Raw genomic sequence first — 139,702 nt, forward strand, 5'->3', positions numbered from 1 at the left:
TCCCTACAACCCCGACCCCGATCTGCGACCCGAACCAAACGGCGGAAGACGAGAGCAATCCGATCCAAAATCCAGCTAGTCCCCCATCTCCCAACCGCCAGATCAACACGAACCCCACTAACCACGCCCTAATCGGCCGAGACCGTGCAAAAACCCGCACAAACCTAGCGCCGATCGGAAATCGGAGTAAGGAACTCGAGCGATTGGGGGTGAACTTACGCGGAGGAGGCAGGGGAGCCAGCTGGACGATTGGGAATGCCGGGGAGGAGGAGGAGGTGAGTGGCCGCGCCGCCGTCTGGTCAATGGAGAACGATGAGATGAGGATTCGGGGGGAGGAAGAAGCGATCGCACGCCGTGATGGGGTTTGTTTTATAGCCACGCGGCCGCGGCGAGACGCTGACGAGTGGGCCAGAGATCCCGTGGGCGCTGGCCGTGAGGCTGACGAGTGGGCCCACAGATCGGGGGAGGCCTCGCCGCGTCAGCGAGCGGTTTCGGGGAAGCTTCCCGTGCAAGCGACCTCGGTTCGGCAAATTTGCGGTCTACCCCCCGTGTTGACTTTTTGGGCTTGGTTCGATTAATGGGGTATTTTAGTTGGTGAAATGAAAATTTTTTCATGTCACATCAGACGTTTGACCGGATATTAGAAGGGGTTTAATGAAGAAACAAATTTCATGGCTGGCATGGAAACCGCGAGACGAATCTTTTGAGCCTAATTAATCTATCATTAACGCATGTAGGTTACTGTAGTACTTATGGCTAATCATGTACTAATTAGGCTCAAAAGATTCGTCTCACGATTTCTCATATAACTGTGTAATTAGTTTTTTAATTTATCTATGTTTAATACTCTATTTAGGTGTCTAAAGATTCGATAAGATGATTTTAGATGAAAATTTTTTGGAACTAAACGGGGCCTAAAAAAAGGGAATAGTTTGGAAATCCGGGGCTGTTTGGGTTTTCGCTGGCTCGGTAGTTGCCTGACGATTTCTTTTCATTTGTTTTCTTCCGTGTGGTTTTGTGGCTCGTGAAAAGCTGACGGGTGGGGTCCATGTGGTTGCGTGGAGGCCTGCTAGAGGGGAGGCGGTGTGGTCCCCGCTTGCGGTTATCGGTTTGAGGAATTTTCTGAATTTTTAACTTTATTTATTAAATAATTTACAAATTTAATTTTGTATTTCAAAAAATTATAAAACTAACACCCTGCAGACTTTTAGGAGGACGGAAGGATAACATGGCAAACGGTCACTTGGCCGCGAGAACGGCGGCCTGACGAATTTTGCATTTAGGCCCTTATCACCCTCAAAATTTCATGCCATCCGGAAATTTTACAATTTAATAGTGCTTTGATATATATATATATGTATAATGTATGAAATTATTTAATCAATAGTACTATTTGGCTTAGTGGTCATCACTCCCCTCTTCTGTCTAAAATATGCTACTATGAGGATTCGACCTTCGGTCTCTTAGAAGTGGGACGATGATCACCGAGCCAAAGTAGTACTTATGATTAAATATTTACATACGTTATATATATTTGCATCAAACTGTGGTTCAATCGAAAAATTCTTGGTTCAATCGCAAATTCCCGGGCTGCATGACGATTTTTGCATTTAGGCTTTGTAAGGGTAGCAAGGGCCTAAATGCAAAAATCACCCTGCCGTCATTTCTGGCCGTTCCTCGCGATCAAGTTACCGTTTACCGCGTCACTTTTCCGTCCTCTGGGCGGAGGAGGTTAATTTTGTGATGTTTTTAAATACAAAATTAATTGTAAATTATTTAATAAATAAGATTCAAAATTTAAAAAATTCCCGGTTTGAGTGCTTTCATAGTTGGGCTTTGTTTGTACTTGGGCTGGGCTTGCTCTCTGATTTATACTGTACTTACGTGACAACTGAATTTTTCATTTCGGTGAGCCTGCGGTCCTTTTTCGGAAATTATTGATCGAATTTTCGCACATATTTTCTAAACTAATAAATAGCGTATTTTTTGTAAAATATTTGTATACACAAGTTGATCGTAATATTGTATCATATTTTTTAATAAGTAATTTTACGGTAGATACAAGTTGATCGTATCATATCGATATCTCACCCATGAATAGAGGGCTTGCCGTGGCGTCAATTCTAGCTTCTGACGCAGGAGCTTCTAACTGTTCGTTTTTAAATTGGCACTTTGAGGGCGGAGCGTGAATTAAGTAAAGGCTTATTTGTCAAGTAATATCCAGTCGATGTTGCATATTAGCAGCATGTGTATGTACGTCTACTTTAACTTATTAACATAATTATCTATTTCTTCTCAAGTATATGATTATCTATTTCTTCTCAACTAATTAATATGATTATCTCTTTCTTCTCAACTAATTAGCATGATTCTTAATTTATTCTCAACTAATTACTAATGTGATTCTATAATCTAATATACAAACCTACATGTGTTTAAATATAGAGTGATCAGTTTTAAATCTGAATACCACACAATGTTTAATTTCATTCTTAACACTTGATAGCGTTTACTTCGTCATTAAACATGGTGTATCAAATGGTCCGATGCATGCAAAGCATTGGTTTTCTTACTGGGGTAAGAGCTTCTTGAGTATGGAGTAGCTATCTTGGTATCAATCATTACGAACAAAATGTCAATTGACACCACCTAATATCAATTAGTACTAGTATCAGTTGTTACCGCTCTAATATCACTTAATACACAGTACTAAATCTGATATCAATGAGCCAAATAGATCTGATACCTCGTCGGAATCATCTCACTCTAAAACGAGATACCGTATTATAGCAATCCCCAAAACACACACAAACACACACACATATATATCATTTAAAAGAGATTTGCAATGCTCTTTCAAACGAGATATTGAGGCTTCATATTATAAAAAGTGTTGGTCAAAACAAGATCATCAATAAATATGTTTACATGCCTAGCATCTATATGAAATGAAAGCATGAGTGGCTTAGGTTGTGTTCTTCGAGCCAACATATGATTAGTTTTTTCTTGATTTTCGCACGTGCTCTTCCTAAACGGTTAAGCATGCTGTGTTTAAAAATATACACATATAAGTTCATTAACTCATATTTTAAAAGTAGTTTTTAGTTTTATTGTTTATGTCGTTAGATAGTTAGAAAAATGAAAATCTTACATCAATCAGCTGTCGTAAAAAACACAGCGTTAGTGCCGGTGAAGTGCGGACTACGGAGCTTGGTCGCCGGTGACTCGGTGACGCCGTCGCCTATTACGCGGCCCGCTGGATCGTGGATTTGTGGAGAAGTCCGGCAGCCGGTAAACACTGCCATTAGTCAATGCAGCTGAGTGGTTACTGGCATTTTTTTTTTTTGTACTTCACAAGCAAAAGATGCTTGTATTATCTGCCATCTGCAACGGAGACGTTGCCGAGCAGACGCAGTGTCGTTGTCGAGTGAATCAAAGCATTGACAACTCCTTTTTTTGCATCTAAGCCTTCTACTGCTTTGCTTTCTTTAATTCTAGCACACCATTTTTCAATCTCTGGTAGCTGTCCGTACCACTAGATTTATTCAAGCGGTTATGAGACGATTGAAAGTGGTGGGCATATATGGGTGTTATGTCTCCAACTCCAAGGAGAGAATTCAATGTAATGCCAACAATTACGGCAGTTCTTTTTTCAAGTTTACATATTGAGTTATTAATAGTGATTATTTGCTATACGCTCATTTGTTCTCTTACAAGAAACTATTTTCTACTCATATTACTTAGACCATTTATCTTTGCTGCCTGTGTGTGATTCAATGGTGTATTTTACGTGTGCATTCTGTATCAAATATCAATCGAGAAAAGTGCTGCTAGTTTCGAAAAGAAACTTTTTTTACCTTATTAATTATTATCAACTAAGTAGGTAATCTGGCTATTTGTAATTCTTTCGTCCGGCAAGCAAAGTACAGAGCAGATAGCAGCACAAATCCGGCAATTCCAGAAGCACTTTCCGCCCTCCCGCACACAACTCCACCTACTCTTGCGTCCCCACCCAAAACGACACAGACATGTGGGCCCTATCGTCTCCCAGCCCCACGTGTCAGTGACATGCCCCTCCCGAACTGAGCCCCGCCAGAAAAACCGCCGCTCCTCCAGGCTCCCGCCGCCACGTCACGCGAACTCAAGGCTGTATAGGCAGGAGCTAGCTCGACACGCCGCGCCGCCGCCAACGCCACGGCGAGGTCTCCCGCCGTGAGGATTGTGAAGGTAGCTAGTCTGTGCGGCCTGCGCGGACACTCCCGCGTGGCGGAGGCGGCCGGCATTTGGGCTGATTTGGCGAGCTGGGGGAGCCAGCGGTTGAGAGATCTGGCGGAGGAGGAGGACGGGGTGTCGAGATGGTGAGCGTGGCCTCTTGCCGCGGGGGAGGCCCCGCGCGCCACGCTCCGAGGGGCGGCGCGGCGCCCGGCAGCCCGCGGGTCTCGGCTGCTGCGGCGGCGGTGGCGGCGTGGGCGTCGGCGCAGCGAAGGAGGTGGTGGTGGGCGGCGCCGCCGCACTCGGGCACGTCGCTGGAGCGCGTGGGGCTCGCGTTCTTCACGGTCTCCGTGGCGCTCGTGATCTCCTGCGCGCTGTACCTCTACGTGTTCCGGTACCTCGGCCCGGGGCGCGTGGTGGCCGGCTTCGTCGGCGATGACCTCGGGGAGCCGTGCGACGTGTTCGACGGCTCCTGGGTGCGCGACGCCGGCTACCCGCTGTACAACAGCTCGCTGTGCCCGTTCGCGGAGAGGGGGTTCAACTGCCTGGCCAACGGGCGGCAGGACACCGGGTACCTGAAGTGGCGGTGGAAGCCCCGGCGGTGCGACGTGCCGAGGTTCACCGCCCGTGCCGCGCTGGAACGGCTGCGGGGGAAGCGGGTCGTGTTCGTGGGGGACTCCATGAGCCGCACGCAGTGGGAGTCCTTCATCTGCATGCTCATGGCGGGCGTGGACGATCCCAAGACGGTGTACGAGGTGAACGGCAACCAGATCAGCAAGACGATACGGTTCTTGGCGGTGAGGTTCGCGTCGTTCGACCTGACCGTGGAGTTCTTCCGGTCGGTGTTCCTTGTCCAGCAGCGCCCGCCGCCGAGGCACGCCCCGAAGAGGGTCAAGTCGACCCTGCGGCTGGACAGGTTGGACAATATGAGCCGGAAATGGGTGAATTCGGATGTGTTGATTTTCAACACCGGCCACTGGTGGACTCCAACCAAATTGTTTGAGATGTAAGATTACAGTTTGGTACCACCTTTTATTTACTTGTTCTAAGCATCATATATGTCTGATTCAGTACTGTTAGGAGCATACTATAAGTTGGTCTGATAGGTAGCACTGAAACTTTCATTTTGACAAATACAGTTGGGGAATCGGATAGGACTTGCTCATTTGAGGTTTATCACTAGTGTTGGGTATATCTAAGCTTCTAAGCCAAAGAACCATGATTGGTGAACGGAAACTAGATGGATTCTTGTTTTTGGTAATTTCATTTGTGATTTAGATGTGTATTACTCATGTCTGGACAATTAACTGTTGCAGAAAGCATCAAGCATTGCAGCTCTTATGGCATGTTACTTGTGTTTTCTCAGGCTCAAAAACACTCCCCAGTGCTCTAGTTTCTCCATGCTGCCTAATAATTGCATGTTGATGTTGATCATTGACACCTAGGCTTCATCCAATTTGTTATGATACTGTTGAATTGGCAGAGTGAACAGTTGGTAATACAGAATGTTTTATTTGCTGGATGTTATGTGATTCAATGCATATGTTTCCCTTTCCTGTTTTAACCTGTGATTTGTTCACCGGATCAGATTATGTTTGGAACACACCAATTTTTTTTCTTCTGAGTAAGATTGTATATAGTTCACTTCAAATTACTTTCTCATTGTTACAGATTGAACTGAATGACACTTATCATGCCTATCTTTCCCTTTATATTTTACATATTTATTGTATTTTCCTGGCGAGATAGTACAATGTAATTAATAACTCGTTCTGACTTGGTCTTCCTGACAGGGGTTGTTATTTTCAGTCTGGACGAGCACTTAAACTAGGCACATCTGTCGATGCTGCTTTCAAGATGGCATTGGAGACATGGGCATCATGGGTGGAAAAGCGAGTTGATTTAAACAGAACTCATGTTTTCTTCCGAACATATGAGCCATCCCACTGGAGGTTTGCTTTCTAAATAATAGCAGCTGCTCTTTTCTGTACAACATGTTATTGATACCTTTTTATGAGCATAACTAATTTGATGTGCGTTTATGTATGCAATATGTCGTGGATGCATAACCATGTCGATTTTCTTTTCAAAATTGTTATGTGATAATGAGCATGAACTATTGAAAAATGTTATTAGTAAGTAGATTTGTTGATGGGTGGCCAATCTATAAAATGTGAATCCACAAGAGAAGCACTAATTATTTAGCATATTCCCTCAAGTATTGAAATCAGCATTTGTTTTCATAATTCAATGTCTATGTAAGGTGCATATATAAATTTAACTTATATTTGGTGGTATACCTTTATTTCGTAATGAATATAGATGATTGCAGCGATTGATAGTTATGGAATATCTGTTTTGTTAGGATAAGTAAGAGTGTCTGTCCATCTAACTAATGCATACATATTATCAGTGATCAGTCCAATTTTGAAAGCATTATTTGATCTGCATTTTGATTTAGTTCTTCATAATTTGCTTCTTGTACTTCACAATGTTGGGTTCGAGAATCATATTCCATTTTTGTTGAAGAGGGGACATTTCTGCTCAATTCACTGAAAATTCACATTACCATTTCAGTAAACAACTAAAACCTTCTAACTGTTTCCAATATCAATTGTGACCAAATTGTGCTAAGTCTGTGGCCCCAATCCAAAAGGTTCACTTTTGCACCTCCTCACTTTATGTTCAATGTTTTGACTGCAAAACGTCACTAGCATTATTTATCGGGGTAAGTTCATATTACACCCCTCAACTGTTGGGTTTTTCTAAAAAAACATCCCTCAATTACAAAATCAGACATTTTACACCCCCCCTAAGTACCATTCTACCAAAACCGGCTAAAATACTCCCTGAAGGCAATACAACCCGGTTTTGATCGTGGTATACTGGTATGATGTAAGACAACTATGGCTACCTCGAAACTAGCATTCCTAATATTTTTTCCACGTATATTACTTCATTTATACAAATTATGGCAATACGACTTTGTCCTTTGTTTGCTCTTTTGTAAAAGCTAATAAAAGAATTATTTCACCTTTACAGTGATACAAGTCAAAAGGTATGTGAAGTAACAGAACAGCCTTCATCAGAGGCCAAAGGAAATGATAAGAGTGAATTTGGGACTATACTTGCTGATGTTGTGGCAAACATGAAAAGTCCTGTTACTCTACTAAACATAACTTTAATGGGGGCATTCCGAACTGATGCTCATGTTGGCACCTGGAGTTATCCTCCCACTGTGCTTGATTGCAGCCACTGGTGTCTCCCTGGAGTTCCCGATGCTTGGAATGAACTTGTATTTTCATACCTTTTAACAAATGGTGAGTTCTTAGTTATGATTAGGCCTACCTTCATTTCTCTAACCACAAAATGGCAAAACTATGCACATCAGAGGTATAACTAGATTTGACCATTTAACTTTCACGTTTCAAATTTTCAGGTTGGCAAAAGATAGCCCGGTGACCGCTGACTCTTGACAGTATACTCAATATTTTTTTTTTCAGTTTGAGTATTTCGAACTTCAGTTTTGACTGCTAAAGAACAAGAAAACATGAAACAGCTACTTTTGATAGGTTCACTGTACTACATTTTTTTTACCCCTCATGTACAAGGTGATGCATATACTGGGCTGTAGATTTTGGATGGTTTCATTTGTACGTAGTGGCAATTCATTATCTAATACGCTTTCGAGTGCTATTTCAAGTTTCAACCTCTTTATGTACTAACAGTTCACTTCATACGTTGTCGTAATTGGGAGAATTTGTGTTCTTTTTTCTACGACTCCTGATTCCTGAAGCTTGCAAAGCTGGTACTAATTGCAATTGCCTTACGTTGTTCATGCACGCATTTCAATCATGAACACAGAACACATACAATACGACAAAACTGAGAGTTATAACTTAAGAGCTCAGGCATGTTTCCTTCATTCCCTAATTCTTAATTATCATGCTTTGTACAAGACAGGCTTAGCTTCAATTATAGCCGACCAAGTACAGCCTCTCTGTGCATCTCTTTCTCTCTCTCTCTCTAGCAGAAGTACGCAGGTTTCCATCAAGGAATTTACATGTGCCATAACTTATTAGCTAAACCAACCCGAAAGAATTGTTGGCCATCAATGCAGCGAGATAGAGCTGCAGCCATGACAGCAATGGAGGGTGTGTTTTTTTTGTATTGGAAAGGCCTAAGCATGGCAACCTACACAAGCTGTTGCTATGCATGTATAGTGCTATATAGGAGTTTTTTGTGTACTGACTAATATCTTGAGCTATCTACAGGATCATGAGCTTTGCGTCGCCGGCACAGGGTCGCTGCCCGTCGGGTTCTTCTCACCCCAGTGCCACAGCATACTCTCCCAGAAGCAGAACTTCTCGAAGCAGATATTCAGCCTTGGATCGGTGATATTTCGCCGCCAATGTCCATCGTCGAAGCTTGCCTTCTCAGCCTGCCTCCGGTCCCATTCCAGCCCAGCCTTCAGCCTGGATCTCAGAAAGCAGTAGGACTGGAGCTTCTCGGGCATCTTGTCGTGGACCTTCCACCACCGGGCGTGCGCGACATCGCTTGCGAATTCGCGCATCACGGGGTTGTTCCAGTTGCAGTCATAGTCTCTGAAGCACAGCCATGGTTTCAGGCCTAGGTAGTGAAGGACATAGAGAACAGGTGGGTCTGCGCCAAACAACTCAGTCTTCTTCGCCTTCACAGACTCGTTGTCCCCTTCCCAGAAATGCTTCAAGAAGTTCATGTGCTTCGGGATGCGGTGCCACCATGTGAATATTTCGTTCAGGTATCCTTGGTCACCACCGTTGTACGATGTTATCTCATCGATGTGATCCATCAATAGCTGGAATGTGCAGTTTGATGGCTCAATGACCATGACACCAGAGTTGAAGAGCGTTGCGTTGTTGCCAGTTGCAGTGATCTCTGGCATCGCAAACAGGAAGTCAACATTCCTCAGGATAAGGAGATCAGCATCTATGAAAATGATCTTGTCGTAGTCGGTCAGCTGCCACAACCTGAACTTACTGTAGTTCCACTCGTTGTAAGCATCACGCTCAGCTTTTGGATTCCTGATTCTTTGGATTAACCTGACCTTCCAGCCTGCAGATTCCAATCCTTTTCGGTGGTGATCACTTATTGTCTCATCGACAAGAATAATCAGATCCCTAGATGACCCTGCTTGGCGAATGCTTTGAGCTGCTGAGATCGCACCACAGACATATTCGCTTGCTGAGTGCAGTATAGTAGCATAAGCTTCTCTTCTTCGATCCACTGAGTAGAGTCTTGCTGCAGCGACATAAACAAATATTATGTACTGAAATTTTATAGTTCTGTTCAGAGATGACTCAAAAACTGACAACTCATACTATGACTTAAAAACTATGTCAGACTTGTCTAAATGTAATATTAGATGCTAAACGTGCATAAAACAGTTCTACTCAAGAGCACTTTTTAGTTAGTGGCAGCATTGCTGGATCGCCTGAATCTTGGCATGCATATCAAATATTAATTTATCTAGACAACCATAGGTGGAATGGGATTGAAAACTCTAGTCCAAAATCTGTTTAGTAGAAAGGCAACCAACCTTTTGCTTTGAGTGGAACAGCAAGCTCACAGGATCCAACTGGAAGCCTGAGCTTTTCTCTTAAAGCCTTTAAATCAGGACTATATAACCACGCATTGCCTTCATGTTTCACAAGGTTCTTGCAAGGGAAGAGATTGGGGATAGGGAAGCAGTCAGTTACAAATAGCACATGAACCTTCTGGTTGCCTCTTGAAGAGGTTACAGCCAATTTTGCCGCTGAGAGCTGCAAATGGAGTCGTGCAACATCTCTTGACCAACCTGCCACCCGGATACAAGGAAGTTTCACAGCAATGACATCAAAGTGTGAACCTTTTCGAACATTAGGATCTGGAAGTGAGGGACAAGATGGTATATCAGATTCTTCCTCCTCGTCAATCCATTCAGGATACAGTGTCTCCCAAGTAATGCTGCCCTTGGCATGCTCAAGTCTTATAATGGAAACATCACTGTCTGGGAGCAATTGTGTCCAAGAGCCATACTCAGTGCTGTTAAAATTCAAGAGTCCAACTTTGAGCTTCTGGCTACCAACATTGAGATTTTCCAGTGCTTTATATACATCCTCCCACCGAACATTAACAGATGATACATATCGTGGGTCATAACTTGGTTTGTCCCATATCCAACCAACATCCACATACCTGCAAAGCAGATTAGTCCACATCAGACAATAATCATAGTGTATAAGTATTTGCATTTCAACCCTAATACTCAATGAGACTTCCTCTGAATAAATTGTGCTCACCGAGAACTGGACTGTAACTGACGCTCATACAAGGTTGGAGTTAGGAGGGTAAGGAATGTGGCAGAAGTGATAGCTAGGAGCAAGTATCGCAAAGTTTTGAACTTGCAACCAGAGTTCTTTTCAAGGACAAGAACTCCAAAATTTTCGACATCTTTGAAACTCTTGCTTTTGGGGGTCCTCCTCTTAGTTGTGTCATCACTGCAGAAGGTGGAAACACACACAGTGTCAAGATAAGGCAACTCATCCTCCAAAATATTCAGATGTCAGTGGACTAGTTTATCAAATTGAATTCAGTTAAAGAAATGTTTTTTCTTAGCTTAGAAATGCTAAGAAACAAATGATAGGTTATCTGCAGATTCCACAGTATGTTAATTTCTGAATCCTCCATGACTCAATGAATGAATATATATGTCCTTTTAATAATCCTTGTCACTTTCACTTGCATCACAATCATAGACAAATAAGTGCATGATCACTACAAAGAAAAAAACGGTTCTACATGATAGAGGACCTCTTTGTAGGGCACAACTGGAGGATTCTCATAGGAGCCACATATGCTTTAACTAAAAGGTTAGAAACACAAATGGAAGTTTCAGTGAACCAAATCTTGCATAAAGATCCCCCTAAAAACAACCACAAGAATACAGCAACTACACTCGTAAAAATGGCACTTTCAGGTACCTACTTTCCCTTAATGATTAGCTCAACAAGGTAGATAAGGAATAATTTTATATACAGGCAGTGCTATTATATCATCCTTTGAGCATGCTATAATCTCAATAAGTGGAGTGTTGAGAGCACCATGCGCTTTATTGCAAAAACACATAGCAATGCCAAATTAAAGTATGCAAAAGTGCATCCTTCCAAAGAAAAAAAAGAGAGAAAATGCAGTATATCCGCTAGTTGGATGTGAAAGTGAGCCACACTAAAAGATGTTTCCCAATAAATTAAGAAAAATAATGGGGACATCTATTTCACAACCTTCCTGCTTCGTTCACCAGATACATCTTAGAGGAACAGAAAATCATCACGACATAATCACAAAGGTGACCACTTTGCACCTAACTCACTCACATGCCTTCAATCAATTCAAATTCAAAGTAGGATCATCCTTTAAACACCCGCCCTGACGCACGAATTAGAATTTGTAACCATGGCACCCAAAAAACAAATCTTGGCAAGCATAAAAAATAATTCAGGCTAACCACTCAACTACTGCTACCATGCAGGTGATGAGATGATCCAAGGATGCTGAGATCACTAGGCGGCAATATACGCCAGAGCCTGCATCTCCTACACGTCACGCTTGACACTCCAGCAGTAGCGGCACAAAGTTCTTGTTTTTTTTGAAAGAAAACTAGTGGCACAAAGTCAGACTTGCAGCAAAGGGAACCACGAGACTAGGTGCGTAGGCAACAACGATCAGTCGCCGACCAGGTCAGGCCATCAACAAGAACGGTGCACGCACACACACCCAAATCCAATAGTGAGTCAGCCATGGCATCATCGAGGGATTCAACGAGCAGTCCACGAAGGGGGTCAAGCGCCACAGTTGCAAGAACACAATGAACAGGTTAAGCACGATCGCTTAATGAGACCGGCGAAATCGCTGCACGATCGCTTCGCAGAAATCGTCACCAATGCGAGCGGTGCTGTGCACTCGTCGGAAGATTTAGATTGAAGCGCACGGGAATTTAGATTCCCCCCAATCAATCCAATCCCCCCCTAATGCGAGGGGTCGCCATAGGGCATAAGCATAAGCATAAGCATAACCACCAACCACTACACCACCAGCAAGTAATTAAAGGGAGGCGGCGAACGAAAGAACCAAGACGACGTCGACGTCGCCGTCGCCGTCGTCTTCCACCGCAGCCGCTACCAGTCGCGGCATGCGCCGTCGTCAAGAAGGGCACCGCGAGGAAGAAGAAGAAGAAGAAAAAGGAGACATCTTCGATTGATGAAGGGGTTATGGGAGAGGGAGAGGGATCTTACGGCGCTCCGGCCGGCCGGTACCGCGTCTCCAGTGATCCCATCGGCGCTGGCGCTTCTTCTCCTCTCTCTCTCTCTCTCTCTGTCTGTCTCTTCTTTCTCTCTCTGGAGAAGAGAATCACGCCGCCTCCGCCGCCGCCGCCGGGTCGCCGCTTCTCATCTGCAACGACAGCAGGGCAATGTCATGTAAAACATGCAGGCCACCGGCACGAAGAACACATATAAAACAGAGAAAAAAATAAAGAGAAAAAGATAGGAAAAAAAAGAACAGGAGGAAGAAGCGAGCACGGACACATACACACCATGAACAGGAGGGCGAAGCTAGAACGGTGGAGTCAAGGAAAGGAGATGAAAAAAAATAACAAGAAACGAAAAAGAAAAGGCAGAGTTGGAGACCCAATGCAAACATGGACTCTGACACCCCCCGCACACAGCCTAGAAAAACCAAGAAACCCCAATAAACAAAACCAATCTACTACCGTTGATCAGAGAACCAAAAATCAAAAACACCAACAAAAAGATAAACAAAAGGAGGGAGCAAGGACGAATCAAGCAAATGCTGGTGCCACTGCCATCCATGGAGCAAGCACACACTCAAGAACCCAAGAACACACCAACCAGCCAGCCCCAAGAACCAACCAGGTCGCTCGCCGCCATGGATGGCACCGCAAGAACGGACGCCAAGTAGCACTGTACCTGCGGCGCTGAATCAGCCGAGGAGGAAGAAGAAGGCAGGTGACGGCCGTCCTCCTCTGCTCCCTGTATCTCCCCCACAGAGACTATAATACTACGAGAGATTACGAGGAGCAGGAGCTCATCTATATATATAGGGAGAATTTCGTCTCTCTGTCCCCAGAGACGCCCACCCCACGCGGAGAGGAGGCAAAGACTCGAGCGAATGCGCGGCGCACTGGCGAGCGAGCGAACGAAGGAGAGGGAGGCGTGGCAATGGCGATTACTGATGGATTTTTTTTTCTCCTCTCTTTCTTCCCATTATTAGGTATACCGTATGCGTACTGGTGTACTTTGGGGGGTCAAGGCCAAATCTTTCGAGGGGGCCATGCCCATGCGCATTGAGAATTTGATATTGAGAGAGGCAAATCATATCGGTGGAAGATTTTTACCTTGGAGCAAAAAAGGGCGAGTCTTTAATCTCGGAAGAAAGTACAGGGATTTGGTTTTAACGAGCTTCCTGTTTTGCACTTTCGTGAGGAGAAAGAGAATATCGCCCCCGTTTCGTTCTAAAAGAGATCAATTTTACGGTAGGAATATGGACGGTTATAGGTCTATATTCACGCAAAAAATAAGGTTATTTTATAACGAAACTAAATACTTGCTAGAGTAACAAAAAAATATCATTTTTTTGGGTATTCTCGTAAGTATACATAGAAAGGATGTACACATACATTCCGTAACGTGCCTTTTTTAGAAAATGACTACTATGGTATTTACTAAGTTCATACCAAAAATGCATTCGTTTGTAATTATCTGTGGCAGGATTTAAGTATATATGGACAAAGTTATGCACCAATAAATTGTCTTCCAAAATGTGGTTTTCCTTTGTACTTTTTTTGGTGAAGGGAGTAAGCAATTAGAAAAAGAAAATATATAGATTCCCGGTATCAGAATTCTTGAAAAAAAAATTCTGTAACTTTTGTCGATCATTGGATTGTCCATTCTTTTCTCATATAAAAATTTGAACAAATAAATCATTCCAGACTAAACATGAAATAAAAATACAATTCAAATGTTTTTACAAAGTTGCGTGCCAAAAGACATTCACATTTGTATAAAAATAAACATATACCCATATATTAAAAACACAATTAAAATGAGCTGAAATTTTACATTGCATAGCATTATAATTTTAGGCTTAATGATATAAAATTTTAAGTGATATTAGGATCCTGAAATTTTATCAGATATCTTAGATAAATATCTTGGAGATATATTCCTAGGTGTTGCCTTCTAAGAAACAAAACAATTCCAACGGTGGGTAATTTGGACTCCCAAAACTACTTGGAAAATTAGTCTAAAAAGTAATTTCCAACAGCCCTCGATACATACTCCCAATTTTATTTTACTCTCCTAATATTGACCCAAAAATGAGCTAGATTTAGACGTATTTTTTTTACTCCCATTTGCTCTAACCGGTAAAAAAATCGTCTTTCACGCGTCCTTGTTATTTCTCAGCCACACTTTTTTCTTCCTCGCGCTCTTCCTCCGTCCCCGGCGTCGTTTGGCTGCCTCCTCCCGCACCCAGACTTCTTTCCCTCTGCCGCTCGGCTATTGCCGCCCTCGCCTAGCCTCCTTCCCCTCCATCGGGTGCCTGCATTTGTCGTCCTTCGGTCGCCTCTGCTCGCGCAACAAGGGTGTTTTCATCGTCTAGATTGCCACCTCCTTTCATGCGCTGTTAGAGTTGGAAAATTTTATAAGAGTCATGTTTACGTGACAAACTAACTAAATTTAGAAATCTAAATATAGAAGAATTGTTGGAGTTAGGAAAGATTTAGAAGGATAATAATTTTGGGACTCTAAGGTAGTTATTTAGCACAGAAAAAGAAATCCATATACACATCCATCATATCACCACCTGCATCAAAATTTACACTGAATTTAATATATCTTTAGCAAATTTTGAAGGGAAAAACACTACTGATCCTTCAACCAACCTCTTTCTTAGCGTTTCGGTTCCACAGATTGGCCCTGTCCTTCCTCTTATAGCGAGACCTTCAAGTAGTAACAATTATATTAGATCACATATTTAGCATGAATTTATTCCCGGGTAGGACTAAATATGTCAAAATTTTCATTCAGCACATGTATGCAGCAGATCAGCAGCTTGTTTGAACACTCCATGCAACAAACCCGAACATCGTGAGAGCCGTTTCCTTCCTTTCCTTAAGCGATTCCATCTCTGCACAAAAAGAGTCTCCAAAAGAAGCAGATTCCTGTGGGAACCGCGCGTTTCCAAGATTATTGACAAAACGCCTATTATTTGCGACCTGCATGTATCTGACTCATTGTTTCACTAAAATTAAACTAAAACGAATCGTTTAATTAATAATTAAAAATATATTATGAGTAGAACAACTATATAAGTATTTTTTAGCTATAAAAAACAACTGCTAAAAAATAAACTATAACAAAAAATACAAAACAACTTTAAATTTAAGCATTAAAGTTCACTTTTAAACTATAAAAATAAGGGTCCGTCTCCGGTGTATTACATCGTTAATTTATTTTTTCGGACGACTCTGATTAAATTATACTATCAATAATATTAGATACAGCAGAAATTTGAAGGAATAGTATTGCCCTTTTATTGTAATCTTTATTGCAAAAAATATAAAATATTATTAATCAATTAATTAACAAAGTAAAAAAATTAATTAATGGTTGAGATTAGTTCTACTAGTAGTATTATACTACCAGTAGAAATGTAGAATGCACTGGAGAGATCCTAAGTATAAGGGCCCTTTTGAATCACAAGAATGTAAAAACAAAGGAATAGGACAAACATAGGATTCTGACAGGAATGTAAGTGTAAAACAGAGGATAGCAAAACACAGAAAAAACGTAGGAATAACCGTTTGATTGGTCCACAGGAAAAACACAGGAATTTGAGGAGAGATAAAAACTCATTGGATTTTTTCCATGAGGTTCTACCTCATGTTAAAATTCCTCCAAAACTTATATGAAAAGTGGCATTCCATAAGAATTTGCTCATGTTAAAATTTCTCCAAAACTTATATGAAAAGTGGCATTCCATAAGAATTTCATAAGATTTCATATGGTCTATTCCTTTGATTCAAAGGGTTTTTTGAAAAAATCCCTATAGAAATAAAATCCTCTAATTCCTATGAATTCCCTTTGAATGAAAGATATGGATGCAGAGGGTCGACACCGATGAATTCCCCATTCCGGAATTGCGAGATCAGAGAGCGGTGGAGGTGGAAAGAAACGCCGGGGGATGGAGCTATGCATCAGGCCAGAGTTAAATCGGTGTGGGGGCACTGGGTCGCAAAAGGGAAGTCCAGTTCAATGCGATGCAATGGCGATCTCTGATTGATCCTCCGTCTCCTCTCTTCTCCTGTGTTTTGCTGTCAGTCAGAAGAACATCTCTGGCTGAAGGGTGCAGCGTTAATAATTCGTTTCTTACCTGATGACGATGATGATGATGTGATGGACTGATGATGCATAGTTTGGGGCCCTTGGATTTGGCTTGGCTTGGCTTTGGGGAGCATCCTGGATGTACATTTTTAACTGTTTGATGAAATTGTTACAGTAGTGTAGTGTAAGTTATTTGTACTATACTATGTTAAACTAAATAGGCGAGAAAATGTTTGTTGTATCTACAACGTATCCTAGATGACTTTTTTTTTACAGATACAGAGACTAGTGACATAATCTATCTTCTACATAAGAAAATATAGGAGAAAATATAAATTACCACGCAGGTCAATGACTTGTACGTCGTAGGCCGCGTTTGGCCGGGGGACTAAGTTGTTTTTCACGTGCACGTTTTTCAAACTGCTAACGGTGTATTTTTTGTAAAATTTTCTATAGAAAAGTTGTTTTAAAAAATCATATTAATCTATTTTATATTTTTTTAATAATTAATAACTAATTAATCATGTACTAATCTACTACTATGTTTTTCACACCGGATAACTAACCCTCCTTCTCACCCTAAACGAACACGGCCGTAGTCGTATTATAACCGAGCCTAATCAGTATTTCTTTGGTAAGTTACGGCATATACATGTAGAAATGCAATTGCATAATGAAGGGTATGCATTTTAGTTTCCTCTTGCTATTTATTTTACATATAAGCAAGTATAGTAACTGTTAGAAAAATAAATTTTAATCTAGATCATATCTCTAACGATCTTCACCTTGAGACAAATTCCCTTGACTTTGATCTCCTAATAAACCTCCCGTTAAATATGTATCTCCGTTATGTCTCTATTTTCCTAACCAGAACTATTCAAGTTCTTCGTACCGACGTAAATATAACATTATTGGTTATCAAGCATGGGCTCCCATATTTTTGCAATAGAGTCATCACATAAAACTGTACAATTTAAATAGGCAAACAAATAAACACTTGCCTGCAGTGTGCTTGGTGGTATTGTGGAAGTAAACAGCATGGCTTTTTGCAATTTGGTTTCGAAATTTTGTCCCCGCACCCTCAACCACCCAGAACTATTTCACCCCAAAAGTTATGAACTCTTATGTTTTGTTATTTCAGCGAAGTTTACTCAAATTTGACCAACATTTGTTAAAGAATTCAAACTATTTTGTACCAAAAAAATCCAACTTATCAACCTCTTACAGATCTTTTTAGCTTTCCAAAATTGTTAACCTTGGTAGTAAAGAACCAGGGCTTGGACAATGAGATTAGGAAATTCTCCTTACATTTTTCACACATCATATTATATTAGAAAATTATTCATATTTAGATGAGACTTGATTATGCCAGGAGAAATTCAGTGATACCTGAGTGTTGGTACATTGATCATAACGAACGCTATAAACTTGTAATAGCCGAGAGCACAAAAAAATAGGCATCAAAACCGTAGCTTTGATACACCATTCGTAAAGAAATAGTATTGTTCTTATGAAATGAGTTATGACTTATCCAGTATTTTGCTCATGGCAATGTTGTTTTCAGCCAGGTGGGCAAGATAAGAACAAACCTACACCATAGATTATTTGTCTTGTTCCTGAGAATCCCTAGGGCAACCGCTTGCCGCTGATGCTGAAGGCTACTACTACTGCTGCTGCTGCTTGCAAGTGGTGACACGCGCACATGAGCAGATTCTACAAATGAGACACATAAACTTGTCTGTTTTTCTTGTTGTGGTTCAGGTATTTTTCTGATGCAGGTTTTGTGTGCTCAAATATATTAATTTTGGGGCCAAAGTTCAAAGCAAGTAGTTAGGATGGAGAGAGTTTGGAATTTTTTTTTGGCATATCTAGAACTATGACAAACCTTTTCAGTTCAATATGAAATTAATTAATTAGCCTCGTTTAGTTCGTGAAACTTTTTTTTGTGTCATGTTGGACATTTGGCCGAACGTCGAAAATGATTTTTAGACACGAATAAATAAAGAATTTCATAGCACGCCTGAAAATCGCGAGACGAATTTTTGAGCCTAATTAATCCATCATTAGCATACGTAGGTTACTGTAACACTTATAACTAATTATGCACTAATTAAGTTCAAAAGATTCGTCTCACAAATTTTCTCTTAATTGTGCAATTAATTTTTTCATCGATGTTTAATGCTCTATTTCGATGTAATGTTTTTGAAAAAAGATTTTGAGAACTAAACGAGACCTTACTCGATAAAATCAGTGTAATATTGTTGTCAAAGGCATAAACAGAATCAAAATAAGCACATTGATTGGCCCTCGCAAGAAAAGAAAAAAAAAAGAAAAAGTACAGTCGAAGTTCAGACGGCCGAGATGCCTTGGACGGCAGAGCCATGCTGATATAATTCAAGCTGACAAGGCAGAGATACGAATCCATTGATTTGATGCAGTGAAAGACCCTGGTTTTTCTTTCACTTTAAATTTTGGGGCAAGAGAAGCATGCAGTCCAGTGTACTGTACCTATCTTTAAAAATATAGTCATTTTTAGATATTTTATATAGACAAAAATATCAAAATATACTATTTTAGTCGGTTAATTTTAAATTTTAAATTATTAGATTACTTTATGAGCATCTGATTCGTTTTAGGATCATTCGAATGATTGAAATAGTAGGAATCTTTATAAAAATGTTTATACTATGAAACAACTTTAAATATCAAAATGTACTTATATATTTTAGAAAGGAGAAAATAATCATCGGATGTACAGAACTTTGTGCACTCCGCGACTTAAAATAAACAAATTGAAGTAGTATGCAATTACTAGTAGAATGTGGGCAGGTCGCACTTCTGAATTCTGAAAGCCTGAACATAGTTGAATGCTTCTACTATCATGTTACACCGACGCTCGGTAAAAAATTGTAAAAGAAAGGAAGTAAAATTTCCAACCATATGCTGCATCAGGCAAGAACAAGCCAAGTACATGTAGTTTCAGATGAATAACTACCCATGCTTGATGGAATATATACAGTGGAAATTTATGTGCAATGCAATCTCATTATAACCACAAAAGTGCACAAGAGGCCATCTAAATCATGAGGCGATTCTAAATTAGTAGCCCCACTATCTTTTATTTTCTTGCCTCTGAGAGACTGCTGACACTAATTTTTTCACTTTTTCGGGTGAATATTTATGACATTTGAGGGCAGGTGTTAAGTCCAAAACTTTCTTCAAAAAAAGTTGTGAAGAACTGAGCCGAAATGGGGTGCTATTGGCAAAAGGAGAGAAGCATATGCATCTATGCTTGGTACTTGGTAGAAACACAGTGGCAACTTCCCTTGTTCTAACGTTATGATAGTAGGATAGGATGGCATCTATTGGCCATGTTTCATAAAGGGCAGTGTAACTCCAGTCCATACATCTCTTCAAGATTGTGGCATTGTGCACATCACCATGGGTGGTGGTATGTTACATTCATGACATGAATGCGTACTAACTACTCTTCATGCCATTCTTTTTTCCTGTTGGAAAACGTTTATTCAATAGAGACATGGGTATGCAAGCCCTCTTCTAAAGTGCTCCGATTATTTTGTTTGAGGTTGGCTAGTTTACTTTTAACTAATAACCGTAAAAAATATTTGCACATGGAGAGAGTACTAAATGCAAAAACACGGGAATACGATATGTATGTATATGGAAAACATAGCATTGAATATCATGTACATGAATAAAAATGGCACTTGTTGTTTGGAATACATGAATATAGCAATCCACATGATTTTTACTATTGAAATATAAAATATAGTATTGGTTTTTTGACGAGTGCTTTGCATTGATTTGTTTTGAACTTCTTTCAGGAAAATTTCTTGAAGTGGTGTGTATTGATTTGTTTTGGACTTCTTAGAGGAAAAAAAGAGGTCCTAATGAATGTCCAAATTCCTATGGAATTCTCATAAAATCATGGATGAAGAAAAATGAATCTTCCAATTTTCCTATGCCCAATTCCTCCAATAGAAATGGGGGTGAATAGTACTCAAATCTTATAGGAATTGAATCCTCCAAATTTTCTATAAAATTCTCACAAGTTGAGAAGGCCTAAATGGTTTTTGTGTGTTTTTGCGAAAAAAATCTATAAGAAATTCTTTGGGAATACTTTATAAAACCATTTCTCAACTTCTAAATAATTACTTACCCATTTGTACCTTTCAAAAATTGTCATGAAATTAAAATAGTATATCATCCATCCTCCAAAAAATATAAAACGAATGGGGTCTCGGTATTTTGAAACCTACAAACTATTGTTCAATGTGTCTTATTTTTCATATGTTTTCTCTTTATGTGTTGTGCTTAAAAAAATTATCTCGACAAATGTTGTTTGGGTTTTATAGAATTTATAATCTTTGTCCCCAAAAAATTATTTTTAGCTTACTTCACATATACCAACGCAAAACCATAGAGGCTAAAATATCTTTTATTTTTTCAAACTTCAGTAGTACAATTGTTCCTGCTTTTTAAAATTCTAAGACATATGCTTCCCACTTCATCAAACTAAAATACAATAGTTACTTTTAAAAAAAAATCTTTGTGAGACGAATATGTAGAGCCAAAATAAAGTCTTTCTCGGACAAAGTGAGTATATTGGTTGGCCATAAAATCAGTCTTCTGATTTTTTTTATATTCCATGGGTACTGCCAATTGCCATGAGCTGATAAGCTAAACAGTGACAAATAATATGATCAGTTTTCAAGAGCAAAACCTGTTTCATGCTTAATACGTTCACTATAACAGCGAAAACTTGCGATAACAAGGACATGGTAACGAAAAATAAATGATCGTGTAACCCTCCTGTCATAGTCACACAAAATTGGTGATAGCTGGCATGAATAGTTGCTTTCTCTTAACACGTCAGATAAAATTCCTGCCGGTGCTGTCACCTGTCAGTAGCCAAGCACAGTGGCTAGAGCTCTACAAGTAGGAAGTCACTCTACATCATAAGGAATACATTTAGCAAGCACCTTACCTTTTCTCTACTGTTTATACTTATAAATAAAATTTAAATTTTTAATCTTAATTTTTAGAGTTTTTTAATCGTGATTTATTTTTTAGCTTTAGTTTTTAGAGCGCTAATAATATGTATGTAAAATTTATATTCGTAAATTATTTTTTGTTTGTAAACCAAATGATCACCACCCCCAAGAAATTCTTTTTTTATGGTCAATACTAACGCCAAACAGACTATCAACGTCCTAATTATTATGCACTGCCGCTTATTGGTGGCGGTTGGAGAGGTGTGGCCAGATTACAGATTAAAGAGTCTGAAAAGCGTCACGGAAGCATGATGTGCAATGCTCGCCATTTTAAAAAAGGGCAGAGCCATACACGATTCCATCGCAAGCCTAGAAAGATTTGAGTCACAAAGCTACAATAGGAAGCTCCTAGCTCCAAAGCCATGAATGCAATGCAAGCTCAAACTTTCGGTTGCTACAAAACGTAGAGTAAATTTACACAAAAGGCTTTCAAATATTTTTGAAATGGTCACAACTCCAGTTCATGTTTTGGTGAGTGGGGGCATACCTGCCAGTAATTTATTGTGTGTGTTCATGTCATCCAAATCTTATCGCAGCATAGCTGGCCAGGCATCTTTAGCAGCCACGCCCTGCTGTTTGGCCATTCGTTTCTTCTAGATTTATATGAGCCCCTGTCCCACTATTGTGCCTCTCCTGTGATTCGTACTTTTTTTTTTGGGTCCTTCACAGCATCCAACTGTGCCCCCACACAAGGAAATCCATGAACTGGGTTCTTGTTCTTGGAATTTTTTGTGGAAAATTTTGGTCTTAATGGCATTGGAATTAAGCTAGGCCATTGTCCATGGTACTATACTATGCCCACAATTTATTCTGAGTCTGGTGGATGTAAGATGCTCTCATGCCCGAACCTGAACGCGATGTGTTTTCACATAGCTGTGCCTTGCAAAATGCTAAGAGCAAGAGTGTTTGCGATGCATTTTAATATGGCATTTGCCGCTACTAATAGGTAAAACAAACGAGGCTCATTCTTGCCGCTAACAGGGGGATTTTTTTTATCTTGCCAGGTTTTCGTGAAAATTTCTCTGAAAGTCGAGCATTGCACAAATCGCAGGGATACTATCACTCATAGGAGCAAACAGTTCGTCCCAACACGAGCGGACTGCCTCCCATCTCTAGCAGCAAAAGAATTGCCCCCGGCTGCCACTTGCAAACGTGAAGAGCATCGCTGGTGTGTGATCCTGCTCAGATCATCACTCACTCAGCTCACACCAGCACCAACCGATTTGAGTGGTGAACTGGCCAAGTGATGCAGATGTATGAGGCATTGCACTAAGAAGTTCACGCTCTCGTTGCCAAACAACATATTTACAGATAAAAAATAATTTATAAATAAAAAATTTTCTATATGTGTTCTGGGTGATCCAAAAGCAAACACTAAAAATAAATTGTGATAAAAACATTAAAATCAGCTTTAAATTAAAATTTTAATTGAGAACTTATAACCAGATGAAAGAAAAAAACGAAAAGATGACCGTCAGGGTACTGCAGGGACACCATGTGGCCAGCCTGACCTACGATAGGATGAGACAAAACCGTAGAGCTGAGCAATAGTGCCACACTTCGCAGGGCTGCCTTTCGGTTGGCGCAGAATAGGCAAGCGGAGCCACCGGGTGAGTCACCGATCACATTGGAAGAGGATGGGAGATGACAATGGAACAGGATGGGAGATGAGATGATATTATCTTTGTTCTTTCGGAAAGACCAACCTGGCAATGATGCTGGCTACTCTGATGTACCCAGCCTTATTGCTCATTTAAATTGTGTATTTTTTCCCAATAATAGAATATATGAATAAATATTAAGTGAATTATGGTTCCATCAACTTAAAATTTTATGCTCCTATCTTTTCGCTTCTGCTTATGTTTATAAGCTAAATTTTGAATTTTTAACTTTAAATTTGAAGTTGATTTTGACGTTTTTTCCATCAAAGTTTATTTCCAGCCTTAACATTAAGTGAAATTTAAATTCTGTAACTTGATTTTGGTGTTAATTAAAATTTTATTATATTATATTTTTAACTTTTGTTTTTAAATCTTAGGGGACATATATAAAAGTTGTTTACTCATAATTATTTTGAGTAAATATCATAAAACTACATATACTTTTATCCAACTATCACAAAACTATATATTTTAGGGATGTTTACTATAAAACAACAGATTTAACACCAAATTTTATATACAGAGGCTTCCTATAAATAATAGCTTTCTCATAAAACTACATGTTTAACAGCAAGTTTAACACAAAACTATAGCTTTTGTAACTTGTAAAAAACAATAGTGTTATGTATCTAAAATCTATAGTTTTATGATACATAGTTTTCAAATATTTAGTTGTGGGAAATTTAGCACTAAATATGTAGTTTTGTGGTACACATGATTAAACATGTAGTCTTATGATAGTTTATTAGTTTTGTCAAAATATCAATAGTTTTATAAAATTCGCTCAATTATTTTTTTTTGTTGCTAATAAGCAGCCCTAGATGAAACGATATTGAGTCTCAACAAGGGTCAACACCATCATCAAAATATCTTTATATAGACCTATATATCGCGGATTTGAAACGGTTATTCATGATCGATGTTGGGGATTTGTACATAACGACCAAATGATTTGGAGATCATGTGTTTGATGCTTGGATTGATTGGAATGATGCTGAGAAAGACGAACCTAAAAGAGAAATGGAAGAACCAAAGCCATGCTAGCGCTAGTGTGTACTACAATGTTCTGTATCACTTTATTTTTCTCTTTTCTGGTTTCGCAGGAGTTGCGAGGGTTCAACATGGAAACATCAGCTGTACAGCATTATTCGCCATGTCTTTTGGGACAATGAACATGTAGATTGAACAAATGTGATACACCACCGACACCAAGCCATACGTATGATGTGGCCTTATTTAAGGATGCCTTTTTACCACTTAGTGGTGGGCATCCAAAGTATCAGAGATGGGGCCGATTCCAGTGTATTTTACTAATTTAGTTTATACCGTTGATCTAGTTTTATCGGACAACTATGATTAAATTATACTACCAACTAATATAACAATATTAGGTATACTAGAAATTTCAAGGAGTAATATCGTTATTTTTGTTGTGATCTTTATTGAAAAAAATTACAAAATATCGCTAATCAAGTAATTAACAAAGTACAAAAATACCATTTTTCTACGGTAGTATAATACTATTATTAAAATGCACCGGAGAGTTGCCCATAAGAGATACATTGATGGCATGTAGTACATGCATGGTACAGTTGTGTACTGCTAGGAAATGCATGCACATGAATTGAACTGTTTATACCCTCATGTTCTGGTTGCAAAACGTGAACACATTTTAATGGAAGAAAATAGCAGTGATATATATATTTTTTCAGAAAATGATAAACAGAGAATTATACTTAGAATGTGCAAAGCCATAGAAATACGGCAATATGTCCAGCACAAAAAAAAAGCATCTGAATCCGTCGTACCCCCATGAAATCGACAACACGTCTTTTACTTTCAGGAAAAAAAAAAGATCGGAGCTAGTGTCGATTGTGCGTTCTACACACTCATCGCTGCTTAGAGGAACATGCATATATGTGTTATTTGTGAGTTCCCTTTTTTTAAAAAAAAAAGGAGAGAGAAAAGAAACCATTCTTTGAAAGACACTACATATAATTGCCATATGAAGTAATGTAACCACGCCGGCACTCTGACTAGCTGAATAGCTGAATGATTAAACAGTTAGGTGATTTATGATAATTATTCTAATATACAGATGAACTAATTAAATATTGTAGAGTTAAAATGGTTTTGAAATAGCTTTCTTAAAAACTTGTGTAGAATTTTTCTTATAAAAGCTGAACCATTAATTGGAATCTTAGAAAATGTGTGCATTTATCCATTTATTAGAAAAGACGATGAAAATAAGACGACGAAGGACTTGTAAAGACGGAAGATCGATTGGCTGGATTCCACGATAAGAAGATCAATGATCGTACTCTTCCTGTCTAACAAATCTATATACTGGTAACACAGCTAGCTTAATTAGCCACCAAACCTGAATTAAAAGCCAACCCCCAACACCATCAGGGTATGGATTACCCGTACCTAGTTCCTTTTAATTTAATTCAGTTCTTTCTTCCCTTTCCAACATGACGTGCGTGATCTTCTTAACGAGTCTTTCTTTTCAAAGTGGAATGATAGCTATGATAGGTATATATGATGGTCAGCATGCGTCAATTTAATTGCTTTCTGATAGGCCAAACCTCCGTATTATAGTACGTATATACACCCACAGCTGATTGAATATATGTCGTTGCCGAACCGCTGATCAGGTCAGCAAAAATTTGTACTCAAATGGGAGGTATCTCCTCGAGAAAAATGAGAGGTATTGATCGATTACTACGAATCCATCTGTTTCTACTTACGAGATGTTTTGATTTTTTCTATATTTACCTATGAATCAATGTACGCAAGTATATTTTAGATTTATTAATATTCATAAGAATTTAAGAAAAATCAAAATAATAAAACAGAGGTAATACTTTCCGCCGGTAGCCCACACAAATATTGCAAACACATTCATGTACAGTATGTACCGTGCATATTTGTACGTCAGGCGTGAACAAGTTCTATAAATCTAATGTAATTCGTCCTTAAATTAACCGGGTATAGCTGGGTTGGGTTTGTGTACAGTACAAGCTAGCATCACCCTCCATATATATTATAGCCTAATAATTAATCATCGTCCTTAATCTGGCTTGCAAAGTGCAGTAGTGTAGTAGCAACAGTTTTGCATCGAAAGCAAAGCGACAACCACCACTAGCTCGATCTGCATACGTACGTGCCATGCACCACACGTATGAGCGAGCTAGCTAGCTAGCCAGCACCAGCGAACACGCGAAGCGCGCGCCCAGACTGCGTACGCATCATCGAGTGACCAGGCGCAGGCAGACGCCGAGCAGGGTTCACGTACGTACGCGCGCTACCGCACCACGCGCGACGGTAAACTAACGTGTCTGATCGTGATATCATTAGAAATTAATAAACGGCTAAAAATAACAGATTTCCTTAAACTTACTCCATTCGTGCCAAAATATCTAATTTCAGATAATGAAATCTAGATAGATAGTAATTTACTTTTAGAAATTAATTCTTTTGTAACGGAGGAAGTAGCGAGGTTATGGCACGGTTAATGTTAATATAGCCCTAACATATTATCTTTTTTTCTGTTTATATTTTTTTATTACAATTTATTTTTTTAGTGTTTGATTTTACATTGCTAATATCGTATATGTGTATTATAATTTATACAGATATATCATTTTATTTTTTCAGCAAAAGGTCGAACAATCACCGCCTAATATGACGAGAGAGAGAGAGAGATTGATCCGAGGTTGGTTTGGGTCGTCGAGGACGCGCGTATCACGCCGCCGATGGATCAAACGATCGAATCTTTGTTCAAAAGTCAGACGCCAAGTCGAGATCTTCTCGTCGCGCACGTACGTCTCTTCGGAGAGCCAGCAAATGCACGCGCGATGTCAAACAAGTACCGCACGTACGTAGCCGGCCGGCCTGATCATGGCCGGCTTTATTTGTTCGATCGGTTTGGTTAGTCTCAGGAAACGTACGTACGCACCCCTTCTCGGTGAAGATCCACGTTCTTTTCAGCAAATTCATTTCAACTAATTAGCGGTACGCAAAACGAAAAATATGTATTAATTAAGAAAGGATGGTAAAATTATTTGATTCGTCTTTAAGCAACTTAATTCTACCTAGGAGATTTTCGCGCGAAACGTATCATTTAGTGGTTTAGAAAACATGTTAATACAAAATGATATGCCAAAACAGCTCATACACGTATCGTTTCGCTTTTGCTTTTACTTATAAACCAAAAATTAATTTTTTAATCTTAAATTTAAAATTGATTTTAGAGGGTTTTTATCGTAGTTTATTTTTCAGTCTTACCTTTTAGCTCACTTAAAATACATATATAAAAATTTTATTCATAAATTATTTGTCGTCATTAAATATAACGATCACCCCTCTACTGAATTGGCTAATGGAAAATGATATGCCAATTCGATAAGCCGAAAAGAACGAAGAAGCAATAAATTGTATGTGCTGAAGAAGCTGTGGTTGCTTCCAGCAATCCCGGGCTCCGAGTCGACTCCATGTACCCCATGTACCAAGCTTAGTTGTTTTTTAGCTAGATGCATGCGTGCCGTACGTGACACGGACGCGAACAGATTGGTGCAACTAAAGTCGGGTGAAACGCATGTATGTCGTTCAAAATTTAGCTAAAAGTTTTAGTCCCGTACGTTCGGCTCCATCCAATGAGCCTCCCTGCCTAATTCTGAAATATTCCGTGATTGGTGCAGTCAGGCAACGTAGGGAAACTACTCTTGGGAGTTGTTTGTTCTCCGTACGTTACATGGCCTGATCGACGTACAATGTGTGACACCTTGTACATAAGAGCATGTACAATGGTAATTGATCGTGAACTCTTACCACTATTAGTTAGGAACATTCGATGACATGAAAGAGAAGAAATGAGAGACGAAGTTGCTATGGTTAAGAGCGGTACAAAAGATCCTCGCAAAAAAAAATGTACAAAGATGTTTATTAACCGACTCTCACCATCGTCATGTAAATAAATATAATGATATAATATGGAACATTAAGAGGAGATGATAGAGAAAAATTGTTGCCACACTTAACAGCGGCTCAGAGTTAGACTTAGTATTTATTAAATAAAATTTTGTTGTCTAGAGTAGATAAAAAAAAGGAAAGAGGAATAAAAAATATTTTGTTATGCTGCCTGAGAGACCATACCTGACTCACTTTTACAGATGTTCGGTGTGCTAGTTGATATATATTGATAACAGGCAATATATGTGCCCTAATATCGATTTAATAACGACTCTTAGCCTTACCAAATGGAGACTTGGTTGCATGAGGGTTAAAAAAAGAAATAATAATAATAAATAATTATTTTTATGTAGTAATGCTTAGACATTAGACCGTTTGTTGTTTCAACTATCGTAAGAGCATAGTCTCAAAAATAAACTTGTGCTGTTAGACTACACCGAGATCTACCTTTGAATATGATCTAACGCATCACAAGTGAATGTAGAAACTATCATTCTAAAGATTTTCTTAATGTCACCGGACATCAGTATATAGCAAAGCACGTCATTGTATTTTAATACATAATAATACTGTTCATATTTTTATATATGTTTAATTATTCATTTTATTTAAAAATTTTGTGTGAATGTATAAAAATAGAATTTATAATTAAAACACATTTAGCAATTAAATTTTACAACAAAATAAATTATAGTTACGTAATTTTTTATAAGATGAAAGATGAATATGTATTATAATATCAAGAAAGTAATTATTTTAACCTCGATAGGTGGTAAGTGAAATCGTATAACCGTAACTGTGTTGAATGATCCTAGAAAAAATAATGATGGGCTAGGCTGATCAATTGATATGTAGCAATTAAGATCCTCTACAGTACTCACTAACATGTGGGACCTAGATGTCTCTAATGGATATCTATAAGCTATCTATAAGATGTACTATATAATTTTTTTAATAGAAGAGAGATAAAAGCTATCTCTTAGTCAAGAAATAGTCTCTTGCACAGGTGAGGATGAATGGTGGGGTCATTTTACTTAGAGCTGGACCATTAAAAAAATTATCTTTTAGAATGCTTAGAGATTGTTGGAGGTGGCCTAAGCAGTATTGCATATGCAGTTCTAAATAGGATCCAGATCTGATCTGTAGGTATTAATTGAAACAGTGAGCAATCTAGTATATATTATACCGAAAATCACCCACTGTTGGTCAGCTGAGCTGCAGGTACGTACATGTGAGAGCACCCACCGTTGATTCACACCTAAAAAACATGCACGTGTTCATCTAGTCTCCGGACGTGCAAAGCCTGGGCATAAACTACACTTACCTAAGTTTGGTGCACCGTACACTTCCGTCGTCTCATCCGTATCCATCTCTCACGCATAAAAAATCAGCCACTTTAAATTTAGCGACACGTACCTACGTACATACAAATCAGAATCCACGGCTAACCATCTAGGGAATTGAATTCCTCGAGACGGGTTGAGCTGATCTTAATTATTATACTATGATATAAAACGTGACAAGGTTGGTTGGACGTATATGCGAATGGTCCCTCTCTTAAACCCTAGCGTCGACCAGCTACTGCGACTTTGTTTAATCTGGAGTTGCAGATCGTCGATATATCCATATCGTCAGAGACGAGTCTCATCTATAGTTCAGTGAGTTATATGTACCCTGCTAATGACGCTGATAATGACGGTCACCACATATGGTAGATGAGACGATTTATGTGATGCGTCTGAAAGTGATTAATCAGGGTACGTGTGATCAATTAACCATGCGATAGGAGTAAATACAATGAGCACCTTGTTCTTGTCGGTCATGACCGGTTAGGAGCTAGGAGCGGCTAGCTAGCAGAGTCATCTGGCAATCTGTACAGCGACGTCGTAGCTGACATGAGCATTACTCGGATCTGATCCGATCAGGTGTTTGTAGGAAATTTGTTCCTTCGTTTCGTGGAGGATTTGTGTTTTCCTTGCCAGCCTCCCTTCAGGTTTCTTGATGGAATCCCGGACCATCTTTTTGATTATACTTATATCTATAAAATAAAATTTAAAATTAGAATTAATTTTGGTAATGTTTCATTGTAACTTAATTTTAAGCTTTTCCTCTAAAACCGCTGAAACACATTTATAAAGCTTTTATTTATAGATTATTATTCGTTTTAAACATATCATTTCACATTTTATACGAACAACCAAAAACGACGCAATCTACAAGCTTTAATGATACTGTATTGTGGTTTTCAGTTTAGTTGGAATGCCATGATTATTTTGAGCACATCGATTAATTGCGGGGCCAGTCGAAATCGAAATTTCGCGACGGGAATGATTGCGCACTGCCTGAATTAAGTCCTCAAGAAAAAATATGAAAGAAAGAATATGCGTGCCCAATTAATTAATTAGCCGGTGTACTATCTATCTAGCCTACTACGAAATCACAGAAATTCGACCGATCCTAACTCTGGATATTGATGGAGGGAGAGCGGATAGAATCCGAGAATGCAGCAGCGTTGATCGGCACCGGCCGGGTTTCGTCACGGTCCCCATTCTGATGCAGGTGTGTGTTATGAAGGTATAAGTATAGTATAGCTAGGCCTTTGTTCGCCTTGAACTTGTAAATGGTGGAGCACTAGTGTAATCGCACTACTACTGCTACGACGGCGGTGCTGGTTTTCTTTTTTTTTTTTTTCTCTTGATGAATGGAACGGAGGGAACCCGCGGCGTGAGTGCGTGACATTTGGGTTGGTTACCTGCACCCGCGGTGTGATGCAGGAGTGCTGTATTACTTTCGTTTTCGTTTTAAGTTATAAGGTCTGAAATTCTATTTCAGGTTACAAAGATATCATGATTCTCCTTAGGTTTATATTACTTTCATTCGTGGCTAGTTGGATTATCCATATGTGACTTGGTGGCCGTGTTGGGTGGGCGTACTCTATATAGCTAGTTCTAGTTTAAATAAATAAATTAATAATCTCATCCTTTTGTTTCTGTTTACATTTATAAACTAAAATTTAAATATTCAACGTTAAGTTCGAAGTATATTTGAATTTTTTTATCGTAGTTTATTTTTCGGGCTTGGTTATTAGATTGATAGGAACCTATTTATAGAAATTTAAGAAAAATCTAAGAAATGACATTGAAACATATCTAAGTCTAAGAAATATCACTGACGAATGCTGGGTTCTACAAATTTCTATCGTACAGACGACTTTTATGAGAAATGTCATCATCGCTAGAGTTCCGTCCATCTCTGTCATTAAATACACCGTTCATATTATAGCACTCTACGAAAAAATGCTGATGGAATCTAATGGTGATGATATTTTCTAGATAAATTCGTTTGTAAACTCTCACTCGTCGATGCATTTCTTAGATTTAAGTTTATCAATAATATTTCTCAGATTTTATCTAAAAAAAATTTATTCATAAATTGTTCTTTATTTATAAATAAGTCTTTTGTCTTTTTATCACCCCTTAAGTTTTATTTCTAAGATCTCAAAAACAAAAATTACTTAATTATTTAAACTGGTCATAAGTTATCCGCGAGGTGAGGTGACCCATTCCATCCCTAACTCAAACCGACGAGCGCGGGCGAGCGATTCATCTGCGTCCGTGCCTGGGGCTGCGCCTACTTGTTGCTACGGCTGCTTGCGCGGTTTGTGCTGCCTTGCTGCTGCTGCTGCCGCCTCAGGCTATCAGATCAGACGTGAAAAGGCTTTTGACCTTGGCCCGTAGGGGAAGAGCCACGTGAAATAGCTGCAGTCCAGGACGGCCGATTTCACCCCGTACGTGTACGTCTTTTGTTCCGGCTCGTCCGTGGCAGCGGTACCACACAACGTGCGCTCTTTGGTTCGGCAATGTTTGGGTTCTGACGACCCCGGGGGCCGGGGTGTTGACGTCTGCATCATCGGACGATGATACGGAGGAAAAAAACTTTCAGTTTAGGCCATGTTTAGATAGCAAAATTTTTTGAGAAATGGATCATATATCGGATGTCGGAAAGAGTTTTCAGACACGAATAAAAAAAGAAATTTCATAGTTCGGCTGGAAACCACGAGATGAATTTTTTTAGCCTAATTAAGCCGGTATTAGTATATATTGGTTACTATTTACTGTAACACTTATAACTAATCATAGACTAATTGAGCTTCGTTAGGAGCGGCCAGATAAAACGAAGTGCTGTATATCAGGACAGAAGGGATAAACCGTGTCTTGAGTCCTTTCCTCGTACTACACACCCCGCCAGGGCATCCACCGTACCGCGCCGTGTCTCCTTCCGGTCCCTTCCTCCGCCGGGCGACACCTCTGTGACAAAAGGTCGATGCGAATTTCCTGCAGCACGTCGCGTCCGCTTTTCTTTTCCCTTTCTCTCGACCCAATCCTGTAGCTTAACCTTGTATTTATAAGTAAAAATTTAAATTTTTAACCTTAAATTTAATATTAATTTTAATATCTTTTTATCGAAGATTATTTTTTAATATTAACTTTAGATCGCTAAGAATACATATATAAAATTTTTATTCATAAATTATTTTTTATTTATAAATATATCGTTATAAAAACCTAAACAATCAACTTCCTTATAGGCAGGATACAGCGAAACCAGAAACTACTAAAACAAAAGATGAATGAATAGTATAATTCTTTTGGATATACTACTATTTAACTAAAACTTGTTGCTTTCGTAACGTATTTTCAGTCAAGAGCGGAGCTTAAGCGTAAGCCTTAGTTCCGCAGACATACTCGCACACTCGTTCTCCTATCTTAAAATAAAACCTACTAGGGTGTAATAACCGATTAACCGGTGTGTTTTAACCGACAAATTTCGTACAAAAAACCGACGGGCCGTATGTATATGACGTTTGGTGCATTCTCAAAAACGTGTATTCAATGCCCATCATTTAAACATGCATGAAGCGAACGGCACGGGCTAGTCTTCTTTGCACGTCCTCTGTTCCAGCTTCACTACCCATCGTTTCCATTGAATGAACTCGACTTAAGGAACAGTACTACTCCACCACAAGATACTGCTCAAACAGGTGTACAGCAACCGAATCGAAAAGACGTACGGCCGTGTGCTCGAAAGAAATGTACCACCAGCTAAACTAGTCCTCCCAAGTTGGACTAGCCCTGAGCTGGAGGATAAGATATCATGGCCAACGCGACAACTGACTATTCTAAAACCCTACCTCTGATGTGTTCTTGTTCGTTCTTCGTTCTGTAAAGACTATTCTACGACTCCTTCTTTTTATGATTATATACCGAAATCTAAATTTTTAACTTAAATTTGAAATTAGTTTTGGGATTTTTTCACTGAAGTTTATTGTCAAGAACTGAATTTTAGCGAATACGCGTATAAAATTTTATTTATAATTTATTTTTTATTTACAAATATGTCGTTTGTCTTTTTTTATAAAAAAGGGCTAAACAATCCCATAGGTGTTTACAGACACATGCAATAAAGTAGAGCCTCGAAATGAAATCTGAAAGTGCCGCCGTTGGGAAAGCCTAAACTAGCTAAGATCCTCGTATTCTGAGCTTTTTGACTAGAAAAATCATGGCATATTTATAAATAAAAAATAATTTATAAATAAAACTTATATATAAGCTACGATAAAAAACCCTAAAATTAATACTAAATTTAAAACTAAAAACTTAAATTTTATTCCATAGACATAAATATAAGAAAAAGACGAGAAAAACTCCGCGAGCGCGTGCACAGTGGATTAGCGGGTGCGCGCGCGTGTTTTCCTAACAGGAAAGCAATCAAGCAAGCAAAGCTGCTGCTACTACTCCAGAAGAGAAGGGCACGTCGTGTATGGAGATGGAGGCCATCCAACCAGCAGCCAACCATAATCCAACTGAAAATTCGGCGGCGACTTTCCGCTACGCTAATGATGATGGGGGTGGGCTGTATATATACTGCTCCGTTCCAGAAAAATAGCATTTCTCAGTTTCTAGGTTTGGCGTTTGAACATCCGTCTTATTTGAAAAATTTATGAAAAAGTTGAAAAAAATAGTCACACGTAAAGCACTAGTTATGTTTTATCACGTGGATAAAAACATTAATCTTAAAAAAAATTTCAAATAAGATGAAGAGTCAAAAATACTATAGAAAAACTCAGAAATTTGTTTATTTTGGGATGGAGGTTGTATCTTGGCATACGTACGTACGGCTAATCACAGCTCCCAGGATGCTTCATCATCTTGGATGTGGCTTTTTCGAGGTTTGTGGACAGTCCCGGTTCTTGGATGTAAACTTATGTAATGTTTTGAATAAAACTAGAGTTATCTGTAAGGGTCTTTGAAGTGGGATGAAATACCAAGTGGCTCAACGATATCAGCTCAACATGCGTTCTATATGGCTCAAAATTGTCAGAATCTGCCAAACCACCCACGCCCTACAGTGAGACGCGTCTTCATCAAGAGTGGAGGACAAGGAGCAGACGAGGGGAGAAAAACAACATGCTGCCTGAGCTCCGGTCGCCGCCCCCCGTCGAGCCATCCAGAGCCGGCACCCACCCGCTCCGCGCTCCGGCCACTGCCGTCGAGCCTTCTCCGTCCTCCGCTGACCGCGGGGCCTCGATCTGCCGTCGCTCGGGCTCGACGGAGAGGGAATACTTCGCCGGAGTGATGTTTCTTGGAGAGAGAAAAGGCAAATCCTGGAGAAAGGAAAAAAGCAAAAGAGAGAAGGCTGCTAGCCACTTGCATTGAGGGAAGAAGAGTCTCCGCTAACTTTTTTTCTAGGTGGCATGTTAGCGCTACACATATGGATGGCTTGCACTATGAGAGCCCTAAATCTTTGGCTACATTCTTTTATACATATTATTTACAATTTCTTTAAACTACTAAACCAATGTCTTCTTTAGTAAAAAGTTTATCATCTTACCTTTTTCAAAATAATTTTTAATTTTATAGTTATTACTTTTATCATTTATACTATTAAACAACTATTTGAAAATCATATAATATTTCGTCAACCACGCATTTGTGATCTAGTTTTCCCTCGGGTGTGGCGCGACGATGGATTCTGGGACGTGGAGGAGAGAAGCGAAACGAAGAGGAAGCAGTCGGGCTTTGGAAGCGGTCGCGGCTGCATGCGGTTGAAACACGCGAACGGCCGCGCGGCGGCTCGCACGTTTACGGGCCGTGGTATTATTGGGCTCGTTTTTGGAGGAGTTGCACAGATGGTTGGGCCGAAGCCTTCGTTTTCTGTTTCAGACGCCCGTGATAGATGATGATGGGCCGACCTGCAATGGCTCTGTGAACAGTGCAGTGCAGTGCAGTGCGACCGAGAATGATCAGGTGCGAACGAAAAAAAAAAGATCTGAATAGAGAAAAAGAGCGTCGACAGCAGGATTCGAACCTGCGCAGGCAAAGCCCAACAGATTTCGAGTCTGTCTCCTTAACCACTCGGACATATCGACATCCTTGCATCACTTTGTTTCCATATAATTCAGTCCTCAGTGCATGGAGTGACCAGCTCGCATTTCTTTTGCCACCGATGCACGTTGCCAACTTTGCCATCCCTCTCTTTTCTTGCTTTTTTTGTTCAGCTCTCCCTTTTTTTTTAATCTCTCCTACAAGACTTATATAAGGTGATGTTAAAGAAGGAGGGGACACGCAAGGCCCGCACAAGCATGTGCAGCTTCTCTCCAACTTCATCTCCTGGGGGAGTAAAAAAAGGGCAAAAGGAAACGCTAAGGAATGGACCCACCTCATCCTCCTCTTTTTTTCACTACATATAATATAGATTACTAATTAGCAATAGATACAATCATCTTCAGAGCTGGTTTGATTATGTTTTTTTGTGCAGCAATTCAGAAACCGAGCGATTCAATGCCCAACCAACCAGCCAACCAACCAATCGAGTCTAATCCTCCTGTCACCCCCACAAGTGTTCCTCCTGCTCGTGTGACAATCTCCATTCTGCTCTTTAATTTCTCCCTGGCTCCATCCGGTCTAGGCTTTTGCCTAGCACGTCCTTCTGTCATGCCTTGCCTTGCCTTTGCATGATCATTGTTAGGCTCTCATCTATAGTCCCATGCATTGAGAACCATCTCCCTTTTTTTCTGCGTCCAGACTTAATTAGCTGATCTGATGATTTCTTCATCTTTTCTCTTGGAGGCAGCCCTGCTGTTTTCTCTTTATTTCCCAAGTCCTTTTTTCTCTGTGGAGGACTGAAGATTGCTTGCGCTGGGATACTAGTGCAGCGTAAAGCTGGAGCAAGAAGTCCTGATTAAGATTTGGTTTAAGTTTCAGGAATTAATTTGGTTGATCTTTCTTCCATTCCTTTGCTTCCTTGGCCTCCTGGGCGATCAGTGCTCGCAACGAAGTCTGCATTTCCCAAGAACAGATACGGTGAAGGGATTATATAAGTATAACACCGCAGATGCACGGAAGTGTATGTTCTTTGAGATTTGTAAACTAATTGTTGCACATGACTAGGGAGTATATATATATCTGAATATATATGGCCCTCATTGATGCTAGCTATTGTCCTCGTGAGGCAGTGCTCTCAAGGCTAAAGCAAATTGGCGTGCTAAGATTTAAGTAGTGGAAGCTGCACTTTTAATCGTGCCTCCAATTACTCACTTTGGAAGGCAAGATTATGAAATTACAGTAGCCTTGCATTATTTTATCTAGATAGACTGGATGTTGTTATGGGAGAAGAGACAATGACAAAGCAAGATCGTACAGGAAAAAAAAACATGCTATGATAAGGATGGTAACTTCAGATTAGATGCCTAATCATCAGTTACCAACTTACTAATAAGTAATCACCCAGGCCAGATGCAGTAGTAAAAAAAACCCAATTTAAAGGACCTATACTCACTTTACCAGTAGACACAACGCCGTCATTGACTCATTGTAGATATACACTGATGATTACCGCGCGCGGCAGCTTCGTCGTAAACTACTCACAATCGACACACGACTTTTTGGACGGATCTGCTGGTTCCCAAGAGGATCCTAAGTGAGATTTTTTTTGACGCATCCGAAAACGCATGGGATGGATTTGGGCAGCATGGGCTCCGAGTATCTTACTGTTTCAGCAGTCCAGCCATGGAACTGAAGACCAAGACTCGAGGAGAGAGGGTGTCCGGGGAGAAAACCATATCGAAACTGAATGTGCGTTAGTTTTTATAATCCAAAATCTAGTTGAATGTTGGTTAGTAGTTGGAGTCCTGGGGCACCATGCACTTACTTCCCCAGACAAAGTTATTGACATGTTGGGATGCATTCTCCATCCCTCGTGGCAGCAAGGCTCATGTACCTCTGTGCGTGCACCAGAGATGCAGATACAGCCTATCCATGTTGCGTTGTAAGGTACACCATGCTAAAAGCATCATACAAGAACCGGCAAGGGAATGCCATTGGAATGATTGAATGATGGAGATGCTTAAAGTGCGTCATTTTTTTCACCTGCTCTTGCTGTAATGCTGATAATTAGATCATGCATGGTACGTACTAGCAATGTTTGTCTGTCAAAATTAGTACTCTGATCAGTTGATGCCTAGGTCAGAGATTCAGATGGACTGAAACATGAACAGATGAGAGGAGTGTACAATGACCATGTGGTTGCAGATGATCCACAGAGCTGCTGGCAGTAGGACCCTGGTTGCCTTGGAGCCTCAAAAGGCCATGCTTCCCTGTCCTCCTCCTCCTCCCATCCTACCACACACACTCACTCACAATAATCAGAAGCATCTCTGGCTTCCCATCACAACAAACGAATACTGTCCTGGGTTTTATTTCCTTGGAAGCAAAGAGAGGTTCTTTGCTTATCAATCCCCCAATCTCTCTCAGCAAGCTCCTTGTCAATTCTGAATATGCAATCAGATTGCATTCTTATCCTATAAACTGGCATCACATCACATGCAGAGGAAATGCGGTGCTAGAGATGGATGAATTCTTGGCAGTGACAGTACACTGCCAATTACCTGAATGACCTGACATGCACCACATTATTTGCATATCTGATTGGATCCTGCACAAGGCCAGAGTTCCATTCTTTTTAAGTGCTGCTTTCTCTCCTTTCCCTTCCTTTAGCTTTGCCTTTTGTTTGGGCCCTTTGAATCATTTCATCCTCCTCTCCTACATCCTCCCCTTCACAAGCCTACAATTACAATGGTCTTAGGATCATGTGGGCTGCTACAGAGTGTGCATGGGGGTGAGTAGCCACTCTTTTGGGGTGCCCAAACATGATTCTGGGATTATTTTTTTGCCCCATTCTTGCAGCTTTCCTGCTCATCAGACTGTTGCTGAAATCTCTTTTTATCATCTGCTGTTTTCTGTAGAAGGTTTACATATGCCCCCACACTCTTTTTGTTCTTCCACCTTTTCCTTTAGCTCCTCCCCCCATCTTGACCACTCCACAATGCTGCCACCACCACCATTTCCCCAGTGATTGAGATCTTCCATTTTAAGTAGAAGAGACAGCCAAGGTATTGCTCATCTTGTAGGTTCTTGTCATTTTGAGCCAGACACTTCTTGAGCCTCAGCATTGCAAGATACACTGGCAAATAGGGCAATTGCTGCCTCTTGGCTGCTGCAGGGAGGAAGAAGTACCAGTTGCTAAAGGTGAGCTTCTTTTGGCAGCAATTTTAGGTACTCGTACTCCTGACTACCTACTGGGTTCACGAATGAGTACCCGGATTTCAGACCATCCTTCTGTTTATCCGTTCTTTCTTTTTCAGCATGCTTTTCAGCTTTACTCTTCAATGAGCATGCATTGTGATTCTATTTCCCAGAGTGATTCTTGAACAATGGCCTCATTTATGCACTGTGCATGGGGGTGATGAGTGAAATTTCATCTTGCTGCAGATTGCCACAGTACAAATGTGCAATGCTTTATCCAGCCAAGCATGACACACATCTTGCTGCATTTTTTTTCGGTTCTGTTGGCTCTTCACATGTACAATGTGACGTCTCTTCACAAGCGGGACATGCGCATGATGGTCAGTTTTTGGCAAAGCCTCAACCGTATCTGATGCGTGCATTTCCTCTGCCAGCGTAGTAGGCGTTCAGCTGCCAAGCTGAAAGTGAGAGACACAGACAGAGAGCTCGGCGAAGAACTCGTGGCATCCAAGAACGCACGTACTGCGTGCCTGCCATGAGCGGCTTCGCGGGGCAGAGGCTGAGGCCGTGGATGGGGGACGCCACCGGCGCTGAGCAGGCGGCCGGCGGCGACGCCAGGGACGACGCCGGTGGCGCGGCGGCGAAGGGGCTCGGCGACGCGTCCACGAACGCCAGCGCCATCTCCTTCGGCTTCGCGGCGACCGCCATCCTCATCTCCATGTTCCTCCTCATGGCCATCTTCGAGCACCTCATCAAGCCCAGCCTGTCCTCGTCGTCGTCGTCCTCCTCCTCCTCCCGGACCTCCGCCCACGGCGACGAAGACGGACAGGGGCACGGCCAGTCGTCCCACTCGGCCGCCGCCGCCGCCGCCGTCTCGCCGGACAAGCTCTTCCGTCCGCCGGACAAGGTAACGGAAACACGCGTGAATGCCGCTGTAAATTTCTCTCCTCCGCCGTGTCCGTCCACCACCACCGCCGCGGGTGTGACGCTCACGTGCACCGTGTCAGTGGAAGACGACACGTACGTGCCCGCCCTGCCACGCTCGTGCCACAGCAGGGTACGCCGGCTGGCACCTGCACGTACGCTACAGTGCCCAGCACGTACCTAGTCGCTGGCTACAGTGCAACTGCTCGCTGCACCTGGAACTGACAAAACTCCCAGGATTCTCCGACCCGTCTTATGCTTGTAAAACGACTTTTAAATTTTTAATTTAAAATTTTGAATTGATTTTGGATCTTTTTACCAAAAGATTATTTTCCAGCCTTAAATTTTAAATTGAAAAAAATATATATAAATATTTTATTTATAAATTCGTTGTTTAACTTCTTATGAAAAAAAGTCAATCAATCACCCCTCCAAAACTAAGCCACAAGAATTGAATTTTCTTTTTCAGTTTATCTGCTTTTACCACATATACGTCTCTATGATCCAAAAGTTAAGCGCATGTAACTATCTAAAATAGGTTCAAAGCATTAAAAATAAAATCATATAAATGATAACTATTTTATTTTGTTTTGGCTCTGCCCTACACGATGGATCCTAGGTTTTTAAAGATTCTCACGGGTTGCTTCTCGTGATCTTAATTTTTTAAGATTTGCTCCGGTTCAACGAAAAGTACATTGAGGTACCAATATCTTGAGATACCAAATCGTTTTTTACCATTAAATCTAGCTGAGTAAGATGTGCACTGTTAGATCCAACGATCATAAATGATTTGGCACTACAAGGTATCGGTATCTTGAGGTAACTTTTGTTGGACTGAAGCAAATCTCCAATTTTTCACAAACGGATTCTAATTCTCTTGTGGTTTTGACCGGTGCAGATGGAGGTCGTGCAGGCGGAGGATCTGACGGTGCTGATGCCGGGGCAGCGGTATCCGACGTTCCTGGCGCAGCCGGCGCCGCTGCTTCCATGGCCGAGAGAAGGCGTGCGTTGGCCTCCCCATGGCCATGGACATCGCCGCTGCTTCGTGCCGCCGTGACGTCACTCAGGAGCCCCCATGCTTGCTTGTCTCTGAACCGCTGTCTGTACAGGAGAGCAAGATGTAAAAATTGCAGGAGTTGTTATTACTGCGTGGCTCACATATTGGAAATGTTGCATCCATGGCGGTGAAAGTGCTGGACGTTCTTAAGCCGTTGATTGGGGGAAATTCGTGTCTCGGCTGCTAATCTCTGCGAAAGCCATTCTTGTTCATCCTCTTGTTTGCGACAGCTTTGGTTGAAAATACTCAATCGGTAAAAAATAAATAAAAATTGGTTTTAGTGGACAGGAGAGAGTAAGTCGTTGGATAGATTAAACCCCTTCTTTCAGGGTAAGATTATTAAGATAGATTACTATCAGCTAGATTATGATAATTTGTAGTAGAATAAGTTGTGAGTTGTTTCTTTTCTAGATCATTGGGTTTGCAATTTTAAAGAGTGAGTGGGGTGGCATGGTGGGTAATTTTTCACCCAATAATCTAGAAAAAACTCACCTAAATAAGCTTATCAAATTATAATAAGTTGAGCTCCAGATTATAATAAACTTCGATAAGTTGTCTGTTTCTTTCAGCTTACTCCCAACAATTTAGATTATAATAATCTCAAGCTAAAATAGAGAAGGCCTAAGATTGTGGTTTTTTCTCAACTTTGATTTTTCTACAGCTTTTGTGCAAAGGCTTTCTGAATTAGTAAACGATATGTTTCTTGAAAAAAATATAAAAATTTTATCACCTCAAATTCTAAAATATATTTTTAACTTTGTAGCATTAAATAGCTATGAAAAAAGAAAATCATTTATCTCCTATCTTCCAGCGAGAAAGAATGCAGATTGCAAAAGGGCAAATTGCAATGGCTCTGGGCTGGGCTGTCGCGGTTTCGCAAAGTGTCATGTTGGGCCGTAGGTTTTGTAGGTTTCGAGTTTTGCCCAGGGTTCGGTCCGAAAAAACGTCGCTTATATTGGGCTGTTTGCCCTTTCGTAGCCTGCATTCTTTAAGAATTTTTGGAATTTTTAATTTTATTTATTAAATTATTTACCATTTTAATTTCCTAATTCAAAAAATCACAGAAATAGCCTCCTGCCGCCCTCCTAGAGGGCGGAATACTGACGTGGCGCACGGCGCGGCACCAGGAAGGAACAACCGTTAGTGCCAGGGGGCGGATTTTTGCACCAAACCCCCTTCCGCCCTTACGGAGGGTGGGAAGATGGTAAGTGCAAATTTGCCGACGCGCCCGTGGGGGAGGGGGAAGGGGCCTGGCCATTTGCAGGCGGCCCCTTCCGCTCTCCGTAAGGGCGGTTTATTCGGCGGCCTATATAAGGCCGCCAGCCCCCTTCCCCTCCTCATTTCCCCCTTCCCACTTTACTCCCTCAGAGTTGAGGGGAGAGCTCTGGAGCGGCGAAGCCCTGCTGAAATTTCTCGGTGGACTACAGTAAGCTTTCGAAATATTTGTTTTGTTCAATAAATGTTGTTTATTTAGCGATTGTATTATGTTGTTGGAAAAAAAATTATTTTAGAGTGTATAATTAAGATATTTTTTATTACATAATTACTGTTGTCAATGTATGATTTAGTAGTTGATCATTGATTTAGCGATGATATAATTTAGTCCGTATGTAATGTATTGGTACGGTATGGTAAAAAAATTTAATTAATACATAATTAATGTAGTCATTGGGTAATTTAGTTAGTAAAAGTGTATTTGTAGTGTACAATATAGAAATTTTTTTATTGCATAATTGATTTAGGGATGGTACAACTTAGTAATGGTATAACTTAGTGAGTACTAAAATGATCTATAAGTAAACATAATTACGTTAAATAGAAAATGAAAGTAATTTGGTTGTAGTTAAGGAAAGTGCTAAGCATATTTAAGTTAATGTAAAGGTAATTAAAATACAATGATGGCTTGTTGGTATCGGAGTATTGACATTAGAAGTTAAATATGATTTATCGCTTATAGGTAAAATATAATTAAACCTACAATCAAATATTGCGTGGACTTATTATTGTTAAAAATTAATGATATAGTTAAAAATATAGTTATATGTAGGATGTAATGTAGTACAGTATCATTTGCATAAACAATATGTATTCATAAGAACACTAAAATGAGTGTCGTAAAAGATGTGTTAAAAAAACAGTGCATTCCCATTGTAGGTATGGCCAATAAAGTGCAGTTTTGACTGTACTATGGAGAAGGAAATGTCATGTATGGTCCATATGGAGTAGATCTTACTCAATTCAAATGCACCGTTAAGGGCATTGATAGACCTCTTGAAAGGACATTTGATGCTATTCATAGTTGGTTAATGAGGGGATTTCGATACGAACCAGAAACACAAGATATAACCTTGTCAGTGGTAATAAGCCGGGTAGAAGAAGATAATATTTGGGAATTGATGCCGGTGACCTCGACAGAGACATATAGATCGTATGTGCAAAATGCAATGCAACGAGGATGGTCACCCGTCATCCATGTTACAGTGTGTAACAAGGTGGGAACTCAGACAATGAGTACCCAAGAGTAGGAGGGACCAAGTCGTAGAGGAGATGAACCTGAATCCGGTAGTGAAGGTGAAGGGGAGGAAGGAGAAGACAGGGGCCCGACTAGAGCAGCGGATGAAGGGGAGGTGCATCCTGAAATAGTTGAGGCTATGAAAAGGGAAGACTCTGAGAATGAGAGGGTTGATGATGAGGACTCGACAGATGAAGAATGTGCTGATGTGTACCTATCAGAATGGTCGAACGAGGATTTTTCTGGTCTCCAAATCAGAGAAGGACAGCATGTGACTTGGGAGTACAAGGATAATGATGTCATACAAGGGGCAAGGTATCGGGAAAAGGAGGATGTGACAGAGACAGTTAAGCAGTGGGCAATATCATTACGTAGAGAGTACTGGGTGGTGAAGTCAAGCAAGTCAGTGTATGAAGTGAAGTATGGACAGTCAGATAATAGTTGTCCATGGAGGGTACATGCTTACAAGGGTAAATGGAAGGATTACTGGGATGTCTCCATTGTGGCCAAACACATGCCTGAGTACTACGACCATAAAATAACTGAAGCCGAAACATGTCATGAGTACAAGCGAGAGAAGGAGTACCACGAACGATCACCGATACAACGACGCTCAGGGGGACAACTCCAAAGATGACCGCAATGTATTTTCAACGATTGTATCCTGATTTGAGTTTTGTTGTAATACATTGTTTCCCGAATTGAGCGATGGAATCGCTCTACATTTTCGCTTCTTACACCATTATGTTTTTTCTCTAGTTTTGTCGTTCTCATGTGCTACAATTTTACTTTGCTATTATGTTGTATTAACATTCGGAATATTTTTTCTTTACTTCGACATATCTTTTAGTGACATTACTATATACGAAGCCAATTTAATACGAAGTTTAATTTAGTAATAAATATAACATTAAACAATACTTCCTAAATCGAACCTCCATAATTTTTAACTTTGCTTTTAACTTTTATTAACATTCGGAACATATTTTCTATATTTTCTTTTAAGTTGTATATACAAAGCCAATTTAATAAAATATTACCTTAATTTAGTACTAAATATAACATAAAACTAACCTAAATCTAACCATTTTCCTAACAGTAATTAGCCAAACTAACCTAAACCACCCTTACGGAGGGCGGCAGGGGGCTGCCTGCAAAATGGCCATGCGAATTTTGCACTTACCCCCTTCCCGCCCTCTGTAAGGGCGGAATGGGGCTTGGTGCAAAAATCCGCCCCCGGCCCTAACGGCCGTCCCACCCGGGCGCCACGCGCTACGTCAGCATTTCGCCCTCTAGGAGGGCGGCAGGATGCTAGTCTTGTGATTTTTTGAAACGGAAAATTAAAATGGTAAATAATTTAATAAATAAAATTAAAAATTCCAAAATTTCCATTCTTTAACGCATTTCAGGGGCTGTTTAGTTCCCAAAAATTTTTACCCAAAAATATCACATCAAATCTTTGTACACCTAAATAGAGTATTAAATATAGATAAAACGAAAAACTAATTGCACAATTATGAGAAATCGTGAGACGAAGTTTTTGCGCCTAATTAGTACGTGATTAGCTATAAGTTCTACAGTAACCAACATACGCTAATAATGGATTAATTAGGCTCAAAAGATTCGTCTCGCGGTTTACAAGCCAGCCGTGAAATTTGTTTTTTATTCGTGTCCAAAAACCTTATCCGACATTCGATCAAACATCTGATGTGACATGTAAAAATTTTTATTTCAATAACTAAACACCTCTCAGAATCAGACATGTGTCACATGTCATCGGAAGAAAAGAAAAGAAAAGAAAAGAAAAGAAAAGAAAAGAAAAGAAAAGAAAAGAAAAGAAAAGAAGAAAGAAAGAAAAATGGCTCTTAACTCTGAAGTCGTAATCACTCCGAGTCTCTGACAGACTTGCTTCATTAACGCGCCGTTTCCGATTCTGCTCATTGACAATTTGACATGAGTCCAGTAACATTTTCTTCCCCCAATTTCTCGGTTGCTGTAAACTTATCGGCATGTGAATCCTGACCACCGCCGCTGCCTAGAGTCAAAGACAGTACGAGCTGAAAAACTAATAAAACCACCAGAATCATGTGGCCACGTAAATATAAAAGGGACTGTCTAGGTGACAGCCGGCTGATTTTTTTTTTTCAGTTTCAGCTGAATTTTGAGCCATACGATGAAGACACGTGTCGTCATCTACAAAAGCCTCTGTACGACGTACCGTGCGCGCAGCGCACATTTTTTTTTGTCGTTCTGTGTTTTATCTCTGACTCTATTGTGCTTCTGTCATTTGGGCTTTATTGCCGGGGGGGCTTTTTTTGACTCAACTTTTGTGCTTCTGCCAACGCCTGTTCATTCTGTTAGTGGGCTTTTGCTTCACGTTTAATAAAGCCCAACACATATATTTTAATTTTTAATTTAAAATTTTAATTTTACATTTTAAAAATTCACAAAACTAGCCTCCTACCGCCCTCCTAGAGGGCGGAATGCTGACGTGATAAACAGTTGAGAGGGAGCCGGAGACGGGCGATGACGGCGCAAATGCAAGGGGCAAAGTACAAAATTACCGTGTGCACCCGGGAGCTTTTCGATCCAACCGCGCGGTGATGTATATATATGTATAAGTTATATAATTATTTGATCACAGGTACTATCTTAGCTCCTTGATCACTACCAACCTTTTCTAACTAGAAAACTTAAGATTAAATTCCCATAGTAGCATATTTTAAAAAGCAGAAAGGAGAACTCCATGATGCAGGATTAAGGACATGCAGAGAGGAAGATGCAGATGGACCTAGGTATGGAAGATAATAAAAGTCTTGCTTCCTCACGTCCTTCTTTGATTGCTTCAGTTCTAGAAAAAAAATCTTAATTCTCTTGATCGTTAGTTCTGCCATTCCTTCGTCCGCGCGTGCTTCACCCTGCCTAAATGGTATGTGCTTGATATGAATTAAACTATGCATTGTAGGTGTTCAGATAAGAAAAACTATTCAAAAAATTGGTTGAATTGAATTGAACACCTGATTCTTAAGAACACACTAGCATGTGCATAGGATTGTTCAAAATTAAGTGTTCTTTCTACTTGTAAAATTGATATATCATAACCTAATTACTAGAACATCAATCTAGATATTGATTATGCCTTGCGCCAACTCGTTAAAGAGCATCATCTTGGTCCAATTCACCACTGTTGTAGGCTCTAAGCATAATTTGTTAAAAACATAGCCCTGCACTTTTCGTCATCATCAATTAGTGGGTATATGAGGTTTCTTCGGGCCTACAACAGTGATGAATTGTTGATTCTACGATAATTATAGCCGATAAATTCATGTATCAGCTAACCAGACATGAGTCATACATGTTTAGTAACCGATGAAACTATAAAATTCACAAAACTAGGCATTTCTAGTAGCTTACAAAACTAGACATGATTAGTAGCTGACAAAACTACAAAATTTACAAAACTAGGCATTTCTAGTAGCAGTTTGCTTTGAGAGGTTTTCTGACAAAACTAAATTAACAAAAGTAATACCTAGTGCAAGAAATTTGCAAACAAAACTAAGCTCTATTGGCTGATAAGATGCTAAAAAACTAACAGAACTCCAAACAAAAAATGACAAAACCAATACCTATTGCCAAAAAATTGACGACAAAAATTCACAAAACTGAGCGGTTATCAACTAATAAGGTGCTACCATTTTTTTTTAAAAAAAAACAACAAAACTAAAGAGCTGGCAAAACACTGAATGCACAAAAATAAAAACTAACAAATAGGTGTGAATCAAGATCTGTCTTTGGAAAACAAAAAGGAAATAGGTGTGAGATTGGATAGGCATTCACTGAAATATCATATCAAACAAGAACAGTCAATAGTCCAATGAGATGCTAAAATGCTATTTGATTAACTAAGTTACTATTTTTTGCAGTGCACACATCACACAAACTTGAGCTCTGATGGTCCAATTAATTAACTAGTCTAAACCACCCGTGTCCTGAAAATAGGCACCAGGAATGCCTCTTCCTTTGGTTAAAAAATAGATTTTGGACACTTTTTTCTGGTATTGTTCTTACCCTGTAAAATTCTTGATGTGCCATTGTCAAATGTTAAAATAAGACTTAGTGAATTGGTACTGCTACTGTTGGCATAGTAGTACACTCAGAAAAACATTACACTAATTCCATGCCTAATTATCTTCTTTATTTCCAAATTCAGTATAACAAATTGCACAGAAGATCACAGGGACACGATTAAAATTTAACCAAAACAAATCAGAAAATAATGGGAGGTCAACTGATGTATCTCTAAAACAAAAATGCTGCAAACGAGAGAAGAAAAAACATAGAACAAACTAGGAGATCTGCCAACATGTGTATCTGAAAATAAAATGTTTCAGGTGCAGAAGAATTCAGACATATACTACATGCATCTCTCGCTTAACCAACCAAGATGTATAAGTGAAATGAAAATTGCATTGGATACAGGAGTTTAGAAACATCCTCTTGTGCAGTCTCTGAATTAACCAAATAATATACTGAATACAAAGGTTCGATACAAAAAATGGATCTGTCCATCAATCGATCTCTAAAACACAAATGCAACATTCAGATAAAACTCCAACAATATTTTCCCATCTATGTTCAATTCAAATAGAATGCAAGCAAAAACGCAACCCAAGCCTTGCACCCAATATTCATGGAACAGAAAAAACATCCCTGGATCGATCGAGTGCTGAGAAATTTTGAAAAATGTGCAACTAAATCTCATGAATCTGAATCCCACCAACGAAACCCCAGGCCACCAATTTGGCTGGGCCTTACATCTAACATGAAAAGAACAAAACATCCCCATTGAAGATATCTAATGTATTTCACAACCCATACTGTGCACACATATGCATTATTAGCATAAATCAACTAAGGACATCGTACAATAAAATTCTGTCAAGCTTAGTACGAGGGCATGGATTTTAAGGCAAAGGAAACAAACACCTAGGCTCGATGAACATATATGTGAAAGCTAGGCAAGAGAGTGTAGATTACACAGAAAACAAACAAGACATGTGCTCAATTAAGAGATCTAATTGATTTGAGAACCAAAAAAACACAAAATATACACCCCATGTTCAAAAAAAAGTACACTACATCACCTTGGGGGCTGATACGACCTGGACGTTGGCTGATGCTTCAAGCATCTGATCTCCCACAGCGAGATCCAGTATAGATGCTTTTGCCACCCCGGCCACCGGCGAGACAAGGTCCATGGTAGTGTCCCTCGCAAACTTCTCCATGGGAGCCGAGCTAGCAAACATAGGACCATCCATGGCTTCCTCCAGCACGACCTTAAGAACAAAATTACTTACCTCACCGTCACCCATTAGACACTTTACTGCTTCGCCGTTGGAACTTACACATGTAGCATCCATAAAAGCAAGAGCTGTGCTCAGGACACCATCTTCCAAGGGAGAGCGCGAGGGCTTCGTAGACATGCGCAAGACGCCGAGATACAGAGGATCTTCACAGGGGATAGCGGCGGAGAGATTGCACCCCCGGCGATGCGCGTCGTCGTCGCCGGCAATGTGGAAGCTTCTCTCTCTTCTATCGGGAGCGTGGAGAAATCGAGAAAGAAGAAGAGTCTGTTCAAAACAGTGAGACGCGTGTGTGGGTGAAAAAGGTAGAGTTATCTCTATTTTGATCTGTGTTCACGAGCATCTTACACAAAGGCCCACGTAGCAGGCTGCATGAATCTTGGGATTATTGAATGGTCACAGATTCAGCTGAAAAAACCCAAAAAAAAAAAAACAGCAGGATGTCTCCTAGCAATTCCCAATATAAAATCAGCTACTACCAAAATAGGCCGACCATCCGTTTCCATCTCTTCCAACAGACAACTCTCTACACTAATCCACAATTTTATATAAACTGAAAACCTGACACCCCTGCTCCTGTTTAACCCGCCCGGAGTTAACCCCTTGCACCGGCCAGCCAGCCACTCATCACCTTCTCGTTTTAACCATCACAACCGAATTAACAGGAAAAAAAATTTCACCAAGATTTCTTGGGTATGTATAAGTTAGCATAAATTACAGTGCATTAGATTTAGATGCATACTTTTTACATTTCAACGGGTGACAAGAGGTGAATACCTTTTATTTTTTTTCTTCTGTCGAAATCTTGGATGCTTCCACAGGGTTCACCTACTCAATTGTCCATGATTTATTGATTCCGTCCTACTAATCGCTTGCTTGCTTGGTGGCCTTCACAAGCTGCTCCATTTGCGAACCTACAAATCGAAACAGCTCCCCGGACCTAAAGCTCAAGAACCCCAGATCTCCAGCCATTATTTTTTTTCAAGATGCATGGCTACTCCAACCTCGCCTGCTCGTCTCCTCCAATGGCCGCCAGGGCGAGGCGATCGCTGGAGCTGACCAACACCAAGGAGACCAACCCGTGGGAAGGGCTGGCCATCGGGGCGGTGACCCTGGCCAGGACGTTCTCCACCGGCTCCCACAGGATCTCCTCCTCCTCCACCTCCAGGCCCGGCGGCGAGAGGGTCGCCAGGGCGTCTGCCGCCGGCGGCCTGCCTGGCGCGGTGAGGAGGGCCTTCTCCCTGCGGAGGCACCCGGCAGGGCACGGCAGGGGCGACGGGTACTACTGGAGGATCCACGACATGGACGGCGACGGCGACGATGCCACCGCCGCCGGCGCCGGAGAGGAAGACGAGAAGAACAAGAAAGAGCAGCTAGCTGAAGCCGTCGACGAGAAGGAGTCGTCTGCGCCGGCCAAGACGAAGACTGCGACGGCTACGGCTACACCGGCGCTGAAGAAGAAGACCGGCGGCAAAATCCTGAAGGCCTGCAAGAAGCTTCTCCGGCTGTAATCAACTGCGACTCTGTGCGCGTGTGCGTGTTATCAATCTGCAATCTTGCTGATATTACCGCCGTGTTTACGTAACGTTTGTAATGGTATCATGAACCATCTTCGTTTTTGGGTTCGTCGAACTAATCGCGACGAACAAATCGAGCAAGTTAAAACCAGATTGTGATGATGACCCATGCATGTGGGTTTAGTGAGATCTTGACGAGACATGGGACGGGGCGACATGTGGGGCTCTGCCGTGATGCGCGCGGTGGTGTGGATGGGTGGCCGGGGATGTCTGCGTGATGCCATCGATCGCAGGACGGCCGGAGTCAGGAATTGTTTAGTTCCTAATTTTTTTTAAAAAAACATTCTGTCGAATTTTTGGACAACTAAATAAAGCATTAAATATAGATGAACCAAAAAACTAATTGCATAGTTATGTAAAAATCTTAAGACGAATTTTTTAAGCCTAATTAGTCCATGATTAGTCATAAATGATACAGTAACCAACATGTATTAATGACGGATTAATTAGGCTCAAAAAATTTATCTCACGGTTTCTAGGTTAACCGTAAAATTCGTTTTTCATTCATATCAAAAACTCCTTCCGACATCCGGTCAAACATTTAAGGTAACACTTCTCCTAAAAAATTTTCTAAATCTAATCACCGAGTCGTGGGTGTTCGTGCCGTGCGTCATTTTCTCCTCCATCCGTCGGGCCGGGGGCGCCACCCGCTGTCGCCTCGCCTGTCGGCCCCTTCTGTTGGCTGGCTCGTCCAAGTTTGGAATCCGGCCCATTGGGCTGAATACCAAGGCCCATCTCACACCGAAATTATGGTACTTGGACCTAAACGCTCGGCCCACATCTGCCTGCGCACTATGCTCGGTCAGACCAGCGAGAGCAGGTCCTTGACTAGCGAGTGGCGACCGGTCAGCAGCATCAGCGGAGCAGCCCTTGCCCTGTGAGACAATGGCGGTTGATAAGTTCACCGGTGGTGACTTCCCCGTACGGTAGCGAACGGGTCCATAGCCTTAGTAGCATTTGAGGTCCTGAGTTCGGTTTTTTGTTGGAGCAAATTTTTTAGGATTCTAACGTTCTTTGTGTTTTCAGTGGGAGACACGTACGTCGTTAGCGAGGTGTCTGTGGTGACTTCGTTATTTTGGAGTTTGCCGACGGTCTTCGGAGGTGCTCATAGGGGTAGGATTTGCGTGCGTGCGTTCTCAAGTGAGAGTGTGCGTGCGTTGCGAGCCGTCGACGCTGTACTGTGTTCTTAAAACACGTCTTTATTCCGCTACAAAATATAGGTATTTTTAAAATTAAAATCACATATATCAAAATACAATCTTTTCTAACCCTATTAACAATACCCCTTATCTCATAAATCAGTTCTCAATCAAAACTATTTTTACCTTACCTCTCAACTATCCCATCCTTATCTATTTCTCGATTGTTACCGAACTTTACGATCTTTTCTTTCTAAACTTAGTTATTACTTCTCTATGGCCGCATTCGGCAGTATGGGGGTGGTTAGTTATCCCGCGCGAAAACATAGTAATAGATTAATATATGATTAATTAATTATTAATTGTGAAAAAAATATAAAATAGATTAATGTGATTTTTAAAACTACTTTTCTATATAAAATTTTCGCAAAAAATACAATGTTTAGTAATTCAAAAAATGTGCACGCGAAAACGAGTGGCTTTAGTTATCTAAGCATGGGTGCCAAACATGGTCTATGTGCAAATGTTTGAATGAATTAGCCAACCTCAAATAAAAATGTTGGAAGGAAGTACTAAATAATTAAAACGTTTACATTTTGAACGTACTAGGGATAGAGGAAGATCGCGACCGAACACTACTGGCCCTATCGCAGTCCCGCAGAGGAGGCGGATCCACCGTCCGCCGCCGACCACCACACAAACGCGCGCGCGCGCGCACGCACAAAAACACACGCCAAAACACGTTACGCGCCCTCGGGACCGAATCGGCAACCGCGCACCCCGCACGGCTGCACCTGTCCCCGTCTCCCCGAACCGGCCCAAACGCAAACGCAAACGGCTCGTACCGGTAGTAAAGTAGACGGACGCAAGCACACGTCCCTCGCGTCGCGAGTGCCCGCCCGTTCACCGAACCGATCCGCGACGAAGCGCGCGGTCAGGTACGCGACGCAACCGAGCGATGCGTGGAATATCCACTCGCTTTTCTCGTATATGAACCGCCGGCCGGGGCAGGGGCACACGGCGCAGGCGGGCGGGGGGCCGCGGAGAAGTGGGGCGGCGGAACGGAAGAGATTAGCCCAGCGCCTCCTCCTCCTCCCAAACGGAGGAGAACGCAGCGCCGCACCGAGAATAGCCCGCTCTCTCTCTACCCCACCCCCAAAATCCAGGGCCCCGGTCTAAATCCAGCCAGCCGCCGCCATCCAATCCCCAAATCCCTTGCTCCTCCTCCTCCTCCGACGACGACGACAAGGGGGGGATTGATTGGTTTGGTTGCATCAAATCGAGCCTTATTTTTGGGGAGCAAAAGCCAAAGATCTAGGCGGTTTTCTTCCTCCGCCGTTCTTGTGTGGATCGTTCGTTCTGGTGAGTTCGACTCGGTTTCTTCTTTGTTTTGGGTCGATCTCGCCCAACCAGGCGTTCTTGATTCTGAGTTGTTTTTGTTGCGGTTTTGGTTTCAGAAAATCTGCAGTTCGTCGTCGGCACGGTGGATTACTGAGTCCCATCTGAGGAAAGGTACTGGGGAATCGCCCCGATCTGAATTTCGATTCGATTCATCGCTGCAGAGAAACACGCAGAAAGACCTCTCCTTGTTTTTCCTTTTCCATTTTCGTGCTCTTTTCGTGGTCTCGAAAAGAGAAGGATAATGCAGTGGCGATAAGATACGAGAAAGGCCATAACTTGCAAGGCTGGCATCTCGTGTGCTGTCGCTAGCTCCATGGCCGTGATTGATTGCTCTGCCAGCGCCCCCCCCCCCTCCCCTCCGAAAAAAAATAATCCCTTCACAATTCGTGTGGCATGTTCGTGTCTGTCTGCACGGTTGATGGGAAAAGTACTATGAGGTGTTGCTTTCGGAATCTCTTTTTCCTATGAGATTGCTTCTTTGACCATTCTCGTGGTAATCTTGTCTCATACGGCCAGCTTGCTCCCGGGAAATGGGTTCATATCGTGCCCGCTATTTGGCCGTGTGTTTAATTGCAAATTCGATGCGGATTGTTTGGAGTCAACGACGCGGAAAGGAATCGAATTTTGTAGTACTCCATTCTTTTTGAGTTTTGACGGTAATCTGTGGTGTGTGATGTGGGAACGCGTTGCCTTGGGGATTCTTTCATGGATGATTCGTGGTAGGAGGTTACTGAACTTTGTTCTGTTTGCATTGATCATTTTTTCTGCGCAGGTCCAAAAAAAGAAGCAGAATTTGAGCTCCCTGCGTGCTCTCCGACTATGGCTGTGCGGCCGGCGACGTCGGAGTCGGAGGGCGCGACGACCGACGAAGACGTGCATCTTTCGCCGACCAGCATCTGCAGCGGCGGCGGCAGCCGCATCAAGATACTCTGCAGCTTCGGCGGCCGCATCATGCCCCGCCGGTCCGACGGCACTCTCAAGTACATCGGCGGCGAGACCCGCGTCCTCGCCGTGCCCCGCTCGATCCCCTTCTCCGGTGCGTGTTCGTCATCCTTGTCTTGTCGAAGCGGCGGCCGCGTCTCGTCACGCTAAAAGCAGAATCTTTGTTCCCTGTGCAGATTTGAAGAAGAAGGTGGAGGAGATGTTCAAGACGGAGGTGGCGGCCATCAAGTACCAGCTCCTCTCCGAGGACCTCGACGTGCTCGTCTCCGTCACCTGCGACGATGACCTGGTGCACATGCTCGACGAGTACGACCGCCTCGAGGAGAAGCGGTCGCCGTCCGCGTCGCCGCGCTTCCGTGTCTACATCTTCGCCTCCCACCCACCGGCCGTCTCGTCGGCCGCCGCCACCGTCTCGTCCTCCCGCCACACCAGCTACGCGCCGGCGCCACACCACCCGCACCTCCACCACCCGCACCACCTCCACCAGTTCCAGCCGGAGCGCTACGTCGCCACCATGCCCGCCACGCCCAGCGGGAGCCCGTCGTACTCTGCGCACGCGCACGGCGCCGTGTCAGCGGGCAACTCGCCGCGCGCCGACGCCGTGGGTTCTGACCACGCCGTGTTCGGCCTTGGGATGCAACGCGTCCGGAGCACGCCGAATCTCGGCGGCCTGGACGCAGCGCCGCAGCACTTCCACCAGCACGCCGCGGACGGCGGCGGCGGGTTGGCGGGATACACGAGCAGCTCGCCCGGGCGCGCCGGCGCCGGTCACGTCGTCTCGCAGGGAAGCTTGCACAGCTACTACCACCCGCACCACCAGTACGCGCCGGCGCCCGTGCACGTCCCGCACCACGCCGGCGTGGCCGGGAGGTACGACACGCGTGTCTACGTGCGAGGCAGCAACTACGCGGCCCCGGCGGCGGCGCCGCCGCCGATGATGCCGGTGGCAGTCCGGTCCGGCCGGCCGGTCTCGCGCGGCGGCGGCGGGCCGCCGTACAGCGACATGCTCACGCCGAAGAAGGCGACGACGATATGGGACTGAGTCCTTGGCCGCCCGGCGGCGGCCCGTGGCGTACACCGGAGCTCGTGGAGTTTTGCAGTGAGCGGCACGAGCAATTTGAGGGGTTTGAGATGTAAAATAGATGGATGGATTGGACCAGGGATGCACGCCGGCGTCGGAGTAATCTCTTTTTGCTGCTGAGAACAGGTCGGTTTGTTTTAGAACTATTATCGAGGAAATTAAAACGTTCTTTTTCTCCCAAATCCCAATTATCAGCTGCAGCTACAGGGTGAGGTGCAATGCTGTGGACGACGGCATACAGTCAATCGGAATACGGACTATTGATTACAATTAACGAAAGATATAATTTAGGGGAATAATTAATTTTTTGCCACTCTTATAAATAACCCTAATATATTTATCACTGGGCTTACATGTTATAGACTTCACGTGTCATAGACAGTGGGTGGTAAATATGTTATGTATCATTTTTAGCGGGTGGTAAATATGTTATGTGTCATTTTTAAAAGTGACAAAAAAAGTTAAATGCCCTGAATTTAGGCCCTTAGTTCTGAAAACTTTTAAATCCGGTGGTTACATCGGATATACGGAATATGGACAGTATTTGAAGGATTATATGTAGTCTAATAAAAAAATAAATTATGGATTCTTACAAGATGAATATATTAACCTTAATTAATCTGTCATAGTAAATATTTAATATAGCACCATATTATCAAATCATGGCAGAATTAGGCTTAAGTCTCATAATTTAAATTTAAATTTTTAACCTTATATCCGGGGTTGATTTGCTGTTTTTTTAACCGAAGTTTATTTCTCCAGTATTAATTTTTAAATTGTTATATATATAATATATATATATATAATTTTTATTTATAAATTATTTCTCGTTTTGCAAATATATCAAACAATCACCCCAATTGTCTTAGGGGTGTTTGTTTCTATGGACTTATTTTTGTCCCTAGTCACATCGAATGTTTGGATATTAATTTAAAGTATTAAATATAGACTAATAAAAAAACTAATTTCATAAATGAGAGCTAATTCGCTAGACGAATTTTTTAAGCCTAATTAATCTATAATTAGCAAATGTTTACTGAAGCATCATGTAGGCTAATCATAGATTAATTAGGCTCATTAGATTCGTCTCGCGAACTAGTCAAAAATTATAGATAGATTTTATTAATAGTCTATATTTAATACTTTAAATTAGTGTCTAAATATTCGATGTGACATGGGGCTAAAAACTTTAACCTCATCCAAACAACCCCTTAGGTACCTGACTGACATGACATACCTATCCACTCTACTACGAACCTACTCCCTTCGTCTCACACGGAAGGCAAGCTAGGCCAGTTTGCAAAATGTTTTTGCAACAACATCAAATCAACTTTTTGATAAACATACTCTAATTACAAAACAAAATTTAGATTTCGCCTGAAAACCGTAAGACGAATCTTTTGAGTCTAATTAATTCGTTATTGGTATATGTTGGGTACCGTAGTACTTATAACTAATCACGTCCTAATTAGGCTTAAAAATTCGTCAACACGATTTAGATTCTTTCTCTTTAGATCTGTTTAGATTCTTTGTCTTTAGAAAAAGTCACATCTCATCCTAGGTTTGTTTTTATGGGACCGAGTGAGTGCGGGTCAGTCATCATCGTGTTTTTATTTTTGTTTATGTCTATTTACCAAAATTTGTATTTTAACATTAAATTTGAACTTGATTTTTAGGCTTTTTTATTGTATTTTATTTTTTTAACCTTGGCTTAAACACATATATAAAAAACCTAAAATGCAAACGATCACCCTCCCTGTTATAAAGTCTGTAAATATCCTCTCGCCGTCAAATACTAGAGAGCAAATCTATTGAGCCATTAAAATCACTGATTATACGGTCATTAAAACAAGACGGCCTACCAATCATTAGTAACAAAATTTATGCATTTGTTAAAGACTAATGTAGGCGTATCTATAATAACGGACGCACATACCAACCGTTTTCGAAAGCTCTTTTGAGGTGCTCCATCTCCCTCCCAAACTATAAACATTTCTATATGTTAGTTAGTAGAGATTAAAGTTAAAAAATAATATTATAATACCCCTTAATAAATGATGAATGGATGAATAAGAGGGTAGATTGGGTAAAATTGAAGGAATTTTAAATAAAAAATGATTGATGAGACTAGTAGTATACTGTGAACCGTGTTACAAATATTTATATTTTGATGTAAGATTTAAATATTAAAAATATTTATATTTTGGATCAATATTTAAATGCTAGAAATACTGGCATTTTATAACTGATGGAGTAGATTATTACTGTCATCCATCGAACGAGACACATTGTAATATTGGGTGGTGCTGGTTTGGTAACTTAGAAATTACTACTATTGGTTGCGCTCTTTTGGAGCAGGTTATTCCTCGGCTTTTACGCGGCAAAAAATTTCTATATAGAAATTCAATTTCTCCAGTAATTTTACTGTTTATACTATTAGTTATTAAAAAATTTAAATAATATTTTATCTTTCGTCAGTCCGAAAACACAGCCTAGGCTATTACATTTGTTCAGCAAATTACCCAAAACCTTGCTCATACATTTTGCACTTACTTCTGCAGGGCCTAACCATGCGCAGTCATGCTAGTTCAACTAACGACTAACGTCGCCTGGGCGTCTGGCGGCAATGGTGAGCGCTACTTTCTCCTACAAGAATACCAGATGCATCTCTAGGCCCGAACATGAGAGGACCCATTCACTGTTATTTCATTTGCATATCAATGACGACAGAAGACATGTTTCCAAGTTGATCAAACAAGGGGCATGCGTAAATACCAAACCATAGAATCCATATGCAGCACGTTATCTCGATCGTGGCCAAGATTACGACGGGTGTGTCAAGCCTGAAAACGATGAGATGAGAAGATAAGTTAGTTCAGTCAGGCTAGCTCTGACTAATTTTCCGTATGCATATCACTAACTGAAAAAAAAAGGGACGTTTCCCTGCATCAAATCCAAACCATATACTTTCAAAAAAAACCATATACTCCTCTGGCACAATCCAGTGGTGGAGAAAAAGGGGACAGCCAGTGGCCTGCCCCCTCCCAACCTTTTTTTTTTACATAAATATTTAGTTAATTAGATAATTAACCTAGGTAACATTGTATTAGCTAGGCTCACCTCGTCTAAATTTTCGCTCTGCCATTGGCAGTCCATTTATTCATTTGCAGCTTAGGCCCAAAAACTTTTTCTAAAAACCTCACATCGAATCTTTAGACATCTAAATAATGCATTAAATATACATGAATATTAAAACTAATTACACAGTTATGGAAAAATCTTGAGATAAATCTTTTGAGCCTAATTAGTATAGAATTAGCCATAAGTGCTACAGTAACCAATATATGCTAATGATGGATTAATTAGACTCAAAAGATTCGTCTCACGGTGGTTTTCTAGGTGAAATCTAATAATCGTACGTATCGATGTGACATTCTCTTGAAAATTTTTAGAAACTAAACGTAGCTTTAGCTAGATTTTTTTTTCAGATAATTCATCGAAGGGGACAGCTTTCCCCACCTAAATCAGTTAAGCTAGATAGGTGGCATGTAGCCCAAAGATCGCGACCTCTGCAAGTACTACCATGTGCCGCGCTGTTGCCAATCGAGCATCATCATATCTTGCCTACCGAGCAGATACATACCACATCTGAGTACCTGACATCTCTCCATGGTTTCAAGATCCAACGAATGATTAGTCCATTTTCAATTATGAGATCCACATAAACACAAGGATAAACTGTGGAGGCAACCCCCGTAAAATATATAGCGTGCTATAGAGCTGTGGCCTGCGTTGTGGTCTAGCTCTGCAGCCGCAGCGAAGCGAGCGATGTGATAATGAGACCTACGAATATCATGCGGCGGCGGCGGCGGCGGCGGAGAAGGTCGAGACGGCGGCGTCGCCCTCGCCGCAGGCGCTGTGGATGGCCCTCATCCGGTCGACGGACTTGCAGATGCCGCTGCAGGACCAGTCGAAGGACGCCGCGCACACGTTCCCGGCCTGCTTCTTCCACTCGCAGTCCGGCGGCGTCGCGCAGCACAGGCTCCGGTCGTCGACGTGCTCCACCTCCAGCCCGATCATCCACGCCCCCAGCGACACGTCCTCGTTCGCGAACCGGTGCAGTATCGGCCTAGCTTGCACCAATTCCTCCCCACCATTAGTTATTTCCACCGCTCGATCTCGACATCCATACACGTGTATCATCGACAACATATCATCTAAATAGTTATAAAATATTTTTAGAAAATTATAAAGATAGATTAATACGAGATATATCACTTCATAGACATACAAATTTAAATATAACTTCTACCATCCATAAAAAAAATAATTATGAGTATACTTATCGTAAAAGTCATATTTGATTTTGTATGTTTGTGAAGTGATATATCTCATATTAATCTATTTTCATAATTTTTTAAATTTTTTATACATATTTAAATAACATGCAATATACCATGAGGTATCCTCTCGAGAGTTTAAAATTCACTGCCGTGTACCATTCATATATGTGCATGCGTGCTTACTGGTTGATGGAGATGTACGAGGCGAGGTCCTTGGAGATGGCGTAGATCTGGCCGGTGGCGTGCCGGAAGTACCGGTTCCCCTCGTCGCCGAACTTCCAGTACTCCGGCTCGTGGTACTTCACCCCCCTGCCACGCACGCAGCACACCATCGTCCACACGATTTTGGTACGTGTTAGTACGTGTTCACCTCACCTGCGTGAGAACGAACGTACACGAAATGCAAACGGGGGTGTGTTCGCAGTATGCCTACTTCTGTGACAGAACCGGGCCGGACTTCATGCAGCCCACGTATACCCTCGGCCTCGTCCTGTACCTGGCCAGCCTGCTCGCCAGCATCCCTGCATTTCATTGTATCCCATATTCCCATGCACCAGATCGAAGTAGTAGAGGGTGATAACGGTATATTTATAAATAAAAAATAATTTATAAATAAAATTTTTATCTACGTGTTCTTAGGGATTTAAAAGTCAAGAAGAACATAAATTACAATGAACAAGATCATAAAATCTACTCTAAATTAGAGCCATAATCGTTTGAAAAAACTAAGTCCATCTATCGATTTTCTAAGACGTTGGATTGAAATCAAACTGTAACAAACAAAACTAAATAAATTAGAACGTGGGCACAAGTATATATCTTCAAGCAAATCCAATAGAAATTGATTAATAGATTAAAAGCTTTCAAGCGATTGACAAATAACAAATCTACTCTAAATTTAAAATTAAAAATTCAAATTCTGATTTATAAACATAAGCAAAAGCGAAACGACCGGCAGGTAGTATAATAATTGGGTTTGTTAACTGGACGAAGTGAAGTGGAGTACAATGGAGTGTATAGGTACCTAGGTTGACGTGGACGTCGTCGTCGACCTTGACGTAGAAGTCGGCGTCCCAGGTGGCGACGGCGGCGGTGAAGTAGGTCCGGGTCTTGGAGGAGAGCTCGTGGTAGCCCTCGACGTGGTCGAGCCGCATGAAGTCCCGGGTCTCGGCGTCCTCCACGTCGATGGCGCGGTCCAGGGCGCCGCCGGGGGTGGCGCTGTGGCCGATGACGAACCGCACCACGACGCCCTTCTCCTCCTCCAGCCGGCGCAGCCCGTCGCCCCTCGGGACCCACGTGTCGCGCAGCGAGTCGCGCCGCTTCTTGCTGCTGAACGCCGTGTTGATCCCGACCACCACCAGCGCCTTGGGGAGGCGCCCCTTGGACGGCACCGCCGCGCCCAGCCCGCCGTTCTGCTTCGCGCGCTCCACCGCCAGCTCCATCTCCAGCGACGACACCGACTTGTCCAACGACCTACGAAATTTATAATTTCGTCACAGTTATTCAGTTCGTACGTAGCATGCAGAATTGGAGATCCAGTTTGTAAGTTCTGATGATTTGATCGTTCTGCATTTCCGGATGACTTACTGAATTGCCTGGTGAGTTCTTGACACCTCGTTCATGATATCGTTCGGGTTGCCCTCGTCCAGTTTCTGCATCTCCCCCAGGAAATTAAACGCAGCATAATTCAGCAACAAATACTATGGTTAGAGTTAATTAATGCGCTTGCGTGTACTCACGCGCCGGTGCTCGCAGTCGTCGGAGAAGAGGGAGAGCCTGGAGCCATGGCCGGAGGACACCTCGCCGTCGCCGCCCGTCGGCGGCACCAGCAGCGTCATCCGGCCGCTGAGCAGCATCCCCACGAAGAAGCTCGTGGCGCACAGCACGACGACGGCCTTGGCCGACATCGGCCTCGCCCTCGCCGCCTTCTTCTCCGACTGCGGCTGCCGCTCCGTCAGTGCCTGAAATGAACCCCAACCGATCGACATTACCAACCACGCCCACCAAACCGACATCAAAAATAAACCACACGTATACAAATGCATATACAGACCATCATTGCCGTGAACGTACGTTTCGAGCGAGCGAGCTGCCTACTGAAATGGAATGGAACACCGGATAGATCGATGGAGGAGAGAGCCAGAGAGGGAAGGTGGGTGAGACGGAGCGCTTGGATCGATGCCGAAGGCGCCGGCTATCTATCGCGCCCCGGCGAGGCGGTTCAGTTAGCAAGGCGCTTCGTGTGAGGAGAGGGAAGCTCATGCTGGCAGTGTGAGCCACCCGGCCTAGACGACGATCTGTGGCACGTACAAGCGTAACAAGCCTGACTTCGCAGTGGCGCAGCGTCGATGCTCGCCGATCGCTGTGGCGATGATCCGACCGGTTTCAGAAATCCATGCATTGTGGTTGGCGTCTCGAGTGATTATGTCTCCATGATGATGTTTAGAAGCAGCGTAACTGATTATTAACGATTAATAAATAACTTATAGGTAATACTTTGATATACATATGGAAAACCTATGATGAAAAAAAACTTAAAATTGACTTCAAGTTTAAGTATTAAACTTTAAAATTGTCGCATGATTATTAGCATCAGTGGTGAACCTACGTTGTGTTTCCCGGGATCCTCAGACCCCGGGTAAATTATCCAACTCTTACTAAATTATATGTACTGGACCCTGGTAATTTCTGTTCTAGGTTAGCCACTTATTAGCATAAGCGAAAAGATGTGACAATGCTTTTCAACTTACGTTTTCACACGGCTCTTTGTAGGAAAGGCAGACAGGCGACAACAGAGCAAAGGTTGAACCACCTCTGAATTACCTCGATGTTCCTGACGTTTTTTCTTTTAATTTCAAACTGAGTAATACAGAGCTTTTTATGCGTAAACAGATTCCAATGAACATCAACAGTAAATCCTCGAACATTAACAGTTCCAGTACAGAGAAACATAGAAAGGTCAACGATGATGAGAAGGGGCAAATTTTAGGCCACTCCCAATCAAGATACTGGGGATCATAACTATTACCTCTGTTCTATTATAAGACTATAATCTTACCTATATTTATATATATGCTAATGAATTTAAACACACACGCAAACATGTACATTGATATATAGATAAATTTAGACAAATCTAGAAATTTTTATAATATAGAACGGAGAGAGTATGATCATTTTCCTTATAGTAGTATCGGGCTATATGATCAGGATCCTATGAGATCATTTTGAATAAGTGGAATCCTAGTGGGCTTGTCGTTCTTATCGTTTCTGTATCCTCGATGTCAAGTTTGTTGACTACAGTGCTCATTTTTATCTATAAAGTCAATGAAGAGAACTTGTCCAGATAAACCGTGATGCTTACAAACTCAATAAGCTGAAGGATAACTCACCTTGGATCTGTGCAACTCGAAGTCACGCTTTCATGCCAAAATTACCCACCTTCATTAGATCTCTTCAGACTCTAATAGTAACACATAAGGTCAACAAACAAGTAGCAATGCATGACAGGCAACAACAGGTCCTTGCATTAGAGCTCTTCAGACTAATAGTAACACATAAGGTCAACAAACAAGCAGCGATGCATGACAGGCAACATGTCCTTGAATTGTCGTTGGAGATAAAAGGGGTCATCAACATATTTCCAACACGTCTAATATACCATCTCTAATGAGCATTATAAATATTACGAATGTATTAATTCAGCAGCAACAGCATCCTTGCACTCACATCAACATGGGTAAGTAGGCATACCAGAGGAGCACTAGGAAATGAGTGTCTCGATCACTCCAGAGCCAGAGGTGGCCAACGCTGGATCCAGAGTGATGACGAATTCCTGTGACTCCCAAATAAATATTGCTCAAGTGAAAAAGTCATCTAAAACAACTAAACTTATTCAGAAATAAACATTAAATTCCAGCAGTCTTCCTGTGTTTTTTAACCAGTAAACAATGACATTATATCTGATTTCAAACATAATACAGACCCAACTTTGACGACAAGCACAAAATGCAACAAGAACTCAAGAGCAACGTTGGTCCCACTGGAACAAAAAAGCAACAACTAACATTACTAGATTAAATATTAAAAACACAAATTGCCAACCATCCCTGCAATTAGACTAAATCTTGGTACAACTGCCTTAGTGGAGGCAAGATGCTATCACTAGACGCTATGACATGGCAGGGGAGATAACCAGTAGGCACAAGTCTGACTACAATGTTCAGAACAGAAGAACAACAGAAAATATAAGCATCAGCCTACCCGGCTGCGCCATAAGACATATTTACATACAAGTAATGGTGAATACATAGATGACATTACAGACTGATATGAGACAACAAACATTGGATTCACAGGGCTAACTGTTAGCATAGCATGTTCTTCACTGGAGCCCAATATGCTAGTAGGACGGGTATGGAATTGATTCTCTAGAAGTACGACGGCTAACGTCATTCAGAACAGAACCAAATACGCGCCTACTATACTCATATGTACCATTGCTTAATCCTCTACTCGATACCCCACTTGATGCTGGACAAAAAGGGAAATGACAAGATTTAATAAAAAACACATAATGGTTTATATTTTGAAAGGAATAAGGAAATTCTCTCACCCTCAGAGTGCACGCTATAAGAATGGTTTGGAGAAATACCAGCAATCCTGCCATTTACCACTGTATGTTGTGATGCGGAAGTATCACTAGATCTCATTAGAGTAGGCTTTGGTGGTGGTATAGGGTTCAATTTAGGTGTTACGGGAATACTATCATTTGAAGATTGCTTGTCTTGTCCAGAAATCTGTAGAAGATAAGAAAACGCTCAACCGGAATCACTTCACAACTAGTCAAACCCATAGGCCAAGCAAATAATTGAGTCAACCATTCGTGCATGGTATCATTGTGCATAATAGTAACATACCAAATTATAAGAACACAACACGATTCTGTTGCAATAAAACCAGTTATACAAATAGAGGGCACAAAGAAACGCACCGCAAATCTAAGTGTTCTGTTATGAAGATGAACAAGGCCAGAAAATAGCTTAACGGCATACTGGGCAATCTCCTCTGTTTCATATTCAGCAAAAGCATAGCCTTTGGAACGACTAGTTTCCTTGTCACGTGGTATGTGTAGGTCTACAACACGACCTACCTGAATAAGAATCTCATACAAGACCCTTTCAGGTACCTTTTCATCCAAGTTACCTAATTAAGAAAATAAGAAGAGTTAATAAAATTATACAACTTATTGTAGCTACAAGACAAAAACAACAAACTACCATAAGAACAGTCATAGTGAAATATCAAAAGTAGTGAACTAACAACAACACGGTTAGCCACACCACAGATCTGCATCAGACAAGAATCATATAAAGATGAGGCTAAACACAGACTTGAAAAGACAATAAAGCAGCTATACTACCAAATTAAGAAATTGACAACCAAGAATACATATAATGCCCAAAAAAACATGACCTAGTGGAGGGTGACTTGCAAAGGATTTTTCTCATATTCCTTACTTAAATGCAAGGATTACAACAGGCACAATTAAAAACTTTTCCACGTATGAACCTCTCTAATTAGGATGTATTACCATGTTAGAATTAAACCTTTATATCTAAAAAAATCTATGATCATATATCCTATATGATCTATTGAATGCTTATATTGACGATATGTATGCCCATCTTCATAATTCCTAACTGCCACTTCCAGTCTCTAATATAAGATAGCTCAAAAAGAAGCCACCGAGTTTACTTCACTCAAGAAGCCTAGAAGTTACCACATTAATCAGAGAGAAAGAAAAAGATATAAATCGTTAGATCATGGTATTTCTAGAGTATAATGCTGATGATTGGTTGATATAGTTGTATACAAAATACAAAATGTTGTTACAAAAACAGAAGCGCTTATAGTTGTATACAGAATAAATTGTCTTTATGGAAAGAGAAGCAAGAGTTGTATAACAAATACAATACTTCCTTTGACCTTGAAATTATATTTGGACAAGTAGAGATTATATTGTTGGTTAACACTTAACAAAAGAATATATAAACAAGAAAAGGTGTTCCAACTCTGGGTTCGATTTTGAGTGCTAGGAGAATGCAAAAGAATCTGTGGAAATCAGCGCCTATACAAGCTCAAGCAATTGACGTGCTAGGTAAACTGCCGAGGGAAAATACAAAATAAATCCACAATTCAAATCATAACGCGGGGGACACAATATCTTACTCAATAACATCTCAACCACGTATATCATCAACCAATCTAGTATGTGTGACATGGAGGGTAACTCAAAACCCTTCCTCTAACATGCAAGTTCATTCAGCTTTACTGCTCTCAGATCCCACTGCAAAATTCGCGTAATCGCCTAAAATCATTCGTACCAAAAAGCAATAGCTACTGCATCTATCCATGTAGCACAGAAGCCTAACATGCAATGCAAACCAGCCGCTAATCAAATCGAAATCGACAGGAAGCATCTTTAGCCGCCATGGAGAAAAAAATTCCCAATTTTGGAACGCAGCAGCAATACCAGCAACCCATCAATCATAGCGCAAGCACCACAAACGGGGTCGAAATTACAACCCTAATACGCCAAATTCACCACGAGACCCCCACCAATTCCTATCCAGGCTACCAGCCACAGGGAATTGGGGGGAAACAGATAAACGCCCACGTGAGCCAGCGAGTCACCCCGGGCCGGGCGGCTCGGGGTCGGGGCTCAGACCGGAGGCGGGACGGGAAGGGGGGGAGATCTCACCTATGAAGACGGTGCAGCCCGGGTTCCTCGGCATGGCGCTCCGGATCTAGGAGGGGTAGGCACCTCCCACGAGCAGCAGCCGCGAGACGCCGCGAGAACGCGTAGGCAGCTGCAAGGCAAAGGGAGCGAGCGAGCGCCCGCGCGCGCGGCGACTCCCTCGAGGCCGCACGACGGCAGGAGGCGAGGGCGCTAGCGCACGGAGGAATTCGTTGGCAATCGGCGCACGGCGGCGGCGCCGGCGGCGTGGTGCTGTCTATTTGTAGGCGGATGACTCGCGGACGACTGCCTGCTGCAGCCGACGCCGAGACGGCTTTGCCCTCCTGAGGCTGGCGGTGGGGCCCTGGCGTCAGTGAAACAGGGGAGGGGCATGAGGTGCGGAGTGGTGTGATCTTTTGTGGCGGATGTTTCTGTGAGTACGAGACTGCAGCGTGTCGGGTCCGTTGGATGGGGTGCTGACGGTGTTGACGTCGAGGACTTCAAGTATAAGAATCTATGTAGCCAAAACGGAAGCGACGAGTAAACGAAACAAATGCGGCAAGTCCGTGTGTGATCATTTATTTGCCTTTTTACTCCAGTAGCACCATGTCTCATAATAATTTTATTTTCTGATTTCTATATCCAAATTACTTTGACTATTCGTCTTATTTAAAAGTTTTATTAAAAAATTAAAAAAATTAGTCACGCATAAAGTACTATTCGTGTTTTATCATCTAATAACAATAAAAATACTAATCGATTTTTTTCAAATAAGACGAAGAGTCAAGACATTGTATCAAAAACTAAAAAATAAAGTTATTATGGGACTGGTAGTACTAAACTAGAGTGGGCAGTGCGCATAGCTCACCCTGCCAGCCAATCTCTAATAACAACATAAACATCATTTTTTCTGGTTGGGAAGATTTTTTTTATTAACCTACATTTATAAATATAATTAGTCTGCAAACAGTTTTTTATATCAAAATAAATATTGGTAGCAGCACAACATAGCTTTTATTTTAATACATGCCGGATGAAAACATGCATTTTTAATGTGATTGCATCTCCTCTCAGGGTAGAACATGATCGAAGCCATTCATTCAAAAGCTTGTCTGAAAATTATAAATTGGGCCAACCTTTATATGGTTCTTCACCATGATCGAATTAGTGTTGCAATGTGGCTGTCTTTCTTGGAGGAGTCGAAGAATCTTTTCTTGCTAATGTATAGTTGTTCATGTTTGCCAACTTAACCTAGAAGCAAGAAAAAGAAGGGCATCACAAATTCACAATATGCTCAACGAGGGGATGGGAGAGGAGTGGCAACGAAAGTGGACAAAGGCAGTGCAGCTCTAATCTTGGGGACAGCGGGTGGAGCAATCCGCTATACTACCTGCGTATAACTGAAACATTATAACCATTGATTAGACAAAGAGGGTCAAGTGAATGACACTACGGCCGTTGATCAAGTGAGTCGTACGTAAGTTGGATGGCTGAGTCGTACACATAGAAGGTGGTGGCAGCACACAGGGTTGGTGGCTAGGTTTGGATAGGCTTAGGGTAGATGGGGTGGCTTATATACAGAAAGAGTGAATGTATTTGAACCATTTGATGTAAATCGTGTGGCTCAAATTTTGATTGATTATGATGAAATAAATTTGTCAAAATGTTGTAGACTATCCAATAATAAAAAGAACCAACATTAAACTAGGACTGAAACTCATCAAAACTTGGAAGTTATATGTGTTAGAGTATCTCCAACAGCTTATCTAAATTTGGTTATCTATATCTTAGTTTGGATGGTCATCTAAAAAAGTTTCATCCTCTATATATTTGTGTGCTCCAGCAGATCATCCATATTAGAGCATCTATATTCTATTTTATTATATTTTATTGATACATGTAACTACCATGCATTTGTTTTATATTTTATAGTGGCCAAAGTGGGGACATTTGAGTTTTAGATGATGGAGAGAGAACATCTAAATATAGATGTTATCTAAAAATAGAGAATGAAATAGATGTTCTGTTGGAGCACTATTTTTATCCTCCTTCCTCTATTTTTAGGATAGATGATTGGATAAAAGAGCTGTTAGGGATGCTCTTAGCTAGTAAAGCATGATATTCCATATTCCACTAAGTTTAGAGTTTCATATGGTCACTGGTTGGCTTTTTCGTGGAAAAAAACCAAAATGACATGTTGACAAACGAAAAACAATATATGAATAAAACTTTTGTTATCTAAAGCAAAAACTGAAAAGTAAATTTTATCGTGAAAAAAACTAAATTCAACTAAGAAGTCTTTCCTTTTTTTTTCCCTGCTTTTGTTTGGTTCGTGTACACAGACCGATCTAAGTTGGTTCAATTCAAGCACTTGAAAAAAAATGATTCGTATTACTCTGATTTCTGAATATTATAACCAGCACCACTTCCTTTTTTTTCCTGCCGTGCCTGAGCATGCATGCTCATGGCAGGTTACAGTACAAAGAATTCTTTGCAATAACAACAAATAATTGTAAAAGAAAAGAAAAGAAATGTTTCGTCACATGAAAACCTCGTCTTCAACCTTCAGAATTTTACTAATTCAGCTGTTACTGAATTCTGACCAGTCCACTGTTCAGCAGATTGGCAGGGGCGCGCCGTTCCACTCCTCGAGGCACTCGAGCAGCGGGTCGATGTGCTTGCCCTGGTTGATCGCGACCAGCACCTTGTTCAGCTCCTCGCCGGGCGACCGTGTCTTCTCGCCGGTGAGGTAGGCGGTGCCGAGCTCCTCGCGCACGAACCGGTAGAGCGGGTACGAGCGGCACTCAGTGATCCTGTTGGGCGTCGCCGCCGTGCCGCTCTCCACGGCGGCCCGGGCGGCCTCGACAGCCCTGGGCAGCGCCGTGCGGAGCTCCTCCTCGAACTGCGCGACCTTGGCGAAGACGGAGGTGTCGGCGTTGAACTCGGCCGCGCCGTTGGCGAGGGCGCGCTCGACGAGCACGTTCCGGAGCTTCTTCATCAGCGGGTAGTTGGCGCTGCACGGGTCATCGGCGTACGCGAACACGGCCTCCCGGTCGATCTCCTTGAGCAGGTCCTTCTCGCAGAAGCGGGCGACGTGGAGGCCGCCGGTGGAGTTGGTGCTCAGCGTCTTCTTGGCGACCGTCATGACGCAGGTCTTGACGGCGGCCTTGACGTTCTCCTCGATGTGGCGCAGGTCGATCGCCTGGCAGAGCGCGACGAGGAAGGTGGAGGACATGAGCTTGAGGATGTCGATGGCCTCGGCCGTCTTCCTGGAGGAGATGAGGCCGAGCGAGTTCACGTCCTGGTTGTGCTGCTCGGCGCTCTGGACGTGGTTGGTCACCGGGTTGCCCAAGAACTGCAGCTCGGAGCAGTAGGAGGCCATGGCGATCTCGGCGCCCTTGAAGCCGTAGTCCAAGCTCGGGTTGCGGCCGCCGGAGAGGTTGGAGGGCAGGCCGTTGTTGTAGAAGTCATTCACCAGCTCGGAGAACTGCGCGAACATGAGCTTGCCGATGGCGGCGATGGCGAGGCGGGTGTTGTCCATGGACACGCCGATGGGCGTGCCCTGGAAGTTGCCGCCGTGGAGCGCCTTGCCGCGGGAGACGTCGATGAGCGGGTTGTCGTTGACGGAGTTGATCTCGCGCTCGATCGACTTGGTGGCCGCGCGGATCACCTCGATCTGGGGGCCGAGCCACTGCGGCGACGTCCGCAGCGCGTACCGGTCTTGCTTTGGCTTCATCAGCGGGTCTAGCTCGCCGAGCCTCTTCGCCTCCTTCATGTACGAGCTGCCTTCCAAGATGTGCTCCATGATGGCGGCCGCCTCGATCTGCCCCGGGTGGTGCTTCAGCTTGTGGGTGAGGTGGTCGGTGTACTCCGGCTTGCCGTTCATCACCTCGCAGAACACGGCGGAGAGGACCTCGGCGAGGATGGCGAGAACGTTGGCCTCGAAGAGCACGGTGGAGGCGAGGCCGGAGCCCACGGCCGTTCCATTGACCATGGCGAGACCTTCCTTGGGCTGCAGCTCGAAGAAGCCGCCCTGGATGCCGGCGATCTTGAACGCCTCTGCGGCGTTCACCTTCCTGCCGTCGGGGGCCACCGCGACGGAGTTCTCGCGGCCGGTGACGAGGCCGGCGATGTAGGAGAGAGGGACGAGGTCACCCGACGCGGTGATGGTGCCCCGGAGCGGCAGGCACGGCGTGACGTTGGCATTGAGCAGCTTGGCGACCGCCTCGAGGATCTCGAACCGGATGCCGGAGTAACCCTGCAGCAGGGTGTTGATCCTGACGAGCATGGCGGCGCGCGTCGCCTCCGCGGGGAGGACGTGGCCGTCGGAGCCGGTGCCGAAGGCGCCGGCGTTGAGGAACCTGATGAGCTCCCTCTGGAGCGCGCCGCCCTCCTTGGTGCGCCGGTGCGACGTGGCGCCGAAGCCGGTGGTGACGCCGTAGCTGTCGGTGCCGTTCGCCATGCTGTTCATCACCCAGTCGCTGCTGGCCTTGACGCGCTCCCGCGCCGACTCGTCGAGCTCGACCATGGCGGCCTCGCCGGCGCCGGCGGCCACCGCCGCGACCTGCGCGATCCTCAGGCTGGCGCCCTCGATCCTCACCACGGGCTGGCGGTACTCCGCCACCATCCTCTTGACCTCGTCGAGGTGGCTCCCCGCCAGCTCCTCCGCCGCCTTCCCCCAGTTCAGCGGGTCGGCGCGTGGCACCGCCATGCAGAGACCGTCGCCGTTCGCCGCAGCGTGGCCATTGCCGCACTCCATTGCAGTATCAAACAAGCTTATGCAACAACCACACAAAAGCTAACGAAGGTGTGAGCAGAGCGTGCGTGATCACTGATCAATGGAAGCTCTGGCTTCTTGATTAGCTGCTCGTGCTGCTGTAAAAGAGGAGGAGGAGAAGAAGAAGAGCTGATGTGGTACTGGATTGTGCTGCTCTTCTTGGAGGAGAAATGGAGGGGTTGGCCGGGTTTAAATAGGTGGAAAGGCCGGGGTTAGCTCGGTGGTGGTTGGTGCAAGACTGTGAGGTGTGTGCGAGTCGGGTCGGCGTGCGGGCGTTTGTGCGTGCTGTGTGAGGCCAATTGGCCAGCGGCGTGGAAGTTTCGTGCCGTGGCTGCGGCCGAGCCTAGAGCGAGCCCGGTCGCGCGAGCTGTGGGTTGGTGGTGGCGTTGGGGGGCCTGGGGGTTGGTGGTGAAATCACGGGCTCACGGCGTGACCGCGCGCGCGACGCCGTCCTCGCTGACCAGCTCGTAAGTGCTCGTCTTTCTTTTTTTTTTTTTCTTTTGGAAATTGCTATCCTTCATTCGATGGGGGACGGAGGCTGGCGGTGGACCAGCACTGGAGGAGGAGGAGGAGGAGGCGTCTGTGGACTGTGGCAGCGGGGGTAGTCGCCGGTGATAGGGAAGATGCATGGCACGGGGGAGGTGTCGAAGCAGTTTCTGAGCATAGTGGTGGATATTATCTGTTTCTTGCATAACATATAAATAGGTATAAAAAATATGAAAAATTTGACAAGATAGATAAATATGAGTTATATCGTTCCACAAACATGTAAATTTAAATTCCACTTCTACAAGTTATAGCAAAAATTAAAAATATATGAATATATGTATACTTAGTTTCGGTTTTGTTTGTTTTTTTTGCTACAGCTTATAAAAGTTGAATTTAAATTTGCATATTTATGAAGTGATATAACTTATATTAATCTATCTTATCAAAATTTTTTTATTTTTTTATGATACATAGCATGCAAGTACATAAGTGGATGTCTATTCGTATGTTAAAAACTGTTTCCCTCGCGTGCTCACCATTGCCGAATTGAGGATGAGAGATGGGAAGGCAGGCCTCACTAGCGTCGGCGAGGCTATGGGGCTGCTGCGTGGGGATGAGGAGGACGGAGTGTCTCTCTGTCAAAAAACACATGAAGACTGTTGGGGAGAAAAAGAGAGGTTAGGATTAAGATCATCGGAGATCCCTCAACTTAACGTCGAGTCTGTATGAGACCATTTAACCCTAAAATCAGAAATGTATATGTCTAAACCAACTTAAACTGTTCGAAGAAAGTTTTAAGATAATATCGACTCTATTTTTCTCAGTTTCATCGATGTGGCGGATGGTGAGCCATATATGTTAGTGTGCCATTGAGGCGTTAATACACGGAATTATTTCTCTTGTTATGTCATTGCATGTTGACATGTGGAGCCTATGTTTGCCATTTCAACAAAACCAGATAAAAATAAAGTCGATAATGCTATATGACTTTTGAACAGTTTGTGTGAGTTTAGGGATATATAGTTATGATTTTAGAATCAAGAGACTTCATACAAACTCGATGTTAAATTGAGTGACTTTCGATGAACTTATTCTAAAAACAAAGGGGTTAGGATAAGATTATTGTTCACATATTAATCTTAATATGATCCTAGCAGTCTAAAATACAACTAAAATTAGAAGCCATTTTTGGTTAAATGTTCAATATATAAGTCTCTTTCTCCCTTTTGTTTTTTAGAGAAAGTGCTCCTGCTCGTAATATATCTCCCATGAACAGAAAAAGGTACGATACCTAGTGCACTTTCTTTTCAAAGGATAGAATTAGCCCATTACCCACGCAAAAACACGAATTATGATTACCATATAATTAATTGAGAAACTAAATACTCAAAAGTAGAAAACTTGACTCATTTGATTTTTTAAAAGTAACTTCAATTTTTTTTTTTACGAAACACACTATTTAGCTATTTGAAAAATATCCTAACGGATACAGTGGGAGTATATAAATTTAGAACGGGGACTTAATTATACGGTGGCAGGATTTCCATTTGCTAATAGTGCGGTTTACTGCAAAGTGCAAACAAGTTCTGAAGGACGGAGTAAACATGTGTTGGGTCGCGAAAAAACAATCGAGATTTCTGGCACGTGGAAAGTGACGGATTCAGTCGGAGTTATCCTATCATTCTTTTTGCATTGCACGCATTTTCTAAGCGAGACTATTTCCGAGTTGCCGTGTGTGTCTGGTAGGAAGTAGCCTTTCCTGGGGTAGTAGCTACACGTTCTTGGAAAGGTAGACTCATCAGCTAGGAAAAGCAGTCTATATGCACAGGACCCAGGAAGCAGTCGGTCAGAGTTGTGGTTGCTGGGGGCATTTTTTCAATTGGAGAGAAATTCGTACTTAGCAGGAACGCGATGAGTCGGAATGATGCTAGAAGAATTGAAATACTACCAAATAGAAAAGTATAATAATACTGAATTAGATATATCTATAAACATATATAGACAGTGAGTTAGTCACGGATCTAGCCAACGATGTTAATAAAGAGATCTAAATAAATTAGATATAGCTTCAACTCCTTTTCATTGATCTTTGACATAAAAGTTTATAGTGATCTTCGTTTCGTAAAGACTCTCATGACTTTAATGGAGGCATTGAAGGCTTATCCCATGCTAATCCATCCCTTGGTATAGAAATTCAGTATTAGATTTTTATTATTTTGAGATGGAGTGAGTACTCTTGGGACGTGAGACTAGCAGTCAATATGCAAACGGAACGATTGCCTGCTTAATTTCTGATTTGGTGGAATAGTAGCGGGATTGTTGTAGTCAGCATTCCACCAACTGCGTTCGCCTAGGCCATATTCCGAAGTGGCCACCAGTGGATCAGCTGCCTCCACTAGCCGCTGGGCTCTTTCGGGCACGGTTCCATTGTAAATCACTTGGCCTGGCTTCACATTTTGCCATGTGATTTCATGGCATGTATAAACAGCATCAGGTTTTGGTCAAGTCCTTGGTCTCCTCTGACTTGATATGAGTCTTCAGAGCAGTCAGCCTGGAGCTTTCCTATCTATTTCTGTCTGGTTATCACTTATCAGCATATACACTTAATTTCCAACTGATGAAACCGGACATCAATTGCCTGAAAGCTGAAATGGCACCTGTTTCTTTCACTAGGCAGCATTTAGCATCCAGATTCCACGATACTGTGCTTCAGTATTACATCTGTGAAACTTTACAGATATGGAAATTGGCATGTCAGCATCCAAATCCAATTATTCATGATTCCTTTTCTTATCAAAATTTTAATTTGTCCTGTCCTTTTCTTCATTCAGTTATTGCATACGAGCTGAACCTAGCTAAATCCATCCTGTCGAAACTGTGCTCCGCAGTCCACACAAGCGAGTGAACAGCTCAACAGAACATACAGCTAACCAAGTTAAAGCCAAGGACCACAGCAAGATGTCTTTGTGAGGCCATGAGAGGACCAAGTCGGTGCTTTTTGGTTACATGAGGCCATGAGAAGATATTGCGCATATGGAATGCTAGCATGACCATAGCACCGGCGGATGTAGAGGGTGGTTCTGGAACCAACAAAAAAAAAATTCTAGCTTAAGCTCTCTCTCTCTCTCTCACACACACACATATAGAGAGAGAAGCAAAATAGCTCATATAAACAGAAATAAAAAGAGAAAAATATATTTATTAACATGTGCAGGATGCATTTTGATCCATTTATACTTCCATTATATATTGCATATTGTATTTGTGACATTTTAAAAAAAGGTTTTGCTATAAGTGATTTTTTTTCTTAAAATTACACAAATGTAACTATATATAATTATAATGTGATTCCAATGTAACTAGTATATCATTAAAATATAACTAGCATGTAATTACAATATAGCTACCATTAAGCTATGGGTATTTTTTTATTTGCATGAGACTTATATATTAGTTGTATTTGTAACTCCTACCTCTGTTTTATATTGTAATTTTTTTAACATTATCTAAGTTTATCAATTGATGAATATATATAATTTATATATATATATATATCTAGATTTACTAGCATCCATATGAATTTAAACTGTGCTATAAAAAGGTCTTGTGTTGTGAAACGGAGGAAGTACATGCTAGTTAAATTATACTCACACTATTAATACATTCGTATGATCTTAAGAAAAAAAATCGCATGAATGCTGTATAAATACTCTCTAAAAATATGCAGGTTGGATAGTTAAACTAAAAATTTCTGGATACGCCATTGGACCATCAATGGGTATGCATGGTCCTACTAGGGGTTTGTAAACGTGAAATGGGTGATTGTTGGCTTCTTTGGCCAAACCACATATTTACAAATAAAAATAATTTATAAATAAAAATTATACATCTTCTTAGTGATCTAAAAAGTCAAAACTGAAAAATAAACTATGATGAAAAAACTCTAAATTTTAATTCAAATTTAGATTAAAAATTTAAATTTTAGGTTGTAACCATAAACATAAGCTTAAAAGATGGAGGTGGAAGTAAAAAAAAACAACCGGCATTTATGCTCGTAAGGCCCATGAATTGCCGTTCATGCTAGTAAGAGTGAATGTTCATTTCTTCGAGCTCAACTTGAGCCCTGAGGGCAGCACGTATTATAGGCTTCGTTGAAGTTGCCACGTGTGAAAGAGTTGTGTCCTGTACTGTTTCTAACGACACATCAGCCTATCACGGAAGACGGCCCGGCCCGCCCAAACCCACCGGTCCTTGCTCGGCCCACTTGCGGCCATCGTGAATAGTGGGCTCAATCGGCCCAAACTCGCTCTCAGCCACGGTGAGAACGCGGAAAAAAAAATCCACTTTAGGTCCCTCAACTTTGCCTAACCGTAAAACCGGGTATAAAACATCCTCTCATCTAGCATAACTTTAAGTCACTCGACGGTACTGAGAGTGGTTTTGGCTGATGTGACATCCTCTAGCATTACAAAGTCACCTATTGGCTATATGGCTATATGTTGCTTCGTTATTAAACCCAGTTGCATATTTATGTTAGAGTTAATTACACATTGGGCCACATTTTATTATGTAAATTTTAATTTAAATCATCCTTAAGTTTATCATGTTTTATTTTGAATTGGATAAATTGTCATTATTACGGTTTGGATCACCCTTAAGTTTTCTAGACATGCACAACCTCATTTTCAGCAAATATATTGACTGCACATATAGGGTATTTTACAAATGTAATGGAGTCGATGTCTTTAAGCCGTTGATGTGTATTGAAAAAGTTGTTTGTAGTGGTTCAAACTATAACAATAATTAATTTACCCAAAAGATGCATTTAAGGATAGCCCAAAGTAAAATTTGGGTAATCAAACGTGGCGAATGTGCATTTTAATTTATTTGTATCTTTATTTTTTCACTAAATGACTTTTGAAATACAAGTGTTGTTATAGCGCATGGTAGAAGGCACTCCTTTGCTTTTTCAGCAACAAGGTACAAACAAAAATGACACTCCTCAGACTAGTCTTCCAAGGGCCTAGTCCCCCAGTCTCAGGATAAGACAAACTTTAGGTTTGCGTGTTCCGTTTGACCATCCGTTTTATTTGAAGAATTTTTAAAAAATTAAAAAAATAGTCACGCTATCAAAATGATCAATAGGCATTTAAAATGCTTCTTATTCCCATGTTTGATCTTATCCATCTCTACCCCGCTTCCATGTAGGAGTAGAGTACTATGATTTATCATCTAATAAAAACAAAAATATTAATCGTAATTTTTTTTCAAATAAGACAAAGAGTCAAACATTGTAAGTAAAAAGTGAAAGATTGGTTTATTTTAGAACAGAGAGAGTACAATCAACCCTACTTTCCATAAACGAAATGCTAAGAAAAACATTTACCACGAGGGTATATATACATGTTTATTATGCAGCAACTATATATATTCTGTCTATACCCCTTTCTGTCGTAGCTGATTTTGCCGATGCAATTGTCCGGCCTCTTTACTGATTTCTAACAACCAGATACGGTAGTAGTACTGAATTAACAACCCGGTTCAATTCACCTATAGGATCAAAGCCAGCAAACTAAACCCACCAGAAAACCGTGACGTTGCAACTGGAGTCTGAGTCTCACCCCTGGATGAGAAACACCGATCGATGAACACTAGTACTTGTCAGTAGGGATGAAAGTGATTCGGATAATTTCCGACCGACCGGATCGTTTTTCGGATTCGGATAGCTTCGGTCGGATAGTTTTAGAAATTTTTGGATTCGGAATCGAATTCAGATATTTTTCTTCGGATATGTAAACGAATACGGTACGGGTGATATCCGTCGGATTCGGATATCTGTCGGATACTATCCGGATTTTTTTCGGATATCCGGACCTATGCATTAACCATTCAATCAAATCAGCTCGACTTAAAGAAGTCCATCCCAACGGCCAAACTAGTGTTAACCTTAGCTGGTTCTGACTAACTGACTTAAAGTAGTCTAGGCGTTCACGACCACACAACCGCCACGAACATTTCTTTTTATGGTATTAGTAATCACTTATATTTAAAAAATTGATAAGTTATATACTTATATTAAAAATAACAAGTTATATTTCTTCAATGATATGTGAAACTTAGTTCCAATTAATATTTGTGACCGTATTCGTTTCGATCCGTATTTACTCCGTATTTGTATTCGATAATATTCGATTCCGTTTTTATATCCGAGTTTCCGATTCCGATTTTGATTCCGAAAAGAAAATATGAAAACGAATATGATAGAGCTAGTTTCCGACCGCATTCGATCCGTTTTCATCCCTACTTGTCAGGATGTAGATCACCTGCGCAACAAAGCAAGCCGCACTGGCGCAGGCAGGCAATGTTTCCGTGCAACCGCAGCAGCAGGCAGCACATGCATGCGACGCAGCAGCCAGACTATGATATGCGGCTCCCATTGTGATGTGCACGAGGGTGACCCGATATTTCGGTGAGTTAGGATAACTATGATTTAGGAGAAACGTTGATGATCCGACTACAACTGTACAAGACGTTGTGTTGCGCCTTAGCGATCGATATACCTCTTCTTGGGTTGTTGATCTTGCCCGTGCAAGTCAACCTTATTCCTGCAAGCAAATCGAAGAAACAAGTAAGAACAAGATAAAAATAATCTAATATTACAAATAGGAATTGAATACAAAAGATAAGTTGGGGTTCCGAAGAACAAGTATCCGAGTGGTTGCGCCAACACACACGTGTACAAGCAAGTAGCAAAGGCTAAACTTTAATCTAACAAAACCGCAGAAACCCTGAAGGGGTACCTAGCTATTTATAGGGGGTGGAGGACGACCAAGGGTGCCCTAGGGTTGTGCTCCACCAGATTGGGGCGCACTCCACTTGGGTCCCTCTTGGGCCGGGGTCCCAAACAAAGTTATAAGCCCAAAGGCCCATGACAGGTGATGCAACACTATATTTCTTCATTTGCGGATGACTTGGATGGAATTTGACGATGAGGCTGGATCCGTTGGAAAGAGGACTCTGAAACCTTTTCATCAATTACTCATGGGCCGAAAACGAAGCTTGTATGAAGATTTGGCGGCCGTTTAAATTCAGCGCTGCATCCGGTGGCCGAATCGGATTCCAGCACTCGAAGGACTTGATCTTGATATCATCTTGTTCATCCATGATGGGAGCAATGGTTGTATCCGTAATAGGCATGGTCACATCATCCTCCCCTTCTTCACAGAAAACCGTCCTCCGTTTTTCCATGTGGTACTCTTCGCGAAGTGCATGATCTTCTTCATAGAATTGTGTACATGAAAGCAAACACAACAAACTTTTATCATGTAATATCATTAGTTCTTTAGCAAATAGTGTTAATCTCCTATGAAACGAATGTACCTTGTAATAAGGATGCACAACAAGGTACGTAAGAACTGCGTTAAAGTGGTTATCTTGCAGCTCATCTTGCGTCCCTTCTTTAGAAGTTAAGTAACCACTTGATATGTTTTCCATGCTGTAGGGTAGCAACGTTGAGCGATGTTCTTGCTCCCCTTCTTCAAAACTAACATGTTTCTTTAAATCATAACATGACAAACTTGAGATAACATGATTAGTCTTAATTTCACTCTCTAGCCTATTGTTTCCTTTTACAACTATATGCGGTTCCAAATCTGAACATATGTAAACTTTGTGCACCAAGAATTTACGGTACCAAAGATATGAAATATAGCATTAGTTGAACATGGCAAATCAGACTTAGCAAACAATTTCTCCTTCAAATTATCGAGCTCACAAAAATCATCAAATAGAATATAGCACAATGTATTTGAAGAAGATAGCAATTCACGTTCCGCTACTTCGTTAGCAATGTGAATAACATGCATAAAATCAACACAATAAGAATTATCAGTAGGAACAACATGTTCATTCACTAGTTGTGGCATTGATATAAGTGAAGCATTATCGCACAACTCTTCTTTATCACAAGGAACATATTGCAAATCAACTTGTAACAAAGGCAAATCGGATGTAGTTTCCACCAAAGTTTGCTCTAGATTAGCATGGATAGTGGACAAATATAATTCATCAGAAGCACACTCACTTTGAATAATTTCCGCACCATTTAAGTTACCTTTGATGCTCTCTTCAAATAACGTAGATGCATCAGCCTTCTCTTTTTCCTTCGTGAGCGATCGAGATGGCGTCTTGATCATATTGTTCTCCTCCTTTGGGTGAATGTTCGGAGCTCCCTGCAAAATGTCAGTGACATGTGGCATAAGAATAGCTTGTTGCTCTATTGGGCTCTCCAAAAGTTTTCTCTCAACATGGCAAGCAAGCATAAACAAATGGCTTATGTGATTATACGTTACATTAGCAAACCCAACTTGAACATTGGAATTAAGCCCTTTCAAAGATCTAGTCATCGTGCTCTCATTGCTTTCTGTTAACCCACTATAAGTGATGCAAATTTTAAACTCATGAAAATACTCCCGCACAGTTTTGTTACCTTGTTAAATTTCTCACGAATGTACATTTGTAATAAGAACTCACGAAACACTTTCTCATCATGGTTTTGCATTCATCCCAAGTTTCAGGTTTGTTACTCAGATAACTCCACCAAAATAATGCAGAACAGGTAAACTTATTACTAGCAGCCTTAATCATTTGAGCATTAGAAAAATCATAGTTATCCAATTCATTATCTACTGCTAGTTCCCAATCAATATATGCAACAGAATTATACTTTCCATCAAAAGTTGGCAAAAGAGACTCTACTGTTGCAAGATTATAATCATATACCTTATATGCATCATGATCACTCCTCGTGTCTCGACGAAGATGTCGATGTCGAGCAATGTCATCTGCAACAGTCTTGCATATCCCTTTGATTGTTAGTAGAAAACAAGAAACATACACAAAAATATACACGTTCCTAGTAGCTACTAGGTAGTGGAAGCTTAAATATCACACACACTCAAGCTTTTAGCCAAGCTCTTACAAGATCTTACCAATGCAAGCGGAATGATGACATACACCGACTCAACCAAGCACCCCAATGGAGGTTGGATTTATCGATGACTTGGCAAACACTTGTTGTACGACTGTAATCAAATCTGTGGAGCTATGGGTAGACTTAAATATGTAGCAAAGGGATAACAAATGCTCAAATCAGATAATGCAAAGTTTGAATGATGGTTCAAAGTCAAGTACCGTGCAGGTCCTAGGCTAGAACATACTAGAGACGCGAGCCTAGACACAAACGATACCACAAGATAACACAACACAACTCAAGTATCACTCTGATATATGAAAACAAACCCAAAGATACAATATGGTGTTTTTTTCCTTTTTTTCTCTTTTTTTTGTGCGGCTTTTCTCTTTTTTTTGCACCTTTCTACCTTTTCTTATTTTGTAATAAATTTTTTTGAATATTTTTCACCAAACTAACCAAGGACCAAAATGCAAAGTTACCAGGACTCAAAAGTAAATATCAAAAATTACAAGGACCTAAATGTAAAATTATCATCCAAAAATTTGATCTATAAAAAAATGGAATCCCGATGACACGACGATTTCGTTTTTGCAATCTGATCTCAATTCCAACAACAAACAAAAAAAGTTTTCCAAATTTATTTGACACGACTCAAAAGTAGTAGGAGGGAGTTCGTGAAAGGGATGTGTACGGTGCAGAGGGCGAGGGGACTTCGGCTGAGCAGGAGGGAGCGGACTATCATATTGAACACTTATTCATGCTTGCTTGTAGCAATGAGAGTCAGATCATATCGAATGAGAGGAAGCATGAACACTGTGAATTAACTCAAGTTTTTGAATCCCCTGTATCCTTGTGCAATGATGGTGTGCAAATATGCGAGGAGAAATCTTTTGTGTCTCCTGTTACTAAAGTTTTGCAGGGAGATCAGAACCATTAACAAATGAAGGAAAAAAATCTAACTAATCTAAAACCTTCCTTTCTTGTGGACCAAGTAAGGAAATAAACCAATCTAGACTCTAGTCAGAAGGAAACAAACTAATCTATGATCTGTTATCCCGTCCTTTCCCTTCTCACGTGCAACCTTTGAGCACGGTAATGGCACAAAGAAAACGCTAGATGCAAACGACACAACTCCCAAAAACCAATGAAAAATTCTCGAAACCACAAAAATAGAACCGCGGCGACGAGCCGATTCTGTTTTCGTAGGTTCCGACGAAAACAAAGACACGACGGTGGACAACAAAGGTGGTACTAGACGTGAACAGAACTCGAAACTCTAGACGTACTAACCCTAAAACCAGCCACACGACTTGACGATGCAACGCAAAACTCAACAATGCAAAAACTGAAAAGAACAATGCAAGGCACAAAGATGGCTAGGTAAAGGATGAACTAATCTAATCTAATCTACTATTTTTCTGGATGAACTAATCTAATCTAATCTACTATTTTTTTTGGCTATTTTCTTGTTTATGGGTAGATAAAAATTCACCGAGCAACGAAAACTCTGATACCACTTGATGTGCACGAGGGTGGCTCGATCTTTCGGTGAGTTAGGATAACTATGATTTGGGAGAAACGTTGATGATCCGACTACAACTGTACAAGACGTTGTGTTGCTTCTTAGCAATCGATACACCTCTCCTTAGGTTGTTGATCTTGCCCGTGCAAGTTAACCTTATTCCTGCAAGCAAATCCAAGAAACAAGCAAGAACAAGATAAAAGCAATATGATATTGTAAATAGGAATTGAATACAAAAGATAAGTTGGGGTTCCGAAGAACAAGTATCCGAGTGGTTGCACTAACACACGTATACAAGCAAGTAGCAAAGGCTAAACTTTAATGTAACAAAACCCTAGAAACCCTGAAGGGATACCTAGCTATTTATAGGGGTGGAAGGATGATCAAGGGTGCCCTAGGGTTGTGCTACACCAGATTGGGGCGCACTCCACTTAAGCCCCTCTTGAGCCGGGATCCCAAACAAAGTTACAAGCCCAAAGGCCCATGACAGTGATGCAACACTATATTTCTTCATTTGCGGATGACTTAGATGAAATTTGACGATGAGGCTGGATTCGTTGGAAATAGGACTCTGAAACCTTTCCATCAAGTACTCATGGGCCGAAAAAGGAACTTGTATGAAGATTTGCCGGCCGTTTAAATTCAGCGCTGTATCTGGTGGCCGAATCGGATTCTAGCACTCGAAGGACTTGATCTTGATATCATCTTGTTTATCCATGATGGAAGCAATGGTTGTATCCGTGGTAGGGATGGTCACATGACTTCGTTTCACTTTTTTGGAGAAATAAGCAAAAACATGTTTTTTGCAAATAAAAAATAATTTGCATGTAAAACTTTTATACACGTGTCCATAACGACTCAAAAGCGAAATGTGTAAAACAAATCATGGTGAAAAAAACAGAAAACCAAGTTCAAAATTAAATTCTAAAATTTAAATTTTAGCTTATAAACAGTTGCAATCGCGAAACGATTCAACCTATCTCTCAGTCACACCGGTGGTTGCCGCGCGCACCGGGCGCCGAGTTTGCCGACGACGCCTCTCCTCTCCTCTAGCCGTAGCCGTTTCCATGGCACGGCATGGATCCATCAGCACGCACGGCACGGTGCCGATGGTTCAACGGAACGGCTACATCTAGATGTACGTACTCCACCCCTGCTGTTAGCTCGCTCCAGCCCGTCCATGGCGAACATACGACGTGCGCATTGGCTCCACGTACTATTTGTCTTGTGGTTGAAGGCAGGTTCAAAGGGAGGCAGATTTTTAGCAAACAGATAAGGTATATCTGTTGCTTGCATGTTATCTAAATAATTATAAAAAATATGAAAAAATTTAAAAAGATAGTTTAATATGAGTTATATCACTTCACCAACATGCAAGTTTAAATTCAATTTCTATAAGTTGTAGCAAAAATAACAAAAACAATTATGAATATGCATATAATTAGTTTCAGTTTTGTTTATTTTTTCTATAACTTGTAGAACTTGAATTTAAACTTGTATGGTTATGGAGTGATATAACTCATATTAATCTATCTTATCAAATTTTTTTTATAGTTTTTAATGACTATTTAGATTACATATAAGCACACGAGTATATATACACCCGTATGCTGAAAACCGTTTTCGAGTTTCGAAGCTCCGATCCGACCAGACGGGATGGTATGAGGCCCGAATCACGTACAGCTCCAGTTACCCGAAATCGATTACTCCGTCCTATAAAAATTTCGGTTCCTATATCTGACCATTCGTTTTATTTAAATATTTTATTAAAAAAACTTAAAAAAATAATCACACGTAAATTATTATTCATGTTTTATCATTAAATAACAATAAAATTATAAATCTAAAAAAATTCAAATAAGACGAAGAGTCACATATTATATAAAAACTAAAAAATGAACTTATTTGAGACGAAGGGAGTATTTATAAGCCAAAAATTGAAATTTTAACTTAAATTTAGAGAGATATTTTGGGCATTTTTTAACTAATTTAATTTTTTAGTCCTTACTTTTATTATCGCTAAGAATACGTATATAAAATTTTTATTCATAATTTTTTTATTTACAAATATATTGGTTTGCTTTTTTCGTAAAACATCCAGAGATTCACCCACCCCGGGTCGCTGCACACTGCCCATTTCGGTTGAAATGACGTGTCTCCTGCCTCATTTTTGCATTCTCTCAAATAACCAAATGTTTTTATACATCTACTAGAGGGCAAGGCGTGCGTTGTGACTTGTGCGGGAACATGTCGTGCTGTCAGATTGGGCCACACACGTCTTTTTTTTTTGAAAAAAACCTTTATTTTGTCTTTTTAATAGATCAATCGTTTACAATAGAAATTAAGACAGATGTGTATATCTGAGGACCTGTAACAAATTATGAATGAAAACAGAGACTTCTATGCAAACTTTGTCTCCAAGGTAGACATGGCTATGTGAATCAGTGAATGCTTGTGAAATCCAAGCACGGAGGTGACGCGTCAGCATGTGCCGACATGCCAAAATTAGTGTTGCACAGGCGATTCCCAGAGCTTTAAAGTATTGTAATGAGATATACAGTTTATATGTCACGCCTATACATCTTATTATTCAACAGTTTTATTTATATTTATATGGATAATAATAAATCTAAATATACATATAAATCATATATATTGATTTAGAAATACATATAAAAACATCTTAGAAACTAAACGGAGAGAACATCTTTTTTGGCACGACCGCAGGTTGCTGCTGTGCAGCTCCGCATCAAAACGAAACGAAATGAATGAAGCGATGTGAAAGAAAGCAAGGCGCCAAAAACGTACACATAATTGCGCGAAGAGCTTGTTCCTGGCAGCAATCATCCATCCCGTATTTATATACGTATGAGTCAAAACGGTCGCTCAAGTCTCGTACTCAAAGCTCAAAAAAAAAAAACCCCTTCTATGTACAGCAACAGCGACCGATCTTTATGTACTCTCCATCTTCTGGTCGATCGATCCGACCTCGCGAGCGAGTGTATCAACACCAAAATGCAACCAAAATTTTCTACACCAAAAAGCGTTGGAAATGTACGTGCGATTTTCAGGGACAGGCCCTGAGGATGCTGGCGAGGCCGGCGCGCTGCTCGTCGGTGAGGTTCTTGGGGAAGACGACGTCGAACTTGACCCGGAGGTCGCCGCGCGCGCCCCTCTCGCCGCCGGCGACGGGCATGCCCTCACCCGCGACGACCTTCTCGTAGCCCGGGAAGATGACCTCGTCGCGGAAGGAGTAGCTCATCTTCTCGCCGCCGATGAGGCGGAAGGAGAAGGACCAGCCGGTGAGCGCGCTCGCCAGCGGCACCTCGGCCTTGAGCACCAGGTCGTTGCCTTTCCTCTTGAACACCTTGTGCTTCCTCTCGGAGATGGTGAACACGGCGTCGCCCGGCAGGCAGCCCGGCCGCTCGTCGCCCATGCCCTCGAACGTCACCTTCATCCCCTTCTTCCACCCGGGCCTCACCCTGATCGTCTTCGTCTCCTCCTTCTTGGAAATCAGCCTAGCGCACATATTTGCATACGTCGGATGCCAATTTTTTTTAAGATAAAAAAAGATGATATGCTCTATCTGATAATAAATATTTGATGTTTATGATAAACTTACGATATTAAACTTATATGACAATAACTTTATGGGATCTGATAAGTTTGTGGTATCATGGTAATACTTTTTAAGGCAAAACTACTCATACAATTTTATTTTTTTATTTGTTTCAAAAGTAAGCATTTCAGAATGTACTGATGATCAAAAGTTGTAAAAGTTTAACTAAATTTTGTTTCAAATGTCAAACTATTTATGACTAGAGTGAATATATATTGATTACATTGCTGGCCTCTGCAAACTTGATCAACCTCGTCTTTTCTCTTATGTTTATGCGTATAATTAAATTTTAAATCTTAAATTGAGAGTAAATTTTGTGTTTTTTCCATTCTAATTTATTTTTTACATTGACTTCTAAATCGCCAAGAACACATATATAAAAGTTTTATTCACATACTATTTTTATTTGTAAATATATTGTTTGGAATTTTTCTAAATAAACCAAACCATCACTCCCTATGCATATAACTAACAATAAATCAAACACTTTAAAAATGAATCAGATTAGGATGACGATGATCTCCATCTGAGAGCAACATACTCATAAAAAAAAACTAGGGAAAAAATCAGTAAAATATATCAAGCCTATTGCCAGTAGTACAGGGAAACAGTTTTTAGCACGCAGGTGTATATACACCCGTATGCTTGCATGCAATCTAAATAGTCATAAAAAATATGAAAAAATTTGACAATATAGATTAATATGAGTTATATCACTCCATAAACATGCAAGATTAAATTCAACTTCTACAAGTTGTAGAAAAAACAAACAAAACTAAAACTAAGTATACACATATTCATAATTGTTTTTGTTATTTTTGCTACAACTTGTAAAAATTGAATTTAAACTTGCATGTTGGTAGAGTGAAATAACTCATATTAAACTATCTTCTCAAATTTTATCATATTTTTTGATGACTATTTAGATGACATACAAGCAACAAGTGTACCTGTACTCGTGTGCTAAAAAACTGCCTCGTAGTACAGTAGTTGCATGATCAGTGATCAGTGGTGTAAATACGCGAGCCTAATTATCGGTAAGCCGTCAGTCCAATCAGTGGTACAACCAAGGAAGTGCAGAGTCACTGTCTCTAATCCCCTGCTGCGCCAGCACCCTCACATGCAGGCAGCACACATAACACACCACCTAATGCCACAACTGCAAGGACCACTTTTTGATAGGTGATAATCCTCCAAAACAAGAGGCATTTCATCCCCCAACAAACATGAGCCCTAAGAATTGTCTACTCAAAGATAAGGCCTAATCCCTGCTACCTGCTAAGGAATTTTCTTTCTCTCCAATTGCATTGCTGATAGTGTTAGGTCTGGGGTAATCTTTTCTTGCAATAATGGTGCAGCTGCAATGCTAGGTTAGAACATATGTGTGTACAGGGATGGGAGAGGATGCAGACAGCAAAGGACGCATGAGTGAAGATTTCATGTCTACTCTAAAGGAAAGCTGAAATATTCTAGTGATTAATGCAGCCTGTGATTGGCTGGGAAAAAAAAACCCACCTGAAAGATTGCTGTACTACCAATGTTAAAACAGTGTCTCACTTAATGAGGGGTTGGATTATTGACAGCTTACTTTCCTAAAAGTACACCACATAGTTGGCCTAATTAAAGTTCATTTGGTGTCACAGTAACAGTTCTGTTTGCCTAGTCTGTAGCCTGAAGTTCTTTTTTCCCTTTTCTTTTTATGAAAGGGCACCTAGCTTGAAGTTTCAAAGAATAATTTATCTTGATCATATATTCACTAAATTGTACTATGAAATCTTATTTATTTTATTTTTTAAAAAATAGTCCTCCTGTATCTGAACATAGCCAATAACATTTTTTGTGAAGTATCACTAGCATTGCCAGACCACTAAAATGAAATTTCATTTGTAAATGCAGAGGCATGCATGATGGAGTACAAATGTACAATCATTACAATGTAGTAATAAGAGTTATCCTAGTAATTTTGTTCGCTATTTTATAGAAAAAATAATCTGTTAATGTCAAGCTATGAATTATGGATTTCTAGTGATTAGCGGAACAAGCAATGATGCTGTCGCAAATGAGTTAAGACTGCACATATATGAGCTATGCAGCTCGGCTGCCATTCCTCTTCCAAGCTAGGTAGGCACAGCGACAGCTCACTTACCCGGTCTTGGTGACGACGTCGCGGGTGTACTTCACCTCCTTCTTGCACCCGGTGCAGAGCTCCTCGAGGGTGCACTCCACCTTGCGTTCCAGCGCCGGCGCCTTGCGCACCACGTAGCTCGAGAACTCGGCGAAGGCGCGCCGCCCGCAGCCGCCGCCCCCGCCGAGGTCCGTGGAGCTGTACACCGGCTTCTTGAACTCCCTCACCGGTGTGCAGGGCGCCGGTGAGGCCTTCTTCTCGCTATGTGCCCGCGGCATTGCCGCCGCACGCCCGCCGGTGGTGGTGGTGGTGGTGGCGGCGCCGCCGCCGCCGCCGGCATCGGCAGCAGCGGCCGCCCTCTCGGCCGTCTTGTCTCTCTTCCCGTCGGCGACGTTGCTCCGCGCCCCGAACACCGCCCTGTTCTCCTGCTGGTCCAGGAGCGCCTGCGGAAAGCACAAAACAGCCACCGTCGCATCGCCGTCGCGTGGAGGCAGACCATGCAGAGAGAGAGAGGGAGAGAGAACAAGAAGGAATAACGATCGGGATCACCTCGTAGGCCTCGGTGATGGCCTTGAAGCGGGCCTCGGCCTCGTTCTTGGACGACGGCGGGTGCTTGTCGGGGTGCCATTGCCGCACCAGCGTCTTGTACGCCGCCCTGATTTCCTTGGGCGGCGTGTCCCTGGAGATGTTGAGGATCTCGTAGTACAGCTCCGGCGGGTTCCCCATTACCGGACACCGTTACGAGCTTGTCGCGACGACGACGACGCGGTCCAGGAAACGGGAGGAGCAGCGCGAGCGCGCGCGCGAGAGAGAGAGAGAGAGAATTCAGGAGGGTTCGCAGCTCGCGCGCGACGACACCACTACATGTCAGCGCTATAATAGGCGTGCAAGAGCAGAAACGGGGCGAGCTATGCGTCGCGTGGCTCCTTTGTAGGGATGGTTTGGAGGAGGAGAGAAGCAGAGGAGATGCGAATGGGTGGGGATGGTTGGTGTGAAGTGGAGGTTCAGTGGGCAGTACATGTAGGCCAAGGCGCCACGAGGGAGACACACATCGACATGTTTGTTTGGTTGGTGATTTTACCATGTTTGCGAGGTATGATATGAGTCGTTGATCTACGAGTGACAAGATATGAAAAGAAAATATTGTAATATGCGGCATAGATGTAAATATGATGGTATTAGAATGACAAATATGCATTTCATACACATGAAAAGGTATGAGGAGGTACTGAATGAATTAACTTGTAGCCTATTGAGTTGTTTTGTTTCTAGATACATTTTGTTTGTACGTAGGGTTCACGTGTTATTCGATCTATTACGAGAAAGTTGGGAGGTGGAGATCGAGGGCCGACGGTGGACACGTGGCCAGAGGTAGGGGCGCCGGCGAAGGTTGGCCCAAAGGGAGAGGCGGCGGAGGAAGGGGTCTGGGACTGCCTATGTTCACTAGAGCTAGAGACAGTCGCACGGTGTCGAGGTGTCGATCTGTCAGAGGATGGGTTTTGTTTTAACTGAAAAGATTTAACAAGATCATACAAATATAATCTTTACCACATAAATCAGGCAAAATTTGAAAACCGACGTAAACAGAATGGCTGAAGATTGAAAATCGAATAGAAGAGAACGTAATTTTTGCCCCCACTACATAAATGAATTTTTTTTCATAATACTTTCCAAGACTACTTACGCGGTATCTTGCCATAACTTCAAATCCACTTACGTTGTACCTTCCGATACCTCCATATTTTATTGGATATAATTGTCCCTGTGATAAATTATCTTTTAGTCCTTAGTATCTTTGTACCACTAATACCTTTCATGACGTACCTTTCGCTATGTGTCATCATATCTATATCATTTTAGGAATACATGTACTGTAAAAGGTCTCGTATATATATTGGTTGTAAAAATTGTGATGAAGTTTAAAATTCGAAGCCCCTTCAACCAGGTGCGGAGCTAGAACAAAATACAAAGAGGTTTCACTCACTTGTTTTTAGTGCTTTGAACCAGGTTTAGGCTACCAAGAGTGTCTAAATTTGGATTGAGATGGCGCATATATAGTAAAAATAGATAATTCTAGTTAAAAAGAAATTCTAAACTGGCTTCCTAAGAACCCCTAGGCTTCATGTATTAAAATTTTCTGAACGGACTGAGGTTAAAATCTAGAACTCCATCTATCAGGGTTTAGATCCAAAGATCAATTCAACTTTTTATCTTTGAATTTTGGTTGTGTTTGAGATAGCTTGAGGATGGAAGATGAAATATTCTTTTTTAAATTTTTGTGAACTATTTGTGGTATAAATGATGGAGTTAACTACTATAAAGTTAAAAGTCTATTTTAGAAAAGATAGATAATGGACTTCTGTATTTTTTTTTTCAAAACATACACTATTTTGTAATTCATGAAATGCACGTACAAAAGCCGATAGAAAAACTGAGAAAAATCTGGGGGGGGGGGGGGGGGGACACAGCCATAGTGATGCCAAAACTATTAGCTAAGATTGTTCTTAGAAAACAAATACATTATCTTTGTTGTTAAATAACTATCAGCAAAAATATTCATCTTTAAGCATGACCATTTGTCCTTTTTGTTGCAAAAAGATTGAAGCACTTTTAAAAATGCCTCATTATCAAAGTATCGTGCATCTTTAACATAAGTGTTACTCCCTCTGTTCCATATTATAAGACTTTCTGGATTTGTAAAATTCATCTTTATATTAATGTGTATGTTTTATATATGTGTCTAGATTTATTAGCACATATATGAATCTAGGCGAGACCAGAAAGTCTTATAATATAAAACAGAGAGAATAGACTTTTGTTCATTGTAGTCGACGTAGTGTAACCATTTAAGAGTTTTGAGTGATGAAAATGAAACAGTAGTATTCAACGCTGACAGTTATTTAAAAGTAAATGGAGTATCATTTTACGCACATGATCAGATTATCATTTGTTTGTTGATGTTCTACATTGAGCGTAACAATAATGCCTTTCTCATTTTAAAGGGGGTGTTTTTCACCTCTTATGGATGCGGATATCAAATCATAAAAAAACCGAGGAACATATGGTCCTACACGGCTACATCCACACATCTCATCCCCAGAACTCATCTAGGACCATATCACCCATTTTGTAGTATCCGAAATAGTGCAACCATACATGGTGATCCTAGATATGCATGTTCCTCATTTCTGATCCAATGCTCATGAAGGAAACACATGGTAGGGCAGCACTGTGAAATTTATTACCTGAAATGTGAAGCTCTTGTTCTGCATGAAGAAGGGATAGGGAGAGAAACAGGAGAGTGGGAGTGAGATTTGTAGTTTAGTTTAGCATTTGCACACTCAATGTGATGATGCCAACTTTTGGGGATGGGGCATGGGAGCAAATGTTCCTCCAACTCACCAAGAATTGGTTGAGATATTTGCGTGGGAAAGACCAATCATAGGTGAGTTGTGAGAGGCAGGTAGGGGCCATCTCATGTGTTTCTGCCATTGTGGAGATCACCACAAAAAGCATCCAAGTCCTAGAGCGACTCATGCTAAAAACACTGCCTGCATGCACTGCTGCTTTTTTAACTGCTTCCATTCTTACACAAGAGCATCATAAATCTACATGCTGGAGCAATCTGGACCTAAATGCAACAAAAGATTCTCAATGACAGATCAGATTCTGTCAATAACTCCTCAGGAAAACACAGAAAGGGTGCGATACATGACAGAATCCATTGGATGGTAAGATATCAATAGTCCGTGATCAATAAGTTAACTAACCATGGTGAATGTACTGATCGAGGCCGTACGTTGAAGCACAGTTGTGATGCTGTCCGTTTGCAATGATGTACTTTCAGGTATTTAGCTGCTGAATATGTCCAGAAAGCATTCATGCAGTGCATCCAGACCCTGCAGTAGAATTCAGCAGCAGATAGCGAGGCATGGTGGCCAACTTGATTAGGGGCCGTGTTCTTGTGATCATGGCTTATCTGCTGTAAAAATAATAATATTAATTAATCGTACATGAGGCAAACAGTTGGGAATTGTTCTTTCCATCCGTACTGACATGTAGAACAGCTAGCTATATTGATTGTGTTCGTAGACGGTTTAGTTTTAGATCTAAATCATCAAATTACGCACAGTTACATTAGTTATTGGTGTCCAAGAACCAACACTGTCCTAGTGCAAATTTGCATGCATTTAAGTATTTGAAACAGTGAAGCTGTAAATTGTGCTACATCTGTACCTACTGAATTGCCAGTAACTCCTGTACTTTTGCAATGTTCATTTATGATATGATCGAAGCATCTCTATGTGCACATCGAAAGTGGAGATGTAACAGGGGAAGAAAATAAACACCCACCTGAACTCCTGAAGTGATAATTGGGAGCAATTCTGAATTTCTGATCCTTGTCAGCTTAGCTTTTGCTGGTCCATTTCCATCAACTGTTCTCCATCTAAATACAGTTGCAAAAAAGAATTGGTTTCAAATAGGGCAGCAAGATGATGCCAATTATAAAAGAATGCACCCTACAGTTCTGGACTTGGAGTCTTGTTTTATGTCTGAAAAAATTGGAATTTTTTAGATGTTGGGGGTCATAGAGAGCAACATGATAATGACAATTAAAGAGAAGGGCCGAGAAATGCCGCTGCTTGTAGGTAGGGGGTCACTTTAGGCTGACAAGAATGCCAAGTTGGAATCATGTAACCACGATTGAGTTATATAAGTTTTAATTTTCTTGATCCAGATGCCATGAGGTGTTGTCAGCTTACACGTCGAGCTTATCCTCCTGGAGCCAATGTGTACAACCAACATATGGAAATATGGCCGTAGATTGTCACATCCGGAGTTTAATCCTAAGTCTAATTTATAAATAATAATTGGCTTAATTAACTTAGAAAAAACCTAATTTAATATATAATTAAATTCAGAAATCCGTGTGAGAAATTTTTGGGCGTGACACAGATCGACACGTATCGAAAAGTAGAAGAAAGCTACTCCAATTGGCAGTTGATAACTTGATTTACACATCACTGAGCGAAACGGGAATGGACTCTTACGATAGTCTTTAGACTCAAGAAACACAGAAATCAACTTTTTTTCTCTTTTATTTATTAGCTGATGAAATTTAACGCTGTTGCAGTCTTGCTTGTTTGTTCATCAGGCCGGGGATGGCTATGCTTGGCTCTCTTTTCCTATGTGTGTGAGATTAGGATTCCCTAATTTCAGTGATGTCTTCCATTTTGTCCTTGATGTGTACTCCTAATCGAGGAAATAATAGTAAATGTCAATTTAATTATTGTCACTGGACAATGATGCAGGCCAGCAAGAACCGGATTAGATGCCGGATTACATCATTCCGAAAACTAATACAGATGAGGGGAATGTGATGACAGTTTGGCACGCTCCTGCAGTCAAAATCATAGCACTATCAATTCCCAGGTAATTAATTAATTGAATGGAGGGAGCGGAGTGGCCCTGGACATTTTTTTTTCTCAGTTTCTTGAATTGGTCTTTGGTTTTCCCAGGTGCACTTGTTTTTAATATTCTAGGTGTCTTTGTTACTTGTTAACATCAGGGAAACGACCTGATGTAACCTCAAGATACGACCTCTGAATAAGATCTTAATTGGAGCCACAAACTTTGATTGTGAGCCGTTGAATTAGGACCTATCATATGTTCTTGTATCTTGAGTGTCGGCAGATGGTGAAAAATGAAGATTTTGGCCCCCTAAAGAAACCCCTGATGAGCAACTTTTTCAACAAAGAGCTCTCTGAGATTGTTTGAGCCTTCGAGACAATTAGCATAAACAAATCACTTCTAAAGGAATCATTGTGCGTGCACAACAAAATCAAGCAGTCGTCCAAGTTAAATTCTTATTCACCAACAAGTCAGCTGGATTGATCCATCATTTGCTTGTTGGGTGATCAACCGCAGCTAAAATTTGAAATCCATGGATAAATTTTAGAGCTAATTTGGGGTTTTCAATTATAGTTTATTTTCTAGCCTTAGCTTTTCTTTTAATTGAAAATGTCTAGTAATAGAAGTTTTACCCACAATTTCTTTTGGGTGAATTCGTCCTTTTTTAACAACCTATTAGCCGTAGCTCAAACAGCCTACCCTGGTAAAATTTATTATATATATAAACTATAAAGTAATAGAAAAAAGAGCCACTACGTTTATTCTTATGAGTTAAAAAATCCTACATCAATCGAAGGAAAATAAGATAAAAAAAGGAAATAACATGGTTGATGTTTTTTGGATCGGACAAGAAGGAAAGAACGGGATTGATTATTTTGGATCGCAGAGGAAAGAACGTGATTGACAAGGAATTTTTTAGCATAAAAAAGAACGTGATCTTTTAATTAAAAAAGAACATGATTTTTGGATTTCTTGGAATTGAAAAAAGAAAAGATAATGATTTTTTTGATTAGACAAGGAAAAGAAAAAAACAGGTTTTTTTATCGAGCCGTCAAGGAAAAATAAGAGATAAAAAAGATAATATTTTTTTGGAATAAGGGAAAATCAGTTTTTTTAATCGACGTTGCTGCCGTAAAAAAATTAGGTTTTTTTATCTAGCAGCCGAAGAAAAATAAGAGATAAAAAAGAAAAGATAATATGTTTTGGAATCAGACAAGAAAAGGAAAAAATCAGGGTTTTTTTAATCGGAGCTGCTGTCGTCCGATCCCTACGAGGATATCGTGCAAAATTTAACTAAAAAAATTTAATCTCATATGTCTAAAATATTTAATTTATTTTATAAGTAAATATAATGTTATTTGAACATGTTATGAATAATCACAAATAAGTAATATATATGTGAAAAATATGTGATTGAAGAAGACGAAGGGAAGAAGAGATATTGTGCCATAAATTTTGTATAGATTTGTAGTATTATTGTTAGACCTAATAATATAAAAGAAGTCAATGTTTTTCTTTACGTGGAGCATCAAATATAAACATTTAATATAAGTTAGGTCCAAGTTTAAAACTATATTGCCACTTTAATATTTATATTTTACCATATAATATGAAACTATATTTGATATTATACAATAAATTTTATAACAAAGTTAGTCGCACGGTCCGTACGGGCCACAATCCTAGTTTATTTTAGGGGTTGCACTGCTATATTTTCTGATGAAAAATGAAACGAGAGGCGATAAGAGCGTTTCAGTACATTCTTGCTGCCGACCGGTGTGTGTTAGGCGAAATGCAGAAGCCAATTAAAAGGAAAGAGAAACCATACTGTAAACCTGCAGACAGAGCATATCACAACTCGATGCAATCAGATGGTACAGCCCCTACCACTCCTGCCCCAACAAATCTGCACGAAATAGTCCACACACAAGTGGAGTTCTGAGTTAAGCAACACAGATAGCATTGCAGAGCCTAGACACAAAATACAGACAAGATGGTGTGAGCGCCTCACTGAGGCGAGATAAAAGTAGAAGAGGGGCGGGATCCAGGATAGTTCTTAGTGTGACGGTAACTTATACAGTCATATTGTGACCCTTTCATGTAAACACTGTGACCCTTTCATGTAAATCTAAGGATCCAAATATTATGTGATACAGTTTATCCAACAAAAATAATGTAGATTTACTGTAACATGGGGACTGTATCATCTGATCTTAGCCTTTCGTTGAGAAAATGGATAGCTGAGATTAAGTGCAATCCCTAACACACAATCATAATTGGGACCATACGGGATCTCAATATGTCAGAAAGGCATTAGCGATCCAAGAATACGGCATGCCACTTAATATGATGTTCGTACGAAGGTCGTCGAATTGGTAAAAGGTTTGAGGATGGCGACGCAGTGGCCAACTCGCCAAGTCGACGATGCTGAAAGTACTCAGAACATATTTTCTAAACATGTTAGGTGCTAGGGTTTTCTGGTGAAATCCATTTTATTGTGCTTTCCATAATAATTTTAGAGAGTAGCTTTATACTTGCTTACAGAGTTTATAATAGCTACAACTTTTTTAAGTATCTCCAACTCCTCAAACAATCAAGATTCCCACCTAAATTCTCAGACTATGTAGTTATAGAATTCATGAGTTAGAAGTCCAACTTTTCTAGATTGAATGGACAACTTCTCACTGGCTATTTTTTTCAAAACTTTAAAGGGGTATGATGGTTGGATGTCTTAACTTGCCACATCAATGCCTTAACAACCATAATTTTTAGGCACATAATTGGTTCATGCTATAATTATACCTAGCCACATTTTTTTTCTTTGTATGACCCCATATATCATAGTCTCGTGTTTTAGATTAACACCGACAAAGTTATGGCCAGTAATTTGACAACCCTCTAAGGATGTGTTTGATTTATGAACTAAGTAGGATGTGTTAGAGCCAACCAAGGATCATGGAACGTGTTGTCTCTATTTTTATTTTCTTGTTTGGTTGAAAGGATATGTTGACCTCCGCTTTTTGTTTGGATGGAGAAATCGATGTGATAGAGTAATAATGTGACATGTTCAGATGGAGGGATAGAAGTGAGATGAAATACCGATATGGTTCCCTCCTTTTATTGTGTTGGTGAGAACGCCAAAATAATAGCTTCAATAAACAATAACTTCAGTTCATATTAAAAAAACAACTCAACATAATTGTATTAACACTAATACAAGTAATATTTAAATTTCTCGTGACATTAAATAGTATTATGAAATAATAATAGAATCGTGTATGTCATTTCACCAAAAATTATATCAATACAAATAACCTAGTGATATTAAAACATAAATAAAGACTATATAATTTAAAGTTCCAAATAATAAATAAATTGCTCGTGCCATTTGAAATAATAATAGACGAATAAAAAATAGAATTATGTACGTCATTTCACCAAAAATTAGATCAGGATAAGTTATGGGTGCATCATAGATAAAAGTGGGTCATAGCTGTCCAATCATCTTTTACGAACCGTCTCATTTCGAATCTGAGAGAATATCCTCTTATCCAGCTCACCAAAATCTTACCAACTGGGCTCGTAGATGAACGTGCCGCCACATAGAGGGTCCAGCCCTCAAAACGAGGGACTACTCTCAAAAATGTACGGAGTAATGATCAAAAACAGATTATTTTACAAGGGTTAATTTGATTCCTGCCATCGTAACCATGTGTATTCAGAAAAATGTCATTATAATTCGTCTATTTGTAACCATGCACTTAAATTTTACAAAATTAAAACCATGCCATTGTCGTCACATTTTCCATCTTCTTCACCGTCTGCACGTGGGACCCACCCGTCAAATTCATCTTCTTCCTCTAATCTCACTATCCTCACCTGTCTCTCTCCACTGGCGTCGTCGTGCCTCAACTACCTGACGGGGAACGAGACGACGCCGTCGGCGTCGTGCTGCTCGAAGCTGCGCGATGTGGTGAAGGCGCAGCTGGAGTGTCTCTGTGTTGCGCTCAACGCCGACTCGGCGGCGCTCGGGCTCAGTATCAACCGCACCCGCGCGCTCGGCCTCCCCGACGCGTGCAAGGTCCAGACGCCGCCGGTCAGCAATTGCAAGAGTAAGTAGCCTCATCGACTGCCATCTATTTTCTTGCTTCCCAACCGATTCTCCGGCAGCGAGCTGAGCTGACGAACGCCCTCGCCGTCGCGTGCAGGTGGTGCCGCTCCTCCGGCGGGACAGACGCCAACCCCGGCCGGGACAGGCTCCAAGGCGACGCTGGCGACGCCCGTGGGATCCGGTGTCGCGCCGCTCCTCGTCTCACCCACTGGTCTCCTGGCCGGCCTCGTCGTCGCAACTTTCTATGCCGTCTCCGCCGTGTTATCTATCTCGCTTCGGTCCGATGACGACAACCTCATCACCGTCGATCTTGTTCAGTGCATGTGTTTGAGGATTTCGGTCAGCTAGATGTGGGAACGCACGCCGCACGCGTGCTTTTAGGGATTTAGGAATTTGAGAGATTGTTCTTCCATTGCTTCATGTTGTTGCTGCCATGGCAGCGATTTGTCCATTCCGTGCACGCATTTGATTTGTTTGTTCTATTTGTTCATTCTGTGCATGCATGTTCTTTTAGCTTATATGTATTGGATCTATTCTCCCGAACAGTCAATGAATCGGCCTCTTTGCCATTGATGGTGTTGGTAAAGGTGACGGTCTACGCATGGGCAGAGGGTTGAATAAGCAGACTGACGCGCACCACAGCACCAGCAGCACGAGGGCGTGACTGGCCATGGCACGGTGGCGGAGAGAGACAAGTGGGAAAAGTGAGATAGGAGGAAGGAGATGAATATGACGGATGAGTCCCACGTATAGATGAGGAATAAGATAAAAAACATAACGGCAATAACGGCAATGACATTGTTCTAATTTTATAAAATTTAAGTGATATGGTTATGGATAGACAAATTGTAATGGTATTTTTACGCATAGTCGGAAAGGCAAGGATCAAATTAGCCCATTTTGGCAAAGTGAGCCGCTTCGCCGGCGCGCCGACTCACCGCGCCGCCGCAGTCCAATCTGCCTCCGTCGACGGCGACGCCCCGATTCCCCCGAAACCCATCCGACTAGAGTCTTCCCGACACGCTGATCCCACGTACTCCGCCTCTCCCCTCCAAACCCGGCGAGTGCGGTGCGACGGACGATGACGCCGAGGGGGAGGGGGTCGAGGGGCGACACGTGGCTCAAGCTCCCTTCTCGAATGCCGTTGGGAAGAACACTCCTCACGGCCCCGGAAGAGAGGTGGGGAGAGCGGAGGGGGATCAGCTGACCGACGGTGGCAGTGGAAGCGTGGATGCAGTGAGGCAGAGGCTCCCCCGCCGCGCAAGGTTGCCGGCGTCCTCTCCACGGCCGTTGGTGCCCGCACATAAAGCACCCCGTGCTTCGCTTCTTCGCCGCCGAGATCTCGTCGACGAAGCCTTTTGCTACACGGCCGGACGCAAGGAGGTCAGCGGCAGCGAGTCTGAAACCTTTGGAGATTCAGAGGTTCAGAAAAATTCAGAGTTGCAGCCACAGAAGGTAAAACTACTGCTCTCGAAACTAATATTGCTTTTGCTATTTCGCATACAATCCATTCACAGAAGAATTTACATGAGAGGCGACTACGCCTCAGTTTGTTCACGCTTTTTCAAGAATAGTGATTGCTTGTTTTGATTTTGTTTCCTCTATATTGAAATCGCGATTCCCCACGATTAATTGCATGTGGTGCATCACTTGCAATCCGCCACAACTAGAAGACGTTTTTGGATTCCAGGGCACGGGTCACCTCCAAACTTGGCTGGCAATACTGGAATCGAACATCCCCTCCTACCTATGCAAGACTGAGAGAGAAAAAAATATATAGTTAAATTGCTAACTTGATAGCACACTATAAGCTTGTGTATAAGTATAATTTGCAGATTCTGAAAACTATAGGCTTGAATTTCTATACCTGCTTTACAACGAATTCTGATGATTCTACATGGCAACTTCCAATGCTGAAGTTTTTGCAGTCTCCCATGGGGTTCCCATAACTTGCAAACTCAATTGCTGAGATGTGTTTGCCTCCTTGGCACCAAATGCGCACCTTCGGATCCTTTCCTCTAGACTGGAGACGGGGGACCGAGAACTCGTCGACATTGCCACATACTCTTGTGACTGACATTGTATTCACCGTAATCTGTAGCGGGTCGCCTCCCATTTCCTCAACAAGGACGAGGAGATTATCTTTAGGTTTCAGGAAGCCTCGTGGTATGTGATACCTTCAGAAATGCATTGCCAGGATGATTTTGTTCTCAAGGTTATAGTGATTGGACACTAGTCAAGAAGTTTGTGTTGGAGTCAGAGGGCTGGAGCTGGCTCTACTTACAGTGATTGAGAGGGCTGCCCACTTGGAGCCTTGAAGGAGACCCAGTAACGTCCGATGCTGTCTCCGTTGACCCATACCTCCCCCTTTCCCATGCTAGTAAGGTTTAGTGTCACTGCGTCATCGCCGACTGGTGTGGCAAATGTTGTCTGGATCACAAAATAAGTGATGTGAAGGTGTGGTTTAATGTCAAAAAGAGGAAATCTAGTTCACTGTTTTCTTTACCTTATACCAAGTAAGCAGATGATATGTCCAATTATTGATATCCATCCATCCAACACTGTCTGTTTGTTCTTGCATGTAGATTCTATCCTCTTCTCCAAATAAGCCAACCTGCAATTAATATTTCAACACAGGATTGAGCCTGTGATATTGATCTCTTTATTTAAATTCCAAATGGATTGGCTTATTTACTTGGTATCCCCATAGATTGTTGTTAAGGAGATGCAGTGGCTGTTGTCCCTGCTGTATACCCACTTTCTGAATCCCAAAGTATCTTCTTTCCATGTAGGCACCAGAGTCCTTTCAATCAAGAGGTAAAGCTCAAATTAGTTCACTAAGAGTATAATTATTACTACACAAGTTTTATGGAGTCAGGCTCAGTGGTATATGCTGTGGAAATTATGGAATCTAAAAGTGTTAACACCCATGTGATGGGTGAATTCATTTATTCTCATTTTACTCCGGATGCAAATCGCATATAAACATATACATGTCACGCTAGCACAACTCGCTCATTTGTTGAAGGCCCCATTTATTTCCTTCTTGATAGTTTCTGCATCATTCTCTACATTACCATGACAGATTGCAGTATTCTTACCGGTGATCCAACCATTACACTAAGCAATGATATAGTGTTATTTCCTTCCTTAAGAGAAATGTGTGTGTTGAGAACTATGTTGCGAGGTCCATCATGGCTCCCATGTACACTTCCTAACCAAATTATTGAGGCATTTTTTCAACATCAGATAAAAGTGAATTGTGATAGGAGCAATATAATACATCAGTTCTAAATGTAATGGAGAAGATATCATAATCTGATAAGGCAAATATGGTGCCATTTTGTTCATCGTCATATATTGTGTAGTTATTGTTCTAGTTTTTGTAAAAAAAATATTTAAAGAAAAGCTTGGGTAAACCATATTTATCTAATATTCTAATAGGACACTTACCTATGTATTCGTTGTTAACAAAAGCATGCAATATATGTGCTAGTGACACAACATAGAGACGTACAAGCTGATCACCATCACTTGCTCTGTTTTCGTAGCTGCATTTGAGTAAATTTCCCTTATCATACAGTTACAATGATTGAAGACAACCAAGGAAAGCGTAAATGATGAATGAGAACTTATAAGCTTATTTACCTGGCAATGTACCACAGATAATCTGTCTCATCTTTAGTTGTTGTGAGCTGTTCAAATAGCTGGTTTCCGGTGTACATACACTTGCTCATGTCTTGAGGAACTGGTTCTATGAATGCCTTCCAATTATTAATTTCATTGAGAGACTGTACGATATTAGCTGTTCTTGAACCTTGCGGAGCATTTACCTGTGAAGAAAACAAGTAAATAAAAGGAACATGAGGAGAGGCATTGGCATTTATGATTAAAAAACAGAGGATGATTTCAGTAGATTACTCACCTTGGCCGTTTCAAAAACTACACTTCTGCAATCTGAGAGAATACTGATAGATTTAGGGGCCAACTGCAGAGATATATTACGAAATTCCACTTTTGGCGTATTATGTTGATCAAAGTTTACTAGAAAAGCCACACACTCGTAACCTGTTTCAAAAACATGTGCCTGGAGTACATCCTAAATTATGTGCTTGTCTTGTTGAACTTTGTAGGAAAATAAAGAACTATAGTTTTACTCTGTAATTTCACCTCTTGTTGTTGACCTAATGAAAAATTGGAGTAGCTCCCAAATAGTAATGGTTCTGATGAGTGCTTTATTGCTGCATGCATTTCTCTAAGATGACCCCATGTAGGTTGCCATATTAGACCTTGATAAACAATATAGTTAAAATATAATTATTGTTAACTGTTGCGTTAATAATGTAATTATCATCTTTTTGCGTGAAAAAAGATGTACCATATTCATCAAGGGGAGCTCCATCATAGTAGCTTGTTGTTACATATGAAGCAGCAAACCTCCCAAAGTTTGTCCCTCCATGGTACTACATCGTAAATTCATCGTTGGCAATGAAATACTTAAAGGTTTTACTTTCTCTAAGGAAATGTTGTATCACAAAATGTTCAATATTTTTCCTCTAAAGTCCATACCATGTAGTAGCTAACAAAGCTACCTTTCTTCCTTGCTATAAATAATGCAACTGCAAAGGCAATATCTTCTGGCGATCTCATTTTTGTGTCATTGCCATATATAGGGTAGCTGAATGCAGAATTATTTGGACCATTAGACCACTATTGTTCCACCAGAAGTTCAGAACAAGAAGACTTCTGGAAACCAAAGGATAAGTTCCATTTCAACATACCGAGATGTCCAATTTTCTGTCCACAATGCAGGCTTGTTAGGTGAGTTTGGTCCAACGAAGGTTTCTCCGCAAATGAGCCCATTGCAGGTATTAATCTATAAATGGACTTACTGTCAAGATTTTACTTCTTTTAAAAAAAAGCCTGCTTAGAATTTTCAGATAACATCGTGGAAAATCATGCTAATTGCTATAAATATGACACATACAACTGGATCTGGAGCATCATTCTGCTTGCACATCATCCATGGAACACCTGTCTGGAGATTTACAGCCATTGCAGCTGCCCAACGAACATAACGTGGTCCACCTGAGCCAAATGCATGCTCAACCATCTGGTATTCATTCTCAATCTGCATTTCAATTGTTGTAGTTAAACATAAATCTAAACAGAGAGCTTGATGCAACTATTGATTCAACTTAGCATTGCTAACCTGAGAAATGATGATGGGGCCACCTTGTGGGTAATAAAGCCCTTCATGTTTCATCAGAGTTACTATCTTTGTGACAAAATTTTGCATATGTTGCTGCATGGATAAAAACATGCAACTTATTGCAGTGTAAATGACTGGAAAATGGAAATAATTCCAAGATTATGGGGATTAAGAATCTTATCTTGTATGCACTTACTTTAAAAGGCTCATTGTCAGTTCGGAAGGTAATGTTGGGAACATCATGCAGCCAAAATGGAAACCCTCTGCACTAGCAAAGAACTTGTTAAGGTAGTTTGTGAGAGTAGAAAATTTGTAGACTTATTAGGACATATTTCTGCCTTGAGTTTTAGTGATCAGAAAATTTAGAAATAGTAAACTTATATGCATAGGAAGATATCCATTCATACCCGTACTTCCATTCTGCTTCTACAAAGGGACCAATCCTGAGGCTTACATAGAGCCCTTTAGCTTGAATTGCTCTGATGAATTTCACAAGATCATATCTGCCCTCAAAGTTATACTGATGCAATATACATATTTTAATCATATCTTAGTTATGATGAGTCTCTTTTACTGAATATCTTCAATGCACATTCGACAGACATGCATATCAATCTGGAAAGAGTTGATACCTGACCCTGGATGTGCTCATGAACATTCCAAAAGACGTATGTTTGTATCACATCGAGGCCACCTGCCTTTGCTTTCGCTATGAGTTTTGGCCACATCTGCCGATTTTATTGTGCACAAACATCCTAATAAATGGTATGTGATGAATTCGAAAGTTTGGAATATAAGGAAATATAGAAGTTCATAGCAGATCTTGCTCGAAGTATGTGTGCTTTCAACTTACATTAACACGCTGAGCTAGAATGTAGTTTTGAAAGATAGATGTATGCCTCAAGTTGCTAGTTCTCTGAAAAGAGGCAACAAATATCTAGGCAACCTGGTCAATTTAACTTTTTTTTTTGTTCGTACTTATACCCTTCAGAAAGCACCTGATTTTCGACATATATAGCTTTATGTTGACTTCTATTAAATATGATATCAAAATATTTTTTGTAATTTTTGGCAACGATTTTGTGCACAAATCCAAGACTCCGTATTACTATTCCTATTCGGTACATCTAGCGTTTCTCTACCGATGGCTGAAGCCGTGGAAAATTGATGTATCACTAAGGTAACTTAATATTTACACATCAATTAGTAGTATTCTTTTAATAGAATAAATAAGTGGAGAGGCACAAGCTCTAGAGGTTTCTGTATATACAAAATAAATTAATTTTTTACTTCACAAAATTATTGGTGAATTGTGATATAAACGTACAAAAGGGTGCAGTAGCATTTAAGTTAGTGATTCTTTAAGGAATAATTCGTCATAAAAAGCTCATATATGTTTTTTCCACTGTAAGGTGTTTTCTATGTTTAAAAATAAGCAGCCTCATCTTTTCGCTTATACTTATGGTTATAAGCCAAAATTTGAATTTTTAACTTTACAGTAGATTTTGTGGTTTTTTCATTATAGTTTATTTTTTCTTGACTTTTAGATCGATCACCAAGAATATGTATATAAAAGTTTTATTTACAAATTATTTTTTAATTATAAATATAGTGTTTAGTTTTTTCATTGAATAAGCCAAAAAATCACCCCGGTGAAGTCCAGGGCCATATTGAGGTCTACGTGTAGTGTTAAGCTCCTCAGTTCTCCATTTTCGTTTTGATTTGATACATTCATCCCAAAATACAACATATAGCATTTAAAATTTGTATATAATAACTTCTCCACCAACTCTCTCAACTCAACCATCAGAGCTATATCTTATTTAATATTTTTATTTATTTTCTTATTTCAACAAATTGTAATGATTAGGGATGGCAACGGGGCGGGTCGGGGGCGAGTTGGACATGAACGGACCTGAACCTATCACCCGAATGATATACTCGAAGCTGGACTCGATTGGAGAAACAGGTAGAATTTAATCCCCATATCCGACCTGACCGGGAGACCCGCTCACTCACATTGAGTAATATCTCACTTCAATCAACACAATAAATAAAAGACAATGATGAATTCAACTTGTACAAAATTGAGTATTTCATGCATGATCTATCAATCCACCATTCGAAATACACAATAATCAAGATCCATCACTCGCCGGTTTTTGTACCTTGCTCCTCGTCATCTTAGGATTAGGCTTTTGCATATTTTATGAGCTATAATTTAAGAGATTATAGTCTAATATACTCCCCTCGGGTCCCCGTGGGTGACCCGCGGGTATGACTCAATATCCGCCCCTCACCTGCCCGTATGCGGGCCCTGGACCCGGTTACGCACGGGTCAAAATTCATACCCGATCCTGTACCCGTAGGGGCAGGTATCCACCGGGGACCCGAACCCGCGGGTAGAATTGCCATCGCTAGTAATGATCCACTGTTTAATTTCTCTGAAAAACTAGAAATGCTTATATAGTATGATAGATGGAGTATATGATAGCTATGGAAGAAAGCAGACATTAGTATATTACAGCTACTCCACTTTTATATATTAAAACTTGAACAAAAGAGATGAAGTAGGTATACTAAATAAACAATACGGTGTGGTAATAGTAACAGGCGTCCTAAATGAGATCTTTGCAGTTGAGAATTTGATCTTAAATCCTAAAATTTGGTATGGGCCTAGTCAGAACCCAAACTAAGGAGGGTACTATTGTAATTTACAGAACTTTGTGTGCGTCTTGAAGCCCTTGTTAATTACTCCATCCGTTTTATATTATAATATATTTTAACTTTATCTATATTCAATATCTATATATCTATGTGTTTTAAATATATTCAGATTCATTATTATCCATATGAATACTGAGAGTGTCATAAAATCTTATAACATGGAATGAAGGTGGTATTGTAATGCAGCTACTTGAACGTGGGCAACTGCTAAAATGAATATAATTAAACTGGTACATGATGATAACATGCCAAGTAAATTATACCAGAAATGGTTGCATTCATCGATATCACTAAGCATGGAGAGTAGGCTTTGAGAAGATCAATTGAACAAGTTATTCTTTTGAATAATAAAAATGAAACAAAGAAAAACATAAACTCTCCAGCACCCCCATCGCTGTCAAAGAAAAACTGGACAACAGGACCTAGTTTAGCACGAAAACTGCACAACCATGGATGAATTCTTTGCACCACTAGACCACCTTGACGTGGCATCAAACGGAAATTAACCTCAAGCTAATTTAATCAAGTGTGCAAAATGGCAACCAAACCAACAGAAATGGAATTTTTGGTATTATTTGAACCTTGTTCTTTTAATTTAAAAACAAAATCCCTCACAAATTTATTTTTGGCGTGGCTAAAATGTTCACATCTAAAAATGGGTAAGTTTAGTTTAAAATTAAAATAAAAAAGGTTCAAATAATTAAAAAACCATGGAAATGCAGCTACCTCAGGGGTGCTCCTGGAGTAGTGCATGTCACCGGAGAAGAGCATCCTCCGTGCGCCGCTCACTACCAGAGCCCGGCCATCGTGCGTGACATCGTCCCAGCCCGTCCTCCACCGGCTTTCCGCCGCCGCCGCCGCCGTGCAATACGCCACCGCCGCGACGGCGAGAGCCACGGCGACAGCCATGTCTGCTGGATCAGCGTGAGCGAAGAACTGGCCGGCCTCTTGGCGTTTCATCTCAGCTTTTGGTGGTGATATCCATCATGTCACCTTTGTGGAGGCATGCATGAACTTTGGGTGGAACCGGCAGTTGAGGAGGGAAATATGTGTGCGTATATATTGGCGATAGCTGTGTGACTCTGTGCGTGTGCTGATATATAGGCTAGCACATTATTTACTGGAGTCTATTATTTTAAGGTCGCGTTCAGTAAAACAGGGAAACGAGTGTAAGTTATCCAGCACGAAAAAACTTATTAATATGTTAGTACATGATTAATTATTTTTTATTATATATAAAAAAGATTAATATGGTATTTTAAAGTAACTTTTCTATAGAAAATTTTCATGAAAAACACACTTTTTAATTGTTTGGAAAAAGTCTATACAGAAAAAGAGAGAAATCTAGGTGAGTAGTCTTGCTGCCAAACAGCCTAAGAAGCAGGTGGTGTAGGGTAAGGATAACATGGGTAATTTAGAGTCCATTCTAATTTAACTAAACAAACTAAGTTTTATAATAAAATAAATTTAATTTATTTAAATTTAATTTATTTAGTTAAACTAGAAAATAGAATTGACATTAAATTATCCCTGAGCTAACCCATGGCCCTCCCTAAGTTGATGAGAAGCCAGCCGATGAGAATATAGAAACAACGGATTTTTAAGTTAGTTCCTGACTTCTAATTTATTTTTCTAGATTCTACAATTACATAGTTTTAGAATCTAGATGATGTTTGGAGAAATTTTAGAAGTACCCAAAACAGGAATTGGACGTGGTGCTCTGCTTGTAGCGGTTGCTTTGGCAGTTGATCTGCTAGTGAAACTTTATTTCTTAGCAATTTACAGTGGCCAAATGATTAGTGGTTTTGATAATTAATAAATGGTTCATGCGGCATCGGCCGCAACTTTTTATTGAATGTACTTCGTTTATACTATGATCATCTGGTGTAATTGCCTTAGCATTTCTATCTGCTGTACGCACCGACACACTGCATGTCCATCTTTCAGTTGGGGAGCCTAGGACGAAATGTTCCACACATTTTTAACACGTACGCTACCACTTTTCGGTGATGATTATCTCACCAACTGAATGATCATCAACAAAGGACAAATGCTGTGTGCTTTTTTTTTTTTTGACGAATGACGAAAAATTATATTATTTTGTATAATTTTTAATAGTATAAATGATAAAATTAACTATAACAAATTTAAAAATCTAAATAAAAATGTGACGTGATACATTTATACATAGAATTTTTCTAAAAATAACGTATCGTTTAATAGTTCGAAAGTGTGTGCGTAAATATCGAACAAAAATCTAAATCGTTTCATCATTCATCGCTGCATAGGAACGCAGCCAAATTATTCTGCTTCGACATGTTCCAAATTTGCATTATTTGTATTATTATTATTATTTTGCGTAGAAGCAGAGCTACATACTGCGTGATCCCAGCCCAAGCTATACTAGCTACTAGTAGTATACATCATCGAAACGAGTGGTAATGCTTGTAGTGTATACGAGTTGTCCATGTTTACTGGCCTAGAACGTCGTGAGCACGCAGTGATCTCAACTCACCAAGTTTATTCTCTGATCAGACAGTCCAGGATCAGGTGAAATCATCGTCTGGACAGATCTGCGATGCTCGGTAGAGAGGCAGTGACAAGAGACAAAATTCCTATGGTTTTTCTTATGGTGAAATGTGTCTTTCCTATGGTTTTTCTTACAATTCCATAAAGGGGATCAAAATGATTACTCGGAGGCAAAAAAGAGACAAAATTTATAGGTACATAAGACTAACAAAAACTCATGGGCACGTAAAAGATTTTCTCTTCGTCCATCACCTCCTCACCCTGTGTTGTGCTGGACACATCACCTTAAAAAACTATTAATTTTTAGAGTTGTTCCCGCTTGCTGACTGGCCAAATTCTCAGAGTATGTTCACAGCAGCAACGAAAAATCAGTGGCATCAAGGTGGGAGGGAAAAAATATACAAATACCCTTGTTTTGTCAAATTCTAACATTTAATTGTAGTTTGAAAATGTCAGTGGCAACCCAACCCATGCACGTACGTTATTTTAGTACCACAGTGCTAAGCCAAAGGAGGCTTGCACAAACATAAAGGTCACTCGAGTCCAAGCCACTAACGAACGTGAAAGCGTGGCCTGAATCGGTTTGGACAATAGTGTGTTATTTTATTTCCACTCCATATCGTATTTCTTTATACTTTTCATAATATTGAATTATTGAAGTTGCTGTGGAAAAGATTATATTGCGCAATTTTAACAATGTGTTTCAAATATGGTATTAACCTTCAACGAGAATTCCATGTAAATTTCATAGATAGCAGGAAAAGTCCCCCGCATCCGAAGGGTGGCCAGGATTTCTATGGAAAGGAAATGACAGAATCCTAGGAATTCAGGAGAGAAAAATATTGTTCCATCTTCTTATTTTTATACTGATAAAGTGTTTTCCCCTTTAATATCCAAACAACAATCTAATAACTTTCCCATGTTTTGAAATCAAGTAGGAATTCAGACACAATAAAGCTAAAATTAAAGTTATACAACTTTGTTACTGCTATATGTTCTAAGAATGTTGTGTAAAGAAGTATTTTACCATGCTCATGATCTCTACGTAAACTAATCCAGATCGGTTAATTATTTTTCTAATCCAGTGAATCATATCTATTGATACATAACAAAATGTTTATTCCACCTATAGTGTACAACTCCAAATCAACCATCAGGATTTTTATACCGAAAATATGAGTGATTGTAAAATATTAGTACCATAATTCAAAATGAGTCGTCCCAATGCAGTGTTGTAAGCCAGGGCGCCTAGCACCAATGAACTCCAAATACCAATGAATTCCAAATATCATGGAAATTTAATTTTTTTCACTCTTACGTACTAGTAGTAATAAGTTTGTCACCCTCTCATATAAGTCTTACGAGAGAGATTAAACTCTTCCGATGAAGAGTGGCAAAAAGTTAAAAAAAAATCCAAGATCGATCAAACCCCAAAACCATCGTACCTGATAAGACCAAACGGGCCAGACCGGAGTAACAAAGAAAACAGCAACAGCGAGACGATCGATGATATATTACCTCGGGGCTGCTTCTGGGGTAGTGTATCTCCCCCGAGAACAGCATCACCCTCGTGCCGTTGATGATCAAGGCCCTGCCATCATACGTCACATCTCCTCGCCCTCGCTCGCCGACGACACCGTCCACTCCCTCCCTCCAGCTCGCCGCCGGCAGCTCGCATCCCGCCGCCGGCGACAACCACCACATCATCAGGAACACGACGGCGGCAGAAACCTTCATGACGACTATCATCTCCTCCAGTGCTCTCTAACTACTTGGGGATACAACCGTGAAATGGCAACACATGTAGTATATATATACACTCCGTACTAATTAATTGGGCAGCATCTAGAGGTGGACATATGTGCAAGCGAGGAAGGGATCGCGCGCAGGCGAGAGATGGAAGAGGATTAGGGCCCTGTATTGATGCCTTAATGATGTTGGCTATGAAATGTTAAGCCTTTCTTATCATCATTAGGGTATATATACCACTTGGGTTGTGTTTTTTTTACGAAAGATTATTTAATTTTTTATAGTTATTTAACGATACAAACAGAGATATTTTTCTAGAAGATAAGACGATGAACTTCTGCATAAATTTTATAAAACACATGTCATTTAACAGCTTGGTAAGAGGGCGCGCAAGAGACTAGAAAAATATAGAGAAAATCAACTAAAATAATGCAGTCTTCTCCTAGCTATAGCTCCTATACATGCAAAGGGACTGATTAGGGGGACTATTATAAGATAAGCCTCATCTCCATCCATTGATTAGTTTAGTATAACTTTACCTCGTATTCAATACTTGCCTATAGCTGCAGATCAGCCAGACAGATCCTGGTTTGCCGATAATTTACACCCCTTTTTCAGCGCATTATTTGACAAAATGGACAGTATGATTAGGGTACAATAATCCATAGTCTTTACGCATAGGTCCGGTACTCAGCCACGCTGTTTATTGATTACTACGTACGTTCTAAAATATAAACATTTCTAGATTGTTAAGCATGAATTAAGAAAATGTTTAAATATTTTTCTTTTTTTTTCATTTCAGGAATCAATTTTTAAGATTTAAATTGATTAGATTTCCTTTCTAAGCATTTAATTGGCTCTAGAATTATTGAAATTAGTTCAGAAATAATTATAATCCGATATAAAATTTGAATCCTACGTATCCTTGTGTATTTTAGGAGGGAGGGAGTAATTTCCAGCTCGACGCATGCCGTTTAAGTGAACAACTTAAGTGCGTGCATAACTACCACATGACTAGCTTTCCGGGTGCAGGTTTCACCGCATTCTACCTTTCAGCTCGCGCTAGCTAGTCCGTTTTTCTGGCGATCATATTGATCAAAGATGACTTTGGTGATGACGGACGGCCGGCCCGACGGGCAGTTCGCTGGTTGTGTGTGGCTTTAATCTTCCGGCCGTGTAAAGCAGAAACCGTGGATCATCCAGCTAGGATACATAGCAGCTAGCCGTGCCCGTGCATGACCCTTGGCTAGGACGCCCGCGCGCGCTATACAAAGCTGCCATTATGCCCGCTTCAAGCGTGCACGCACGGCGTTCTTGTGGTCGTAGACGATGCATGGTATGATGCATGGTCCCCAAATTCTGAGAGCCTGGAAGTGGTTCGGTTGCATGCTCGAGCGACGTTTGAGAAGTACTCGCTCCGTTCTAGAAAGATTTCATCTTTCTCGTGTCTTATTTTTCTCTGTAATGATTTTGTTTTAAAATTGATCAGAAGTTTGTTAGAATGAAGAACAAATGTATTTGGGTTTGATGCATTAGTAGAAGATAAATACATTAGAGTTCGCTATAAAGTGAAGGGCATTGAGATCTTTTAGTTTTGTATTGGTATGCGTAGAATAGGTTAAATATGAAGTCCTTTTAGCAGAGTACCAGTTTATGATAAGCATGACCTGGTCTTTATTTACCTCCTATATATCTGTGACAAATTTGTTGTTTCGATGTTTTTAATCGGGTTAAACATAACGGTTATGGTGTCATCTAGCAAGTTACTAGTTTTTAAGTTATTCTCCAGTCATGACTTGTGATATGCTTTTACGATATCCACCAGCAAATATACAAACTTTAATTATCATATAGCAAAATTTGAAGAGAAATAAGGCACCTTCTCCCTTCCTCGGTCGAGTAGGGGTGAGTATTCGGTCTTACCTAATATTTGGTTTGATTCCTCAGTCCTTTTTGAAATTCGGTTAGCTAGAATCAAAGACTGATGGGTCCTCCAAATTTCTGGGCAACGACTAAATAAGTTTTCATTAGTGCAGGTTCAATCTCGGTCTTGACAAAACTGACCAAAACTTTCTAGAACGCTAGGCCGCTAGGCGTTGCCCCTTGGCCCCTTGCCCTCTTGCATGTCGTCTTCCTAAGAGTAGATGCAATCAGGAGTAGCCAAATCACCCTAGCTGGAGGAGAGGAGGGGGCACCACTGCCAACCATTTTAAAGCTGTTGGGAGAAAAGGTTTGAGTTATCGCGCAGCCTCTGGCCGGCACCGCTGCCCAACGAAGTGTGTATATCGCAGGTTTCTCATGGTTTTGGATGGTTTCTCCTTACGATAATCGCGATGGCGTTTTTGCCAGCTTTGGCAACCCTGGTTGGGAGTGGAGGGAGGGGAGGCAGAGGAAGGTACGACGAGGCAAAGTTCAGCGGCGTTGTTGTTTGCCGATGCGAACGTTGCGTGGAAGCTTAGATTTCTCCTTGTGTAGTGCGGGCGACGGTCGTGGGGATGGGAGTAGGAGGATAGAATTTTATTCTTCTAATGGGCCTAATTGAGCTAATGAATGTATTGGGCCTAAAGTTTTTTCATTCTCCCAATTAACGGATGGATCTGGATTGTCACGGAATTCAGTAGCCATTAGGCATATAAAGAATATCTATACACCGAAAGTTCGTATGTATAGAGCGTATATGTCATATTCAGATTTTGGTTTAGAATCAAAACTTCATATACGGAATATTTATATATCAAAAATTTATACGTACGAAGCTTCTGTAAATAAACGTTCTCTTGTGATGGGTCAAATTCAATGGGCTTAGCCCAGAAGTGTTCACGTCACGTGTCTAAGACCGGTACGAATACTATCCCATCAATTTTGCCGTTGTCCTCACTCCGTCACACGTACGGTCCACAGCTCGCGGCGAGAGTAGCACGCCCTCGATCGAGGCAGCCCACGCCGCAACGGGGCCTGGCCGCTTGGGTGCTCTTCGCCCCCCGTCTATTCCTCCTTGCTCACGGCCCGGCTCCGAACACTGCAGGCCGTATGCCCAGCCCGTTCGAGTCCAGTCCCAACCGACCACCGATCAGCCCCCGGCAAAAAAAAGACGCGCACGAGCTCGATCCCGCGCTCGTCGCCGTCGCGTCTCGACCGGGACTCCGGGAGGGGTCTCGATCAGGGTTAACTTACCGCGGTAACCGCGGCAACCGGCCGCCCCGTTGAGGCTTGGTACGGTATATACCGTAGTTTTGAGTTAAATTTAAAATTTTTGAAAAAATTTAATGAAAAAATATATGTTGTATAGGTTAATATATAATATAGTTTTGTCAAAGAATTCATGAAAAGGGTGTATTTTCAGCGCAATTAAAAATCATAACCAAAAATTTCGGAGGAAAAAAATAAAAAATAGTCTATTGCAAATAATATTTCGTAAAAAGATAGTTAATAATATTTTGTTGTTGAGCTATTATTAATTTGCATTAGACATGTTGTACATAATGTTAAAATACAAAATAGATATAGGGAAAATATGCATGGAGAAAAATTATATGTGCATTTTAGTATATACATACATAATAGTTTTGTTCCTAATAATAGGTAGTAGGTATATTTGTGACGCAATAATTAAAATAAATTTATTGTTACTCATTATGATGTGAATTATTTGGTGAAGTGTGATATGACAGTGTATGTTGCAATGTCAAGAATTTAGAAAATATCATGTCAAAATTTTCTTGTTTTCCTATAACATGTCCTAAATGCCACAAATATAGTCACAAAATATTTTTCTTATTTTTTCAGATTTTTTGAAGTTTTTTTTGCATTTAACATCTCACAAATTTTTAAATATTCTTGTCCCCGCGGTTTTCTTGCGGTAACTGCGGTTTTCGCAGCCGAAACCGTACAGTTTTGCACGGTTTTCGCCGTTTTGATGCATTGATTCGACACGCAATAGCCGTGGTTACCGTGCAGTAACATCGCAAAACCGCGCGATAACTGCGACAAACCGTTCGGTTACCGAATTTACCGATAAGGTTTGAATTCAAATTTTTAATTTTTAAATTCATCGCGGGTTTTTGTGGGATCTACGGTTACCGTGCGGTAACCGTGCTACCGCGCTGCCGTGGCACGGACGGCAAATACAGTAAGTTGAACCCTGGTCTCGATCGCGGATCATTGATCAGTTTCATGCAAGAAACACATGATGAAGCAATCAGGTCGGAATGACTGGTTTCACACCGTTTTCATCCCAAAACTCTATGCGACCGCATCTCGTGTGCCGACGGGATGAATTAGTGAGCCCACGAGAACGAAGGCTTACTCTTTTTTAACAAAACTGACGCAAGAGTACTTTCGCGATAGCTGAATGCTTCAAAAAAAGGCCATACAGCCACTCATCATTCTTCAGGGATTCCTTCCCTGCATCGCGCTGCATGCTCCTCCGTTACCGCCGAGGCCTCCCCCGTGTTTTTGTTGCCGGTGCTCTTCCCCTCTGCTCACATGCTGCTCCTCTCTGCGATGTTGTTCTCCCCTCCACATATTTCGTCGTTGGCGCCGATCTCCACCCGTGCTAGATGGGCTTCGTCACCACCGCCGCTCTCCCCTCCACTGGCTCCCATGTTGTCTCGCCATGCGATGGCGATAATACATGATGATATCACTTGGCATCATATAGTACTAAATGGTACCAATCGGATCATATAGTTTATAATCTATTTTTGTTTAAACCGGATTCGATTATGTAGTCAGGTTGTTTCTTCCTTTTTTTTAACCGACGAGGCCGGAGAAAGAAAAGGGAGCTGACTGACCAAACCCGGCCTGGCCTGAGATCAGACAGGATTGAATTGCAAGCACAGTGGAGCGGTTGGGAGCCTTGAACGCCCGCCGAATCATGATCCATGATGGGCCTGCGCCCGTGGGAGCAAAAGCCTGCGCGCCCCCCCTTCAAATCGAGCCATGAGTTTAATGGCACAACAGTAGTAGCATCGCCCAGACCCCCAGAAACACACCATGATATGTGCAATATGCCCGGCTTTTTACCATTTCCATAGCCATGATGATGATGATGATGATGCTTGCAGCTCGCTTCACCGGCAACAGCTCTACTACTAGAAGATTCAGTTTTTGTTGGGTTTAACACACAGCCATATATAGAGCCTGTTTGCAGAGTTTTAGATTGTGAGAAAAATTTGTTTGGTGGCCAGCTTCTAAGAATCTGCGAAAGCTCATAAACCTAGCTTCCAGCTTCTTAGTTTATTTTACAGAATTTGGAACTACAGATTTTCAGAAGTTATGGACCATTTAAGACAGTTTCTGACAGAAATAGGTTTTGAAAAAAACTGCAGTTAGAAAAAAGCTTGCCAAACAGGCCATACACTCATACAGATTCTGGTGAGCATTTGGTAAAGATTGAATGGCAAAACAGTGTCATGCAGATTCTCATGAACAAGTTTTTCACATGGGAGTGAGAGTAGGCAGTTGGTCAAACACCCCAGATGATCCCCATACTTAGCATACAAACAAACACAACGCATAATACAAACGGTAGCGTACTACTTTATGGTTCTTGCACCATACCGTCCTGCTCAAACAAACAAGCAGACACGCAGAGAACAGGGGCAGGCTTACAGGCAGCAGCGGGTCAGCTTTGGGGCTTCTTTACAACAGCGAAAGTGAGAGGCTACAGCTAACCAAGAGGATAGAATCAAAGAACAACACATCACACCATCAGATTGTCACACACACACACACATGCACACATGCACACATACACAGACAGCACACATGCACTGGATCATGTTAATTATTCGTGTAGTTACTACTAGTTATACTTGACTTATTGATCTCTTGTGGCAACTCGCCTTGGCAGTAAAATTTCACCCAGAAGTGTGGCTTTGTCTTTGTCAAGCCAGCAGCCAGAAGTTCTTCTGCCACCGGGTGCTGATGAGGTAGCCGCCGACGCCCTTGCTCTGCCGCCTCACCGCCAGCGTCAGGCAGTCGGCACTGTTGATGCACTCCTCCACGAACTCCTCGCCGCTGCTCCTCATGAAGCTGCATTCCAAACACACAGGGAACAACACAAATTTTGCTTCAATCTCAGCAAGGACTGTCACAGCACACCAGGAGCACAGGGTGCTAGTTTTGAGTTCAATTACACATGGCGAAAAGGTAACTTTCCCTGGGTAACTTTTTTTCAGACTTCGTAGGAGTTCAATTAAAACTTCAGATATTACTACTACTACTACAACAACAGCAGCAACAAGTCAGGCAGCAGTCAGGGGCCTCAGTGATACACTACTACACAGTACTCTCTTATCATGGTTCTCGCTGCTTGGTTGGTTTAGGAGAGCTTAAGCTGCTGCTTGATTCGTTTAGGAGAGTTTAAGCTGCCTGAAAGGACAACTTGACTAGGAAAGGCATCTCTGATTTAAGGACGGCACATGCTCTTGCTGTTGATAAGTTTTTACACAAAAGAAAGTGGCCCCATTCCTGGCCTACTTCCTGATAAAGTTTCTTCCCAAAAATTTCCTTGCTGGCGAAATAGTGTGAATCCTTAATTTTTTACATTTTCGAAACACAAACGTAAGCTGCTAAAACATCACTTTGGGGCCTTCAGACAAGAACAGCTATTAAAGTATTAGCACTTTGCAAATAAAGAACAGGGGAATTGACAGTGCGATGGACTGTGCCAGCTATGTTAGATTCCCCCTATTACTCACCTTTGTGCAGAAGCAGAACTATTCTGTGGGTATAGATGGGAATTGTGATGCATGCATATGCATATGCTTACCAGCAGAAAGGAGATGGCTTGCACTGGCTCAGCACCAGCACAGATGCATCCAGCTTCTTCACCTGGCTGAGGACGGTGCCCAGCTTGGGCCCTTGGATCACAAGCGCCTCAACCTCCACCTAAACATTCATCCAAACCAGCTTTGTAACATTTGCAGTATACAGTGGGATAAACTGTGATGCATGAGCATGAGCCCTCCGTCTTCACGGGCTAAAAGACGAGGAACAGTGCATGCAACCTCTGCTCAAACAAAACAAAGAGAAGTACATTCACAAATATAAAAAAGAGAAGTGAAGTACACTGGGATGCTGGTTTTTTATTCGTGTAACAGGTCACACAAATGTGAGTTCTTTACATTTTTAGCCCCAGAAAGGACAGAGATTTTGCACTAAACCCCTTATTAGAAATGCATCTGAACAACTTTTGGTGCAGTCCATAAAGGCAACCAAATTTTTGAGAAATTGACCATTGTTATGAGAAGAGCATCTACTAATAGATGGGAACCCCACAATTTCTTCTTTTTTATTAACCTCGCTTTGATGAAGTTGAGGCCTTTTAGGCTTTAGCTTTAGGTCTGCCATGATCCATGAATAAAAAGTTGGCTATGAATCTCTTTCCATGAATGTTCTGATCCGATCTACTCCATCTACCTAGCATAACTCTTGGCTCCAGGTTGCCCAAGAACCCGAAGCACATGAGAAAAGCAACAAAAACAACGCATTTTTTTTCTCAACATATCCTTAACCAGAACAATAAAGTACTTTCGTGAAACCAGTTCACTTGTTACAAAGTCAATTTGAACCAACATTTTCCCTTTATAATAGTTCATACACTGTTAGTAACTTAGTATGACTTATGATCCTCACCAAACTGAACATCTTTTACTGCAGCCCGACACTTAAGCTCAGGATGCAAAATGTAAATGCAAATCATCTCACAGTAAGACATTAAACTGCAGAACACTTCTATGTATAAACCTAAGTAATTACTAGAAGGTAATGTTTAGTCAAAATATAAGAGGATGATGTGAAGCACACCATATTCAGTAGACACTGAAAGTTATGAACAGATTAAAATATTAGGCACGCATGATTACTGATTAGGAAGCTCGGTTGCATTAAGCACGCACCTCGGGCTTGCAGGCCTTGCAGAGGGAGCCGAGGGAGTTGGCGAGCGCGGAGGCGTCGTCGCCGGCGCGGCCGCCGCCGTGGGAGTGGGGGAGGACGTGGAGCAGGGTGAGGAAGTCCCCCTTGCTGGCGACGTGGGTGAGCGCCCACATCATGGCGTGCTTGGCGCCGGAGCTCTGGTCCACCACCACCATCACCCGCTTCCTCCCCGCCGGCGCCTCCTCCCTGCTCCTGCAGAACCCGCCGTCGCCACCGCCGCCGCGGCGGTGGTGTCCCCTCGCCGCCGCCCTCGCCTTCTTCCTGGACCACCGCCTCGACCCGCGCCTGCCGCCGCCGCCCCCGCACTCGGCCCACTCCTCTCCCAGCTCCCGCGGTGCCGGGGCGCCGTCGCTCGCGCTGAACTGGCGCAGGAAGTGCTCGCTGCTGCCCCCGCTGCTCCCCATGGATCTCCTCCGGCCACTCTCCAGTGGTGCACTGCTCGGCGCGTCGCGTCGCGTCGCGGTGCTATGCGAGCTGCCGCGTGTTAGTCTGGGCTCTCTGGTCTGGTGCTCGCGTGTGCGTGTGATGTAACGCTGTCTCCCGTTTTAAAGAGGAGACATGCACCCGCTGGCCGCTGGACAGAGTTTACAAAGTTATTGCAGTAAAGCTGATGGACTCGTGGACAAGGGTGAAATGCGATTAATTTGATGATGTGATATTTTTTTGTCAAATTATTTGGGTGGATAGTGGGTTTGACAAATGAGATCATTTAAATCAATGTCAGTGGGTCACACGGTCAAATAATAGCATCATTTTTCTGCGTGGTGCAAAAAAAAAAAAACCAATTCTCTCGTGAAATGGCTAATCCGGGGAGCTTTGGGCTTTGTCGTCCACGTCAAGTCTACCGATATTTTGATCGGATTATAAATTTATGATGGAAATGTGGTTTCATCGCTTGTTTGAATATCTACTCATTTCTTCTATCTATGATCTCAAAAGATTGTTTGACAAGGTGGTGACTAGAGGACGGTATTTGGTCATGAATAGTTACACCCGCTTAATATTCAAAGTGAGAAAATCTAATAAATACTATTGACAAACACTTAATTTTAAAAAATGCCATCGACGAATGCGAGTTCTAAAAAATATCATTGTGCAGATGAATTTGTCTAAGAAATACCATTATCATTAGGATTCCGTCAATTCTTTTCGTTAAGTACTATATTATGGACTGTGTATTTAATGGTGGAAACGAACAGATTTGTACTCCTCCAACTTTGATATCGTAGTTCCCTAACTACCGTGTATTGGACTCATCTAAAAACTTATTGGGTTCATCCAACCTACACCATGAAAGCAAGTTACTGGAATGTTTATACTGATTGGAGTGCGTCTGTGCGTCGGGCGCTGACCGGTACTGTCTGATTTACGTTGTGTACGTGTGGCTGCCCGTCCGATTCTAACACCTGCCACCTCGCCCAACAAAACGCATCAGTACAAAAGATTATATCATGATAAAAACAATGTACTACTATATGTTTCAGCCGATGTACTTTGATGTTTCTTATTATTGCATCGAAATGTTGCACCCCATCTTCTGGCGTTGTTTCATGCTTGTGTCTTTGGTTTTTCTAACATATTGATATTTCAACAGTTGGATATGGATGTTTCATGTGTGAACAATTGGGTTTTAATATTTTAATATTAAAATACTTTTTGACACAGTGGTGGAATATTTTTTTTATTAGCGGTGGAACATTTGATATTGATGTTTCATCCGTAAAAGCTGCATGTTTCAATTATGATTGAATTGTGTTCCAACAATTTAATATATTAAAAAGGTTTTTTATAATGTTTACATTTTTAAAATGGTATACATCTGACGGCTCACAGTAAGGTATCTCATGAAAAATATTAGAGGTACAGGGTACTAAAGGTTAAAAGTTAATTGTACACAAGGACAATTATGTCCAGAAAAATATAGAGAAACCACAAAGGTAGTGTGTAAGTTGATTGAAAGGTAACGGTAAAAGTTTTTTTTAATGTTTGCATTTTTAAAATGGTATACATCTAACGGTTTACGATAAAAAGTATTAGAGGTACAAGGTACTAGAGGTTAAAAGTTAATTGTACACAATACATTTTAATACATAGTGATGAAATATTCTTCATGTTAATGGTGGAACAACGCACAATTCTTCATATGTGATCAAATAATTAATTATTCATAAAACATCTAGTTACACACATGATGAAAATATTAATCTGAAATATTTAAAAGATTTGTGAGCAAGGTGAAATATGTCACTGGAACATTAAAATCTAATGGTTCAAATGATAAAATGAATGAACGATGTAATCGGATCATACTTTGTATATAATTATTTTTATTTTTAGAAGAGAAGTGTTGAAGTTCGCATTAAAGTCTAACGATTGATGCCTGCAGTAACTAAAAAAGAAAAAAAGATGGTATGCGTGCCTACACGGACAAAAGAGAGGAGGAGATGGACGACGACCGAAAATTTGACCCGTTGACTCTTTTGGAAAACCTATGAAGAAAAATAAACACCACCAAACACTTGTAGCAAAAATAAACTATCGCCTCAGCGCATAAGCTTGAATGGCGCTGAGTTATAACATTTTACCGCCACCAACATTAACATTGACTTCTTAACCAATACAGAAATTTACTCCGGTCCAACAAAAAATACATCGAGGTAGCAAATCATTTATCATCATTGGATCTAGCTGAGTAGAATGTACCTATACCGTGACGTACCGGTACCTCGAGATACTTTTTACGTACCGGTACCTCGAGATACTTTTTGTTACTTTTTATTCGACTGTAAAATTGCTCACCAATATAATGTTGTTTGCTAGGTTATTCAACCTAAATATATCTGGCGCCGTGGTCTGTACAGGCCAAAAAGTCACTGGCAAATACTAATAGATATGTGTGGTAAAAAAAAAAGGATATGTGTGGATGGTGCAGTGGTGGGTTATAGTCTATGTAACAAATTTTCCCACTTAACTACTTATACCGTTTAGATTGAATTAAATAGAATATGAAATAAGCATATTGTATTGTTAACTTTTATGTTGTTTTCGTATGAAAATAAGTTTATAGTATACTTTTTTTCTAAATATAATTGCATAATATATAGCTTAATATACACTACATATCTATTCAACCTCACATATCTATTTAACCTCAACGCCAAATATATTTGGCGCTGAGGTCTGTACAATAGCCATTCACTACAAATTAGTGGGCTTAATATACACTACAAATTAGTGGGCTTAATATACACTACAAATTAGTGGGCTTGATGAAAAATTGTACAGTATACTGTGTTTCACATTTTTCAAAAGTTCAAAACAACAAAATTGAAAAAACATATAATATATTTTCCACAATTTTTCAAATTTGAAAATAAAACAAATTAACAACATGTCAATTTTTAAAAAAGATCAAGAGAGCAAATAGTCAGGAGGTTAAAAAAAGGCTCAAAAAGATGGCTCAGTAGGGACTTCAACCTATGACCCCTTGGAAGAAGCAAAGGCCTCCCATCACGATGCTAAGTAGATATCGCTATAGGATTGCACTTTCTTTTACCTGATGGAAGAGCTCAGCACCAATCTCTACAATGCTGAGGTCGGATGACTTGGCACACGGTACTGCCACCATGTATAGGAGGTCGGCGCCAAAGTTTATGGCAGTGCCATTAGCTTGGGTGATGAGGTAACAATCTATTTTTAATATTTTATTTATTATTTATCTAATATGTTTAAAATGGTCAGATTCTCAAATTTTCGAGGGATGACTGTGTATTTATATGCGCAAAAGACCGAGAAATACTCCCTCCATCATATATAATATAGGATTTTAACTTTCTATTGGTAATGTTTGACCACTCGTCTTATTTAAAAAATTTTGAAAATATTATTTATTTTGTTTATTATTAAAAGTAGTTTAAGTATTACTTATAATTTTTTATATTTTACACTAAATTTTTAAATAAAACGAATAATTAAAAATTACAAATAAAAGTAAATAGTCAAAATCTCATATATAATATGGGACAGACGGAGCGGATGGATGGTATGCGTTAGTGACGTGCAAGAGATGCGGCCATTGAGTGGAGCCTCCATTTTTTTTACCAACATCGGGCATTTGGGGTGCTCAACCCCAATCATTATCGTGTTCCTACCCTTCTCAAAAAAAAAAAAGACTCAAGTAAAAGTGTAGTACATGGCACATATTAAAGAAAAAAAACGATCTAAATGAATAGGTTTTGTTGCAGGATCAATGAACAGTGATTTGCCTATAGAAGAAGGTCAAGCAGCTGATCAATGCTGAGAGAGAACGAACAGATCCGTGCACCGTGCAGGGAGAGGGTGTACCGGTTCTGTGGGCACATCACTAGGTAGGTTGGTACAGGTGCGCTTGAAACAGGAGGCCGGTGTGCTACTGCTACAGCGCGTAAAGTGGAAGTTCGTACGCGTTTCACTCTTGGATAGTCATTCCGTTTTCAGGTTCGTGTGATCGTTCAGTGGACAGTAACAGGGAGGTGACCAAATTTTTTGGCCGTGATGTTGCGTGACACCTTTCGTGCACTGTGCTGGGGTTCGTTGCTCGTCCTACGATGGCTGTTTTTTTTTCTTTTCATCGCGAGAGCACGATCGATGTGTCCGGCCGGTTGTTGCAGCATAGGAGTACAGTACTGGATTGTGGATACTACGGCTGTTTTTGTTGGGACTGATTGCTCCAAATCCATCGATTAGTCGTCAGTGTATTAGTGGAACTCGGCACTCGTAGTACATTGCACTTCGTGTCCGGGAACAGATGCAGAGGCTCATCGTTTGGTTTTTATCCAGGAAAAAGTCAAAAAATATATTTACAAGAAGAAAATTATCAATAAAAATTCTATATAAGGGCTTTTAGTGGTCTAGAAGTAAATGCCAAAAAATAGGCTACGATGAAAATACTTTAAATTTAAGGTTGAAAATTTAAATTTTGACTTTAAGCCTGAACAAAAGCGAACTTGGTGGTAATCCTAAAATTTCCCTTTTTTCGAAATGGAGACCGTTCATGCAGTATTAAGATTCAGGGATAAAGGAAAAAATGAAAATGTGAATAAACAAGAGAGAAAGACTATCAAGATTGGTTGTGTACAAAGTATATTGGGAAAAGTCCAATGTACACCCTCAAACTCTTAGGTTTGTCTAAAATAGACCCTCAAACTACAATACCAAGTATAATACAACCTCGAGCTATCAATACCAGACACTTAACCCCCTCAGGTTGTTTTTATTATGGTTTTTGGACACATCGGATGCCATGTCAGCCCTCGCCACATCAGGTTAGAGGACAATATTGGCCCAACCCATATTGGCTTGTCCGTGGTTTGCCCTCTCACGTCGTTGGCGGCGGCGGCGTTAAGCTGCGAAGTCGACGAGGCTCCCAGGGTTGCAGCACCGTCGATCGACAAAGGTTCCCGGTGGTGGTAGCCTAGAGGTGGGAGGGCAACGAGACTGGTAGGGCAACGACGCCGTGAGGCCTGCGAACGTGCGCGGCGGCGCTGGTGGAGCTGCGAAGGCACGCGATGAGGCTGCCAGTGCGACGGCTTTGTAAGGACTGCGAGTGTTCACGGCGGCGCTAGTGGAGCTACGAGGGTGCACGGCAACGCTACCAGGCAACTCCCAAGACGCACTGAACAGATGTTCTCAGTTTGTGTCGTTCGATCATCATCAGTTTGTGCTCTTGCGCTCAAAATAGATGCTCTCATCTCTAAGTACTCCTTTTTCAAATCACGAACAACATCATGCAAATCATTTAACACCTGCCTCAAATAAGGTTTGGTTTCTGGCTCATACCATCTCCAGAATACATAACCACCATTTTGCTTAATACAGAAGAAAAAACACACAAATATTACTTCCATTTAAACAACAAATGCATAACACTAAGATTTTACCAACTCACCTGAGCTCTTGCACATGTGAGATACCTCCGAGCTGGATTATTCACACTCCAGGAAATCCATCTTGCTGACTTTGTACCAGAGTCACATAAAACAGCTGGAGAATAATCAAATGGCCCCTCCCTATATTGAATTGGAGGTGGATTCGTCCTTCTGTGATGACTGGAGCTGCTGCCATTCAACGAGCTAGTCATTTACCTCAATTTGCTTGTTCCACTGGCTGCACAATCAACCAGCTCTTCGTTGCTTCCTCCCCGCGTGCGGTTGCTTCTTCCCTGCTCAGCCATCACCGTGAGCACGCGTAACGGCGGCGCACAAATGCTACTGCGAGCGACTGCAATAGCTTGTTGAAGAGGTTGTTTCCCCGTGCCGCCATTGTTGGCGGGCCGCCACGCCGCCCTTGCCGCGCCATTGCCCTAGCAGCCCTGTTGCCCTCCCACCTCCAGGCTGCTGTTGCCGAGCACCCTAGGAACCTTGCCGTCACCCTCGCATCTCAACTTCGCCGTCGCCCTCGCATCTCAACTTTGCCGCCGCCAACGTCCGTGAGAGGCCAAGGCTAAATCACGAAGAAGCAAGTATGGGTTGGGCCAATATTGTCCTCTGAGCTGACGTGGCGAGGGCTGACTTGGCAATCTCGGCTGACATGGCATTCGATGTGTCCAGAAACCACAATAAAAACAATCTGAGGGGGTTAAGTGTCTGGTATTAATAGTTCGAGGGTGTATTATATCTGGTATTGTAGTTTGAGGGTCTATTTTAGACAAACATAAGAGTTTTAGGGTGTAAAATGGACTTTTCCCAAGTATATATATGGAAAGGTCACGTAGTGTGCACCACACAATATGAATATGTTCTTTTAGTAATAAAAGATTATCTGACTTTTTATAACTATTTAATTGTACAAACACGGTAAAATTAAATGGTAAAAGTTTGAAAATCTAATGATATAATGAACTTATGTATATAGTTTTTTTAAAATATATATATATTTTTGATTTTTTTTGAAAAATATATCATTTAACTGTTTATATGTGTATAAACGCTGATAAATAATTTGAAAATAATCTGGGTAAATAAACGCAGACACTGTGAATGAGTGCTGCTTAGCACTGAACCGATCGTCAGTATATCGATGTCGGGCCAATGACAACACTGAAAGACAGACTCCTGAAACCGTAAAACAACACCTCGGCGAGGTTACTCCTACCGCTACAAGGTTGAGAAGAAATAAATTTCAGCAAAACTTGCCTTCATTTAGCTACCCTCCTAATATTTGTCTACGAAACATGATAACATTGAGGTATGTGTACGAACTTCAGTACCATATATATGGGTTCCCTGGTAGCAGGTGAAAATATTTGGTATTCCGGTGTGAAACCTGGGCACGTAGATTTGGCGTTAACGTTAATTAGCATGACATCAACGGATGAACTATTCAGTTGCCGTAAAATATCACGCCTTGCTAGTAGCCCTCCACTCATAAACAACTATTATATCCCGTATTCAGCCCAACCAGAGTTATTATCAAGGGTTTGCAATATTGCGATTATCGCCACGATAATCGACTATACCGCAAGGTCACGATAACGATAAACAACGGTTTTGTTTGATAAATTTCATGATACTTTAAAAAATTTGAATAAAATTGGAAGAAAGTTTCAAAAACTTCATGGTGATCTATCGTGATAAATATTACAATAATCACGACATATCGTGCGCTTTTCACACAAAATTATGATTAACAATATAGCGAAAACTGTTGCAATTATCGTTTTCGCCAAAACCACGATGATAATTGCTACCTAATGTGTAGTTTGACCTCAAAACCATAATGCATTCAAAAATTTAAATTCAAATTTATACAAATTTTGCACGATTATCGTCAATAATCGTGGTATCGATAACATGCAGTTTCTACTTATAAAATGATAAGTAAAGCCCTGGTGGTTACTGGAGGATTGGAGCATAGTACTCCCTCCATCCTAGGGGCGGATAACGAGCCAGCTCGGCTCGGCTTGGTCTGACTCGTTAAGATGACGAGCTGGTTCGGCTCGGCTCGTTATCGTAACGAGCTAAAAACCCAGCTCGGCTCGGCTCATTACAAAGCTCGAGCTGGCTCGTTAGGCTCTCGAGCCATGCATGAAAAGTTAACTTAAACAATTTTTTAATAGATTATACAAACAATTTTTTAGTTTAAACATGCAAATCATATGAAATTGTATCTAAATATTAAAGTTTAAACCAACAAATAACATAGTAAACCTATAAAGTATTGAACACATACTTTTCAGGGTGGAATTAATGAATGCCGGCGAATCATGTATCTTTGGTCTAGCTCGTTAGGCTCGCGAGCAGCTCACGAGCCAACTCGAGCTGGCTCGTTATCTCTAACGAGCTAAAATGCTAGCTCGGCTCGTTAGAAAAATAAAACGAACCAAGCCAGGCTGAGCCGAGTTTGTCACGAATCGAGCGAACTAACGAACCACGAGCTTTCTGTCCACCCCTACACCATCCTAAAACGTAGCTACCTCGTATAATGAAACAATACCACGAAATATCGACCGAGTAAAAAACAAACGTACACCAAGAAGAACATCTACAGTATGACCTATAGTAGGAAGATCTGAGCAACGGCAGCACGCCCACGCTAGTACTCCAACGCCTAGAGCTAGCACTGAAGATTCTCATCCCAAACCATGTCAGGCTGCAGCACTCGCAGGCTCACGTACTGCACGGCACGCCCTGCGCACACCACTACTGCTACTACGGCCTTGGTTAGTTTCCAAAGTTTTTCTCTAGGAACTTCGCATGAAATTTTTGGATACCTAAATAAAGTATTAAACATAGATAAATAAAAAAACTAATTACACAGTTATAAAAAAAATCTTGAGACGAATCTTTTGAGCCTAATTAGCCCATGATTATCTATAAGTACTACAGTAACCAATATATGCTAATGATGGATTAATTAGGCTCAAAAGATTCGTCTCGCGGTTTCTAGGCTAGCCGTGAAATTCATTTTTTTATTCGTATCCGAAAACCCCTTCCGACATCCGGTCAAATATTCCCCTAAAAAATTTCTCAATCTAACTGGCAGGCAGCAGACGAGACAGGGACGGAACCTCCCATTTCCTCGGTCCGCCTCGCGGCGCGGCGTCGTACTCGTACAGTCTTACGTACTAGTACGTGACGCGACGGGACCGAGAGACACGCCCCCACTCCACTAGCGCTCGCGGCCGCGTGGATCGAGCCGGCAGCAACCGACGACGCCGACCGATCTGTACACGCGGGCGTATGGCCCCCCGCGCGCGATGCAATGCGCTCGCTGGCTGCACTTACGTACGCGCGCCAGCTCGTGCGACGACACGGGTGTCTGGTCCGTCGGCACGGTGCTTGCTCTGACGGATCGATCAGATCCGCTGATGCCCACCAGCGGATCAGCCCGGGCACCCCGGGTGGCCTCGCTGCTGCCTGCCTGCCTGCCCGGCCGCCTTTACGGTGGTGGTATTGGTTGGCCACACGGCTGTCTGTCACCATGTTTCCGAAGGTTTCGTTCGATTTTGCGGTGCGGTTCCAACTTCGAACGATAATAATGCTTCGTGCCGTGCACCCGATCCAGAGTTAGAAGATCGAGCGTCCAGCGAGTCCTGCCCTCCTCGCCTAAAGTGGCGTATTTTATAATTTTACTATGGGTGGTCCAAGTTATATAAAGTTTTAAAATAAAAAACACAAATAAAAATTTGATGTTTCGTAATATACGATGAAATGTGTCATAGAGATCCCGAAAGAATCTTTGGTGTATGTAACATCCCAGTCCAAGGTTTAATAGGATTTGATAGAACACTCATATCAATAAGTTACAACTTCTTTTTCGGAAGCTTATCTTGAGAGAACTCCAAGGTTAAGCATGAGTGAGCACAAAGTGCGCAGAAAAGACGTGTGTTGGTTGTGTGAGGAAAGTCTTAATCTCCTAGAGCACGGGCCCGGCCCATGGGGACAGTGTGTTTCAACTGTGTTTATCCATTTTAACAGCTGGAACATTTTTAGTGAATAATGAAACATTTTGCTTATGTGTGATGAAAGCAATGCTCGATTTTTTTTATATAAAAAAATGCACGTCCAATTTGTAGGGGGCCAACTTCACACATAGTATCAATGAAGTTTTAGAGTAAATCTCAAACCCCTATACTATCTCCATCATAAAATACTTTTATTTTTTTATCCATCTTACACATACCAACAGAAAAACGAAATGGTTAAAATGCCCTGCACTTTATAAACTCAAAATATAATTATCCACTGATTTATCTATTATCAATGTATTTGTTCTCTGGTTTTACAAACTTTTTATGTCAAAGATGATCATGTTAGTATTTTGAGATAAATATGAATTAAAAAAATGATCTTATTTGCCCTCTATGGAGGGTGGATGTGGTCACGTCGAAGTAGCCAAGTAGGGATCACACAGGATATCACATCCGCAGGAAAGTGTGCGGATGTTATGTACCTTCTCGAGTTGTCGTTTGATATTGGCCAAGGCTAACGAACTGTATAATCGTAGTAGTATAAAGGATACCGTCAGGGTTAAAAGTGCTTCATTATTCGTTTGTTCTCACGTTCTGTATCCTCCGTACACGTACGATTTTTGACGGCATTGTTAAACAAGCCCTCGATAATCACCGTATTATCCAATTACCAGTGACCTGTACGACCACGTGACCTGGGAACAAACAGATCAACAGAAAGGATTCCTTCTAGGAAAGTACCGAATAATTCGTCACATCGCACGCAGAAACGATCAAGAGTCCTGTGAACGTTCAGTCAGCTCAAGCTCCTCAAGCTCAGTCACGCCCTGCACCGATCGTCGATCATGCCCTGAGATCGAGTCCTCAAAGCTGAACCCGAATTGTATAAGAAACACACCTGCAGGATTCTCGTTCCGTTACGCCATCTTGATACTTGACCGGCAGTAATCGTGATCCTGGAATAGTTGACGGCCAAAAACAGAGAAATAAAAAAACATAAGATTATGGTAGGAATATATGTATAAAACAGAGGATTGCAAAACACAGAAAAAACGTAGGAATGACTGTTTGATTGGACGACGCAGGAATTTAAGAAGAGAGATAGACTCAAAGGATTTTTTTCATAAGGTTCAACCTCTTGTTAAATTTCATCCAAAACTTGTATAGGAAGATGCATTCATAGGAATTTAATAGGATACATTCTTTGATTCAAAGGGCTCTATAAGAAAAATTTCTATAGGAATGAAATCCTCTAAAATTCATATGAAATTCCTTCGAATCAAAGGGGGCTAATTATAGTAGCTTGCCATTTAGGATGTGATCACAAATGTGTGGGCCCGGACTGGGAACTCTGCAACTCTGCATCAGTGCATGGGTGTGGCTGAAAAGGAGTAGTACTAGTAATAATCATGTCCTGTTTAGTTCTAAAAAATTTTTCCAAAAATATCACATCAAATTTTTTGATATTTAAATAGAGCATTAAACATAGATGAAACGAAAAACTAATTGCGCAGTTATGTGAGAAATCTCGAGACAAATCTTTTGAGCCTAATTAGTCCATGATTAGCCATACATGCTACAGTAACCAACATGCGCTAATGATGACTTAATTAGGCTCAAAAAATCTGTCTCGTGGTTTCTAGCCGAGCTATGAAATTCATTTTTTTATTCGTATCCGATTACTCCTTTCAATATCCGATCAAATGTTCAATTTGATCTTTTGACCAAAAACTTTTGGCATCTAAACATGGCCTGCCAGCTTGCAACTGGAGCAGCGGTAAAGGATCTTGGCTTTACGTCTGAAGCTCCTAGTTGTTGCAGTACACCGCCGTGTCGTCATCATTTTCAGAGAGAAATGGCAACATGGCAATGGTTCGATGTCAGCAAACTGTAGTAGCAGCAGCAGCAACAATGTTTTCGAAACAGTGAGGGCTATTATTTCTGAAACAGAAATATTTGGAAATGGAGTACTAATCCATGTAATGATAATAATTACTTCAGGTTTTGGGCTTTGGAAATGTAGTGCTACCTCTATCTCTAAATGTTTGACGCTGTTGACTTTTTTATACATGTTTCACTGTTCGTCTTATTCAAAAAATTTACATAATTATTAATTATTTTTATATTATTTTATATATTGTTAAATATACTTTTATGCATATATATAGCTTTACATATTTAATAAATTTTTTTAATGAGACGAAGAATCAAACGTGTATAAAAAAAAATTAACAGTGTCAAAGGGACGGAGGGAGTACGTGGAAGTAAACAAGCATCGGACTTCAGATTTTGGGCTTTGGGACGACGGGCTTCTGGACCCTGCATGTAGGCTTGGGCCGGTCGAACGGTGGGCCCAGCTGCCTTCGGGCACCACTGGACTTGATGATCCATATGAGTCCATCCACGACGACGTGGCCGCGTGGGATGGAAACTCGAAATCAGTGAGGAATGCCTGACACAGTCAGTGTGATCAGCTGAATTCAATGCTCACTGGGTCCTTTTGTCCTGCTGACTTCTGCTGCTCTGCCCTCACAGATTTGCCCATACGGGATCCACAATTCCAACGGAACGGGTGCTTTTACGGTTCTTTTACACAGGTTTTACAAACCCGTTTTTTAAGTGAGTTTGATACTCGGCCTTTTAATATAGAAATTGTGTTTGGTTGAGTATGGAAAGGTTGTATTTGGTTGAGTTGGTGCAGTAGTTACCATTTTATCAACCGATCCAAGCTGAGCCATTGATACCAATAAGTTACATACTTACATAAGAACTATATTTATTTTTAAATATACTAGCAAACAACTCAAACTTTGCTATGAAAACATATTGCAAAATATCATAGATTTTTTGTCACAAGCAAAATAAATAATATTTCCACAATTCTTTAAATAAGACAAATGATCAAACATTACATGTAAAAATGTCAAATATCTTACGTCATGAAACGGAGGGAGTAGTTATTATCATTACATGGATTAGCACTCCATGTCCAAATACTGTTTCTGTTTCAGAAATAGCCCTCACTGTTTCGAAAACATGTAGATTCATTTATTTCGCATAAGCAGAAGATCTTTGTTTAAGCTAAAAATGGAATTTAATCAAATTAGACTACAACAAGGTAGACCCAAAATTTCATAATTTTGATTAAAAAATTCTAACCTTAGTATAGATATATCATCATATTGATCACGCCATTGTTGCATATATTCATGTTTCTTGTAAAAGCCATGACATGATTCTTGACCAAACCGAGTAACCGACTGTTGCTGTTTTAATCTCTTTCAAAGAAAAGGGACTAGCTAAAAACCTAAAGTCTACTAGCAATATATTTGAAGCCTAGGAAGCATGAGTCACCCGAATTTGCACTTTGGCACTTCTAGATAACTCGATGATTGGTCAAACTCTAGCATCCGCAAGAACTGAAGAATTCTATGATCCATACACCGAGCCCACCAATGCTACTGTCCTCATATGCTCTTCTTCTTCGGTCACTATGAACAGCTTGTCGTTGTCCCGGATCACGTCGATGGAGTCGATCTCCGCTCCTTCGTCGTTCATGATCAGCGTCTTCTTCGCATCGACCTTCAGTTTCTCTTCTGCAGAGAAGGAACGCAAATCATCGGTTAATTGGTTTGAACTGCACAATCTTGCCATTATTTGCAGCAAGATTAAGGCAACAGGTTACATGTGCTGCACTTGTTTGTTGTTCTGAGCTTACCAATGATGGCCTTGAAGGCTTCCATGGTGCCGGGCAGGTTGATCAGCTTGCCGGCTTCTGAGCTAGGGTTCCTGACGAACGGATGGCCCTTGTATATGCTCACCCTGGGGCAGTGATCGCCGTCTGATCTCGTGCTCGGGGCCCGCGCTTTACGTCTGTCCGCCGGCGAGCCAATCTCCCGGACGACGGCCGCGGCGGCCGGCGACGTCGAGTCGACGATGGAGACCGCGTGGGCGAGCTCGCGCTTCTGCATGAGCTCCCGCAGCTCGTCGGGCGATACAGTCGTCTGTCGCGGGAAGGAGCCGGAGCCGGAGCCGTCGAGGTTGGCCTTGTCGACGCTGGCCCCGCTCAGGACGAGGAACCTGGCAGCGTCGGCGTGGCCCTCCGCCAGCGCGGCGCGGAGCGCGGTGGCGCCGTCGTGGTCCTCGGAGTCGACGGCGAGCCCGTGCTTGAGGAGCTCCCGGAGCGTGTCGACGTCCCCCCGCCGCGCGGCGAGGCAGAGGAGGTCGCCGGCGGCGTGCGGGCTCGAGACGCGCGCGAAGTGGTACAGGATGTTGAAGATCTTGTGGTGCCTCGCCGCGATGGCGTTCCACAGCGCCGTGTTGCCCTGCGCGTCTGCAGTTCATCATCACGCGCCATTATTGACGACCTTTTTTTCTTCTCTTGTCACGATCGATCGATGATGGAAAACATATGAGATGGTGCAAATTACGAGCAGATTCACTCTTTTTTTTTTGTTACGAGCAATTTTACGGTTATTAAGAAGGTATAATGAGATATCAAAATTTCAGTGTAAAATTTGATACAAAAATTTTGGTACCTCTTAGTTTCTACTTAAGGACGGTAAAAATAAGTAATTTTACAGCCCTTAATAGAAACTGAGAGGTATAAAAATTTTGAGCAATTTTACGGTCCTTGAGAAGGTATTAAGAGATACTAAAATTTTAGTGCAAAGTTTGGTACCTCCTAGTACATGGGTACCAAAATTTTGAGTTTTACTCCCATCTTTTTTTTTACCTCGAGGTACTGATAGCTCGCAGTACCAAATCGTTTCTGATCGTTAGATCCAACAATGCACATCCTACTTAGCTAGATCCAACGGTGAGAAACGATTTGGTACCTCGAGGTACAAAAGGAAGCATGGAAGTAAAACTCCCAAATTTTACACTGAAATTTTGGTACCTCTCAGTACATACTCAAGGACCGTAAAATTGCTCTAAAATTTTAGTATAAAATTTGGTATCTTATGGTACCTAGGTACCAAGAGGTACTAAAATTTTACACTGAAATTTTGGTACTCCTGGTACCTTCTCAAGGACCGTAAAATTACTCTGATATTTAACATTTGATCGTCCTTTTTATTTAAAAAATTATAAAAATTCTTTTTATTGTTTTAGATGATAAAATATGAATAATATTTTATATGTGACTATTTTTTCTAATTATTTCATAAATTTTTCATATAAGACTAAAGGTCCATCGTTAAATATGGAAATTCAACAAATACAGCTATATTAGAATAGAGAGGCAGTACCTTTGATGTTTACGTTGCACGCGTGCTTGAGGAGAACCAGCACGCACTCCTCGTACCCCTTCGATGCCGCTATGTGCTGTCAGTGCCATCAATTAGTAATTCAATTCAAAATTTGAATTTGTGTCAAAAACATATATAATGAACTTTAAGTCTTTTTACCCAAAAAACTGGGCTTTTGGGATATCGAACTCAAAATGTGTGTGTTGTCTGACATACCAGTGCTGTTCTTCCCTTGGAGTCGCCGACGTCAGGGTCCATGCCGACCTTGAGAAGATCCTCAAGGAAGCTGCTGTTCCCGGTGGCGGCGACCGTCAGGAGGTTGCACGGTATGTTGCCGTGGTCGTACTCTCCGGCGTCCTCCCCGAGCAGGTCCTCGACCTTCATGTCATGCATCTCGATCTGATGCTGCAAAAAACGGCGACAGCAACCATCGTCTGAATTTGCTCGCAGCTGTAAGCTAGATACATATGGCTAGCTGCTAGCTAGCGTTCATGGTGTGTCACCTTGAGGAAGTTCTTGATGATGACGACGCTGTCCTCGGGCTTGCTCTGCATGCCCTCCCTGAGCGTGGCCTGGCGCAGCCGCAGCAGCTGGCTCAGCGTCCTCGTCCGGAACGTGAGGCCCTGCGGCCGGTCGCTCAGGGCGCTCACCTCGCCGAAGATGCCCCTCGTCCCCAGCGTCGCCACCACCTGCTCCCGCTCGCCGTCGAAGTAGACCGCCTCCACCTCGCCGGACACGACGATGTACACGTCGTCCGGCGCCTCGTTCTGCACGATCACGTCCTCTTTCGGCGGTATGTACTCCGGCTTCATCTTGGTAACCTGCACACATACACGATTATATCCTCCTCGCTGCGAACTGTTTGTCTGACGAATCGAATCAATTCATTCGTGATGAAATTACCATGAGCAGGAGCACTTCTCTTGAGACTCCCTTGAAGAGGTAGACGTCCTTGACGACGGGGAGGAAGAGATACTCGCAGATGCCCTTGCAGATGGACTTGGGCAGCTGGTCCATGAGCTGCTGCTGGTTCAGGCTCTCCGCTCTGAATTTGAGGCACATGTAGGCCAGTATCTGCTGCTTCAGCCTCGGTGGCAGGTGGTTCCGGCCCACGAAGCTCGAGGCAGCACGAATGCTGTTCCTCTAAAAAGAAATAGATTAAACTGGTCGGTATGTGTAAAGAAACTTTTTTAGCGCGTATGTTTACATGTCATCTAAATAGTTATTAAAATATAATAAGAGGTACCAAAATTTGAGTGTAAATTTTTTTAGTACTAAAAATTTACACTGAAATTTTGGTACCTCATGATACCTTCTCAAGGACCGTAAAATTACTCATATAAAAATTAACAAGATAGATTATTATGAGTTATATCACTCCATAAACATATAAGTTTGAGATTTGCTCCGGTCCAACGAAAAGTACCTCGAGGTACCGGTACCTCGAGATACCAAATCGTTTTTCACCATTGGATCTAGCTGAGTAGAATGTGCACTGTTAGATCTAATGGTGAAAAACGATTTGGTACCTCGAGATACTGGTATCTCGAGGTATTTTTTGTTGGACCGGAATAAATCTCTATAAGTTTAAACATATAGACTATCAAAAATAGGTGTGTGACGAGTGAAAAATAAAGTTATTTTAGAGAGGGAGTAGGTGTGTGATGAGTGAAAAATAAAGTTATTTTAGGAGAGGGAGTAGGATCTTACGAACTCCATGGTGCGGCGGGTGCCCTCGACGACGAGGTTGGTCATGTTGCCGATGAGGTAGGCGGTGAGGCCGAGGTTGAAGAGCATGTAGAAGATGTTGAAGATCATCTCGACGGTGTTCTGGGCGTGCATGTCGCCGTAGCCGACGGTGGTCATGGTGGTGATGGACCAGTAGACGGAGGAGGTGTAGCGGATCCACAGGCTCGCCTCCTGGAAGTCCGGGATCACCGCGCCGATCCACGTCTTCTCCCTCTGCGGGTACCGGTCCGCGATCAGGTAGTACAGGCACCCCGCGCAGTGCACCAGGAACAGCGTCACCTTCACAGAGCTCACAGTTCCAGGCAAATCTCTCAGAAACTGAAAGATTTTGCTTTTGTTTTTCAGAGAAGCTAGCTTTCATGATATACGTGCTTACCGCGATGAGCCGTGCGCAGCGAATCCAGAAGTAGTTGAACCTGATGTCCTTCTCTAGCCTGAAAAATGATCATGCATTTCGACCATGGCTGAGCGGTTAGATCAGTCCATCGTTGCCATGCCTAGCATTGCCGCACACGTGTTGTTCGGTGTTGTGTTTTACTATGCTTTACCTTGTGAAGAACTGCTTCACCTTCCTGAGACGCCATAGCCGGAGGATGCCAAGGAGGCTGAACACCGGGCTTTCCCTGACCTCGCCGGTGACGAGGTAGGCAAGGCCCTCGAACGGGATCGTCGACGCCACGTCCATGATGAAAAACGTCGACAGATATCTACGGATGCAGAACAAGTTCGCGTCATTGCATCGATCGCACGAGCAAACTAACATAGCAGGAAAAAAAAAGCTGACTCCAATGCATTTTACTGTTAATAGAATTTAATTCATACCGTTGATTTATTTTTATCGGACGGTTATGATTAAATTATACTACTAACGATATTAGGTGTAGTAGAAATTTGAAGGGGTAATATTGTCATTTTTATTGTGATCTTTATTAAAAAAAACAAAATTACAAAATACTGCTAATCAAATAATTAATAAAGTACAAAAATACATTTTTTTACTGTTAGTATAATACTGCCAGTAAAATGCACCGGATAGTTGCAAAAAAAAACCCGAACATTTCTCTAATCACATTTTCAGACTTCAGTCGGAAAGAAAATCCTAATGCAGTGCGCATGTCTCTGATGGACCATTACCTTTGATCTGTAAAGATAATGTAGCTAACGAGAATCTCTAATCCACCAAAAAGAAACAGAACCCACCGCAGATCTGATCACGACATTATCCATTTATCCCTTTTGGCGTATGCTGAAACTTTCGCACATGTAGGAGTCGGACTACTAGCTTAGCTGCTCGTGTTTTGCACCAAAAGTTTCAGATATCTCAGTCAGTGCTGTGTGTGGGGCCCCGCTGCATTATTTGCCAATAATGCAGTCATCAAAACGAAAAGAAATATTATTAACGGTGCAGTTTTGTCTGGGGCCCGTTGTGATTTGAAGCCACACCTCTTCCCCTTTTTTGCTGATAATAATACTGTTCTGTATTTCTGTAGCAGCTGTTTACTAATTCCTTGATCAAAGTGTTGCCACGTAAGGTATGTCATGAAACCTCTCTAGCAATATGTCACGGGTAAGAATTTCATCCACAGCATCCGTCATTAAGACTTGATGTAGCAGCTAGTGACTAGTGAGTCACTGACTAGTAGTATATATGGAACTACACACATGAACACCATCAGCAGATGGCTTTGCCTTAACGGCACAAGCTATCCCCATCAGGAAGTAAATTAGGATCAGAATGGCAATTTGGCAGGTCGACTACGACTAAGCTTGAATTAATGACCACGTAATGCCCTTGCCATTTTCTCATCAAATGCATACAGTAAAAGGATAGTGCACAAAGAAACTTTTTTTAGATAAGGGATGTGATTACATCTCCGGCCGCTGCATCATGTCTTAGATGCAGAATAACCCAAAAAGTCGATAAATTACTAACCTAGTATATCATCTGAAAGAAGCAATCGAATTAGCAAGAGCAGCATGCATGGGGGGTGTGTTCAAGGTCAAAACTAAAATTACGTAAAGTTTTGAGCTAAATTTTTTTAAAAAATTAAATAGGATTGTGAAAAACCCAGTGGTCTTGGTCCATTTCCACCCCTAAGCATGCACAAATGTTTTTCGCTGTATGGTAACCAAATGCTGCGAGCTTAGGTGATGATCGAGATGAGCATGGAGCATGGAGACGTGCGTACCTCATGGTTATCCTTCTCCTGTCTCGGACGAGGAGCTGCGTCGTGGAGTCGATGTAGGCGACGAAGAAGGTGAGGACGATGTCGACGGCGAAGAAGAGGTCGACGACGATGTCGGCCACCTCGAGGCCGCCCTTCGGGGAGGCGTTCATGAACGCCACCTCGAACGGGTACACCCACGCCGAGTACGCCACCAGCACCACCATGAACGTGTCCCAGCACCTAAAAGCAACAAGAAAAGCGCGCGCACACACACACACACACCTCGACATGAGATCGATGAGATGAGATCCATGGCCCCATGGCTGCAAGGAGAGAGAGAGGACCATGGCGGTGTTCTTCACTGACCTGTATCTGGAGTCGAGAGGAGAGATGACCCGCTTGTCGTTGGAGCCGCCATGGTGCTGGGCATGGCCGCCGGCCGGCACGCCGAGAGGCGGGAGGATGAGCTTGGACAGGTTCCGGAGGTTGAAGGAGCCCGACCCCTCACCGCCGCCGCTGCCGCTACTGCTGTCAAAGCCCGACCTCTTCATTGCACCAGACGAAGGTACCGAACACTACTGATACCAGATATATACACCGGGAGAGACAGACAGAGCCAACTAAGGCAGAAGCAAAGCGAGAATCGGATCGATCAAGCTATGGAAAATCCAAGCAAATAATGGAGGCGAGCGAGGCATCAAAGCATCCATCCATTCATCAATAATGGAGGGAAAGGTAGAGGGGGGCAGGGTGCAGTGGGTCACTGTCGGCGAAGACAGTGACGGTGATCGACCAGAGGCCCGCCAGGCTATACATCTCCGGCGTCAGCGTGGGTGGGTGCATGTCAGCATGTGCATGCACCGTGCAAAAACTGGTGGCCGGCGGTGCGCGCGCGTGCAGAGAGACCGACCGACGTACGGGCGCGCCGGCGCGCGGCAGCTGGTTGTGGCCGAGAGAGCTCAGAATTCGGTCGGTCGGCGTGTGAGGGTTCGGACGACGCTGCAGAGACCTCAGGTGATATGGGAGTGATCGGTGCGCTTCAGGTGAGTGGCCGCTTGCGCGACTACCTGTAGGGCGAGAAAATAGATACGACGTCACGTTTAAATAGTGGTTTCGCTATAATATCATTTTTAAAATATGTTTCTTTAAAATGCCATACCGAGTGAGTGCTTCCAGCCGTTTTACTATTTTTTCTGTTTTTTTTTAGTTTTTCAAATATTTTTGGCTCATCAGTCAAACGATGTGACGAAAATACCCCTGGTTCCAGTTGAATAAAACATGTTGGCAACTATCTAAACCAGCGTCTTCTTTCTCCCCGGACAGCAACGCAGCGACCCCTCCTCCGCTTCGACGCTGCTTTGTCGTGCCCGACGCTGCGCCGCCACAGCCGTTGTATCCCTCCATCTCATGCGGCGGCTGGGGATGGCGACTGTAGCACACGTGATGGATGCGATGGCAACTGAGCACGGGTGCACATGGGCGGCTGAGGAAGACGATGCAGTGAGGAGCGGCTGCCTGATCTCCTCGTGAAGCTGGATCAGACCAGTCTGTTTGGGAAGTTTTAGATTCTGGGAAGCTGCTGCTTGTTAGTCAGCTGACCAGTCTGTTTGGGAAGTTTTAGATTCTGGGAAGCTGCTGCTTGTTAGTCAGCTTTTGAGAATCTGGAAAAGCTCCTAAACCCAGCTTTTCAGCTTCTGGATTCTTAGTTCATTTTATAAAATTACAGATTCTCAGAAGCTGTGGAAGCTCCCCCAAACAGGCCCTCAGCATGTTTCATTTAACTAGAATCAGGGGCATTTTCGTCACGTCACCCGGCTGATGAGCCAAAAAATTTAAAAAACTCAAAAAACTAGAAAAAATGGCAAAGTGGCTGGAAACACTCGCTCGGTATGACATTTAAAAAAAAACGTGTTTTCGGGATGGCGAAACCACTATTTCAACATGGCACAACATCCATTTTCTCCTGTAGGGCGGTAGGTAGGGATGGTAATGGGGCCAATTATTTTGCCTATAAAATTTAAGGGTCGGGTTCAAAACGAGTTGAAAATAAAATTATATAGAGTTTTGAACTAAAAAAATTTTAAGAATTAAATAGGGTCACGAAAGAATCCTCTATTTCCACCTCTAGCTGTACTACTTCGTCTCAGAAAAAGAGGATTCTGGGTTTTTTTAGTCGAGCGTTTATCCATCAGTCTTATTTGAAAAATTTATTAAAAAATTAAAAAAATAGTTACACGTAAAGTACTATTTATATTTTATCGTGTAGTAACAATAAAAATATTAATCATAAAAAATTTTTGTTTATTTTGGGACGGAGGTCGTAGGTATCAAATTCTCTCTCGGGTCTTCTTTTCATTTGGGGTTTTGCAGCTGAGGAATTGATTGCTGATAAGCTCAGTCGGTGCTCAAATTTTATACTAAGAGTTTTTTTAACATTACTGAAAAATACCTCAATATACCATATTTTTTTAAAAAATTTAGTACATCAAGATACAATATATCTTAACGTACCGGAATTTTACACTAAATTTTTTTATACCTCAAACTACTTTTTAAAGATGGTAAAAAAAGTCTTATACTACAAATAAAGTACATCCTGGTATTTTTTTTGAACGGTAATCACCAGCTTCTTAGTTTCAGGGGATAACAGAGTGCCGAAGGACAAAGGCCAGAAATATAAACAAATAGTTTGAAAAGCTTTTAGCTTTCAATGTATTTCGGGTTAAGCTGGCCTGCTGTGCTCTCTATTATTATTAGAAATTACCAGTATTACCACTGGTATAGGAATTTCGAGAGTTAGTTTTTGCGGAGAGAGACTGCGATGGGTTGATTCCCCATTGTTCACATCTCTCGCACGATAGGTGAGTAGCCGATAAAGTGGCTTCTCATGAAACACGACGTTGAATTGTAACATCGTTGTTTGGCATTATCTGGATTTACCGACGATTTGGACGGTCTACCTTGACCTCCAAAGAGGAGAATGGGACGCTTGAGCCAACATTTGCCAAGAGCCCTCGTTTATTACATGATATCTAAATAGTCATTGAAGAATTTAAAAAAATTATGAATATAGTTTAACATAAAATATATCATTACACAAACATGTAAGTTCAAATATAGCTTCTACAATTCATAACAAAAATAATAAATATGACTATGACTATACATATACTATTTAGAGTTCAATTTGTTATTTTTTTATGGTCGTAGAAGTAATATTTGAACTTGCATGTTTATGTAGTAATATATCTTATATTAATCTATTTTTATAATTATTTTTAAAATTTTAATGACTGTTTAAATAGCATACAATATACGTGGGGACTTCTCGAGGACTGATGGTTGCATAGCGCCGGCCCAGTACTGGAAGAGTTCACGTGTTGGCCACTAGT

The 139,702-nt window shown here is 41.4% G+C and overlaps 15 protein-coding genes, 1 long non-coding RNA gene and 1 other non-coding gene across 36 annotated transcripts in view; 6 read left to right on the top strand and 11 right to left on the bottom strand.

The window, feature by feature from the left end:
• LOC102712361 (NAC domain-containing protein 82-like) overlaps positions 1-350 on the bottom strand; it is a 4,213-nt gene extending 3,863 nt beyond the window's left edge. For all 3 annotated transcript variants that reach the window (XM_040524158.1, XM_006654366.1, XM_006654365.1), the window contains exon 1: positions 220-350. The gene's annotated coding sequence lies outside the window, so the exon portion shown is untranslated. The remainder of the gene's footprint in view (positions 1-219) is intronic.
• A 3,790-nt stretch (positions 351-4,140) lies between these two features.
• Positions 4,141-8,122, top strand: LOC102700150 (protein trichome berefringence-like 7). The gene is made up of 4 exons (XM_006655280.3): positions 4,141-5,218; positions 6,006-6,164; positions 7,255-7,532; positions 7,652-8,122. Exons 1-4 carry the CDS (start codon positions 4,356-4,358, stop codon positions 7,672-7,674), a joined length of 1,323 nt encoding a protein of 440 aa, XP_006655343.2. The 5' UTR covers positions 4,141-4,355; the 3' UTR covers positions 7,675-8,122.
• A 124-nt stretch (positions 8,123-8,246) lies between these two features.
• On the bottom strand, positions 8,247-12,653 carry LOC102712809 (UDP-glucuronate:xylan alpha-glucuronosyltransferase 1-like). Its single transcript, XM_006654367.3, has 4 exons — positions 12,525-12,653; positions 10,533-10,730; positions 9,791-10,428; positions 8,247-9,492 (listed from the first exon to the last, which is right to left on the bottom strand). The coding sequence occupies exons 1-4, from the start codon at positions 12,563-12,565 to the stop codon at positions 8,489-8,491; spliced, it is 1,881 nt and encodes a 626-aa protein (XP_006654430.1). The 5' UTR covers positions 12,566-12,653; the 3' UTR covers positions 8,247-8,488.
• Positions 12,654-35,691: 23,038 nt separating this feature from the next.
• TRNAS-CGA lies at positions 35,692-35,773 on the bottom strand. Its single transcript has one exon. It is a non-coding gene; the product is annotated as a tRNA-Ser (tRNA).
• A 2,532-nt stretch (positions 35,774-38,305) lies between these two features.
• On the top strand, positions 38,306-41,401 carry LOC102713081. Of its 4 annotated transcripts, XM_015837417.2 has the most exons (4): positions 38,306-38,520; positions 38,648-38,930; positions 39,362-39,834; positions 40,750-41,401. In XM_015837417.2, exons 3-4 carry the CDS (start codon positions 39,463-39,465, stop codon positions 40,906-40,908), a joined length of 531 nt encoding a protein of 176 aa, XP_015692903.1. In that variant the 5' UTR covers positions 38,306-38,520; positions 38,648-38,930; positions 39,362-39,462; the 3' UTR covers positions 40,909-41,401. The 4 variants fall into 4 exon arrangements, with proteins under 4 accessions (XP_015692903.1, XP_040380235.1, XP_015692901.1 ...); XM_040524301.1 differs by having other exon boundaries at positions 38,306-38,930; positions 39,174-39,834; XM_015837415.2 differs by having other exon boundaries at positions 38,306-38,930.
• A 4,592-nt stretch (positions 41,402-45,993) lies between these two features.
• Positions 45,994-49,049, bottom strand: LOC107304215. Its single transcript, XM_015837318.1, has 2 exons — positions 48,565-49,049; positions 45,994-46,338 (listed from the first exon to the last, which is right to left on the bottom strand). Exons 1-2 carry the CDS (start codon positions 48,901-48,903, stop codon positions 46,120-46,122), a joined length of 558 nt encoding a protein of 185 aa, XP_015692804.1. The 5' UTR covers positions 48,904-49,049; the 3' UTR covers positions 45,994-46,119.
• Positions 49,050-49,535: 486 nt separating this feature from the next.
• LOC102713360 lies at positions 49,536-50,577 on the top strand. The gene has a single exon (XM_040523836.1). It carries the CDS (start codon positions 49,770-49,772, stop codon positions 50,292-50,294), a length of 525 nt encoding a protein of 174 aa, XP_040379770.1. The 5' UTR covers positions 49,536-49,769; the 3' UTR covers positions 50,295-50,577.
• Positions 50,578-52,398: 1,821 nt separating this feature from the next.
• On the top strand, positions 52,399-57,570 carry LOC102713631 (TSC22 domain family protein 1-like). Of its 3 annotated transcripts, XR_005811859.1 has the most exons (5): positions 52,399-52,861; positions 52,957-53,011; positions 53,673-53,936; positions 54,019-55,049; positions 57,485-57,570. XR_005811859.1 is itself a non-coding variant. In XM_015837555.2 (4 exons), the coding sequence occupies exons 3-4, from the start codon at positions 53,720-53,722 to the stop codon at positions 54,882-54,884; spliced, it is 1,083 nt and encodes a 360-aa protein (XP_015693041.2). In that variant the 5' UTR covers positions 52,399-52,861; positions 52,957-53,011; positions 53,673-53,719; the 3' UTR covers positions 54,885-55,105. The 3 variants fall into 3 exon arrangements, 2 of the variants coding, with proteins under 2 accessions (XP_015693041.2, XP_040380016.1); XM_015837555.2 differs by lacking the exon at positions 57,485-57,570 and having other exon boundaries at positions 54,019-55,105; XM_040524082.1 differs by lacking the exons at positions 52,399-52,861; positions 52,957-53,011; positions 57,485-57,570 and adding an exon at positions 53,024-53,556 and having other exon boundaries at positions 54,019-55,105.
• Positions 57,571-57,612: 42 nt separating this feature from the next.
• Positions 57,613-62,746, bottom strand: LOC102713905 (probable beta-1,3-galactosyltransferase 8). 9 transcript variants are annotated; one of them, XM_015837542.2, is made up of 8 exons: positions 61,340-61,546; positions 61,006-61,227; positions 60,854-60,918; positions 60,291-60,739; positions 59,700-59,787; positions 59,450-59,575; positions 58,771-59,052; positions 57,678-57,766 (listed from the first exon to the last, which is right to left on the bottom strand). In XM_015837542.2, exons 1-7 carry the CDS (start codon positions 61,526-61,528, stop codon positions 58,776-58,778), a joined length of 1,416 nt encoding a protein of 471 aa, XP_015693028.1. In that variant the 5' UTR covers positions 61,529-61,546; the 3' UTR covers positions 57,678-57,766; positions 58,771-58,775. The 9 variants fall into 9 exon arrangements, with proteins under 9 accessions (XP_015693029.1, XP_015693028.1, XP_015693032.1 ...); XM_015837543.2 differs by lacking the exon at positions 58,771-59,052 and having other exon boundaries at positions 57,613-57,766; XM_015837546.1 differs by lacking the exons at positions 57,678-57,766; positions 61,340-61,546 and adding an exon at positions 62,659-62,746 and having other exon boundaries at positions 58,597-59,052.
• Positions 62,007-66,316, bottom strand: LOC107304278 (spliceosome-associated protein 49). 3 transcript variants are annotated; one of them, XM_015837551.2, is made up of 5 exons: positions 66,030-66,316; positions 64,260-64,471; positions 63,882-64,065; positions 63,020-63,101; positions 62,007-62,099 (listed from the first exon to the last, which is right to left on the bottom strand). In XM_015837551.2, exons 1-5 carry the CDS (start codon positions 66,061-66,063, stop codon positions 62,021-62,023), a joined length of 591 nt encoding a protein of 196 aa, XP_015693037.1. In that variant the 5' UTR covers positions 66,064-66,316; the 3' UTR covers positions 62,007-62,020. The 3 variants fall into 3 exon arrangements, with proteins under 3 accessions (XP_015693037.1, XP_015693039.1, XP_015693038.1); XM_015837553.2 differs by lacking the exon at positions 62,007-62,099 and adding an exon at positions 62,658-62,729 and having other exon boundaries at positions 66,030-66,314; XM_015837552.2 differs by lacking the exons at positions 62,007-62,099; positions 63,020-63,101 and adding an exon at positions 63,353-63,799 and having other exon boundaries at positions 66,030-66,309.
• A 2,060-nt stretch (positions 66,317-68,376) lies between these two features.
• On the bottom strand, positions 68,377-70,927 carry LOC102714183 (phenylalanine ammonia-lyase-like). Its single transcript, XM_040524144.1, has one exon. The coding sequence runs from the start codon at positions 70,762-70,764 to the stop codon at positions 68,620-68,622; it is 2,145 nt and encodes a 714-aa protein (XP_040380078.1). The 5' UTR covers positions 70,765-70,927; the 3' UTR covers positions 68,377-68,619.
• Positions 70,928-84,469: 13,542 nt separating this feature from the next.
• On the bottom strand, positions 84,470-88,505 carry LOC102700436 (dnaJ homolog subfamily B member 13-like). Its single transcript, XM_040524589.1, has 3 exons — positions 88,061-88,505; positions 87,533-87,954; positions 84,470-85,285 (listed from the first exon to the last, which is right to left on the bottom strand). The coding sequence occupies exons 1-3, from the start codon at positions 88,235-88,237 to the stop codon at positions 84,835-84,837; spliced, it is 1,050 nt and encodes a 349-aa protein (XP_040380523.1). The 5' UTR covers positions 88,238-88,505; the 3' UTR covers positions 84,470-84,834.
• An 8,202-nt stretch (positions 88,506-96,707) lies between these two features.
• LOC102700715 (non-specific lipid transfer protein GPI-anchored 5-like) lies at positions 96,708-97,382 on the top strand. The gene is made up of 2 exons (XM_006655282.2): positions 96,708-97,035; positions 97,132-97,382. The coding sequence occupies exons 1-2, from the start codon at positions 96,708-96,710 to the stop codon at positions 97,380-97,382; spliced, it is 579 nt and encodes a 192-aa protein (XP_006655345.2).
• Positions 97,383-97,909: 527 nt separating this feature from the next.
• Positions 97,910-103,248, top strand: LOC107304309. 2 transcript variants are annotated; one of them, XR_001550401.2, is made up of 4 exons: positions 97,910-98,489; positions 101,708-101,902; positions 102,036-102,150; positions 102,848-103,248. It is a non-coding gene; the product is annotated as an uncharacterized LOC107304309 (long non-coding RNA). The 2 variants fall into 2 exon arrangements; XR_005811905.1 differs by having other exon boundaries at positions 101,708-101,855; positions 101,975-102,150.
• Positions 98,485-106,018, bottom strand: LOC102700997 (beta-galactosidase 7-like). Its single transcript, XM_006655283.3, has 19 exons — positions 105,700-106,018; positions 102,879-102,974; positions 102,654-102,766; positions 102,443-102,509; positions 102,247-102,339; positions 102,022-102,165; positions 101,816-101,910; positions 101,604-101,712; positions 101,413-101,497; positions 101,205-101,323; positions 100,960-101,121; positions 100,683-100,867; positions 100,488-100,585; positions 100,136-100,248; positions 99,730-99,837; positions 99,541-99,648; positions 99,319-99,464; positions 98,902-99,211; positions 98,485-98,791 (listed from the first exon to the last, which is right to left on the bottom strand). The coding sequence occupies exons 1-19, from the start codon at positions 105,931-105,933 to the stop codon at positions 98,681-98,683; spliced, it is 2,496 nt and encodes an 831-aa protein (XP_006655346.2). The 5' UTR covers positions 105,934-106,018; the 3' UTR covers positions 98,485-98,680.
• An 8,689-nt stretch (positions 106,019-114,707) lies between these two features.
• Positions 114,708-117,695, bottom strand: LOC102714458. The gene is made up of 3 exons (XM_040524213.1): positions 117,156-117,695; positions 116,027-116,145; positions 114,708-115,287 (listed from the first exon to the last, which is right to left on the bottom strand). The coding sequence occupies exons 1-3, from the start codon at positions 117,594-117,596 to the stop codon at positions 115,140-115,142; spliced, it is 708 nt and encodes a 235-aa protein (XP_040380147.1). The 5' UTR covers positions 117,597-117,695; the 3' UTR covers positions 114,708-115,139.
• Positions 117,696-130,262: 12,567 nt separating this feature from the next.
• LOC102714735 (potassium channel AKT2) lies at positions 130,263-136,915 on the bottom strand. Of its 2 annotated transcripts, XM_006654371.3 has the most exons (11): positions 136,677-136,915; positions 136,332-136,550; positions 134,691-134,849; positions 134,519-134,576; positions 134,104-134,421; positions 133,297-133,536; positions 132,897-133,214; positions 132,610-132,798; positions 132,394-132,469; positions 130,860-131,474; positions 130,263-130,737 (listed from the first exon to the last, which is right to left on the bottom strand). In XM_006654371.3, the coding sequence occupies exons 1-11, from the start codon at positions 136,859-136,861 to the stop codon at positions 130,571-130,573; spliced, it is 2,544 nt and encodes an 847-aa protein (XP_006654434.1). In that variant the 5' UTR covers positions 136,862-136,915; the 3' UTR covers positions 130,263-130,570. The 2 variants fall into 2 exon arrangements, with proteins under 2 accessions (XP_006654434.1, XP_015692747.1); XM_015837261.2 differs by lacking the exon at positions 130,263-130,737 and having other exon boundaries at positions 130,918-131,466.
• Positions 136,916-139,702: the final 2,787 nt, after the last annotated feature.

This window comes from Oryza brachyantha, chromosome 5, assembly GCF_000231095.2.
Source record: "Oryza brachyantha chromosome 5, ObraRS2, whole genome shotgun sequence".
Lineage (NCBI taxonomy): Eukaryota > Viridiplantae > Streptophyta > Magnoliopsida > Poales > Poaceae > Oryza > Oryza brachyantha.

Bases quoted from the DNA above. Each gene is read 5' to 3' on its own strand.
- LOC102713081 (XM_040524301.1), top strand. From the start codon at position 39,463: ATGAGCGGCTTCGCGGGGCAGAGGCTGAGGCCGTGGATGGGGGACGCC. The intron at 39,835-40,749 runs GTAACGGAAACA...TGACCGGTGCAG, and splicing joins TCTTCCGTCCGCCGGACAAG to ATGGAGGTCGTGCAGGCGGA.
- LOC102713631 (XM_015837555.2), top strand. From the start codon at position 53,720: ATGGCTGTGCGGCCGGCGACGTCGGAGTCGGAGGGCGCGACGACCGAC. The intron at 53,937-54,018 runs GTGCGTGTTCGT...TTCCCTGTGCAG, and splicing joins CCGCTCGATCCCCTTCTCCG to ATTTGAAGAAGAAGGTGGAG.
- LOC102700997 (XM_006655283.3), bottom strand. From the start codon at position 105,933: ATGAAACGCCAAGAGGCCGGCCAGTTCTTCGCTCACGCTGATCCAGCA. The intron at 102,975-105,699 runs GTAGCTGCATTT...TAAAATCGGCAG, and splicing joins ACTCCAGGAGCACCCCTGAG to ATGTGGCCAAAACTCATAGC. The intron at 98,792-98,901 runs GTATAGAAATTC...TTTCTCTCTCAG, and splicing joins CAGAATTCGTTGTAAAGCAG to TCTTGCATAGGTAGGAGGGG.
- LOC102714735 (XM_006654371.3), bottom strand. From the start codon at position 136,861: ATGAAGAGGTCGGGCTTTGACAGCAGTAGCGGCAGCGGCGGCGGTGAG. The intron at 134,850-136,331 runs GTACGCACGTCT...CTGCATCCGTAG, and splicing joins AGGAGAAGGATAACCATGAG to ATATCTGTCGACGTTTTTCA. The intron at 130,738-130,859 runs GTAAGCTCAGAA...CCTTCTCTGCAG, and splicing joins AGCCTTCAAGGCCATCATTG to AAGAGAAACTGAAGGTCGAT.
- LOC107304278 (XM_015837551.2), bottom strand. From the start codon at position 66,063: ATGCCGAGGAACCCGGGCTGCACCGTCTTCATAG. The intron at 64,066-64,259 runs GTGCGTTTCTTT...TATCTTCTACAG, and splicing joins ACAGAACACTTAGATTTGCG to ATTTCTGGACAAGACAAGCA. The intron at 62,100-63,019 runs GTATGCCTACTT...AAAAAACGTCAG, and splicing joins CATTTCCTAGTGCTCCTCTG to GAACATCGAGGTAATTCAGA.
- LOC102712809 (XM_006654367.3), bottom strand. From the start codon at position 12,565: ATGGGATCACTGGAGACGCGGTACCGGCCGGCCGGAGCGCC. The intron at 10,731-12,524 runs GTAAGATCCCTC...CACCTTCTGCAG, and splicing joins TACCGGCCGGCCGGAGCGCC to TGATGACACAACTAAGAGGA. The intron at 9,493-9,790 runs GTTGGTTGCCTT...ATGTCGCTGCAG, and splicing joins TGTTCCACTCAAAGCAAAAG to CAAGACTCTACTCAGTGGAT.
- LOC107304215 (XM_015837318.1), bottom strand. From the start codon at position 48,903: ATGTCTACGAAGCCCTCGCGCTCTCCCTTGGAAGATGGTGTCCTGAGC. The intron at 46,339-48,564 runs GTGATGTAGTGT...CCATTTAGGCAG, and splicing joins AGGTCGTATCAGCCCCCAAG to GGTGAAGCACGCGCGGACGA.
- LOC102713905 (XM_015837542.2), bottom strand. From the start codon at position 61,528: ATGAGCTTCCCTCTCCTCACACGAAGCGCCTTGCTAACTGAACCGCCT. The intron at 61,228-61,339 runs GTACGTTCACGG...GGTTCATTTCAG, and splicing joins GCAGCTCGCTCGCTCGAAAC to GCACTGACGGAGCGGCAGCC. The intron at 59,576-59,699 runs GTAGGCATACTG...CGTGCGTGGCAG, and splicing joins GGCCCGGTTCTGTCACAGAA to GGGGGTGAAGTACCACGAGC.
- LOC102700436 (XM_040524589.1), bottom strand. From the start codon at position 88,237: ATGGGGAACCCGCCGGAGCTGTACTACGAGATCCTCAACATCTCCAGG. The intron at 87,955-88,060 runs GTGATCCCGATC...TGCTTTCCGCAG, and splicing joins CCATCACCGAGGCCTACGAG to GCGCTCCTGGACCAGCAGGA. The intron at 85,286-87,532 runs GTAAGTGAGCTG...TATGTGCGCTAG, and splicing joins GACGTCGTCACCAAGACCGG to GCTGATTTCCAAGAAGGAGG.
- LOC102700715 (XM_006655282.2), top strand. From the start codon at position 96,708: ATGCCATTGTCGTCACATTTTCCATCTTCTTCACCGTCTGCACGTGGG. The intron at 97,036-97,131 runs GTAAGTAGCCTC...CGTCGCGTGCAG, and splicing joins GCCGGTCAGCAATTGCAAGA to GTGGTGCCGCTCCTCCGGCG.
- LOC102713360 (XM_040523836.1), top strand. From the start codon at position 49,770: ATGCATGGCTACTCCAACCTCGCCTGCTCGTCTCCTCCAATGGCCGCC.
- LOC102714458 (XM_040524213.1), bottom strand. From the start codon at position 117,596: ATGGGGAGCAGCGGGGGCAGCAGCGAGCACTTCCTGCGCCAGTTCAGC. The intron at 116,146-117,155 runs GTGCGTGCTTAA...ATGAATGTTTAG, and splicing joins GCAAGGCCTGCAAGCCCGAG to GTGGAGGTTGAGGCGCTTGT. The intron at 115,288-116,026 runs GTAAGCATATGC...TTTGGAATGCAG, and splicing joins AAGCCATCTCCTTTCTGCTG to CTTCATGAGGAGCAGCGGCG.
- LOC102714183 (XM_040524144.1), bottom strand. From the start codon at position 70,764: ATGGAGTGCGGCAATGGCCACGCTGCGGCGAACGGCGACGGTCTCTGC.
- LOC102700150 (XM_006655280.3), top strand. From the start codon at position 4,356: ATGGTGAGCGTGGCCTCTTGCCGCGGGGGAGGCCCCGCGCGCCACGCT. The intron at 5,219-6,005 runs GTAAGATTACAG...TCTTCCTGACAG, and splicing joins CCAACCAAATTGTTTGAGAT to GGGTTGTTATTTTCAGTCTG. The intron at 6,165-7,254 runs GTTTGCTTTCTA...TCACCTTTACAG, and splicing joins TATGAGCCATCCCACTGGAG to TGATACAAGTCAAAAGGTAT.